This window comes from Phodopus roborovskii, unplaced genomic scaffold (assembly GCF_943737965.1).
Source record: "Phodopus roborovskii unplaced genomic scaffold, PHOROB, whole genome shotgun sequence".
NCBI classification, from domain to species: Eukaryota; Metazoa; Chordata; class Mammalia; order Rodentia; family Cricetidae; genus Phodopus; species Phodopus roborovskii.
Genome location: NW_026126546.1, coordinates 7,729,940 through 7,871,036, shown reverse-complemented (window position 1 = coordinate 7,871,036; position 141,097 = coordinate 7,729,940). Strand labels below are relative to the sequence as shown.

The following is a 141,097-nucleotide window of genomic DNA, read 5'->3' as shown; positions in this document are numbered from 1 at the left end:
GGCAGCAGCATTACCTTCCTGATAGGTTCATCTGAGGAAGATGTTGGAGCCTGGTCTCTTACCAGGCTTTATTTTATAAAAACCTCCTCTTTAGCCTTGTTCAGGGTTTACTTTTCATCCCCGTTTTGCTAACATAAAACATAAAGGCTCAGAGAGGTTAACGAACCTGTCCAACATCACACTGTGTGTGCAAGATACAGGCTCAGAGCTGTGAGTATTGTTTTTCTGTGGCTTGCTGACACCTCCCCTGGCAGCACCTTTGTAGAATACAACTGCTGCTTGGCCGTTTCTTCTAAGTCTGTATCTTATACACAGTCTCATCGCCGCAGGTTAACTTACAGAAAAAGCTCTCAGTTCACAGAAGTGAGTTTAGAACCCATAGAGGAGCAGAGGCCACAGGAACCAGCCCCAAGCTCCCAACACCTGTGGCTGCCCTTGCTCATGCTTGGGTTTCCTTTCTGATGCCCAAAGGCTGTGCAGGCCCCAGTGTCTCTCTACCGTCTGTCCAGTGACACAGGGCCCCTAGATAGAGCCTGGCTGAGTTTGCTAGCTGAGAGTGGCTCCCGCCTGTGTCACGGGACTCCATCTGGGGACCTAGACCCCTTGCGTGCCCTCTGCCCAGGGGCCAGGCAGGATAGGTCGCACCTGCTGTTTCTCACCTCGGCTCTTGTGTCTCTCGTTTCAGGAAATTAAAATGCATGACAGATAGCGAGTCCGTCCCGCCGGACTGGCCCTATTACCTAGCCATTGATAGGATTCTGGCCAAGGTCCCTGAGTCCTGTGAGGGCAAACTGCCGGATGGCCAGCAGCCGGGGCCCTCCACGTCCCAGACCGAGGCGTCCCTGTCGCCGTCTGCTAAGTCCACCCCTCTGTACTTACCGTATACCCAGTGCTCCTATGAAGGCCGCTTCGAGGACGATCGCTCCGACAGCTCCTCCAGCTTACTGTCCCTTAAGTTCAGGTAGTGTGCGTTCTCTGTTCCTCTCCTCACCCAGCACTGCCTTGGCCACCTCCGTTCCCTGCCCCATCCCCAGACGGGGCCAAGGCTTCAGTGCTCAGAGCTAGGGGCTGGCAGTGGCGTAGTGTGTGTCCTCCCCCCTGACTGGCCATAGCTGTGTGCCTTGTCCAGGGCCAGGTCAGCAAGGGCTCTAGTGCCAGCGGACAGGTGGGGCTTGTCCAAAGCTCCATTGCTTCTTACCTGCATGGAAAGTTCTTTGACCTCTCTGACCTCTGTCTCCTACCATAAAATGGGGATAAATCAATACTCCTTAAGGAGAGAAGACACAGAGCCAGGCACCAAGCATGTCCTCCCTGCCTGCCAAACCTCAACATTGGCTGGGCCTCACCTCAGTAACAGGTCCTTTCAGCATGGAGATGTAGGTATGCACCTCCTAAGCAGTGAGGGGGCCAGGGTTATCTGTCCTCTCTGTTGTCACACTCAAGGCCTGTATTGGCCACAAGCCTGTGCCTGCAAGATACTCATAGAACCTCTGAGAGTTGGGGGACAATTAAGAGACATCCCATGGCTTTAGACCATGGAGTCCAGAAACTTCTGAGGAGGGGATGTTTAGGATGGGTTTCCAAGATAAAAGAGGAGTCAGGCAGTTGAAGAAACTAGGAAATGTAGCTTTGAGTTACGGACCTTCAAGCCTACAGCAGGTAGGGTAGGGAAGGTATCTCCATGGTGGTCTATGAACCTAATGTCCCTAGGGTGGGGGCCATCTGCTTAATTCGCCCAGTAAGCCCTTCCCCAGAGGGAATTTCTCACTGAAGGGCCCAGACAAAGTCTGTCTTTACTAGAGCCAGACCAGGCTAGCAGAGAAGCATGAGATTTATGGCCAATTGTTCCTATGGCTTACTGAGCCCAGTTCCCAGGCACAGCTGCCTGGGGCTCTGTCCCCAAGACTGGCTGATCACCCACTCTGCTCAGAACACAGCACAGGCCAGGCACTGGCAGCTACCAGAATAGGCCTAGGGGTCTGGTAAGCTTGTACAGCTCCCTGCTGCTCAGCAAAAGCTTTTAGACTGACAGAGAGCACCCATGGGACATCTCCTAGGGAGGAACCCAGATGGCCTCTCTTTCCGTCTGTCTCTCTCTCTCTGTCACACACACACACACACACACACAGGTGCGCGTGCGTGTGCGCGCGCATGCGCGTGCGCCCTGTCCCACCAAAGGCATACTTAGAGATTGGGCTCAAGGTAGTCCTTCATTCTGAACTCATTTTGTTGTCTGTCACAGGCCAGTGGGGGCTACAGACTTCACTTCCCTTAAGAGAATCAAGTGTCACACACTGCCCAGCCTTGTGCTCCCTTGGGCACCCTCCTCCAGCCCAGTGGGTCTGGGGTGCTGTCAGGGCTGTGTGCCCACACAGTCCATACTCTGGGATGTGGATGGTCTTGGGGCTGCCTGCCTGCTATCCCACAAGCTAGCATTGGCTGGCACCTTCTGCTTGCTATCTATCTGTCTGTCTATCTATCTGTCTGTCTATCTATCTATCTATCTATCTATCTATCTATCTATCTATCTCTGTCTGCTATGTGAGCTCTGAGCCCTCCTCACCTCTGTGAGCAGAGACCTGAGTCATACACAGGGGCTCAGTGACCTGGTTTGTCCAGTAGGGCGTTTGGGAAGGTCTGATGGCCCTCACGTCCCAGGCCCTGTGACAAGCTCATCTCTCTCCCACAGGTCAGAGGAACGTCCTGTGAAGAAACGCAAGGTGCGGAGCTGTCACCTACAGAAAAAGAAGCTGCGGCTACTGGAGGCCATGCTGGAGGAGCAGCGCCGGCTGAGCCGTGCCATGGAGGAGACGTGCCGAGAGGTGCGCCGTGTGCTGGACCAGCAGAACATCTTGCAGGTTCAGAGCCTGCAGCTTCAGGAGCGCATGATGAGCCTGCTGGAGAAGATCATCGCCAAGTCCAACGTCTAGGCCAAGGAGAGGGTGCCAGGTGCCGCACAGTCTGTCTGGAGACCCACCCAGGCTCAGGGCCCCGCCTACCCAGCCAGGGTTCCAGGAAGGGGACAGGCTTCAGTCTGGCCTCTGAGCTTCCCTGAAGGGCTTTCCAGGACCCCAGTGGCCCTGGGAGACCTTAGGACCCCCATTTCCAGCATTAATGCCAGGGACTCCAGGGCAACGCCTAGTGAGAAGATTCCAGAATCCACTCTCCAGTATAGTCACTTCCATGATACTTGAAACAGCTTTTGATATTAAACATACTTTCTGTTGTTTCCTGGAAGCTGACTGTGCTCTCTCTGGTGTGGAGGGGAAAGGGACATGCTAGCTGGGACAATTGGCCTCTGCAGACAAAAGCAAATGCCATAAGTCAGAGACAGGTTGTGGGGTCTTTGCTCCCCAGGGTCTGTAGCATCTGCCCTAACTACCCAGTTACCACAGTACTAACCCAATCCACTCACCCACTGGTCATCTGTTTGAAGTTCCATGTTAGCACAGGATCCATGCTGACTGAAGTGCTCATGCTCTCCAAAGGCCTGTTGCTGTGGGTCCTGGTAGCGGTGGCATGCATGCTAAGTGAGGCACAGGTCCTGCCTTTATGGCAGCAGAGAAGTACTAGCCAATGGTGGTGAGTGCTGGAGGGAAAAGTTGAGCCTATGACAGAAGGAACCAGATTCAAGTAGAGCTAGGAAGAGCACCCACACACAGGGAACAACAGCCCTTGCAAACACCCAGGGGGACCTGTTGCCAGCAGCCAGGTCACCCAGAGCTGTGCACTTCTGGAAGAAGTTTGTGTTTTCTCTAAGCTTGTTGGGAGTGTTTCAGCCTGGCATTTTACCATATAAAAGACTCTTCAAAGCTAGGATCCCCTCAGCTGAATATCCATAGTATCATGGCCAAGCTTGGGCTTTTTCACAGAGGCCACAGGGGAGACTGGAAGCAAGCCTGGCTGACTCACCCTCTGGAGCCAGGCCAGTTGCAGCCCCAGGGGACCAGATTCAGTGGAGATGGGTCAGGTGCTTATGTGTTTCAGTTTGCCCTGAGATTTGGAGTGTTCCTCTGAAGTCAGAGGGGATAGCAGGGCTTCACCAGGCAGCTGCTAATCACCCTGATGGGAGAGTGCTAGCTCTGATGACTCTTCAATAATAGTCATCCAGGCATGAGAGAGAGAGAGAGAGAGAGAGAGAGAGAGAGAGAGAGAGAGAGAGAGAGAGAGAGAGAGAGGCTGTGTGTCTGTGTCACCAGATGGTGACACCAGGCTGCCTATGGAAGGGCTGCATGTTCTATATAGCTGAGGCAGAGTAGCAGGCACTGTCTACTTTGATCTGAGCTCTAAGTCCCTCTGCCACACATAGGGCTCCTGAGTCCATGTCCTGTGGACTCTACATTTTGCTGGCAACCACAGGCAGTAGAAAACATTCACATAGTGGTACAGATGGAGCACTTGTCCATGTCTGTGGTGTAAATTAAGCAAAGTGTAAGCTGCCTATTCGATGTTCCTGTATCCCTAACGTGGAAGAGATCAAATAGTTGGTTCTTGGGCATCAGTGCAACTAACTACAGCACTCTCCCGGAAAACAGCTGGATGGCTCCAGGAAGATAGAGAACTCAGGTGCATGTGCTACTTGAGAGCCAAGTCAAGAAGCCTGGCCTCCTCCTGCCTCCCAGAATTCATCTGCAGCCTTGGGTGCTGGGGACCCCACCATGGACACTCAGTGATCTGATGACATGCACCGCCTGTCCTCATTTGTGGGTCACTGAGGCTGGGCTGCCATGAAGCTCCTGAGCCTGCAAAAAGAGAGGGTTTCCATCCTTCCAGAAGAGACTTTAGTGCTGCCTGAGAGGCTGCTGGAGGAGAGCACTGACCACTTGTGTGTTGGAGCTCCACAGGAGGGAACAGAATGAGGGTCAGGAGGCAACCAGTGTCTTCATGTTTAGCGTCCCCCCCCCCCCCCCCGTGTTCCAGAATCAAGGCAGTGTACTGCTCTGCCAGCACTGTGTCTGTTTGCATCTTTGCACTCTGCGTTTGGAAGCAGCCTCTGTCTGAGCAGTTGGGGGCTTGTTCGTTTGGCCCCCTCAAGGCTGGATGGGACTCATCTCTTGAACAACTTCCACGGTGTGTTCAAGAGGACCTTATGGTTTCTTCTTTAGCTGTTGGGTCATTTGAGAGTAAAATAACTCTTATTAGTAAATGCTAAAATATCTGATCTGATACAGGAAAACATGAACACAGGAGCCAGGCAAGTGCTTTTACCATCACCACCTGATTCTCTGCCATCTAGAACAAGACAGTGGCCAGCAAACAAAGAGAGCTAACGGACAGGATGAAGGCATGACAGATAGAACTTTTGATGATCCAGAAACCCAAGTACACAAAAACCTCAAGAGCTGCAACCTAAAAGTATTAAAATGGATGAGCAACGAGCCCACTGAACTGAAACCAGAGTAGTAGACTGCCCAGGCGTGGATTTAACCAGAGAGGCAAAGGCCCATGGGGAGATGCACAGTGTCATTGAAAGATGCACAGCAGTACCAAGTGTGGAGAGCTGAGGGCACCACAAAAGCTCCAGCCTCTCGTTGTACCCATGCGACCCCACTATGTTTCTAACAGAACTGCACATCTTGTTGTGGAACCACAAAATTATGTTTCAATTCACATGAAACAAAGAATGGAGCCAAAAGTGGGGAAGATGTGCTCAGTTGCCTGCAGAGTTGGGACGTGCACACTGGGAGCCTTCAGGTTACCTTGTATGGTGATAGCTAATGAGAAATGTCACCTGTAGTCTCAGACATTTGAATACTCCAGTATCCAAGTGGTGGCGCTGTCTGGGGTGGCTTCAGCATGTGACCTTGCTGGAGGCAGACTTTGAGAATTTAAAGACTTGTGTGATTCCTAGTGAGCTCTCTCTGCTTCCTGCTTGTGGTTCAAGATGGGAGCACTCAGCTGTGCCCGCCACCATGCCTGTCTGCTGCCTTTCTTCTCTGCTGTGGTGGTAATGGACTGCTATCCTTTTGGAACCATAAGCCCAAATAAACTCTTCCTTCTATGGGTTGCTCTGGTCATGGTGGTTTATAACAGCATCAGGGAATAACTGGTATACCTACCTCATCACATGTGGGGTGGCCTGGAGTCTAATGGACTCGGAGGCTGGGAAGAGCCAGGGACAGAGCTCACACACTGGCTAAGGGGATTGTGATGGCCTCTTCAAGGATCCCTCTGAGGAGCTGTTCCTTTCCATGCAGCATCTCCACAGTTCATAGTGTCTCAGCAGGGCAGTAGCATGGCACTGGAGTATCATAGAGTTCAGGCCATTTTCTCAGGGACTCCCAACAGTGACCAACGGTGGATACCAGAGAACTTTAAAGAATTCCAACCAGCAGCACCAGTACCTGTAGAAAACCTTATTAAAAAAATAAGCTTTAGACATATGAAAACATTATTTCAGAACAGCAAACCCATTACATATTGTCAGGACCAATGTATGAAAATGTGTTTTCCTAAACAAGGTTTCAGCAAGAAAAGTGGCATTGTGTTATAGTTGTATACTCTCTGGCTTACAGGAACCAGCCAGGGTTCCTCGGGCGCCTCTGCTGCTGGCAGAGTTTTGGGTTGTTAAATGCAGGATTCTATCCTGAAACTCCAGCCTCACATGAAGAGACATTTAATAAAGAGCAAATCAGTGTTGCTGTTCTTATTCTGCTCTACCTCAAACTTGAGGAGCAGGGAGATGGAGGTTTTGTTTCTGCTGGGCCTGGGGACTGAACCCAGCGCCTCCTGCATGTTAGGCAAATGTTCCTCCATTAAGCCACCTCCCCCTAAGCCTCAACCTCTCCTTGTGTCTCATCCTCTGCCTCAGTGGCTCTCTATCCTGTGCTTGTGTCCCTCCTGGGCATTTTGCAGACATTTTGGGGGAAATATTGTGCCTAGAGTGGTACAAGTGTCCCTAGTGTGCCAACACATCATTGAGCAGATGCCAGTCACAGTTTCAGCAGAGGTCCTCAGGTGGGAAGTCCCCAAGCTCATGATGCGATCAATTATTTCCAAAGTCTGACTCTTACAGGAAAGTGTGCATTTTACCCCTGGCAACAAAGGCTACAGCTGTTTCTCTTGAGGAACTACTTTGTTTCTCAGCAATATACCTACCAGTTGCCCTTGTTACCAGTATTCTTTCAAGGAAACTTTATGAGCTGTGTTTTATTACAGCTCACACAATTGCACACATGCCTCTTCTCGGTCAGCCCAACATGCAGGCTTACAAAAACCCTCCACTCACGCTTTCCATTTTATCAGGAGAAACTTGAAAGAGAAGTGGCCTCAAGGTTAGGACTTAAGGCAGTCAGTGACTCCTCAGGGACATTCATGAGCAGAGCTGGTGGCTCATGCCTGGAGTCCCATTACTCAGGAGGCTTAGAAAGTTTTCTGTGAGTTTAAGGCCAGGAAGGCTGCAGAGCAAGACCTTGTTTAAAAAAAAAAAAAAAAAAAAAAAAAAAAGGAAGGATGGAAGGAATTGAACTCAGGTTCTGTCAAGTTTGGTGGCAATCACCTCCAATCTGCTGAGCTATCTTGCCAGACACGATTTCTCCATGTTCTTTCTTCACCAGAAAGAGTGAGGTGAAGGTATTTGGCTCCAAGCAGCCTTCATAGCACTCTGAGGCAACTTTAAGGATGAAAGCCTCATGACACCATGGTACTGGTCCAAGGCCTTAGCTTCTTTTATATGAATGAGAAATGAATGCAAACCAGTATTCTCATATTTACAACCAAATACAGTTTTAACAGGAAATGTATTGCCAGAAAGGAAAGAGAATTTGAAAAAAAAATTAGCAGTTTTCAACTAATCTAAAGCAGAGTTGGCTCAAAGAGCAAGGGGAGTTGGATAGGGTGCTGTGTAGTGAGGGTCCACCCACTGCAGCGCTGTCTTGGGAGAAGTGTGGTGAATAACCATCAGGTGCCTGAGCAGTTACACACACACACACACACACACACATGCACACACACACATATACACGCACACATATGCACACACATATGTACACAGACATTCACACATATGTATAGATATACATGCATACATGCATACACACACTATATATACATTCACACATGCACACACATTTACACACATGTATATACATACATATGCATATATACACATACACACATGTATATATACATACACAAACACACACAAACACGCATACACACATATGTATACCTACATACATATGTACACACATGCATACACACAAACACATATATGTATATATACATACACACATGTATATATACATACACATGTATACACACATGCATACACATACATACACTCACACACATGCACGCACACACACTCACACACACGTGCGTACACACACACACACGGAAGAAGAAAAGGGGCAATGGCAGGGGCTACATGTGGCACCTTCTTGCCACTTTGAGCAGAGTTCACTATGGCTTTGTATAGAATTCTGCAAGAGAGGGTGATGGGTAAGGTTTCTCCACAGGACAGATGTGTTCTGCCTCTGCCTGTGAGTGCATGCACTGGTTTAGTTAGAACCTAGAGCTTGTCTGCTTTAAGGGACAGCTAACAAAGAGCATCACTGGCCATATAGCATCTAGGGTATGGGGCCATAGGAATCTGTAAAACATGGCTTGTTGAAGGAATTTCGATGGCACTGTGACACTCCAAGACTGTTAAATAAAATTTACCTTGAATTGGGGCAGAGCTAGCAACTGTCTGACCAGAATTAGCCAGAGGAGCCGGCAATTTAGACAGAGAAAATGCACAGGAAGGAAAGGGCAGGGACTTGAGTTTGGTGCTTCCTTTTGGTTTGGGAAAAGGTGAAGAGACATGTTTTTTGCTAGGTCTCTGGCCAAAAGCAAGCAAGGTCAGTTGGTTATTTCTCAGCTTCTCTGATCTAACAGATTTTTATCCCCACACCTGACTTCTAGGTCTTTTTGGTAGATAAAATGATAGAGACTTGGTTTAAACCTGCAACCTGAGTGGCCTGCGGGGACATGAGATCGCAGACAATAATTAAAATATCAGTAGATTCGTGTGCGGATGCTAGTCTGACAGACAAAAGTCAGTAACCTCTGATATAAGAGCTGGGTGCACGGCAGGACAGCATCATGACCCCTATGAGGACAGCAGAAGGGAGCCATGGCCCGGCATCAAAGAGAGGGAGGGTATGAGGAGCCTCTTGAAAAAGTCAAGACTCAGATACCTAGACCCAACACTACAGAGCAGGAGTGAGGTCAGTGCCTGCGGGGTGGGGGGTATGCAGGGTCTCATGCAGTAGAGACCCCATGTGTACCCACACATTGCAAGTCTTTCAAGAGCTCCAAGTTGAGACCAGGGAGGCCAGGATGAAGGGAGACTCTGGGAAGTACCAGGGCTAGCCACTGTTCTCTTAGCCCAAGTTCTCCAGGCGTGGCTGGAAGGGAGACCAGAAAATCAGAGCTGGCTTCAGGATTCATTCTGTGGAGACCCACTACATAAAAGTACAAAAAACAAACAAACAAACAAAAACCTCTGTCAAAAGCAAGGCCTGTTCCAGAAAGGCTTCTGTGAACTTCCAGAACTTTGACCATGATGCCACACCTGTATTTTTCTTCTTTCCTGTAGGTTTAGATTATAATATATCAACCACGGGGCCCTCCCCTTTTTATTCAACCCTATTCTCAGTGCTGGGAATAGACAGGTGCCAACCTGTCACTACAGCCTACCTATTCCGGGAGCCAAGCTGCCTCCTCAGAGGCCTGTGCTCACCATAGCCTATTGATGCTGGAAATTTAGATTCCAACTGTGTGCGGCCCCCTCCTCCCCCTTCCTGCTTTCTTATTCAAAGAACTTTGGAGAGACTTTCCAAGTTCTGCTTAGGAACAGGGCAGCTCCCTGGGGCACCAGCTGGCATCTCGTGCAATTATCATTAAATTACAGAGACAATTTTAATTTCACAATAATTAGAAATATCAACTGCAGCCCCAGCCTTCGAAACTAATGGAATTTTAATGGGCAGCTGCTTAGGTTACAGCCAAAAATAGTAACGCTCAGCCGGGCAGAGCAGCTGGAGCCCGGCCCTTGGACAGGAGACCTACACATCGGAGGTAAGCAAGGAGGATCTGAGTACCTGGGAAGAACCTGGGGGTTGCCATTGGGGGTAGCCCGGTTAAACACTCTACAGCCACCCTACAGGGTGGGAAAGGAGCCCCCAACAATGGACTGTTTGCCAGGTCAAAGAGACCTGCCTTTGGGACTTTGAACCCACCTACATGACCACTCCAAAGATGCAGCCTGGAACCAGGCCCATTTTTGCGCTACAGCCCCAATGTTGAATCAAAGTGCCTGACCCCAGATGGTGCCCTCTAGGCAGCCCACGCCACAGGCCACAGGCGTGCCTTGGAGCCCGGGCTATCTGCCGCAGGAGAGAGCTGCAGGAATCAGTGCCGTGGGTATGATAAGTGAGCCTCGGTCCTACGACTCCATCCTGACAGGAAGTGGAAATAAACAGTCTCTTGTTGGGCAGAAGAGTTTACATTTGATAACATCACAATTGCATCATTTGTTTCTTTTGTGGAGAAAGCTTCCTGTGTTCTTCAAAATCTTCATTGAGGACACGGAGCTCTTTTCCCATATCCGGTCCCAGAAGCCGCACTGTGTCTCAGATCCACCTTACATTCATTGTGTGTGATGAGCTGGACATCAAGAATTATTTTTCTGTAGGACTATCCCGTTGTTCTAGAACTATTTGTTTAAGAGTGTTTCCTTTCTCTATTGGCTTTGTCACGAATCTGTTTTGGGAGCAAAGGTGGTTGTGTGTCTCGGCTCTAGTCAAGCCCATTATCTGCACACAGCCTGGATCTTGTTACTCAAGGAGAGACTTGAGGTCCCAGCAAAAACATTTGACCTTTCTCTTCCAAAACTCAGTGCTGGCTTTTCCATGTCTTTTGCATCTCTATATAGCTTTTAAATCAGCTTGTTGGTTTCTGCCCTCAGAAAATCTGCTGAAAGTTGTATTGAGATGTCTTTAAATCCACAGAAACACTTGGTGAGAACTGACATGTTGAAAAACATTGAGTCTCGGGAGTCATGAACACAATGCACCTCTCACCTAGGAACTAGGGCAGTCCACGATTGAGACTCCTTGGTATGTTAATTTTCCAATTATTTGCCATGAATATTTAGGGAATACACTTGTAATTGTAACCCCTAACTCTGCAAGTGTTACTAGTCCTAATATATTGCTGTGGTTGTGTTTTGGTTATACCTTGGAATTTTTTTCTGGGTGTAGTTGCGTCTTCAGCATGGTGTTTCCCCCTGTTTCCCCAGCGCTTGAGACTTGTAGGCAGAAGAATTTGAGGCCAGTCTAGTTTACAAAATGAGTTCTAGGCCAATGAGGCTGTGTAGGGAGATCATGCCTCAAAAAAACAAAAAACCAAAACAAAACAAAACAAAAAGACAAATCCCAACCAATGAAACAAATCTGCCAACATAGTCACAGATCTGAGAATAAAGTTAGTTTGTTTCATTCTTTCAAATCTTTGTTTTTCTTGCTTAATTCTTTTGGTCAGGTCCTCCAGCTCAGGGCAGAAAATAGCAGAGAGAGGGCAGAGCCATTGCCTTGTTCGTGATCTTAAGGGGAATACACTGCTTTACTGAATGGCATTAGATGTAGGCTTTCTATAGGGACTCTCCACCAAGTCAGGGACTTCCCTTTCCGTTCTTAGTTTACTCTAAATCCTTATAGATGGGTGTTGAAGTTTTAAAATGCTGCCACTGCACTTAAGATAATCACGGGGTATTTCTCCTCTATCTTGTTAACATAATGAGTTATAATTGAGTTACAGTGGTTGAACTAACCTTGTGTTCCTAGGTTAAGCTGTTCTTTTCTACAGCGTGTCAGTTACCATTATTTCTCAGAATCTGTGTCCATGTTCATGGGAGACGTGGGTCTATAACATTGTCTCAGTTAGGGTTACTATTGCTGTGATTAAGCACCATGACCAAAAGTAACCTGGGGAAGAAAGGGTTTATGTCACTCACAGTTGCAAATAACACTTCATCATCAAAAGCAGTGAGGGCTGGAACCCAGGGGTGGGAGCTGATGCAGAGGCCATAGAGGGGAGCTGCTTGTTGGCTTGCTCGGCCTGCTTTCTTATAGAACCCAGGACCAGCAGCCCAGAAATGACAGCACCCGAAATGGACTGGAGGCAGGAGCTGATGCAAAGGCTAGGAGAGGGTGCTGCTTCCTGGTTTGCTCCTTATGCTTCCTCAGGACCACCAGCCCAGGAGTGATCCCACCCACAATGGGCTGAGCTCTCCCCCATCCGTCACGGGGTCACGGGCTCGCTTACAGCCCAATCTTATGGGGGCATTTTCTTAACTGAGGCTGCTACCTTGTGTCAAGTTGATGTAGAACTAGTTAGTATAAACATCCTTTCTCATAATATTTTTGACAGGGTTTGGTTTCAGAGTTGTGAAGGCCTAAGAAAACTGACTCAAGAACATTCCATCTACCTCTTTTTTCTAAAGAAAACTTATATGAGTGGGGAATTATTTCTCTCTTAAATGTAGGATTCACACCAATGTCTGGGCTTTTATTAGGGGCAAGCATCTTTGTATAGTCCTGGCTTTCCCAACGTTTTTACTCTGAAGAGTGTCTACCTCTCAGAGGAGATGATAGAATTGTGTAACAAAGTAGAAGGGGAGGGGGTGGGGTACTAGGAGGAGAGGAGGGAGGGAAAACTGGGGTCAGTATGTAAAAATAAGTGAAAACTGTTATTGGAATAAAATATAAATAAAATACAAAAAAAAAAAAAAAAAAAAAAAAAAAAGAACCGTGTAACGAATGGCCACATCACTGCCTAGATTAACAGTTCACACTTTTCCTACCATGCATCCACCCATTGCTCCATCTTAGTCTTTGATGCTGAAGTCCCAGGACTGCAGCACAGGTCTCCTTAGGTCCTCAATAATGAACTCAGTTCCTCTGACCAATGGGGCTACTCGGACTTTCTAATTCTCCTCTTTTTTTCCTTCATCTCCTTCCTCACTCCCTCCCTCCCTTCCTCCCTCCCTCCCTCCCTCCCTCCCTCACTCCCTCCCTCACTCCCTCCCTCCACACAACAATCCTTTAACAGAGTCTTGCTATGTCGTCCTGGCTAAGCTCAAACTTGAGAGCCTTCTGCCTCTGCCTCCTGAGTTATGTTTCAAAGTTCACCATAAACTTGTTTGTTCTTGTCTCTTGTCATCCCTCTACCACTGACTCTGTGGTGGCCTTTGCATTGGTCCATTGTCTGTGCTCTTCCCATGTGCCCCTCCCTCTCCTCTTCCCATTGGTCCACATCTGTGTTCTCCCATCACCCCCTTGTTGTAATTTAAGTATCGGTGAGACACACACACACACACACACACACACACACCATGTGACAGGGGTTTTTATTAAGGGAAAGGGACTGGGAAAGGGGGGAGGGCAAGGGAGGGGAGGAGGAGATGGGCCTCTGGGGACAGGAGCAGCAGAAAAGAGAGGTGGAGAGATGGTGAAGGGGGAGAAACAGGAGAGGGAACAGACAGAGAGGGATGGGAGGTGGGCAGGGCCCTTTAAGGGAACGTGGTGAGTGTGCACAGGCGGTGCTCTTAGTGGCTGCAGCTGAGGGCGTATCCTGTCAGAACCCCGAGGGCAGGCCAGTATGGATGCCCGAGTACTAACACCCCTCCCCTCCTCTCCCTCTCTTCTCATCCTTTTCTCCTTTCCTTTGTCCTCCACTCCTCCCCTGTTCCTTCAGTTTTTTTGTTGAAATGGTCTCACTCTGTAGCCTAGACTGGCTTAGAGCTCTTAGTGTTCCCCCTGCCTCAGCGTCTGATTACTAGAATTATAGGTATCAACCACCAAACTGATTTTCTAAAGGAGGAAATCACCTTCTTAAAGGTAAAAATGCCCAGTAGGGTAATGTAGTACAAGACTACCTTAAGGGCAGTGGAGATCTCCCCATGCCCATCCACACCATGCCAGATATCAGAGAAAAATGGCCGCGGCAAACGTGCAAAGACATAGCAGTAGCAAGGGACGTGCTGGGCCGAGCCTTGCCCATCCAAAACTCTCCCATCGGAGCTTTGCTTACTGGTGGGCCAGCTACCTGAACATTAACTGCCACCCACAGTTGGTTTAGTCTGTTTTAAAGTTTCCTCTTTACTTCTCACGTTGCTGCACACGCTGTATGTAGGTCTGTGTAGCCGCGCCACATTTCCATAGCATTTTGATGGTGTTCCCTGTTTTGCCCTTTACATGTCTTCTAAGTGTGTTTTGTGTCTGAAGTATGTGTCTGTTAAACTGTAAACCAGGCAAAAGCAGCTTTGGTTGGTTGGTTTTACTGGGACTGAATAGCTCAGTTGTTTCTACTTGTCTGCTTGGTATTTGACAATTGGTTTCTTTTTCCTTCATGTTTTTGGAGTAACTGACTTAAATTTTTTAATTTATATTCTTCACTTTTTTAGTTGTGATGGTTTTTTTTAGAGATTGTTCTTTGAAGTTATACCATTTGATGTTTAAGATAAAGACTTTTCAACATTTACTCCATTTAGCTCTTGTCCTTTGTCCTATTGTTGCATAGAATTTACATGTTATTTCTTTTATGAACCTTATAAGCAACTATTCTTTTGATTTGAAATGTTCTTTGAGAAGATCAAGGAGACGAAGAGCAGACTTTTATACATGCACATACTTCCATTCCCTCGTGCCCTTCTTTCTCTGGTGTTATACAGCTTCCCATTGGCCCAAGCATTTCTGTCTACAGATACACATCAGAAATGGGCTCACTCAGCCTTTGTGTGTCTGAAAATGTCTTCTCTCTGTACTAGAATACAGCTCATTGGGAGAGCACTCTCCTGGCATGTTTGAAGTCCTGGGTTCAAGATATAGTACTGCAGAAGAGGAAAATATCTGTCCTCTACCTTCCTGATTATGGGGTCAAGAGCCATATCTTCTGTCTCCTCAGCTTCCTTTTCCTAGTGTGTGTATAATGTATTTTTCTTTCCCTCTGGCTACATCTGAGAGTTTGGTTTTGTTTTTAATGATTTCTGCCTTGATTTGTTCTCTTTGCATTTATCCTGCTGCTTGGATTTATTAAGCTTTGAAATCTACAGATTTTCTGTGGTCAAATTTGAGAAAAGATTGAACATAAGTACTACTGTGTCACCTTTACTTTCTTTATTCCCTGGTAGGATTCTGGTTACACTTATGTTGCCACTTGGTCATGTCATTCAGGTCCCTGATGCCCTTTGCACATTATTCCTTACTTTTAAAACACGGCTTTTGTAATTTAGTTTGGATTACTTCTAGTTACTTGACTGCAGATTCACTGAAATTTTCTTTTGCAATGCTCAGAAGCCTTGCCAATACATTTTAAACTTATAATTGAATTAAAACAAAACCGGATCTCACTTTATATCCCAAGCTGGTCTTGAACTTGAGACCTGCCTGAGTGCACATCACACCCAGCCACATGTACAGTTTTACATTTCAGACATTGTGGTAGAGTTTTCAGGCCTTGGGTTTTTGTTGATAGTTAGTTTCTCTTTCATGGGTTGTATCCATCTTCATCTGGAAATCCTCCAGCATAGTCCTTTTGTATATTGCGTGCCCCCTGACTTCCACTGCCGAATCCTGTGGACTCCACACTACTGATACAGTCCACAATTCCAGTTGATAGGCTTTGTGTCTGCGCATTAAGCATCTTGATTCAACGTGTATGACATTTCACCTGCTAATCACCCTCGCTCGGAAACACAAGGAGAATATTCACTGAGTGATGCTAAAGCAATTAGATCTAATTTAGGTGATATTCAAGATGCCTGAGAAGAGGGAAGCAAGGCGGTAGAATATTCTGAGTGAAGACTGTTAATTGCAGATCAGGGCAGGTCCTTGCATACTTCTTGACTTTTTATTCCGTGTCAGACGCTGGTTGTGAGCAAACAGTAGGCCTGAGAGGCCCTGTTGTTGGTTTTGCCACACAGAAGTAACCCTTTTCCTGATGGGCTAGGGACTCCCGTGGATCTCATCAGTGTTTAGCATGCTGCTGTCTTGGGTCTGTTTGCGTTTCCCTGAGACCCCAGCCTGGTGAGGACATAGGAATTTGTGATCTCTGTTCGACCTCTGCTAGCCTCTTCTTGGCAGGACATGAGGCTGGCCAGGTAGCTGAGGAGGTTGGCTTGTTCTTCAGCCACGAGGTTTGATACCTGCCCCCTCGCTGTGGCACTTTGCTTTGCTCCTCTACTCTGATATGCAGTGACAGCCCAGGCTGCTGGAGCAGGCAGGCGAGTGACTGGCCCTGCTCTCCAGAGAGAGCACCTGTGCATTTGTTCTTTGGGTCCTGGGGGGCAAAAAGTCCTCTTTCTCTCCTCTGTTCTGCTCCACACTGTGCTTTGGAAATTGAAAGAAAGTTCCTGTCATCTTCCTACCTGTGATTGTCTCTGAGGTGCAGCCTTGGACTGACTAAGCATCTCCCTGCTGTGACTGATGCTGTAGAACCAAGGGGACTCGGACCATACAATTACATTCTAAAAATCAAATGAATGTGGCTGGAGAGGTGGTTTAGCACTTACTGCTCTTGCAAAGGACCCTGATTCTGTTCCCAGCACTTACAAGGCGGCTTACAACTACCTGTAATTCCAGTTCTTCGGGATTCAAGAGCACTGGCTTTCTCAGGCTCCTGTACTCATGTAGTGCACATAAGTCCATACATGCATTTAAAAAAAAAATAACAACAAAAGGATTATCAAGGGCGGTGGTGAGCTTGACTCCGTTGCCTCAGGTCAAGGAAAAGATGCATAGGTCAAACCAGGCTGGTACCTCTGAGCCTTTTTCTGCCAGAGTTTGATTTGTATGTGGAGACGTGGCTTTGAGGATTGGAGTGATTCAGCAATGGTAGATGACAGGTTCTGTATGTGCCCAAAAGGTAGAACACCTCTGTTCAACAAGCGTGCTCTGCCTTTCCCATCACTCCCAGATCCACAGAGCCAACAGCAAGTAGGTGCTGTGAGAGTCATTAGACCTGATTTACACAGTGTCCACGGTGCACCAGAACAGGGGGGAGATGCGGCAAGCAGCGCAGCCTCCAAGAGGTAACTCCTGGCTCTTAAAGAACACGAAACCCTGTTTCAGAGCTCCCTGTTTCTGATGTGCTGATTGCTGTTGGTAGTGCTAGCCAAGGCTTCCTCAAAACAAACAAACAAAACAAAGGAAAAAGAACCAGGTTGACTATTTCATCTTCGACAAATTTAAAATCTTTTTAACTGGACAGAGAATAGCTTCTCTCTCCTGGAAAAACCCTCATATGGCATAGGGAGCAAAGATAGCATCCTGGTAAAATCTAAGGAAGTAGGAATATTTGCATTCCTGTGAGGGAGATAATTCATAGAAAAAAATGATCTCCAGGGTTTATATACAGACCACTTCCTGCTGCATTAGATGATGGCAAATTCACCCGGAGAGAGACTCGAGTCTACTTTGAAAGGATGACTGGAGAGCCTTTGGTTGCTTTTGCAGGGGATCCCAGTTCAGTTCCCAGCAAGCACATGGTGGCTCACTGGCCCCTGTAACTCCATTTCCAGGCCATCTGACACCCTCTTCTTGCTTCTATTGGTACGGCACACACATGGTACACAGACATACATGCAGGCAACATACCCATACACATATAAATCAATCTTTAAAGATAATATCTCAGTGGCTAGGCAGGGCGGCATGTACCTACGGCTGTCAATCAGGAAGTTGGGATAAAAGGGCAGGAGTTCAAGGTCATTCTCAGCCACAGACAGCGTTCTAGCACTGATGCATCTGAGAGGGTGGCCTCGGACACACTGGTGGATCTTTTACACGGTAGTAGACCATTGCACCACATGTTGTAGTGGTTTCTATGAGAGCATTATTAGGCAGTAATATTTCCTGTAATAACGATGTCATTGGCAACCTCCTGACGGGGTCTGACCGTGATATACAAAATGAGTGTCTCTTTCTCAGCTATAAACATTTGCTTGAACAATTTAATTGATGGTTCGTTGCATCTGCTTCAACTGGGAAAAGCTTCTCAAAATGGACAAAGGAGCACAAATTATGAGGGAAATGTGGGACTCTAACAGCATAATTACTGGGTTTGCTGAAATGAATTCAGAAAGAGTTACTTGGGGAAGCAAGGTCCAATCGCTGCTGAATCTGGTGGGTCCCGCTGCCACTCAGCCAGCCAACTGACCAGTAAGACATTCATTCCGGTATTTTGCCACTGATTCATTAGACGAATATAAATAGATTTAAGCTTGTTTTTCAGCTTGGTCATTTTAAAGGAATGTTTATCCAGGTGGGAAGACGGAAAGTACTTTATCAGTGTGTTAATAAGTTTCCTGTTTCTGTGGTAAAGCAACAGCTCACAGGGGATAGACTTATTTGGGCTCATGGACTCAGAGGTGTCCATTTGGGACTGACTGGCTCCATCACTTTTGGGCCAATGATGAGGTAGAGCATCATAATGAAAGGATCTGATAAAAGGAGGCTGCTCATGGAAACTGGGGGACAAAAAGAGAGAGGAGGGGGCAGGAGGCATGTCCTTCTAAGGCATGCCACCAGGAACCCACTTCCTCCATCCAGGCTCCACTCCCTTTTAGTTCAGTCAACTATAACCGCTTCAGTGGAACAACCAGTGGCCATCATGGGCCACCATCGAGCATCCCTGGGGCGCAGACAAGTTGGGGGACTGATGGGCACGTCTTGACATCGGACTAAATAACTCTCTTATCTGCAGGTTGGTGTATGGTCTGCCGTGCAGCAGACTTGAGGTCCTCTTTATACTAAATTGACTTGGTGTCTTGCTTGTGCAAAACACACACAGATCAAGGTAAGAGTGGGGTTCTGCGCAGAAAGAGATGAAATTAAGGTTTGAAGCCTCAAATCCCCTTGGAAGCGGCACCCTCCTTTAAATTTTCCAGTGACCTTGTTGGGCTGTTTTGTTGCCTTCTTCACCCCCTGGAAGGCCTAGGGTCCAAGGACACATGTACTTATTGGTTCTCAGGCACGCACAAGAGTCCTGTGGAAGCACGCTTTGCCAGATGATGGCCCGCAGGTGAGGACAAAGCTTCCTGGGACCCTCCCCCAGCCATGATTCCCACAAGGTAGATCCCCATGTGCCTGAAGGTAGCACGGGCAGGTACTCAGACTGTACACAGACAGCCTTTTCCAAGCGGCCAGCCTGGCCAGGACTGTGCCCCTGTGCAGTGACATTGATTTCTTTGGGAAGGCTCTGGAATGTGGGAAGTAATAGACCTTTGGGTTTTCTCCCCCCACCCCCACCCCCCGCCCGGGAGTACACAGGGCATGGATTTGTCTGTCTTTCATTGCCCCCTCAGTGTCACTGTAAATGGGGTCCTGAAAACACAGTCAAGGCTGCCTCAGCGTCACTTCAGAGGCTAATAAGGTCTGCTGTCAAGGGAGACACCTGGGAATGTGGAGAACTCAGGTGTAAAAGATGCTGTCCCTGTCCAGCCTGGAGTCCTGAGCCCCATAGACTGGAGAGAGGCCAGTCACCTTTTTGTCAGACTGGGGGGGGGGGTCTCAAGAATGCTGCCAGGACTAGGCCAGGCCTGGGAAAGCTGGATGCTTAGACCTTCTGAGTGCGTGGACTCAAATCCTGCTGCCTTTGTGTCCTGGCCTTAAATCCACCAGGGTCTGATCTCTGAATTCCAATGAAATCCATCTGTGTGCATATCAAGGGACCCCACTGCGGTCAAAAGAGCCCTAGTGTGATGAGACAATTGAAGTCGACTCTGCCCTGTGGGGAGACACACTAGTGAAGGGGAGAGCTATCTGGTCCCACTGCGTTTAGCTGGTAAAGTCTCAAGTGACTGTCAGCATGGTATCAGCACGTGTCTGCCCTGCCCATGCAAGGTGAGAGCCATGTGGCATGCATGGGTCCTCCTCAGGATGTCATTTCTGTTTTTCTGAGTTTTCACGGGGCAAGGGCAGACACACATGCAACCGAAGAGTTAATACAGTTGCCCTTCTGATTACACTAATCACCAGCTCCCCCATTGTCTTTCTCTATAAGGAACAGTTTCTTACCTCAGTCTTAAAGGGTCCTTTTGAGGTAAACATGCCTATTCTGATTGGACACTGTTCTTGGCAGCCTTCTTTATTTAGGGGTAATGCGCCTGGCCTCTTTCGCCAATGAGCCATGGCTCTGGTAGTCAAAATCAGAAAAGGAACCTTCCCAATGTTTTTCCTTCCCCAGACTTAGAAATACAAAATAAAGAAGATGTGTTTATTTTTTATTTGTGTCCATGTGTGAGACTGTGTGCATTTGTGTGCAGCCCATGTGGGTGGAGCCTGTGGAACCCAGAAGAAAGCACCAGACGCTTTGGAACTGAATTTACGGGCGTTTGTAAGCTGCTGTAGAGGCTGGGAACCAGTCCTGCCCCTCAAGCACCCTGTGCCATCTCTCTGCAGCCTCTCTTTTCTTTCTAGCTCTTCGCATCAGCGTTCAGTCCCTGTGCTGGAAGGGATGAACTGGAAATTGGAGTGGAGGGGTCTAGGCAAGGAGAGAGAGGCCTTGGCACCTAAGAGAAAACCAAGAGGAGGAGCGACTCAGCTCACGGTTTTTTGACAGTGATCTTTAGTATCCATGGTGGGTAACACATAGCATTTCATGAGGGGCTGTGTGAATTCCTAGCAAGCACTGGGTCCAAGACAATTTAGTCTCTAGGATTGGCCTAGTACTTTGTCATTTAAAGGTCTTAGTCATTCTTTCAATTTTACCTGAGGGGAGAGAGTACCAAGGCATATATATGGCAGTTAGTATCTGTGCTGACTAGTCTTACGTCAACTTGACACAAACTAGAGTTTTCTGAAAGGAGGGCACCTCAACGGAGAAAATGCCTCCCATAAGATCAGGCTGTGGGCTAACCTTTAGAGCATTTTCTCAACTAGCAACTGATGGGGAGGGTCCAGTCCATCGTGAGTGGTCCTATCCCTGGGCTGGTAGTCCTGGGTTCTATAAGAAAGCAGGCTGAGTGAGTCATGGAGAGTAAGCCAGTAAGCAGCATCGTTCTATGTCTCTGCATCAGCTCCTGTCTCCAGGTTCTGGCTCTGTTTGAGTTGCTGCCCTGACTTCCTTTGATGATGAACAGCAATATAGAAGTGTGAGCCAAATAAACCCTTTTCTCTCCAAGTTTCTTTTGTCTGGTGCCTTTTCACATTATTAGAAGCCCTAACTAGGACAGTATCCAAGACCCCCATTATCTAAGTTTATATTTTGTGTTAATACAAATCTCAGGACCAAATGCTAAGAATGTTATTGTTCCATAGTTGGTTGTAGCAACTGATTGACAATTTATGTGTCAATCAATTAGTCGAAGTGGTACAGAGTAACCGTTAACTACCTCAGTCCACCAACTCAAAGAGTGTGCCTAAATACTTTGGAAGGACTGAGCCCAGAATTTCTTTCTGCTAACGCTCTTTGTGAGGGTTCTGATTATGACCTTTGCAACAGGGCACACAACAAATGATGGCTATTTCACTATAGTGTAGATTCCTATATAGAGCAAGTCTTTAGAATAGCTACCCACATTGTCTGGGAACCCAGTAACCTCTTTCATGTAATTGAGACTGGTACCCTTATCACTGATGCGGCTAGTTAGCATTTCCCTCCTGCCAGGTAGAACCTATTTCCCTTCTACTATTTTGGTAGCCCTGAAAAAAATGTTTTTAATGTTTTAAAAATTATGTTATTTTTTATTTTATGTGTATTGGTATTTTGCCTGCATATGTCTGGGTGAGGGTGTCAGGTCTCCTGGAACTAGAGTTACAGATAGTTGTGTGCTGCCATGTGAATGCTGGGTATTGAACCCGGTGGACTAGCAGTCAGTGCTCTTAACCACTGAGCCATCTCCCTAGCTCCTTGAAAATTTTGAAGTGGTCATGGCTTGGGGAAGGTGAGGTTAAGAGGGCATATAAAAACCTCAGACTCCATTGCAACTTCTCTTGCTGTTTTATCAGCCAGTCTATTTCCCTGGGTCTCAAACATGTGTCTCCTTTGATGCCAGGGGGTTTGTACAAGGGCAGATTTCCTTAGGTAGTTGTGAGTTTTCTAATACCTGAGTAATTAGTTCTTTATGTGTCAGAGTCTTCCCTTTTCTGTTAATTCGCCTTCTTTCTGTGCAGATTTACCTCAAATATAAAGTACTACAAAGTCACATATGGGCACAGTAGTTAAGAACATTGGCTGCTCCCACAGAGGACCCAGATTTGGTTCCCAGTTCTGACAGGTAGTTCAACCACTTGTAACTCCAGTTTCAGAGGGTCCACTGTCCTCATCTGACCTCCTCCATCACCAGGCATACACTTTATGCTCATGCATACACACAGGAAAAATACCTAAATGCATTGCTGGAGTCAGTATTATAGTTCCCTGTTATCTTTAAGATTTTAATGGCCTGGTTTAAGGCATACAACACAAATGTCTGGGCAGAACAGTTATTTATCATTCATCCACATTAAGCAATTTTTTATTTAATTCTATCAGTTTCAGAATATCTATTATGGTAGAATATTATTTTAAGGTATGTGACTTTTGTTCATGCTACATTTGTTTAACTCTGTGAAGCTGTGATTCTTTGCCTGCCTAAAATGCCTGATGGTCTAATAAAGAGCTGAATGGCCAATAGCGAGGCAGGAGCAAGGATAGGCGGGGCTGGCAGGCAGAGAGAATAAATAGAAGGAGAAACAGGAAGAGGAGCAAAGAGAGAACAAGGGGAGGAGGATATCAGGGGCCAGCCACCCAGCCACCCAGCCACCCAGCCACCCAGCCACCCAGCCACCCAGCCACCCACCTGCCAGCCACCCAGCCACCCAGCCACCGACCTGCCAGCCACAGGGTAAAAAGGAAAGTAAGATATACAGGAGTAAGAAAGATAAAAGCCCATAGGGAAAAGGTAGATGAATTAATTTAAGATAAGAAAGGCTAGCTAGAAACAAGCCAAGCTGAGGCCAGGTACTCCTAATTAAGAATAAGCCTTTGTGTGTGATTTACTTGGGAGCTGGGTGGTGCCCCCCACGCCTACCCCTAACCCCCCTGCAAAAGAGCCTAAAAAGTAATAGCAAAAACATCACACAGCAATCTATTGATGTCTTCCCTCTAGTTACACAGAAGGAGCCATCTGTACACAGTTTGGCTCACTTCAGGACAAACAGACCAATCAAACGGAAACAATACTGTTCTGTGGGCACAGAAGGATCCCGGCACTCAGGAATTCTGCAGGGTTAAAACAGTTATTAGTGGCTAGGATGGAATCCTCTTTCTCTGGGAGAATATTAGCCTTCCAATTCACGATTCCAGAGTCTGCTAGCTGTATCCCAGCCTTCTTCTGCAGGCTTCTTCTTACTTGGAGAGCGGTGCTCACAATTAAAGAGTTGCAAAAGTTCCCTCCCAGCTCTCCTCCTTGGGGGCTGCATCTAACAACTTCCGCAGGCGGCTGTGGTTGCCTTTCTCGTGAGCCTCAGCGAGTACTCCATTGGCAGTAGCTTTGTCTTCGCTTACAAACGGACAGAAGTCTTTTTACAGAGAGGGCAAGATAAGTGGGGGGGGGGGGGCATTAATTCCTGCTAAATTCTCTGATCTTAATTTCCTTGAGGAGAGACTCTGGTTCCTAGTCTAGGATTTGTGTGTGTGTGTGTGTGAGAGAGAGAGAGAGAGACTTTGGGTCGATAGTGTAAGCATCCATCCAGAGTGGCAGCACCTCCCCCCCCCCCAGTTCGAGTGTTAATGTTAAGTCCTTTCTTGGTTTGGGGGACTTGGGTGTGGGCATGAATGGAGGAGAGACCCAGGATAGTTTCTGATACATTGCTCTTCCATGTCCGCGGTGTGAAAGTGGGAAGAGACTTCTGTGAACCCCACCCCCACCCCGAGGGTGGTCCATTTGTACTGTTATTTTCCTCCAGTCTCTGGATCTTCCCGTTCAAAGGCAAATGAATCCCCTTTTTGCTCTGCCAAATACAAGCCCGGAGAGCATCTTTAAGGTTGACTACACGAGACATTTGTGTTCATAAGGAATCTGTGGTAAGAGGGTAGGGGTCTGGGGATACCAGGTACTGATCTGGGCTGTCTGGTTTATAGCCTTCAAGTCTTGGACCAATGGGTTAAGCTCCATCTGCTCCCCTTACAGAGAATTGTCTGTAACCCCCAAGAAGACTGTTGCTAATTGGAGTCAGTCGGTTCATCCCTCCCTGAGGAACTGTGTACTGCTTCCCTTTAACTGTCTCACCCAGTGCTGGAAGGCTGATCTGAGTAGGAACAACCTGCGGCCATGCCTGATTCCCTGCTTAACCTCGGGGTTCATTATCTTCTGCCTCAGCAGCCACAAAGAGACACAAAGTTCAGCTTTGTTTGCCGTCTTTATCCTCTACTGAGTCATCAGTCTCTTCCCAAGAGGTTGATCCCTGCCTGACTGGAGAGAGATAGATACAGGTTGTTTAGAAAGAGAAAGAGAGGAGGACAGGCAGAGGGAAAAGAGGGATATCCAGAATCTATGAAAAAGAATATTTTCTAATTAAAAAAATCTTGAAAATCTCACGTGTTCGTTGTTATTAACACCATTTCACTCCTCCCCCTCCTTCAAACCCTGCCCATTTTCCTCACTCCCTTCTGAATTCACAACCTCTTATTTTTTAATTATTGTCACACACACACGCAGGCGCACGCACACACACGCACACGCACGCGCGCACATGCACGCATGCACACGCGCGCGCGCACACACACACACACACACACAGCTGCTGAATCCATGTGTGAATGTGTTTAGCGTTGACTACTTGGGATTGGATAACTCACCAGGGAGCTCATCTCTGGGGAAGACTGATTTTCCCTCTCTGTAATCATTAATTGCCTGTTGCTTCTTATCTAGGGACAGGACCTTGTGAGATTTCATGTATTCACATTGGCATCCCAACTAGTGTTGCCATTGTGCAGGTCTTATTTAGGTGACTGTATTGTTGAGATGTTATAGGTGCAGCTTCTCTTTTGTATAAGAAGACACTATCTTATCACAGCGGATTTCCTGGTCCTCTGGCTTTTACAATCTTTCTACCCGATTCTTCTGTGATGTTGCCTGAGCCTTAGGTGCAGGGGTTGTGGGGTGCATGTGTCGGCTGTTGCTAGACACCTAGTGATCAATTATTCTCGGCATCTTGACCAGTTGTGGATTTCTGTGATGGTCCTGATCTGATGTATATATAAGCTTCATTGATGGGGAGTGAGAGCTATTGTTACCTGTGGGTATAAGAATAATTATTAGAAAATGGCTTAGGGAAGTGGCAATAGTAGGCTCTCCTGTAAGGTCCATGGCCTTGCCAGCCATAGGTAGTTGCTAGACTTACTTCTACTGACTGGGTCTTAAATTCAATTAGACAACTGTTGGTTACCTCCGAGATGTAAGCCCTGCCACTGCATCCTTGGGTATGCATGTCTTGCTCTGCTGGTCATCACTGTGGTCCATAGATACTACATCTGCATTCTCCTGCAGCAGCGTGCATAGCACCTTCCTCGGGGAGGAGGCTTGATGCCTCCACAGTGTTCTCCCCAATCTTTCTTTTTAATTTCATGTGCATGAGTGTTTTGCCTGCCTGCACGTATATCTGTGTACAATGTATGTGCAGTGCATGCAGAGGCCAGAAAAGAGTTTGGAATGGAGTTATGGCTGGTTGTGAGCTACCATGTGGATGCCAGGAATCAAGCCCAGGTCTCCTGAAACTGCTGAGTCATCTCTCCAGCCCCAGGTCTCAGATCTTTTACTCCGACCCCCCCCCCCCACTCGGTGCAGAAGCCTGATTTATCTCACCTTTTTTTTTTTTTTTTTTTTTTTTTTTTTGTCTTTGTGATGCTCTGATTAGAGGTTCACCCTGCATTTCTTTTTGTGGGAACCCTCAGAAAGTGTCACAGATGCTCTTCTTGGCCACTGGTAGGTCAGTGTAAAACCCCTACTAGGTTGATCCCAGACAACGTCCATGCAGACTCACAGCTGTGTGAGGGTACCTTCCAGACAAGCTCCCCAGGTGTCACATAGGAGTTTCTCACACTCTACCTGACCAGGTCCCTCATGACAGAATGGAACCATGTTGGATGTCTGCACCTGCTTTGCATTTGACCATGTCTTCTTGACATTCACATAACCTCTGGATTTTCCCGACTACCAAGGGTAGTACTAGAACTTCAATTTTATTGCTACCTTGGTTTGTGCATGAAGTTACCTGGTCACCGCAGTGCCTGCTTGGAGCCCTTACCCCAGTATGGCCAATTTACTTTCCATTTTGGATTTCCACTAGTTCTGAGGTTAGGGTATGTTTCCACACTGAGAGCTGCAACAAAAAACACAGCTTAGGAGCAACTTCCAGTCTCTGACACACGCTCCAATCCGACCCCATCCCACTCCTGAGGCCATGGAGCAATTCCAGATGAGTTGCCACACTGTGAGAAATAGGTCTGAGTCCAAGAAAATGAGCGTATACATCCAAAGTATTTCAGAAAGGTAAACAGGCACATGTAAGGGCATTGTATCTCACTCCAATTGGCCAGAGCTCAGCCTAACATTCTTACATGATTGCACAGTTTCTAGGGTGAAATGAAACCTGAGTATGTATTTTGATTCCAGGAATTGCTTAGGTGAAATTTTCATCAAATGAATCTTTTCCTAAAATGGAGTTTCCTTTGCCTCATTTATCCTAGTTTGCTTCCTGTTGGTGTGATGACCAGGCCCAAATGCAACTTGGAGAGAAAAGGGTTTATTTGGCTCACATTTCTACATTATCAAAGGAAGCCAGGGCAGGAACTCAAGAAGGAACCTGGAGGCAGAAACTGAAGCAGAGGCCATGGAAGATGCTGCTTATTGGCTTGTTCCCTCTCCCATGGCTTGCTATAATCCAGGATCACCTGGCCAGGGGTGGCACATGCCCAGGACTGGAGCCTTCCAGATCAATCATTAAACAAGAAAACATTCCAAGGGCTTGCCTGCAGGCTAATGTGATAGAGGCATTTTCTTTAGGTTCCCTCTTTCCAGAGACTCCAGTTTGTGTCAAGTTGACAAAACCCAGCACAGCTTTTGGTAGAAAAGATAGCATCGTGTTTACATTTTTCACACTTCCTTCCATGGAGTGAGGCCCCACCTGTGCAGTCCTGGTGGTTTGCTGCCCCTCATCAGCTCCCTCTCTTCAGTGAGCCCATGCAGAGGCTTTGGGGACCCATAGCAGGATGCCCCAAAGAACCTCCTGCAAGCTTCTCCCCTGTCTCCCCTGCCCCCCGCCCCGCAGCCTGTTGAGGGTCTCAGTTGTAGTTGCCTTGCCCTTCTGTGCCCTCACTCTGCCTGCGGAAGGTAAAACCTTGCTATCACATGGTGGCCACGCATGGAAATGAACCAACAGTGGGAGTCACACAGGGCTGAAACCTGGCTGCTGCTGCCATGACCTGTGCTTTACCTCCTGAGCCACTGTGTCATCATCTACACAGGATGATGCTAACAATCCCTTTATAAGGGTGTCCAAAAGCCCCAAAGCTTTAATTTAGTTTTGCACCAGCCTGGAGTTTCCGCTGACCCAGGCACAGGTGGGACTCAGGAGTGGTCCAGGCCAAGGCTGGTTCTCTGAGCTTCTCAGTCCTAGGGCAACTGAGGAGCCAGGGATAGTTGATAGCTTCCAGAGGGGAGCAAATCAGTTTTCTTTAAAGAGGGGCCCTCTGGTAGGTCAACTTTGCTCCAGTAGTTGGACCCACACCTTTGAGTATATGGGCAACATGAATAGGACTTGATGGGTCATTAAAAAAAATGAAAGAGAACACAGAGTTAGGAGAGGGAGAGGACAATTATGATAAAAATGCTCTATACGTTTATACAAAACTTTCAGAAAATAATAAAAAAAATTACACTAAAAACAAAACCCTGGCTGGCCTTGGTGGTGCATGCCTTTAATCCCAGCACTTGGGAGGCAGAGGCAGGTGGATCTCTGTGAGTTTGAGGTCAGCCTGGTCTACAGCGGGAGTTCCAGTACAGCCAGGGCTGCACTGAGAAATCCTGTCTTGAAAAACCAACCAACCAAACAAACAGAAACAAAACCCTGGGCAGGATAAGCATAGGTTGTACATTCTGATTCCTAAAGGACTTGAGTGCAAAAGTAGGTCCTCTTCCAGGAGGAATAGGAAGTGTCTATCCCCCGGTGGATCCCACTGAGATGGGTCATGCTGTCATCAGCATGACAGGAACATGCTGGCTCTGACCTATCAGTGGCTGGTTCACCAAGACTTTTGAAGGCAGGCCTATTTGAAGGAAGTACATCACCGCGGCATGTTTGGGCGCTCTGCCTGGTCTCAGTCACCTCTGTCTTTCTCTCATGAGGTGGCCAGCTCTGTTGTACCCTACCCTTTTACCAGCATACACAGTCTTACTACCGGCCCCAAACAATAGAGCTGGTCCATTATGGAATGAAACCACTGATGTGTGAGCCAAAATATAACCTTCTTCTAGTGGCTGATCTTGGCTGTCAAATTGATTACCCAAGCGGCTGCACACATCTGTGACAGACTTTCTTAATTGGACCATTGAAAGTGGGAAGACCCATCCTTAAATCTGGGCCACAGATTCTAGAGGCAGCCCACATAAAAGGACATGGAAGAGGGAAGCTTTTGTTTTTGCATGCTTGTCCTCACTCTCCCCAGCAAGTTCATGTATCCTGTTGCTGAGACATGCCTCCACTGGTGTTAGAACAACTCCTTCAAGACTCCCACACTGACCGAAGACCCACAGCTCTCTAGGAGTTTTCCAGGGTTCCAGCACCAGACTGGGACTGCTGAGACAGCCAGTCTGAACAACTACTGTACTCCTGGCCTTTTTATCAGGAGATAAGTTATTGCTGGACCACCCAGACCACAGCTTGTAAACCACTCTAATAAATCTCCTTTAAATCTATCTAGACTCAATTCTACCAGTTCTATTACTTTAGAATACCCCGACTACTGCATTTCTTTGTTTATTGGTGTTTCATTGCAGCAATGCAAAGTTCACTCAGGTTCCAAGCAAGTCCAAAGAGAGCAGGGGACAATCATCTTGAGACTGGAGAATCCCGAGTCCTCCCCACAGGATGGGCGTGGCTCTGGGCAGCCCCACCCCATGGCTTAGCTGCCCAGCCTCCCACTACTGCTCTTCCAGACTGGTGGCTTTGCAATCCTAAACCCCTGGCATACCCAACCATTCTGAAAGAAACTTTGTCTTCTCTTTTCTTGTTGTCTTTTCCAGACCTGTTTCTCTGTATAACAGTCCTGGCTGTCCCGGAACTTCCTGTGTGGACCAGGCTGGCCTCAAACTCAGAGCTCTGCTTGCCTCTGCCTCCTGAGTGCTGGGGTTAAAGGTGTGTGCCACCACTGCCCTGCTCATTCTGGCAACACTCTGGAGTGACTGTGATAGCATGAATGGATCCTTTAAGAAGAGCATTTCAAAGTAGGATCTACACATACATGTGGCCCTCCAGCTGTGCAGCCAAGTCCTTTTCAGCCTTGTGAAACTGCCCCAGGCCTGTACCTGTAGGAGCTCCCTGTCCCCAATTCCCCAGCTCTGCTGAGAAACAAAAAGCTCCACGCAAGAGCAGTCTGGTGCGGTTAATGATTCTATGTTCTGCTCAGCAACAATATGGTCTATTAATTGATGCATCTTCTATTTGGTAACAGACTTCCTAATTAACACAGGCTCTATTTAGTAACAGTATGTCCTATTTAATTTCTTCCGTGTGTTCTGGTGAAAAACATTATGCTTCATTTAATATATTTCATCTGTCTACTCCTCATGCATTCTGTAAAACAGGGTGCAGCCGGTGGTGCCAACCAACCATGGAGGAGGGATGCTCCCCACGGAGGGCTTTCCAGAGGGAGGGGTCTGAACGTTTAGAGCCCACATTTCAGGCAGGGACAGAGTAGCAAAGGGCAAGAGGGTTCAATCGCCTATGTGGTTGAAGGGCATTTGGTAGGAGGTGCACCTCAGCTGGACGTAGCTACTGTTTTCTAAGTTCCTCATGCCTCCTTTCCACCTTCAAAGTTGCCAAGTTCCAAAAAAGCTTTTGCTGTCATTTATGGGGTAGCCTCTGTGCCTTCTTTCAAATCTGCTTCCCAGTTTAGTACTAAGACCCCAACTTTTGTCCCTCCTCCCTAGCCAAGGGCTCTGCTATGAGCATGAATGGCATCACACCTGCTGGGCCAGCCACTTGCAGCTCCTCAAGCCTTGTGCTTGCCTGTATGGACACTGTATCCCAAGGCCTAGCTGTTGCATGGCACTGGTGAGTTCCAACGACAGTTGAGGTCTGAGTGTGTGTGTGTGTGTGAGTGTGTGTGTGTGTGTGTGAGTGTGTGTGTGGCTTTGGGGGGCAGTATTGCACAGCTGCCTTCCCCATGTTAACCTTCAGTGATAGGTGTACAGTCTGGTGGGTGCCCAGGAAGGTTATGGGTGGGGTAGGGATGAGAGCTGGTTCTAGAGGACAACCCCAGAGCTGAACCTACACGGGTGGGCAGATGACAAGCAAAGAGCTGGCCAATAGGTGGAGCAGCATCTTCAGTGGAGCATGGGGGGATGGGGGGCTGGGAGAGGGAGCTGGGGAGGGAAGAGGCTGCTGGACACCTGGATAGTGAAGGGTAAAAGGGTCAGGGAAACAACACCCTGGCCCTAACTTGACCCCAAGACCTGGGACAAGGAAAAACACCCTGACTTCTTAGCTAGAGGGAGCTTGAGTAGGGGAACAGAAAGTACAGAGAGAACTTGGAGTGGAGATGAAAGCTTGGACACAGAATCTCTTTCCATTTCCCCGATCGCTCACGCAAGTTCTACAGGTCCCACATAATATTGGGATCTAGGGTGCCATTATGCGGCCATTTAGATTAATTATCTAAGAGGTATTGAGGCCAAATTTGATTTAGGGCCTCTCAGATCAGGTGCTAGGTGAGAGGCTGGAGGTTTTCTGAGAGGCATCCCAAGGGGGAATGGGAGGGTATGGAAGACACCATCCCCATGGACGAAAGAGGGGAAGGAAATGTCACTGAGGCTTGTAGGCGTCCCAAGGACTCAGGGAGGACAGAATGAGAACCAATGTGTTCAGGGGGTCATCACTGTACTCAATGGGGGTCAGTGGCTTTGCCTGGCTAAGCCAGAGGAGAGACTTGGTGCTTGGTACCAGGGCTTTCATAGAGGTCAGAAGGCAAAGATGAAAACTGAGCTCAGTGTGTGTTTGATCCACAGGAAAGGGTCAGGTAACAAGAGTCTCAAAAGCCACAAGGGCCTAGAGGAGCTGTGGCAGCTCCAAAGGGAAGACAGGAGAAGAGGGCAGGGGTGCTCTGGCCTGGGTGGGCCTAAGGAAACTGCAGGGTTGCAGCTCTAAGGGTGGGGCGTGGGGTCAGGTGAAGAGGGCCAGCTGTAGCCTTAAAGACCTTGGCCGGGGTTACCTCCTCTAAAAGTCCCATAGGGGTTCCACTCAATGGTCACTTCCTCAGACTTAGGGAAATGTTTGCACTGACCAGAGAGTAAATTTATCTGATTGCCACTGGTAGATGGGATGCCAAGTGATTGGTGAGCTGGAAGGCGAGTTTGTTGTGGGTGGACCAGAGATGAGGGATAGGGTCCTAGTGTGGCTCAGACCCTGAGGGACAGCACCAGGAGAGCCTATCTGAGTCACAATGTAACTGTTGCATCTCTGCTCCTCTAGCGGAAAGTTTCCCCAGTGAAAGTGTTACAACTCTGCTCCAGGGGAAGGTTTTCCCCAGTGCACTTATAACGGCTCTGTTCTGGCAGGAGAAAGTTTCCCCCCCTCCAAGCCGTCTCCATTCTTTCACTTACTTAAAGTTTATGGGAGGCCCCAGCAGGGCAGACCAAAGCTTCAGTCATGTGCATTTGCCTCTAGTTCATTCTCAAGGGTGCACAGAATGCTATTGTTATCCCACATTTTCTTTATTCCCATGCTTATAGGTGAGTTCCACACCCTGACTATTGTGAACGGTGCTACAATGAACACTGGGTACAGGTGTCTGGCATACTAACCTCACTTCCTCTGGGAATGGTAGATGACATGGTTATATTTGTAATGTTTTGAGGAACTCCCACATGGTTTCCATGTCAACATCATCATCACCAGTTCACTGGCATCAAACCCATGCACACTGTGCAGCCACCTCCCTGCCCATCTTTGGAACTTTCCCATCTTCTAAAACTTAAAGCCGTCTAACTTGGGCTCCTCATGTGGTCACCTTGGATGGACCCACCACTCCTTGCCTGATGATTCAGACAGGTGACTAATTTCTGGCTGTCTTGGGCTCTGAATGCTTGCCCTTGTAAGGGAGGGAGCTACCCACCAGAGAGATGTCAACCTAAGGCAGTAAAGGAACAGAACATGGGCTGAATGTGGTCTTCTCATCCATGGCCACACACCGGTCTTGGCTGGAGGAGTACAGATTCCACATTGTAAGCAGCTTCTCCACCAGCCAGAGGATCCCAGGCCTTTGGGGACTGTTCTTAAAGCTCTCCTTCTTGTTCCTACCCCAAACCAGGCCAGTGTGCAGGAAATGAAAGGCAACGACCACCTCCATGCTGGACATCCTTCACAGCCTCTCTGTGGGCTGCTGTTCATTCTTCTCGGCCCCGCCCACAGCTCTGGGAGTCAGGGCCCTGCCTGTGGCCTGCTTCCTTCTGGCCTGCTGGTGCTGCAGAAGCTTCCTGCCTTCTCCCTACCCACTTTTCTGTACTCTCAGGATAGCTTATCGACATTAGGTCTTACATAGCTGAAGCCCCACCGGGGAGCAGATGAGCAGGGTTACAGGCCACAGGAGGACTGTCAGCATCTCTAGGGGGCAAAGCAAGGACAGAGTGGCCATGGGATGGGGAAGGGCAGAAGGAGCAGTGTGGGGAACCCCAGAGCAAAGTTAGCATCTTAACAGCCATCTTTCCTATTACTCTCTTAGATACTAGCATACTGTAATTGTCCATTCTCCTGTGACTGTTCTTGCTAAGCATATAATGCAGCCTGACCATGAAAGAGTCCCAGCTGCAGACTTATCTTATAGCAGAACACCTGCATCCTCCTTGGAAGGACATTCTGCGTCCCTCACATCCTTTCTTTGGCCCATTCCCTCATCTCTCCACTACTTAAACCCTGTGGTTACATTCATCAAACAAGACTTGATCAGAATACTGTCTTGTCTCCATCTCTCGCATCTCTTGTCTCCTCATTCTCCCTCCCTCAGGGTCCAGGTCAACTGACCCCATGTGCTGGGCAGAGCAGTGTGACCCACCCACCCACACAAGAGGACAGGGGCTCTGCTAAGTACCAAGGGTTGGCTGCTACTAAGTAGCAAGGGTTGGATCCTCAATTAATGTTTAAAGGGGGAAAAGACAGGAGAGGAGGAAGCAGGACCAAGAAAGGGCAGAGAGATTCTGAGGAGGTTGAAGGTGGCTGTGAAGTGGTACCGCGTCCGTTGAAACAGGGTCTATGTTACAGGGCTTCCTACTCAGGAACATCCACAGTCAGTTCACCTATCTATGCAGCAACCTGCAGCTGCACGCGGGCCAGAACTCATGGATTTGCTGTCCTTCTGGAGTCACTGGAGGGACTACTTAGCCAGACTTACATTTCCTGATTTAATGGAGGACACGAATGTTAAAGGTTATTGCTGTGGGTTTTTCGTGGTGATTCAATCTCAAGTTTAAGAAGCTTGAGTCAGGTTGGGATAGTGTTTGAGAAACACAGGGCCCAGCCAGTGACTTCCTGGACTAGACTTTTTTTTTTTTTTTCTTAACATTTGGATTTTTCAGTAAAACGCTCAGTGGCCTGTTTTCTGAAAGTACTTTAGCTAGTCTCTAACTGGGAATGAAACTTCCGAAGAAGTCATGGTTACTAGAAAGACAACTTGGGAAGGGGAATCCCGCCTTGTCGTCTTTCTCCGAAGGAAGGTTTCCTTGGAGTAGACAAGGCCCAGTGTTCTGGAAAAGTTGGGCGAAGGAGCTAGAAATCCAGTTTGTGCAAACTACTGCATCATAGCCCGGGTATGCTTGGAGCAGGGTAGGTGGATCAACCCTCTCATGGCAAACCCGCAATTTCCCTCCCACCCCTCACAAGTGCATCGTTTCTCAGCCTTGCTCCCTGAAGGAGGACGAAGTGATCACTTTTCTCTACACATGAAGGAGACCACACTTTCCAACCCTATGCAGCCACTCAAAAAAAGAAACCCTTCTGGTGTTTGCGGCTCCGTGGGCAGCTCAATCCCACCGCTAGACCAACGCGGCCACCACCGGGCGGAAGTCCCGCCCGGCCTGTAGGCCCCGCCCCGCCCCTGCCCAGCCCTTTGCCCAGGGGATTGTGCTTTCCGTTAGGTCTTCTGTCCCGGGCGGGCACGTCCCTGCTTCCTGAGCACTCCAGTCCTGGGAACTGGATCCCGTCGGTCCCCGAGCGGCTGCCCAATACAATAGCTGGACCCCGCCCTTCCAGGGACCCCTCCCCCAGAAGCAGTCCAACGGTCTGACCCGCTCCCATAGCAAACCCGGCCCCCGAAACCCTGAATCCTCCAAAACCGTGAGTCCCAGTGGATCCTGAGTGAACCCCGCCCCAAGGCCCTGAGTCCCACCCTCCAAATTGGCTGGACCCTGCCCTTCCTGGAGCCACGCCCCCAGAAGCTGGACCTCGCGGGTCAGAGTCCCGGGGTCCACAGCGGCCTGGCCCGTCCCTCACCGAGCCCCGCCCCCTAGGTCCTGGGCCCCGCCCTACAATGACTGGGTTCCGCCCCCAGGAGCCGGAGCCCCGCCCCTCCCGGAGCCCCGCCCCTCCCGGAGCCCCGCCCCCGGCCCGGCGACGGCGGTGACCGTTGGTGCTTTCGGCGGGCGCCCGGCGGGAGCAAGCGGCGGCCCGGTAGGTGAGCGGGGCCGGCGCGCCTCCTCGCGCGTCTTTCTTCCCTGGCGCGCGCCCCCGCACGGGCGGCCCGAGCTGGTCCGCCTGCGGCCGTGGGGCCGAGCTCGGGCGCCGCCCGCGCCTTCTTTGTTCGCGCGGGACTCCGGGAACTTGCTCGCGCGGACCGCGGCCGGGGTCCCGCACGGGCCGGATGTGCGGGTTCTGCACGGGCCGCAGCCCACCGGGACCGGCGGGATCTGACCCGGCTCAGAAGCGGGCCCGGCCGGCATAGAGGGGGATTTAATGTCCAACTCAGCCCGCGGCTGCATTGTTTGGCAGAAACCGTTTCCAAGGACCCGAACTGAGGAAATGTAGGACGAGAACACAGGGCAGCCCACAGTGAGGATTGTGGAGGACAGACAGAAGGGCTAGAGCTGTGGAGTGTAGACAAGGGGGCTGGCTCAGAGCTGTCGAGTGTAGACCGAGGGGCTCTGGCCCCTGGAGTGTAGACAGAGGCCCCAGACTTGTGGATTATTGGGGGGGGGGGTGCGGAACTGTGGAGTGTAGACAGGAGACAGCTGTGGAATGTAGATGGGGGTCTCAGACCTCTGGAGTGTAGACAGAGGGGCTCTGACACGTAGCATATGGATTGAGCGGCCCAGGCTCCTGGAATGGGCTCAGACCCCATGGAAAGTAGATGGTACAGGGGAAGTCGCCCTGGGAGCGAAGCCTTGGCCCTACAGTAAGCAACTGGTGTGTGTGAGTGAGGGGAAAGGAGCAAAATCAAATTTGAATCAAGGGATTGTTTTAAAAGTTTCTGAAGGAAGCACAGTTGTCGGTATGAAGTTTCTTTGCGGAAAAACTGGAATAAAAATGTTACACCTTTTTATTTGGGGGCTGGATGACAAATAACAAGTACTCAGGTCAGGCTGACAGGACCTGGGTTTCAGGGACACTGTTGAGACAGAAAGTCATGGGGGTAGAGGGGCATGGCTTAGGTAAGGCTCTGGGGTAGGACCTTGAAGTGGTGAAGCCAGGGGACAGGTGCCCAGGAATCTGGGTCTTCGAAAGATGCAAGGCCATTTCTGTGAAGCTTCTTGGAAACCACCCTCAGGGGGACGCAGAAGGAGGGCTGTTTCTGACAGGGAAGAGGGGAGTCTGAGAGCTGGCAGAGGAAGCCAGCAAATACCAGCGCTGAGGAAAGGCCCTCAGACCTGGAGTGGCATGTGTGTTCCAGGCTTTGCAGGAGTCAGGAGAATGCAAGGGTCCATACTGAGAGGACCAAATTGCAGTACATCACCGAGTGCCAGCTTGTGACAGGAGGCACTTTGGGGTTCTATGTGGCATGCAGAACGGGGCCCAGGGTCAAGGACCGGCTCACTTTTTGCTTTATGTTTAGAACAACAACCTCAAGAAGATGGTGGATGGTCACAGAGGTGGCATTGAGCTTGGTGAACTGGCTGCTGCAGTAGGTCCTATGAGGGTCCCAGAGGTGGGAGAGGTTGAGGCTGAGCCCTGTACTGTTAATCCTGTTGCCATTTGACAGATGTATCTGAGACAAGCCCAGAAAGCTGGTCCCATCTGGCTGAGGGAGGGTGCTGCCTTAGTTATGGGCACCCTGCCTTGCTCTGTTAGCAAGTGCACGATGATGGTATGAGGCAGCTGAGGGCTCTTAACATTTGTGTGGTGTGTGTGTGTGTGTGTGTGTGTGTGTGTGTGAGAGAGAGAGAGAGAGAGAGAGAGTTTGCTGGAAACCTTGCAAACACTAGTCAGCACTTGCTTTAGTTTCCTATTGAGCTGTTGCAGAGACTTAGAGACTTAAAACAACAGTTTATTCTTCATAGCTCTGGATGCCAGAAATGTGCAGTGGATCTCAGGGATCCTTCAGGGATCAAAGAGAATCTCCTTACTTCTTCAGTCAGGTAGACAGTGGTCTCATCCCTGGGGCTTGGTTCCAGCATCACATGGCCTTCCCTTCTGTCTTAAGCCTCCCTCTGCCTTGGTCTTTGAGGACATTTAGGGTTGCCAGGAGATTCAAAGCTCTCGGTTTACATCTGCAAAGCCCCTGGTGTGTTTCCCCCTTCTCACCGAGGAACAGCTGTGTCCTGCATCTTCCCAAGGGTGGGCCACATGGATCTACCTGAGGGTCCTACATAGTAAGGACTGTAGTAGTTTGTGGTTCACTGCCTGGTGGAAGTGTTTCTGGATGAACACACGCCCAGCTGTGCGAGGGTGCTGCGTCCATTTGTTCTATTCTCTTTAGGGAGGTGAAACACCACACTCCTTCAGCAATCCCTTGAAAATTACAGTCTCCAGATATCTGCTGAGCAGTGGCCTGTCACCCCAGCACTTAGGAGGATGGTGGGCTTGATGCCTGAGCCTGGGCCAAGTGAGACCTTGTCTCAAAACATTAGCAAAAATCACTGGGCTAGAGAGTGTGCTTCTCTAGCAGAGGACCCATGTTTGGTTCCCAGAACCTGCCTTGGATACCTCACAACTCCCTATAGATCTCCCAAGGCTCTGGAATTCATGAGCATATATATGTACACATAGTTAAGAAAACAATCTTTCTGGCACACACCTTTAATCCTAGCACTGGGGAGGCAGAGATAGGCAGATCTCTGAGTTAGAGGTCAGCCTGGGTACAAACTGAGTTCCAGGACAGCCAGGACTACACAGGGAAACCCTGTCTCAACAAACAAAACAAAACAATCAATTCCCCCTTCAGAAAAACAAAACAAAACAAAACAAACAGAATCTTTTTTAAAAGTCCCTAAACCTCAAACCCCGAAGCAAACAAGCTCAGATATACGTGGGAACTTTGCTTCTATTTTTCTGAGGCTACTGTTGTAGAGGCTCTGAACTTCTCCCATGGAGAAGTCATTTGTTCCAGGCAGGAACTACCTGGTTAGTGACACCACTCATTGTCTAGGGTTAAATGAAAGAGAAGGGGAATATGTCATCTGTCCGTTTCGTTTTCTTTCCTTGTTCCCTGATGACCCCATGGTCCCCAGTTCTGTAATAACTGCCTTTCTTGTTCAGGCAGTCACATACATGTGCACACTGCTGCTACATTCGTGTATTTTGGACATTGCTCATCTATCTATCTCTGAGCCATAATCTTAGTTTTCCTTCCATGACACCTGTTCATTGGGAACTAACCCATGGATTTAAGTTCGAACAGTGGCACGTGTGCTACTTGCCCAGCTTAGAAGGGCCACCCTAGGTAGGTGGAGTCTTCGGGTCCCAGTGAACTCTCTCCCATGTCCCATCTTCTAAAAGATATAATGTGTGTGTGTGTGTGTGTGTGTGTGTGTGTGTGTGTGAATATTTTGCTTATATGCATGCTTGTGAACAATGTGCATGCCTGTTGGATCCCCTAAGCTGTGGTTATGGATGGTTATTAGCTACCATGTAAGTGCTGGAATTGAGCCAAGAGCCCTTAACGCTGAGCCATCTCTCCATACCCCTTTTAACAGTGTAGCCTCTTGCTTAAAGCAGCTGCTGTCAGTGAGCTGAGCAAGGCCCTGGAGCCCATTGTGCACTTGTAGATTGATCTTGCTGTCACTGATGTATCAAAACTGAATTTCATTACATCCTCATGTTAGTCCACTTCCACAGCTGGTGAGACCGTTCTGCAGTCTGTTCTGTAGTCCCAAGATTTGCACAGAGCTGTCAACCAGGGTTGCCTGTGCTATACTGTTCTGCATTGGGTTCCTGTGTGCCAGGTTCCTTATCTGATCTCAGGTCCATCCTTGTTTTGCTAAAACTTCACTTTTTTTGGTAGCTAAGAAATGTAACACAGAACCTTCCCTCTTGATTTGAAATCATCCTTATTACTGTCTAGTTCTTTTTTTAGTTTAGCTGGGTATAGAATTCTAGGCAGTTACAGTTTTGTCCTTTGTGTAGTGGGTACAGAGGGACAGTTTTGAAGCAACTGCAGTAAAGTTAGCTAGGAACAGGAGACCAGGGTGCCCCCAAGATGGGGTGAGCTCAGGCTCCTTGGGTGGGACTTTGGGTACCAGGGAACAGCCTTGTCTCATTATCGTTGGGCTTGTCAGAGAAAATATTTTTGTATAGTGTTTGAGACACTGGAAGGCCAAAAAGCTGTTTGTGTTTTGTGCAGCATCTGATGTGTCTCGTGTTTTTGTACTGCAGAAATGAGCACTGCTGATTTCTGCACTGCTCTAGTGTAGAATCTCAAGAGGCCAAGATGAAGTGCCCATTCGTGTGTCCCCTCACCTCTGCGCTCTGTGGTGACATTGTTCTCTTACCTCACCTCTACTGCGACCCTGCGGCTAGAGGCCCTGCGTGCATGCCGACAGTGGGGTGTCTATCGCCCTTTGTGTAGTGGGTGACCCTACATTTTGAATCTCTAAGTGTTCTGGCCATTGGTGGCCTTGCATATTCACCTTTTTTTTTTTTGGTTTTTCGATTTTTTTTTGGTTGCTCTGTGGCTTTGGAAACTGTCCCGGAACTTGCTCTTGTAGACCAGGCTGGCCTCAAAGTCATAGAGATCCGCCTGCCTCTGCCTCCTGAATGCTGGGATTAAAGGCATGTGCCACCACCGCCTATATATTGGGAGCTTGCATATATTTGTTTCTGTAAATAGGCTAATCTTTGGTTTTTGCCAGTGAACTTCATATCATGAAAAATTGTAGTTGCTCAAAGACTAGACAAACAGACCTTTTTGTATTTTGAGATAATATCTTTGTTGCTAAATCTGAAAACAGGTAAATGTGAGTTGAGGTTTGCCTGGAGGCAGGGTCCATCCAGTCTCTGGACATTCTGTGCTCCTGGTCTTCTCTGCTCTGGGGTCCCTGGGTGTGCAACGAGTCCTGGCTCTACTTTCTACAGAAACGCTGCTCTTTGGGTGCTGGCAGCTTAGCTTGTACTTGGAGGGTGTGTCAGGGAGCTCAGCTGAGCACGTGTGAATCCTCTGGGGACAGGCTGTGGAAGCCACCCATGATCTTTATGCCTGGTCTCCTGAGGCCTGATAGCTAAGCTCAGCCAGCGTTTGAAGCTTGTTTCATGTGACAGCTGTGACATTAGCCTAGCTGTATTGCCTCTGATCCCTCTGCCTGTCAGCAGTCCTCAGCTGTCATGAGAGTGTGTATTTGGAGAATTCTTTTCTACCACCTCTTCTTTTTTCTCCTTTCAAATGTTTTCTTCTAAGATGAACTCAGGTTCACTATTTAAAGGAATTCTTAATGCTTAGTTTCTGTGCTGCTACTTAGCAATGGATTGAATCTTTAGTATTAAGACTGCCTGGGATAGGAAAAAGGGGCTTGCTATGCCCCTATGTGTGGTCCTAATGTTTGACCTCAGGTTTCTTGGAGCCTAGTTGACTTTTGCAGAGTCCCTGGAGGAACCCCGCCTCTCGAAGAGCATGGGAAGGGAGCGACTGCTTGCTCAGCCAGGCAGCGCTGCCCCATCAGCCCCTGGATGCACTGACAGTGTAGTGGCTGCTAACCTGCTCTCAAATACACTGGGGACAGGAGCTGCCACAGACTTCCAGCAGGCTCTGAGAACCATCTCTGAGTGGAGGTCCAGATCCATGGTTTGTTTAAGCTCATTTCTTCATTTGTCAATTGATTAGTAGACTCGGAGGATGAGACCTTGAGCCATCAGGCTGTCGGCTGTCCAGTGGCGGTCACTCCCGGCCAGTCCTTTTGCTCCCTTGTTGGAGTAGCTCTGATGTTGCAGCCTGGTTATCCTGTTATCCTGTCACAGACTCAGTTTTAGAGAACCTGTGTGAAAATACCTATCCATGCTTGGACACCTAGGAATAAGTTGTGTGTGTGTGTGTGTGTGTGTGTGTGTGTGTGGTTTATAGTGGAGTGATGGTGGGTCGAGTGATGATATTTTCATTGGGTGTCATCCACTGCTGAACAGCAGGATGTCCCCTGCACGGCAGCTTACACAGCATGCTTCTGTTGTCAGGGATCACACAGGTTGGGATCTAGCTGTCAGTCCTAGCTGTGGTGGGAGGAGCTGCTTCCAAGTTTCATTTGTGGTAGTTGCTGGCCCCAGAAGATCCTCTTCCAAGGTTGCTAACATGGCTGCTGGCAGAGTTCCCATCTTATTGGCTCCCTGACATATGGGTGTCTAGTTAGGGAAGCTCACAACCCGACATCTCCCTCGGAGTAAGGGAGAAGGGGAAGGACAAGACAAAAGCCATAGTGCTTTTGTGACCTAGCCTTGGAGGTGACACCTCATCACTTTTGCCATGTTTTAGTAGTTGGAAGTGAGTCACTAGGTCCGTTTCACATCCAACGCAAGAGTACTTTTAAGGGCAGGATAAATAGGAGGCCTGGTTATGGGGCATCTCAGAGGCCACCTCTCCCTGTCACTTGCTGGTCCCAGTGGCCCTGGGACACATACAAAATGTGTTTCTTGTGGCCCTTGCACAGCAATAGCAGGTCAGGATGTAGCTCTTGAGTTGGCTTTGGTGCAGTGAAGACCTGGCTAAAGCCCCCAGAGAAGACCTGATCTCCAAAGGTAGAGGGAACTGAAGGGCCACGCTGACAGCCCACTGACACATACCTATGGCGAATGTCAGGTGGAGCCATGCCCACTGCGGGCCTCAGTGTGAAGAGAAATGGGGGTCACTCTGAAGTCTACACTGCCAATGGCTGCAGGGTCCTTATTAAACCCCAATGTGCTCTTCTGCAGCCGAGGTGCTCCTTGCCTGCTTCCTGTCAGAAGGTCTCGCAAGGTCCAGTGCCCACTGCCCTCCTGAGGCCTCTGCCTCTTTTGTTCCATCTGGCAGGGCTTCTGATGCCATCGTTTGCTTAGGAGCTTGATGGGTCTGTGGATCTCCTTGTTGGCACTCCATGTGTCCTGAGCCATGGCCTTTGAGATGATCCCTGTTGACACTGTATGGTGTGGAATCGCACCTCTCAGTTTTCCTGCCCACCCCCTTTCCCAGAGTCCCTAGAGGGATTCTGGCTGTCTTGTTTAGACCAGGTACATCAGAGGACAGCTTCACTGGCTGGCTCTCACAGGCAGGGACTCTGGAGCATTAGGTGTCATTGGGCGGTGACTGGTCAGAGTAGGCCTGGATGTGAGGATGAATATATTTCTAGGAGGGTGTGGATTGGGGAGACAGATCAGGTGAGTGTCCCAGGGGAGTGGTAGAGATGGTGTGCTCAACAGGAGACCGAAGTCGTCATCCTCCTTCCTCCTTGAGTCCTTTAGATTTCTTTGGCATAACGGGACTTTAGCAGAGCATCCTGCCTGCCTTGCTGAGAAACGTGTGCACTGCATACCCCTCCATGGGTTACTCGCCCCACTGGAGATGTGACCAGTGACAGAGCACTGTCTGTTCTGCTGAACCTTGGGACAGCTAGAGAGGCAGTGCTGTCTGCATGTGCCCTGCCAGTACAGGTAACCTGGCAGGGAGTAGGCGTGGTCCTGGCCCAGCCCATGGCACTGTGCTTCTGCCTAGCTTGGAGAGCTGTTGTGTCCCTGGCTGGTCCTCCTCCAGCCCTTGTGGGAGTGTTTGGTTGGGCTGGGCACAGGGTAATGGGTGAAGGGTTTGGGAGTAGGGAGTGAGGCAGCCCAAGTTTCCATTCCTGGAGGCGGGAAGGCCCTGTTGCTATGGGCAGCTGGGAAATGTGCCAGGGTGTTTGTCAGGCCTCTGGTGTTTGGTTTCCTTCTGAATGTGTGCTCATCAAGATCTCAGGTGATTGATATGGGTATGTGTTTGGTTGCTGGACTTCATTGCTTGAGCTTGTGTGAAATACATCTTGGAGGGGAGCAGACTATGGAGAAGAGCTTACCTCATGGCAACCAGGAAGTGAAGGACGGGCAGGAAGGAGCTGGGGTCCAGGACCCCTTCAAGGGCACTTTTCCTGTTGCTGAGATAGGAACCCTGACAGAACAACCCCAGGGAGCAGCTCATGGTCCGTTTAAGGGAACCCAGTCCAGCGTGGTGTGGAAGGCATCATGGGTGGCGGGAGCTTGCAGGGCAGATTGCTTCAGATTGGAACTGGACCAGGCTGATCCTCAGGGTCTACTCCCCAGTGACACACTTCCTCCAGTAAAGTCCCATACCTTGAAGGTTTCATAACCTCCCAAATACCACTAGCTGGAGATCAGGTGTTCTAAATATATGGCCATTGGTGACATTTCATATTCAAACCGTAGCATATCTTAATGACTTAGCTTCCTCCAGTTGGCCCTACCTCCTAAAGGTTTCTCTACTTCACAGTAGGACTGTGGAGCAACCCCTCTTTCTCTGGCTCAGCGGCTGTTGGCAGAAGTCTTCCTCTGAGGGGAGGGATGTGCCTTGCCCTCTAGATCATGGGGCACCCGCTAAAGGCCCTGCCATAGACCCCTTTCTGCCTCTATAACCAAGATACCCAACCCTGGGTACTCAATAAGATAAAGAGGTTTGTGTAACTCCCCAAATTTGAGTAGCCCTTTCTGACTGGCCCATGGTCAGTCCCATGGCTGTGACAGTCTGGCACCACAGAGTGGGAGGGAGCACAAGCAAGAAGAAACCAGCAGGGAGGGGACAAACATACCCTTTCTAGCAGCCTGTTCTGGTGGGAACTAACCCACTCCTGAGACCGGCTTTACCACTTATGCCTTAAATGGCCCACTACTCTTTTTGATACTGTTGCATTGGTGAATTAAGCCTTATTGTGGGTTTGAGGGGGACAAGTTTCATTCAGCACCTCCAGAAACCTCCCTCTGTGGCCACACATCCATGTACCAGTACACCAGGGCAAGCAAGCCCATGGGGTTTGAGCTTCCGATAGTGGTCCTGGGAGAGGGAGGAGGGAAGAGTGTTCCGAGAAGGGGGTGCAGGTGGGGTGGGTAGGTGATGAGCGGAACCAGCATGTTTCTGCCTTCAGCTTGGTGCCTTCTTTGTTTTCCGCACAGGACCTACGGCTCCCTGAGTGAGCTCCCCAGCTTGTCCCTGCTGTTCCTCTCATACCTGGCACGGAGAAAGCTCTCATGTTGATGTATGGGACAGATGTGGGCACAGCAGCCTGCTTTTAGTGCAGCTGTTTGAGGTGCCTCTGGGAAGGCAGGCAGAGCACGCTGCCTGAGAAGGCAGCCTTCAGAAAGGCGGACCGGGGACACTTGACTTCTCTGGGGGGCATTTGGGCCCCAGGCACGTCCCACTGGGATACTGGGGGCATCCAGGCAGATAACACTTGCTAGGGCTTGTAAAGCATTATGGGTGGCTATTGGATTCTTGACACTCACATCCTTGACTGAGCTGCCTCAAATTGGCCAATCTGGGGACAGTGTGCACAGGGCACCAGTCTGTTTAATGTTCCTAGAGAGTGGTCATGAGTTGGCTAGGCTGGGTTCACCCACCTGTCCGCTGCGAACAGAGCTGGTGTCTGAGTGTGATGATGATCCTTGACAGATGGAGAAAACTAACTGGTGTAGGAATCTGAGCAGATCTCATCTGGGTGCCTACAGGCCCAGCTGGGTCATCACCAATGGGGACACAAGATGGAGATGCAGACCTCTCTGGTCATCCCGTCGTGTGTGTGTGTGTGTGTGTGTGTGTGTGTGTGTGTGTGTAGATGCAGACCTCTCTGGTCATCCCGTCGTGTGTGTGTGTGTGTGTGTGTGTGTGTGTGTGTGTGTCCCTGGTTGCCACAGGTTTATGTCTTAGGAATGGGCAAAGCTGTGTTCATTCACTCAGGTGCCTGGTGTGAGGAGGGCCATCCCATTGTGTTAGAGGGCTGGGCCTGGGGTTTTCGGTTGTTGTCTGTGGCACTGTCTTGTCCTTTTGCTCTGACTGTTTTATGGGGCACTTTCCATTTCCCTGCTCAGAACGTTTGAGCACAGAGACCCTTGTCTGTCATTGTCTCTGGGAGATGACCCATTAACTTCTGAACCAACTAGCCCACATTAGTCCACACTAACCATTACTCTCTCCCAGGATCCAAGCCACTAGCTGCTCATTTAGAGACTGGATAGAACTAATGAGGTCCTTGGTGTTTTGTCCTAACACTACAGCCCATGCCCCTTGAGTTGCAGGGTAGGGTGAGGGCCCTCTCTTTTGATAGTTGTAGGATCCCTCCCATTATTCTCTAGATTCCTTTTTTTCTTAGCTCCTCCCCCCCTTAAAAAGTCAAACAAGGCCAGACATTCTCCCAGATGCTGTCACCTGGCTTCAATTTCAGCTGCGGCCAGGGTTCACTGAAGAGAATTCTCTCCTCACATACAACCTACAATTTAAGTTGGACAACCCCAGACATATCCTTGAGGTAGGGGCCCTCCTGTCCCCTTGCAGACAAACCCAGCCTATGTGTCACTCTCCCATGCAGCTCAGAGACAAGGCCTCTACGCCTCTCTGGCTCCCTTTGCTCTGCTCTGTGCTGTGATGGTCACTGTGCAGCCCTATGTTTGGGGCTTAGGAGATGCTCTGCCTGTCGTTGTTTGGGTAACTTTATCTTGAGGTGGCACCTTCTGGTATCTGTGTCCTTGACAAGGTTTTGGGGTGCTCTCTCAGGAGCCCTTATGGGCTGGCTGCCTTCCTCTGACATCTGGGGAGCCGGCCCCGCCTCTGAGGGTGTTTGGACTTGGCCGGGACTGTGGTTGGGTATGCTTGTGGGAGATAAGCATATAGGAGACCGGTCACGGAGTGGAAATCCCTGGGGATGAGGGGACAGCTGGGACCCATGCCTCGAGGCAGAGCAGAGGGAGCAGGAAAATGAGAGACTCCCACAAGGAGGCCAGCCATGAGCTGAGGCCAGAAGGGAAGGGACAGCCAGGTTTCAAAGGTCTGGGAGCACAATGAGGGGACCAAAGGGGTACTGAAGGGCTGAGGACACTGGTGTACAGGACTTGAGGGGAACACAGGGCGCTATCTATGGTGGGTAGGATGCCTTGTAGCAGAGGCAGTGTTAGAAAGCCATGTGACTAGGAAAGTGTGATGAGGACAGCTTGAGGCCCTGCGGTCTGAATTTCCTAAGGAGCTTGATGTGTGTATAGGGGAGGAGAGGTACAGAGGGGAAATGAGGGAAAGGGGACCAGAGGCCTTGTGTGTAAGACATGTGGCTTGTGAGTTGATAGCAGTGTTTTTTGTTTGTTTTTGTTTTGATTGTTTATTTGTTTTTCAAGACAGGATTTCTCTGTGTGGTCCTGGCTGGCCTTGAACGCAGAGATCCACCTGTCTCTGCCTCCTAGGTGCTGGAATTCAATGCATGAGCCTCCACCACCCAGCTATAGCAAGTTTTTAAGGGAGAGCTCAGAGTGGGGGCTTGGAGTTCAGTTACACAGGAGTTGGGTCTTTAAGAAGAATCAGACAGATGATTCCTTAGTAGGTGAAGGGCTCCCTGGCTAAGAGCAGCTGGGGAGTCTGTACCCATTGCTGGGTCACCACTGCCTTTGGGAGTAAATCATGAAGCAGCAGGTGTCAGAAGTCAGTGGTGTCCTTGAGTGCAGAAGCTTTGTGTTCCCCGGTCTGTGGGCTGAGGGGTCTTCACAGAAAGGAGCTGTTTTTCTCACCTTGCTGCTTTGTGCCTTGCTTGGTGACAGCCATGTGGCTTAAGAACCTGCTGGATCCTACCTCTGCACTGTGTCCTGATGGGTCAGGAGGACAGGCCTGGGCCTCCACAAGGTTCTTCAGGAAGGGACTAGGAGTTGGGGGTTGGTATTAGGCTACTACAGTAATTGAGAGGTCAGGGACCATCGGTTTGAGCCCGTGGTGTGTTGTCAGTGGGACAGCTATGGATCTTTGGTATGTGCCCGATGTAGATGTGGTGCCAGGTGGCGGTGTGACATGATTGCTGTTGAGGAGGACGAGAGGTGGACAGGGGATCTGTTGGGTTTAGGTCTCTGTTAGAGAATGTGGCTTGGCAGCACCTGTGCTGATGGGACTGGGCTCTGGCGAGGGCCTGTCTCAGGCCCGGTACCTTCGGTGTCCCATGGACTCTTGTGTGGAGAAGCAAGGATCTCTGGCCCTGGAACAGTTAACAGCGGTGACTGACTTTCACAGTGACACTGTCCCAGGTAGACCGTCCTGTGCTGTGTCCCTCCGGCAGTCCCTTGTGTTTGCTTTGAGAGTTGCCAAAACAAGAAATTATAAGGTTGTGGCTTGACAGCTTGCCATGTGGTGTGACTGATGGGTCTGGTGACCTGGCTAAAGTCATGCTGTCACAGGGCTGATTCTTCCTGGAGGCTCTGTTGTCTCCACCTTATGTCCTGGGCTCCACCCTTGAGTCCTCCAGATGTACATGCTGTCTCAACTTACTGATACTCCCCCATCCCTTTCCCTGGGCTCCAGGATTCCATGGATTATCAGGACTCTGTCTCCCCATCTTAACATCCTTAACTTGAGCCCACTTGCCATGCTTTGTGGCTGAAGAGGGGACATGCATTGAGTTGTGGGCATTACAGTGCAAATGTGTTAGGGGCACAGTTCTGCTCATCACTCCCCAGAGAAGATCCAGTGAGATCTTAAAACAGTTTCTTGGTCATCTTCATCGTGGGGTGGAGCCCAGGGCTTCTCATATGCTAATCATTCTCTATATAGGATTATATTCCAGCTCCAATATGTACATATTATTAATGAGTAATAAATAGTAAAACTATGAATTTAGCATCCCTTAGATACTAAGCAGTGCCATATTTTATAGATAAATTGTTTTTTCTTCACTCCTGTGCATCAAAAGTGATTCTACTCAAACATGCATCCTGTGTGCCCTTGTCCTCCCTGTTGGGACCATTCTTGCAATCTCTTGATGCTCTTCACTGCCTGTAGCTGTTTAGCCTTGGTGTGTCTGTAAATGATTTAGAATCTGTTCACAATTCTGTTACTGGAAATTATCTCAAGACTCAAGAATGTCTTTAAAGAGCAATTATTCAGCAACACATTCTGCAAACACCAAGCTCACTATTGTAGTTTGGATCATCACATTCCAATCACTACTGTTTCTTCCAAATATAGGGTCTCATACTATAGTACAGGCTGACCTCAGCCTTATAGAGATCTCCTGCCTCAGCCTTCTGAGTATGGCGGTTATAGATACGTGTGTATTGATATCTATTTGTATGTGCATATGTGGTATATGTATGTGTACATGTTTTTGTATGTTCAAGTACACGTGCATGTGTGTATGTACATGTGGAGGCTAGTTTCTCTCTCTCTCATATGTGAGAGACAAGGTTTCACTGTGTATCCCTGGCTGCCCTTGAACTCATATAATCTGCTTCCTGAGTGTTGGGCTTAAAGGTATATGCCACCATATCTGGCTTCCATCTTATTTTTTTTGAGACGAGGTTTCTCACGGAATCTGTAGCTTGCAAATTAGGCTGCATTTCTTTGCCAATAAGCCCCTAGTATCCTGTCTCTTCCTCCCTAATCCTGGAATTAGAGGCATGCATTGCTTTGCCCACTTTTTTCTATGTATGCTAGTGAGCAAACTCAGGCCCTTTGTGTTTACATAGCAAGTGCTTTACCAACTGAGCCACCTCTGCAATCCCTGTATTGTTTTTAAAGATAATCTTGAAAGAGCCTTAAGCAGTAGAGTTCTCATAGCATTAGACACCCATCTAAGAGATACCTGCATGCTGGGACAGCCTCTGCCTCCACTGGTGGGATAGGCTCTTTGTACCTCTGCTGGCTGTGTAGACAATGTGGCTTATGTCCATACTTGCTTTTCTTTTGGGAGACACCAGTAATGACAACCCTGGACTCTAAGCCTCCGCAGGGTCCCTGCTTGGACATTTCACATGTGCATGTTGTCACAGCTCCTTGCTAGAAGGACTTAAGTGTGTGCTTGCGACTTTTCTGGGAGAATGTTCTAGAAGCTCATGCCTGGTTTCTTTGGCATCCCTGTGTATCTTTCCCTCTGCTCTTTACCTTAAGTCCCTTCAGTGTAATGAATCTTAACCTGGATGTGCCTCTGTGCCGAGCCCTGGGAGTCTTGTGGATCATTATCCTGGGTGGTGTGGGGGGACCCTGACATGGGTCTGTTTTTTCAAGTTTAAAGTTCATTTTGTGACAACTGGTAATCACAGAATTTTCCTACAGTGGTTCTATATTCTTTAGAATAGCTACATTTTCACTTTCTTAAGGCTGATTGAAAAATACCCTCAAGGAGCTGGGAGAGATAGCTCAGCAATTAAAGGCCAAGGCTTACAACCAAAAAGGCAAAATACCCTAGAATTCAGGCCTGGGTTTTAATGACCACCAGTACTTTCTGAAGTCATGCCCTCTGGAATAAGTAAGTCAGAACAGCATTGCTTTGCTTCGTTCAATTACTCTTCTTATCTCTTCTCTTGGATGACCTCCATGTTTTATTGATTGAGGTTGTTTCATACTTACGTGATTTCCTAGCATAGCGCTTTCTTCAAAATAAATTAATTGTGGGAGAGTCATGGGATATGGGAGAATATTTTGTAGAGGGGATTTGGGATCAGAGAAAAGAGTTGGGTAGTCATCTTTGACCCCAGGACAGCAGTAGACCCTGTTCTTCACACAGGACCTACAAGATGCTCCATGGAGCCTTCAGGAGGGGAGCCTGGGCCTGCACATTAGCCTTGCTCTAACCAGGTTGCATGCAAAGGCCTCCAGGCTGTTCTACATACGTCCTCTTCAGGAACCCTGGAGGAGACACAGCTCCGCACTTTGATAGCAGGGTTTTTAGCCCAGCATCAGAGCCACCAAATTTTGATTTTTCACCTTGACGTTTATGTGGTGACTGTAGAGACTCTTGTGAATGACCTTGTAGAGTTAGGTAATTCCAGTCAAGGTTAGAGATATGGGATCTTTAATAACAAGGTATTTGCATTTCCTCCTTAGGGCAACATTTCAAGACATAAAAAAACTCAGTAGCATCGAACATTCCTTGAAACATGGAATCCCTGGAATAGTGGGATATGCGATCGGCCTTGAAGGTGTACCAGGATGTACAGGGCAGGAGAGCCAGGGAAGCGACAGCCTGGCCCTGTGCCCCCTCGAGTGCGGAGTGTGGAAGTGGCCCGAGGCAGAGCTGGCTATGGCTTCACCCTGTCAGGACAGGCTCCCTGTGTGCTCAGCTGTGTCATGAGGGGAAGCCCTGCGGATTTCGTGGGCCTCCGGGCTGGAGACCAGATACTTGCCATCAATGACATTAATGTGAAGAAAGCCTCACACGAAGATGTGGTGAAACTGATTGGGAAATGCTCTGGAGTTCTGCACATGGTGATCTGCGAGGGCACCAGTCATGTGGAGTCCTGTTCCAGCGATGAAGAAGGTGGCCTGTATGAGGGGAAAGGCTGGCTGAGGCCTAAGCTTGATTCTAAGGCTTTGGGTATAAACAGAGCAGAGAGGGTTGTGGAAGAGGTGCAGTCTGGTGGGATTTTCAACATGATTTTTGAAAGCCCGAGTCTTTGTGCCAGTGGCCCTGAGCCACCGCTGAAACTGAAGCAGAGGTCTCTATCCGAGTCAGCAGCTTTGCGGCTTGATGTTGGCCAGGACAGCCTCTGTGCCCCACATCCCAGCATGCTTTCCAAGGAAGAGATATCGAAAGTTATCAATGACGATTCTGTATTCACTGTGGGGCTGGACAGTCATGACGACTTTGGACTAGATGCAAGTATTTTAAATGTTGCCATGGTCGTGGGCTATTTGGGCTCCATTGAGCTCCCTTCTACAAGTTCCAACCTGGAGCATGATAGTTTGCAGGCTATTCGTGGCTGCATGCGCCGCCTGCGGGCCGAGCAGAAGATCCATTCACTAGTGACCATGAAGATCATGCATGACTGTGTGCAGCTGGTCACTGACAGGGCTGGTGTGGTGGCGGAGTACCCTGCCGAGAAGCTGGCATTCAGTGCAGTGTGCCCAGATGACAGGCGGTTCTTTGGGCTGGTGACCATGCAGACCAATGATGATGGAGGCCTGGTACAGGAGGATGAAGGTGCCCTAAGGACGTCCTGCCACGTATTCATGGTGGACCCAGACTTGTTTCATCACAAGATTCACCAAGGCATCGCACGGAGGTTTGGGTTTGCATGCACAGCTGACCCAGATACAAGTGGCTGCTTGGAATTCCCAGCATCTTCCCTCCCTGTGCTTCAGTTCATTTCTGTCCTATATCGAGACATGGGTGAGCTGATTGAGGGCGTGCGGGCCCGTGCCTTTCTAGATGGGGATGCTGATGCCCACCAGAACAACAGCACCAGCAGCAACAGTGACAGCGGCATTGGCAATTTCAACCAGGAAGAGAAGAGCAACAGGGTGCTTGTCGTTGACCTGGGTGGGAGCTCAGGCAGGCATGGTCAGGGCAATAGCCCAGGGTGGGAAGGTGTGAGTGGGAGGGGCTCACAACCTTGGGGTGCACCCTGGAATGGAGCTTTCTGCCACGACCCAGAGGTGGGCTCCCCATTGGAAACCAGCCCCCACACTGACAGGTTCTGGGACTTAACAAAGCACTCGGGGCCTGCCTCTCACATAGAGGTCCCTCCAGCCTCCTTGAGGAGTTCTGTACCCCCTTCCAAGAGGGGTGCCACAGGTTCCAGCTGTGGTTTCAACCAGAAGTGGCTCCCGGTCCATGTGCTACAGGAGTGGCAGTGTGGGCATGCCAGTGACCAGGAGTCTTACACTGACTCTACTGACGGGTGGTCCAGTGTCAACTGCGGCACACTGCCCCCTCCCATGAGTAAGATCCCTGCAGACCGATACCGGGTGGAGGGCAGCTTTGCTCAGGCCCCGCTGAGTACCCAGAAGAGAGACTGGTCCAGGAAGGCCTTTGGAATGCAAAACATTTTTGGGCCTCATCGAAGTGTCAGGAAGACCAAAGAGGACAAAAAGGTAAGCTGGAGGAAGTTCAGGAGGAATGACTTCATTGCACCATGGCCAGGTGCCACTCAGTGTGCCAACTGTCACAACGAATCTGCTCTACCCTGCACTGAGGCTTTTGTCTTGCTCTGCAAACTCTCCCTTGGTCTGGACCCTGGCCTTAGGCCATTCTCTGGATAGTTCTGTCAGGACATCTGTGCTGGACAGGTAGTAACCACAAGAAGGTGATTTCTCCCAGCTTTGGTAGGACCTCCGTCTCTTTCTAGCTTCTGGCCATGGTGGTTGTTGGAAGGCTCCTTTTACTGTAGCTCCTTTGAAGCCATTTTATTAATGATCCTGAGTTGTCATTGTAGTGTCTGAAGTGAGAGGCTTGGAGAAGCACAGTGGGTTGGCTCACCTTGGGGACTTCTCTGGCAAATCCCTGGGCTGGCTTAGGTTCCTTGCCTGCAGCCGATGGTGCCTTATGAGCATCAATGCCTCAGAGAACCCATATCTGTCAGTAGTCTGTGTCCCTTGGGGACCTTTGGTTTCCTGTGGGATCTAAGTTTGGAACATAAGAGGAGAAAACCAGCCCGTCCTCCAGGACTCAATTCAGGAAGGTGGTGCTGCGGGAGATGAGGGTGTGTTGGCCACAGCATGGCTCAGTCAGCATTTACCTCCTTGTTTCTGGGAAGCTGTTCTCAGAGACACTTGTAGTTAGTTATAGGCACTTTCTGTGTTGGTGCATATTTTGGCTTTAGTAATGAGAAATTTCTCTCAAACTCTCCAAAGCTGGTCAGGGCACAGGGTAGAGCAAAGGCTGTGGCTGTCACATTGGTGGAGATTTGTCCCAGAGCCCCCAAAAGCTGTAGTGAGTATTCATTATGACTTGTGTCCAAGAAGGAAAGGTGGCTGGTGCTCTATCCCAGATGGTCATGGGTTAACAGGTGCAGCTAAGTGTAGATTTAAAGCAAACACACAAAGTTGTACTTGTACTGATTTTCAACCTAGTTTTTTTTTCCACTTTCTAAAAATCAAATCAAATCTTAGCGGGTTGTCTTAGAAGGAGGGTTTGTAACTGAATGCAGTGGGTTCAAATCTTGGTGAGTACAAAGCCAAAACAAGGGCAGCCCAGAGAGCAAAGGGTGGGAAGTGTGTCGTCTTCATGAGGGAAGGAGAGTACCAGGGCATCCCCAGTGCAGGCCCTTGAGCAGCGGAAGCACTGGGGTCTAGGGATAGCCATATGGAGAATATCCGCGCATCCCTGAGCTTCTATTATGGAGCACATTCGTAGAAGACACATGCCTCTAGGCCTGCTCAGTTTATGCCCTACAATTTCAGTCCCCTAAAGGACAGGACTATCCTGGGCTTGGGGTTTGTCAGAAATAGAGGAGAGGCCAGAGGGCTGATCTGCCTGGAAGGGAGAGGAGCAGAAGGGGCTGGGGAGGGAAGGAACAATACTGGAGGCTGTAGATAGCCAGTGGTCAGGTTTCACAGCATTCCTGATTCTTGTCAGCAGTGGCTTAAGTTCATCATTTGCTGGAAGGCAGCTAGACGGACCAGTGATGTGATCAGGGAGGCCCAGTGTGTGTGAGGCCAACTCAGGAAAGACCTGAAGTACTGAGTTAAGAGAAGAAGACAAGATGGTGAATGTAGAAGAGTGACAAGAAAGAGACCAGACACTCTGAGGAGGCTCTGCAGGGCGAGAGACTTGTGAGAAACAGCAGGCAGGGGGCCCTTTAAGGACAGCAGCACTGTGATGGAGAGTCGGGGTGTGTGCTGGGGGTGGGGTGGGGTGCAGCTGCTGAACTGTAGTGTCAGGCTGGAGAGATGGCTCAGCTATTAAATAAAGGCTAGGCTCACAACCAAAAGTATGAGAGAAATGTTGTCAAGGTCATTGCATGGGGTTCTACTCCCTACCACTTGGAAGAGATAAACACTTGAACCTGAATGCCCCCTCCAGTGCCTCGTGGCAGCGCTGAATGTCAAGCCTGTGGGCAGGGGCAGGGTGATCTGCAAGGTCCAAGGTACTCTGCAAGAGCAGGGGCTGGCCATGAAGGGTGGCTTGGGGATTAATGCCTGGCCTGACACCCCTGCCTGGCCACACAGTGTCCCTGGCCATGCTCTGTCCATGTTGAACCTTCTGTACAGTAACAGTCCTGGAGTTCCTACTTATCTGCTCTTGTTTGCTAATTGGCCTCCTTGAGCAGTGTGCAGGGTAAGCTGTTTGTTGTGCACCCATCAAGTGTCTTCCTGATTAGCTTCGTGACTGGCTCACGATGGAACAGAGATGCCAAATCTTAGATGCCTGAGACTGTCTCAGCCTTCTCTCCCTTCTCAGGTGAGAACTGAGGGTTTTCTCAGGTCTCTACTGAGCTTGTGCCCATCACCACTGCAGCTTTCTAGATTCCTAGGAATATGCTGGAGCTATCCTCACCCTTCTTCCCCACCCACCCCTGGGGGTCTACTTCCCTGGCTTTTCCTTTTGAGTAAGCCTTGGCCGCGGAGATCCTGGGACCAGGAGCAGCTGTGGCTGGACAGTCCTGCGAGCAGTGGGTACAAGTGTGTTTCAGCCACTAAGGCAGTTGCCCCCTGGCCCCATCCATCCTGGTAAGAATGAAGTGAACACGCAGCAAAGAGTACAGGTTGAGGTACTTGGCTGTCGATTTGGGAATGCAATGAGGTAAAATAGGATTTAATGAAACACTTTTAACTCTGGTGAGCAGCAGGCTGCCAGCCGAGAGCTGAGGCGGGTTGCAGCTCTGCCTGAAGGTCTCTGAAGGGGTGGGTGGTCTCACTGTCTGGAAGCCAGAACAAATTCCTGCCTGTAACTGACCCACGAAGTCTCAGAGACCCAGGCAGGAACAAGTCCCCTCAGTCTGCAGCTACCCTGAAGAGCCCTGACTTCATCTCTTCCTCCTCCACTGAGTTCTAATGCACCCGTTTGCTGAAGCCCTGATTTACAGGACATTGGCTGGGCCCTGATAGGGTCCAGCCTTATGGGGGAGGGGAGAACCATGAACCCACCCAAAGTTGCTAAAGTTCAAGGTAGTGCTGGGGTCTGCCTAGGAGGACACTTGTTAAAATGCTTGAGGCAGTTCAGGCGGCTGCCTGCTACTTGTTTCCTGCTGCAACACTAACACTTCTAAGTTGGCTTGGGCCTGCAGGCCAACAGAGAGCTGTCCGAAAGCTCAGGGCTCCATAGCCCAAGGCTTCTCCTGCTGGGTTGTTCTTGCCTTCACCGCCTCACCCCGCTGCTGGACCCCACAGGGAAGAGTTGGGAGGCAGGCGAGGATGGCGATACACCTGAGATGAGAGTGCACCCTCCCATCTGCACCTGCCGAGACACAGGAGGCTGGCTGAAAGAGCCAGGGAGTCCGGCGGTTGGAGCTGAGAAGTCCTTAATTGGGTTGGGCTTCCATGATGGCTAGGCAAACCTCCCTTCTCTTTGGTCTCAGGAGCCAGAGAAATGTTTTCACTGGTGTGTGCAGTGTGTGGATAGGACGTCGTGACCATGAGATGTCCAAGAGCCTCCTTGGGACCCAAGGGTGCAGACTTGTATGGAGATGTATGGGGCCCGTGCCAGGGCTGTGTGGATGTATGGGGCCATGCCAGGGCTGTGTGGATGTATGGGGCCATGCCAGGGCTGTGTGGATGTATGGGCCTGTGCCAGGGCTGTGTGGGCTGATGGTGGAGTTGATTCTTTCCTATTAAGAACTGGGGGATTGAGCTCTGATCATCAAGTATGCTTTTAAGTGCTTTTACTGTTAAGCCATCTTGCTGGCCATTAAAGATTCTTTTACAAAGAACAAAGCCAGCTGTAACCAGCACTCAGGATATGGAGGCAGGAAGGTCAGGAGTCCAAGGCCACATAGTGAGGTTAGTCTGGGCTACAAGAAACCTTGACTCCAAAACAAAAATCATGAAGTAAATTCCTCCTTCATGTGGTCCAGCAGTGAGGGACTTACAAAGACCAAGCCCATGGAGCTCTACATTCAACAAGCAGATTTGTGCAGTTTTTCTGTGTGAGAAGAAGTTTCAGTATAGATGTAAATATTTTCTCCTGGTACTTTCAACAAAGACCACACCTTAAAAAGGCCCTGTGGTGTCACCTCCCTGAGCAGGGTATCTGTGACCATCACTTGTGTCAACTGAGACTATTAGAGCTGTCTTGCCCCCAGTACCCACCCCAAGTCTTTGTTGGATGAGGTGGCCATTGTTCCCTTTCGGCTGCCTGGAGATATGTGCTCTGTGTAGTCCCCCACCCCCATTACTGCATCAGAGATGCAGAAGTGCCCGCCTTCCAGGATGGTGTCTGCCTTTGCTTAGTTGACCTGGGGTTGCAGAGGAGCCCTAGAGGTGGAGGGATGCAGATGGGTGTGCCTGCTGCCCTGTCCTTTGTCTGGTTTCCAGGAAGGAAGACTATTGAGCGTCCTGCTGGAACAGCCCCAGCTGAGCCGTTGGCTTCCCAGACAGGGACATTTGCTGCCCTTCCACTGTGTGTGGGTGCTGTGCAAGAGTCTACCGTTTGGTTTATGGTAGCCCAGTACAACCTCAAAGCTTTCCCTGTGATGTGATATGTGACTGCAGCTTGATCACCTTTCTACCATATGAATGTTCCATTGTTAACTGTGTCACACACAGCTGTTACTTCCTATTTTTCTTAGATTTATTATCTTTTGCACATGAATATTTTGCCAGTGTGTATGTCTGTGAACAGAGATTGTTAAAGAGGGCATTGGGTTCCCAAGAGCTGGGGTTATGGCAGTTGGGAACTGCCTTACATGGGTCCTGGGAACTAAACTGGAGTCATCTGGAGGAGCAGCTAGAGTCTTAGTTGAGCCACCTCTCCAGTGCTCTGTTACTATTAATGCCACATGGGCATTCTTGCCCATGTCTAGGTATGGCTGTTGGGCTTCTTGACTGTGCTTCCCTAGCATTTGTAGTGATGGCTCACTGTGGCTTATGTTTTCCTTTCCTTGATTATAAAAGTGTGTGTTTTCTCCTTGCTAGTGCATCTGCTCACACTTCTTGCCTATGTTTCTGCCAGGTTGTGTCTTTTGGACTGTAGATGCTGGCTGTTTGCCCTGTGATGATAGTAGGGCTACATATTCACAGACACGTATGCTCACACACACCGGCCTGTGTTTTGCTTCCTTTCACTTCCTTCATGTGTTTTTGGATGCCTAGAACTTCCTGGCTTTCCTTTAGCCATATGTATAATCTGTGTCTTAAGTAGTAAAATTCTGTTACCTTAAGATTAGATAGTATTCTCTTCCACATTTTTTTAGAGTTAACTTTTTTAATGTGTGTGTAAGTCTGCATGTATATGTGTGTGTATGTTGTATGTGTAGTGTATATATATGTATATACATGTATGTATGTAGAAGTCAGAGGTTCATGTTGGGCTGTCTTTAATAGTTTCTCTACCATATGTTTTTGAGGCAGGATTTCTCACTGAACCCAAGGCTTGTTGTTTTAGCTAAATTGGCTGGCCAGTAGGCCTCTGGTATCCTTCTGTTTTCTGGGAGTACAAACACACATCCAGCTTACTTTTTTAAAAATTTATTTTATTGTGTGTATGTATTTGTGTGGGGGGAATGTGCACATGAATGCAGGTACTTGCAGAAGCCATAGGTATTATAGCCCCTGGATCTGGAGTTCAAAGTGGTTGTGAGTGTTAGGGATCCAAACTCAGGTCCTCATGCGCATTTTATCCAGAAGCCATCTCCCCAGCTACAGAGATAACTTTGTGAATAGAATCTGGTAGGGGAAGGTTCCTTGTGGAGGACATTGTTCTAGCACTGGATTTACTCTCTCACCTACATCAGCAGCGCCCTGTTATAGATGGCATGCACTGATGTGTATGGGCTACTCCTTGGAAATTTTTTTTCTGTTGACAGTTTATTGTAGGTTTATGGATATCTCTGTGTCTCTAGGGCAAGACCTTATATGTATGCATGTTCTTGCTTTGTCAGTACCCCAACAGTAGTTTATTAGAACTTCATGGTTTCTCTGTTTCTATAGGGCAAGTCCTATATGTTATGTTATGTTGATTTTGCTTAGGCCTCATTCTTTTATGTAGTTATACTTGGTTCATAAATTACCCCCAAAACGCTATTGGTGTTTTCATGGCAATTAGATTTTTCATGTGTAGATTAATTTGGAAGAATTGATGGGTTTAAGTTCCCAAGCTTTCCTATAATAAAAATAATCTCTTTCCTTCCATGCTTTGATTTTCTCAATTTTTTTTCCTCCAGGTATGGTTTCTCTGTGTAGCTTTGACTGTGCTGGAACTCAATGTGTAGACCAGGCTAGCCTCAAACTCACAGATCTGACTGCCTCTGCCTCCCCAGTACTGGGATTAAAGGCGTGTGCCACCACTGCCCAGCTCTATTTTCTTTATTAAAATTAAAGAAAAGCAAAGAGACACCCCACATCCAGATAACCATTGGTAGAGTGATTGTCTTAGTTAGGGTTTCTATTGCTACAACAAAACACTGTGACAAAAAGAGCTAGTTGGGGAGGAAAGGGTTTATTTAGCTTAGACTTTAGCATTGCTGAAGTCAGTATAGGAACTCAAACAGGACAGGATCCAGGAGGCAGGAGCTTATGAAGAGGCTGTGGGTGGGTGCTGCTTACCTACTTGCTTCCTCTGGCTTGCTCAGACCACCTTCTTATAGAACCCAGGTCCACCACCCCAGGGAATGCACCACCTACATGAACGATCTGGGCCCTTTCCCATTGATCACTAATTGAGATCACTAATTGAGCCTTACACCAGGATCTCATGGGGACATTTCCTCAACTGAGGCTCCTTCCTCTAATGACTCTAGCTTACGTCAAGTTGACACACGAAACTACCCAGCATAGTGATAGGTTTTTGTTGTTGTTTTTAGTCTTTTGATTATATACATGTATATTTACATTTTTTTGATGGTGTTTGAGATTGTTCTATGTGTTCTTTAGATTGAAGAGAATGCAATGAGATAAACTTTGCACTGCTTAGCCCAAAAGCACGCAAAGGGAAGAATTTGAGTTCTGTTGTTGGAGAGGTGACTGTGATGGATATAGAGCATAGTGTTGAAGATAATATGAGGGTAAAAGAGAAATTCTGGCCTGAGGCTTCCTAAATTTTGATATGTTTGTAATAAGAATGCCCACATTAGCCTCCCTTAATTCCAATCTCAGCCTGTTATGCTCAGGCAACATGTGATTTTCAAAGTAGAATTTCTCCAAGGTTCTCAGCTGTACTTGTGTGCACTGCTGTCTTGGTGAACTTGTAGCATTATTTTCACATATGCATTATGATATCGAGGAATTCATTATCCGGCAGTGGTGGCTCATCCCTTTAAAACCAGCACTTGGGAACAGAGGCAGGTGGGTTCGAGGCCAGGCAAAATAAAGAAGTAGTTCATCCCAACACTGTTTGAAAAGCACACCCCAATGTCCTAATTTAGGCTAGTCTTGTTGCCTTTGAGGAGCCTGGGAGTCCTAGGAGGCCCATGCAATTTAACTGAAGCTCATATGTACATTGGGTTTTGTTTCTATTAGGCCCCAGCCCTTCAGAATGAGTTTAGCAAGGGCTTTGGCTTCTGCCTTCAGTGAGGGACTACAGTGTGGAAGTGTAAGCCAAATAAACCCTCTCATTCCCAATTTGTTTTGGCCATGGTGCTTCACAGCAATAGAAACTCTGACTAAGATCGACTATAACCTGAAATTGTGAGCTAAGAGAAACCCTTCTTCCCCGAAGTAGCTTTGGTTAGGGTATTTTATCACAGAGAAGAAACTAAGAAATCTGTTCCAAGGTGGTGTAGTTGCTGTGATAAGCCTCATCATGACCATGTGGCTTTTAAGTCTTTAGAAGTGTTTTGTAGGAGGAATGTGGAAGAGCTTATAACTTTTGGTTAAAAAGCCATGGAGTGCTGCATGAAGAGTTTAATGGGCACCCTGGTAGGGACTTGAAAGACAAGAGAGCTGAGAAGCATGGGCAGTGGAGGAGAGCATGGTTCTACAGGAACTGGGATGAGACAATTTGGCTGCATTTTTCCTGTCTTGTGAAAACTTGAGTTGGAAGGTGATGGACTGGGTTTTGTTTGGCAGGTAGTCCAAGATAGGATGGCATTCAGGCTGAGGCTGAAGAAGCAGCTATACATACTTGGTGAAGAGATCAGCATCACTGCCGAGAAGCCTGTGTTGTATTGGGACAAGAGGAAAGGTATCCCAAAGGAAGGCCCTCTCCCATGGCGGCCTCATCCTGTAGAGAAACAAGTTCTTAAAGGAAAGGGTTCCCTGCGCCTCAAGAACAACTATCTAAGTAGTTTGTCCCCGAAGTCTGTATACAGTGTGGTCCAAGGAGCCCGGTTACACTTTGAGCTAGCAGCAGGCCGGGCTGAGCGCACTGTGAGCATTGTCTGCATTGTACTGGTTTTAAAGACCACGATGCAAGGATCATGAAGAGCTGCTGAGGCCAGGCACCCTGTGCAGGGTTGTAGTCCCTGTGGAGGGGCCATTGTGTGGGATGGTAAAGGTGAAACCTCAGTTGTAGTGGAGACCCCAGGATACTGGAGATGCCAGGACCTACCAGCGCCAGCCAGAGCTGCAGGTGTCAGATGGAACCAGAATAAACCTTAGAGAGAAGCTGTAGGTACTCAAGGTCAGGGCTACCCCAGCCTTTTAGAGCCAGATGATTATGCTCTAAGTTCCAGATGCTGGACAGGAAGGTTTGGTATTTCACCTGATGGATTTCAGTTTTATTTTGGTGTGACTGTTTTACTCCCTGTTTCTTCCTTTTTAGAATAAGATATATTTATTCTGTGCTATTATATGTTCAAAGTATGTAACTTGACTTTTATTTTACAGGTGCTCATACTTAGAGGGGATTTTAAAGTATTGGACTTTTTAAAGACTATGGAGACCTGCTTTTATAATAATTATTTTTATTTTATGTGCATTGGTATTATGCCTGCATGTAAATCTGTGTGAGTGTGTCAGATCTCCTGGAACTAGAGTTACAGACAGTTGTGAGCTGCCATGTTGTGCTGGGAATTGAACCTTGATCCTCTGGAAGAGCAGCCAGTGCTCTTAACCACTGAACCATCTCTCCAGGCTGACTATGGAGACTTTTAAAGTTGTGCTGTGCTTTATATAATGAAAGAAGCAGGAGACTTTGGGGACAGGGGGTGGAAGAATATGGCTTAAAGGAGATGTGGTTGTGTGTCAAATTGACAAGGGGTAGGGATTTAAGACAGTATGTATGTATGTATGTATATATGTTTATGTGTGTGGAGGCATGCACATACATACCACAGCATGTGTATGGAGCTCAGAGGACAATTTGTCAGGGAGTTGGCTCTCTTCACCCATCATGTAGGTTCTAGGGATCAAACTCAGGCTGTCAGGCTTGGCAGCAAGTACCTTTACCCACAGAGCCACCCCAGAGTGCTTTGGTTTTTTTCTCCCAACAGCTTTGGCATTTACCTTCTAAAGTGTCTTATTGTTTTATTGGAGTCATTCCTAGCTGTGTTATGCATTTTGTTGCTATTATTAATGATATATCATAAATTATAAATGCCACCTCTGGGGGTACATGAAAGTACAGTTGGTTCCTGACCTTTTTTTTTTTTTTTTTTTTTTTTTACACAGCTCTCTGAGTTTGGAAAGATCCTTTTCTTCCTTTGTTTATATGATTCCTCCAATGGGCGGTCTAGTTTAGCTTTTCTTTCTGAGTGTTCTGCATCCATCGAATTGTGTGGGCTTCCTCCTCTTCATTAGATTTTCAAATGTTAGACCACATCTGCATTCCCAAGATAACCCAGCTCAGCACAATGAGCTTTTCATATGCTAGTGACTTTGGTTTGCTAATATTTTTGTAGAATTTTTAAATCTGTGTTTGTGAGACTCTTCTGTAATTTCCCCCTTTTCTAATTGTTTTGGGTTTGATAGATTTTTTTTCTTATAAAATAAATTATATTGTATCAAATTAAGTGTTTTTCTCCCTCTCTTCCTTCTCTTTTTCCTCCTTTTTTCACATATTAACCTCAACCCCCACCCCCCCAATTTCAGTGCTAGGAATTAAGCCCAGGGCCTTGCATATGCTCTGCAAGGGCTCCACAGTTTAGGTACGTCCTGGGTTCTTTTGTTAAACATCAGCAAAGCAATCAAGCTTTACCAGTGACACCTGCTTGTCCCAGCCAGCACCCTCTTTTACTTAAATGTTTCCTCTTCTGAATTGGAGGCATATAGTTGGGTTTGTTTCCCAATTCAATTTGAGATTCTTCTGTTAGTATATGAGTGATACCAGAAGGAATCTACAGATGTGGTCCATCCGTGTAATGGGAGGAGAGACGAGTCCTGCTCCTGGAAGGCACCAGGCTTCCCTTTTGCTATTTGCCTTTTGTTTTAGTTTCAAGGCTGTGTGGTTTGTTTCCTTAGTACCTTCTCTTCCTTTTTGGTGTGGCAGTTCACACTTCGTTTTCTCCTTTAAAGGTGCTTGGCCTTGCCTGACAGATATTTGGCCCTTAGATATTTGCTAACTGATGTAATTTTCCATTGTGCTTAAACGTGCTTTCCTTTCCTATGTAGCTGTCCATCCCTCTCTTGAGCAGGAGCCCTGGACTTTGCTGCTTCTCAGAAAGGTGACACACAGTGACCAGGACTAGTTTCTTCAGCAGTGTATGCATGGAGTGCACTATAGGGCTAAAGGGAGGCCTCTTTGGTAAAGTGTCTCAGCTCCCCAGAATTCAGTTCAGGCAGTGACAGGACGGAGATGGAGATAGAGAGATCACTAGGGCTTTTTGGCCAGTCAGCCTAGCCAACTAGGTGAAGTCCAGACCAAGGATAGACCCTATTGTCTCAGTTATGTTTTCTACTGCTGTGATAAGACACCATGATCAAAAGCAACCTGAGGAGGAAAGAGTTATTCCAGCTTGTAACACTCAGGTCATACTCCATCATGGGAAGAAGTCAGGCAGAAACTCAAGGCAGGAGCCTGGATGGAGGTAGGAACTGAAGCAGAGGCCATGGAGGGATGCTGCTTACTGGCTTGCTCAAAAGCCTGGGTGCTTTCTTATGGCACCCAGGACCACAGCCCAGGGATGGTACTGCCCTCAGTGAGCTGGGCCCCCACAGGCCAGTCTGGGGAGTGAGATTCTCTCTTCCAAAGTGACTCTAGCTTGTGTCTCAGGGAGTGTTAGCGTGAACCAGCAGGACAGAGATGTCACAATCAGAACACTCTTTATCTCTAGGGATTGTTTCTTCCCTTTCATTCCCTGAGTCAAGCTCAGGGTTTCCCAGCTCATTAACCCCACCTCTGTCCTTAGAGAATCTAAGTGGTCCCAAGGTCTGGGTCCCAGCTCTGTGGTCCCTCCTTGAGCTGCTCAATGTGAATAGTCCCCTCTTCCTCCAGGACACCCTAGGGTGCTATCCTGTCCCCCAGCACCAAATCAGATGCTCAAGATATAGACTTCTCTCTACTAAAATTCCTCATGGAGACCCTGATTCATATGCTGGGAGGGGCAAACCTGTTAGTTCCAAATCCTGTCAGAAACCTATGTCACATCTGGAAACCCTTCTGATGACCTATCTGGTCTCTGCTTAGAGCCAGCCTCTTGCCCAGCATCTGTTTGGTAAGCCTGAGTGGGCACTTGATTTGTCCCTGGCACTGTGGGAGGGCAGAGACAGGTACTAAGTCCCTGACCGACTGGGGCCTGCAGTCTAGGGTTGGGACTTCAGGGTTAGAAATCTTAAGTTCTAACAACACCAGCAACAAAGAAAGGGAAAGGTATAGAAATTATATTATCTCAAAATGCAGAACTTGTGCTTATTGAAGGTATCAATTAAGAACATGGGACAATGGCTCTGAGATGGAGAGAATGCTCACAGAACTTAGGTCCAGCACACATGGAATTCCTAGAAAGGCTAACACCGGACTTTAAAAAACAGGCAAAGACTCGAGATGACACCTTCATATACCAAAAGCTTGTGACCCCATTGGCCACCAGGCAGGTGGTCCTCAAAACTTCAGTGCCACACACCTCAGGCCATTGGGATGACCTCTGTCAAAACTGGAAAGTACCAGGTCCTGGGTAGGACTTCTGAAATTAGAGCCGTGTGCAACCGCCACTGCGGAATAGGGTAGCACTCATGCAGGCAGCACTGTGCGAGCTCCTTACCTAACAGCTCACTGCTTCCACAGCCTGGGGTGTCCTGTGGCTTTGTGAGTCCTTCCAGCTTTCTAAACTGCCCCAGCCAGCCGCTGTGCCCCCTTGAGCTCTCTCCTCTTCCTCGCCCCCTTTTCCATAAGTGTACGCGGGTATAGTATACCGGGTGCCAATGGAGGCCAGAAGACGGTGTCGTATCCCCGGGAACCAGAGTTATGGGTGGTTGTGATCCTCCTTTTGTAGGTGATGGGATCCAAACTCGAGTCTTCTGGAAGAGCAGCAAATGCTCTTGACTGCTGGGCCATCTCTCCAATCATAAGCCTGGTTCTATCAGCTTTGTGGGAGTGTACATCTTGTTAAACTTCCTAAGTCTTCTGAGTCCCCCTCCTCCTTCCGGGAGGGGACGTTTGAATTGGGAAGAAATAGCAGCACAGCCCTGTCATTTCCTGGAGGAAGAAACACAAGCCTCTTGCTGGAATGTTCTTCAGACACTGGTTAGGGCACCCTTAGCTTCTCTAGCGATTATAAGATGCCATGAGAGCACAGGTGTGATGAGGACTACCTTCACATTGAATCACTCTTGACATGCTTCTGCTTTTTAGCCATCCATATCAATCCGCCCTGAGACAGGCTGTCTGTGTGCGGTTTGGGAAAGCCGGGCGGGCCTTATCATCTAGGGTACACAGTTGGTAACTAGCACCAGATAGCTAAAGAGCCTGGGAGGACTCTTGCAGTTTTACATATTTTGTGGTGCAGTTTTACATATTTTGTGGTAAATATTTTAATTAAAATGTACCAAACAGTGACTTCAGTTGACCCTCCCGCAGTGCTGCCGGGCTTTTAGTGGAGCACGAAGAGCAGAACTGATAGTCTCTTCCTAGGACAGTAACCTAACACCTCTTTGTCTTTGTATTTAGGGCTCAAAATTAGGCCGGGGAGTTACCCTGGCCCAGACATCGCAGCGCACCTCAACTCGAAGATCCTTTGGAAGGTCTAGGAGGTTCAGCATCACGCGTTCCCTGGATGATCTTGAGGTAGGTGGATCAGACTTGCTGACCACTGTGGGCTTTGGCCACTCTTTCCTCTCTGTTCCCCTCCAAGGATTTGTATCTACCCTCCTGGGAGCCCCCGGAATCTCGCCCTCAGCAGGAACTTGCAGAGCATGTTACAGTACTTTTCTTATCCCTCGAAGTGCCTGAGTCCCCTGGAACCCTCAACTGAGGAGCCCTGATCAGACAGCAGTGTATTTAATCCTGTGGGACAATGGAGGTAGGGCCCAACCTCTCTTTCTTCCCAAAGACCTGCTCAGCCAGATCAAAGGCCATTTTAAGAATAGATTTTATTCTTCTGGGGAGTTTTAGGTTTATAGAAAACAAGAGCAGAAAGCAAGTACAGCCAGCCCCTGGTGATGGTGCACCGGTTGTCACCATGGGATGTGGGGGCTTATCACAGCCAGTGGTCCCTGTGGCTGCATTGCTGTTAATGACAGACAGTGCCACAGCACTGGCAGGAGGGGTCCCCTCTGTGTGTGGGCACGTGTGCCATGCCATGCCTTGGTAGCAAATATGGAACATTGACAGCGCCCCCAAGGTCCTCTGTACTCTTCCTGTCCCCTCCCTGAGCCATTAGCACCCACGGACCATGTTGCAGGTTTTATTTGTTTGTGAGTTCTGCCAGACACAGTTGTCCTGCATGCCTTATTCTGCCACTTTTAAAACATAGTGGCTGTTGGACTCCTCTGTCTCGATGGACACTCTGGGGAGGGTGAAGTGTCTACCGTAAAGAAGCTGTGTGAGTGTTCTTGTGCACATTTCCTCCTGCACATGTGTGATGGTGCTAGACCGTTTCTGTAAGTGGAAGAGCTGAGTGACAGGGGTCCATATGTGTCCCTAGTGGCTGCTTTTACCTTAGGCCAGGTGACCGTGAAGACCATCTTCAGGGCTGTTCTGTGGTGTAGAAGAGGAAAGGCAGTTCCTGTTGTTAGATGACAGGCTGCGAGGCAAGGTCTGGCTGGGCCTGGGGACCCTCATGGCATTGCCAGACCTCCTGAGAAGGTGAAGTATGGCTAGCCTGCCTCCAGGCGGGGATTGCTGCCAGGGGTGCTAATGCCTGCACTTGTGTGAGAAGGAGGCCTCGGTGGTCTGAGCCCTGAGCATGTGTATGCTTCATGGTGGATGTCTGAGAGACAATTGCAGAGGTTTGGGCTACTGTTCTGCTTCTCTTTATCTCCAGGAATGTGTTGGGTCTCCCGCTGACCAGTAACTGGAGTCTTGCTGTTGTCAGCAGTAGGAAGTAAGCATGGGCTGGTGTTCCAAGACTCCCGCTCCTATCTTCAGAGTATCACAAGAGAGTTGTCAGCATGGCCACTGGCCTTGAACTCACCATCGCACTGCAGCCTCCCAAGGGCTAGGATTAAAGGACCATGCCAGCTTGTCTTGCTGACATGGCCTCTTTACAGATAGGAAGCCCAATTGCAGACCAGCTATGAAATACTTCCTGGGTCACATGGCAGTGAAGCTGTGGCTTTTCATGATGTGGGTAGCCTCTTATTAATCTTTCTGAATTTCTCCTAAAGATTCCAATCACCCTGACCACCTGGGGAGCTGAGGCCTGTGCATCTGCACATTGCTTGGCTGCTGTGGCAGGTGTGCTAGGAGCCTCCTCCTAGTCTCTGCATCTGTGGGCTCCACAACCCTTGGGTGCAGCTGGGCCTGGTGACCAGGGCTGCTGTAGAGGACAGCAGAGTGCTGTGATGTCACCCTAGTGGCTAGATAGAGAGCAGCTCTGCTCACTGAAGGCCACATGTCAAGCAGCTGTCTGTGGTCAGCAGGCAGCTGGGACTGAAACTGTCTCACGGGGTGATGTGTGCTGCTGTCCCTGTTGCCATGTGCTACTCGGTCCCTGCACTCTGTGGCTAGTGCCGGAGGTCAGCCCTGTCCTCCTAGTGACTCGGCTGCTGGTCTAGGGATGCTCTGTAGTGGATGCAGTCATGTGGGACAAGGCGTTCACGCTCTTGTTGTCTCCTGCCTTTCTGAGGTCACCCTCCCTTCCCTGTCCATCCTTTTAGCTTTAGGTCTTCCAGCTGCACCACCTGTCCTACTCACAAGCCTTTACATAGTCTAACCTGGCTTATTCTCCTGACACACAAATTTGGCCAGGCTACCCTGTCACAATCTGATCCTTCTGGACGTTTGTTTTATGATTCACTTCAACCTGAGCTGACCCATTTGTTTCTCCATCTTCTCCTCTGCCCTTCACATTCACTGATTACATACACTTACCTGTGTGGCTCTAAGAGTGGGTGACCTGGCTGTGAGTGGCATGGAATCTGCAGCCTGCTCCTCCCTGGGTGTGTATCCACGCCGTCTCTCCTGGAATGCTACTGGGCTTACCCCAGGAAAGAACCAGTACTATACTCATGGACTGTTTGGTGCCTGGAAATTGACCATTGTCCCATGTAGAAACTTTGTGTCCATCTGGACCAGCAGTACAAGGAACTGACTGCTAGGAACACCATATGTACAGAAGGGTCTGAGCCATGTTCCCAGGGGAGAGGCAGTCAGCATCTAGAGCTCAGACAAGCCTCCAGGTGGCTCCTCTGATTGGTGAGAGGTCTGTGGTAATAACTTGTCTCTCCCTCGGAAGGGGTGTCTGACTTCTCTAACCTTGTTGCTGATGGCAGCCCTGAGTGCAGGTCTGTCTCCTGTCCTCTGGGGTTCTGGAGCTGAGCCATGTGCCTCCTACCTGATGGTATCATGAGCCCTGCACTGGTGTGATGATTCAGGGGCTCAGGTGGTCTCTGACTGTCCTGCAGCAGGGTGGGAACATTGATGTTGGCCTGGAACAGCTGCACATGTCCTCAGCATGCTGTCCAGGAGTGCAACGATTTGAGTTTCTTTTCAACTTGTTGTGACAGAGCACCCTGACAAAGGCAGCTTCAAGAGAAAGGGTTTACTTTGGCTCATGGCGTAAGGTGGTGGCCATCACAGCAGAGCACACAAGGTGGCAGGCCTGAATCAGTGACCCCAGTGAATCTTCAGTCAAGAAGCAGGGAGTAATGAATGTGTGCACACTGGCGTTCAGCTGCTCTGCCAACGTCATACAGTTCAGGGTCCTCTGCAGGAAATGGCCTCACCCACAACTAACCAGATGGGGTTCCCCAGCCAGGCAGGAGTGGAGCATGCCCTTGATCCCAAAAGATGCTAAGGTAGACCAGTCTCTGAGTTTGAGGCCAGCCTGGTCTACAGAGCTTGCTCCAGGACAGCCAGGGCTACAGAGAGAAACCCTGTCTCAGGAGAAAAAAGAAGACGGGGTTCCCGTATCATTTAATATAGCCAGAGGCCCATTTTACAGGTGATTAGTTGAAGACTAGAGAAAAACTGAGGAATTTCTGCTGATGACATTTGCTTTGGTGTCATAAGGACTCTTTGTGTCCTGATAGCTTCCAGCCAGCTGGCTCCCAGGAACACCTTGCTCCCACCGAGTCTCTGGTCTGCCCTCCTGCCCTCTGGCTTGCAGGGGTGGAATGATGCTGAACTTCCACCATTTGCTTGGTTACGCTCATTCCTCCTAAGCACATTAGTCTCTTTCCACTGTTGCTGTGACTTGGTATTTAGTGCTTTCTTGTCACACACTCTTGGAAGGTTGCAAAGCTGAGCATGGTCTGGACCATAAAGCAAGTCTCAGTCAGGCAGACTAGAAACAGCAGACTTGCTAACTCATCCAGCTCAGAGGAGAAATCCCTGTGGAACTGAATGGTAATGAAATTATTATCTGCCTAAATGTTAGGGTGTGGCAAAAACAGTTGTGATGGTTTGAATCTGAAACACTCCCCATAGGCTCAAGTTTTGAGTGCTTGGCCTTAGCTCCTAGCTGTGCTTTGGAAAGCTGTTACAGGCTCCATCAGGCAGAAGTTAGGGCCTGGGTGTAATTCTTCGAAGGTTATACCTGTCCTGGATCCACCCTTACACTCTCATTTCTGCTCACCACCGTGTGAACAGCTTCTGACACTCGTTACTCACACAGTCTTAGCCACACAGTCCCCACTGTGATGGGCTGTGACTGTCAGCAACTGCACCAAGTGATCTCCTCCCTAAAGTTGTTCTGTGACACAAATACGAAGGAGTGATGACCAGCTGGACGTTCTTATAGCTTCTTTTTCTTTTATGGTGTGTGTGTGTGTGTGTGTGTGTGTGAGAGAGAGAGAGAGAGAGAAAGAGAGACAGAGAGACAGAGGGAGACAAAGACAGAGAGAAAGCAGAGAGGGCGGGAGGGAGGGGAGAAGGGAAGGAGAAAGAAAGACAGAGACAGAGAGACAGACAGAGAGAGAGACACAGAGAGACAGAGAGACACAGAGAGAGACAGAGAGACACACAGAGAGAGACAGAGAGACTAGTCTGGCTGGCCAATGAGCCTCAGGGATCTGCTTGTCTCTGACCCCCAAACACTGGGGTTGAAGATGTATCAGTATGCCCCAACCTTCATGTGGGCGCTGGTAATCTGAACTCCGGTCCTCATGCTTGTGTGGCAGGCCTGTAGAGATGGGCTGTCTCCCCAGCCCCAATTTGTGCAGAGAAGGAAAGTGGAATGCCATCTCAGGTTGGACAAGGGCCATAGAACAGGATCCCAGGAAGCAGAAGCTAGGCAGTAATCAAGGTTAAAGCAGTTATCTAACAGTACATAAAGGGAGTACTTCCTCTCAGCTGATTTTTATGAGGCCACTATAACCTTGGAACCAAAAACTCTGAGGAGAAAGTTTGGGAGATTGGTTAATTCTATATGTAAACAAGATATTAGCAATCTGAGCACAGCAATTTTTACTTTAGGGACACATTGTTGCTATTTAAAAGTTTTAATTCTGTTCCTCCCCCCGCCCCCCCCCCCGTGTGTGTGTGTGTGTGTGTGTGTGTGTGTGTGTGTGTGTGTGTGTGTGTAACTTAACGTATTAACAGAGTAAGGTAGAAAAAAATTGCATATCTCTCAATAGACAGGAAAGGCATTTGGTAAAACTCACTACCCATGTATAATGAAACAGAAGCTACCAATGCAAGAGTGGAGAGGAGCCCTAGGTCTCACAGTTCTCAGATTGGCCTGGTGTGCATTATGGTAAGCTTTCTGTCTAGGACAGGGAAAAATCACAAGTGTCTGCCTTTCCATTTAAAGCTGTAGTGGAGTGTAGTTCATACACACAGGAAATAAAAACAATAGAAATGTGAAATGTTTGCAAAAAAAGAAATGAAATGTTACTATTCTAAGGTTATTAAAAATTATCCCAGAAGCTGGGCATTGGTGGCGTACAGTTTTAATCCCAGTACTCAGGAGGCACAGGCAGGCTGATCTCTGTGAGTTCGAGGTCAGCCTGGTCTACAGAGCTAATTCTGGGACAGGCTCCAAAGCAAAACCCTGTCTCAAGAAAAGAAAAAAAAAAAGAAAGAAAGAAAGAAACCAATAGAAAAAAATTATCCCAGAAATCCTAACTGATGGCTCAGCTTCCCAGCATAGATTTGGTAAGGTTGCTGGCTACATGGATACTGTACAACAGGCAGTTATGAACGCAGCTAATGCATGCATTCTTTTTCAAGTTTAAGTTAACATACAGTGTATATATATCACATTTATCATGTGTTAGAGTACTTGCCTAGCATATGCAGGATCCTGAGTTCCATCTCTGTACATACAAACACACACACACACACACACACACACACACACACAATCTCTGTCTCTCTCTCACATACACCCACACCCCCCCACACACACACACGATTTTCAGTTCAGGACCTGCTTCAGGCATTGTGCTTTCTTTGTGTGTGTGTGTGGGTGCTTATGTGTACACTTGTATGTGGAGCCTAGAAGACATCCTCAAGTGTCACTCCTCATGCATTGTCCAACTTCTTTTTGTGACGGGGTCTCACTAACCACCAGCTTCAGTGTCCAGGAATCTGCTTTCTCCACCTCTTAGTACAAGGTCATAACATGTCACCATAACTGGCTTTTAAAAAAATATGGGTTCTGGGGATGGAACTCAGGCCCTGGTGTGTTGCAAGGCAAGCTCTTGACTGACTAAACTGTCTCCATGGCCTGAAGGCACTTTGAACTGGTTTTTGTTTTGTTTGTTTTGCTCAGCCCAAGTCTTGCCATGCCCAACTTGCAGGTCAGCTCCTGAGGCCTGGTGGCAGTTTGAATGGTAAAAAGTGAGATGGTGAGGCTGAGGGTAGGCAACCTAGGAAAACATCAGGTCCCCTTACCATTAGGTAAGCATCTTTGATGGCTCAGGGATCCCTTACTGGCTTTTTCTGTATCTGGAGCCAAGAGATAGGTGCTTATGGAAAGCTCTTCCCGAGGGTGCTGTGGATACCAGCCATCTCTGGTAATGTATCAAGAAGCCCTTGTTCATATATGAGTTTGCTGCTTTTCCAAAACCCTGCAGATTCCAGGAAGCACAAGACAGACTCACCAAACTGCAAAGGAAGGGAAGACATCTGGGCGAGTCTGAGTTGAAGCAGCTGCACCACTGGTGTGTTTAGCCTGGCATGTTCTCAGCCAAGAAGGATAGCCAGCACTGGCTGAGGCCTGTACACTGTAGGCCCTCGTGGTTGGAGCAGGTTTGGTCCTGAGGACTGACCAATGACTAAGGGCGTTGAATGCTTGCGCTGGCCCAGGTGATGAGAGGTTACAGAACTAGGAAAGCTGAGCTGGAGCCGCAGCATAGCCCGAAGTTCAGGGAAGGCATAGACCTGCGCCCCCCGTAAAGCTGTATCTTCAGCTCTCCTTGACTGCAACACCCATGAGTCAAAATGTGATGACCTCTGGCAGTGAAGAGGTGGATAGGAACCACCTTCCATTGAAAACCATAGTTCTGTGTGCACTGAGGGAGTAAGATATAGCAGGCTTTCTTTTGAGCCACTAACCAGCTCCAAATAAAGACACAGAGACTTAGTATTAGTTATGAATGTTAGGCCTTAGCTTATGCTTGATCCATTAGCTCTTATAACTTAGTCTAACCTGTTTCTCTTCATCTATGTTTTACCTTGGGGTTTTTTACCTTTCTTTCATTCTGTTTGTCCTTCTCTGTGTGTGGCTGGTTGGCAGCTGCCTGCCTGGATGGCCCTGAGGGCCTCCCTCTCGTTCTCTCCTCTCATTCTCTTCTCTCTCTCCTACACTTATTCTCTCTGCCCACCAGAGCCACTATCCCTCTACTGTCTAGCTATTGGCTGTTTAGTTTTTTATTAGACCAGTCAGGTGCCTTCAGCAGGCAAGGTGAAGGAAGCAGCAACACATCTTTTCATAATTTAACAAATACAGCATAAACAAATATAACCTACCATCACATAGTTAAAGTCATATTCCACAATAATAAGAGGCACTGCTCACACTGAGTTTAGTCTTGCAGCTGTTGTGGGCCCACCATGTAAGTATGGAGAAAGCCTTGCCATCCTCCAAGGCCTTGCCTGGCTCTGATCACATGGTGACATTAGTGCCCACAGCAATCGCCACACCTTAAGGTCTCCTGGCTGTCCACTCGTCTTGTCCTGAGTGCACCCCATGGTCCCATGCTGAGCTTTTGGTACTGGGTCCTCTAGTAGATACCAGGAGACACATGGAGATGGCAAAGTCCCTGCAGGGTAGGGATGTAAGCATTTCTTCCTTAACAAGTTAGAACCTGGGGCAAGAAGCCAGGAGTACTGTGTGCAAGACCATGAGCGTGTGAGGACTACAGCTAGGACACTGCCCTATCAGGCAAGTCCTGATCGCGTATTAGTCAATTGTCCCTTTCAGGAGACTGTAGGTGCTGGGTGGTAGGGCAGCCACCCGTCCTTCCAGCCTCCTGTCATCCTACACTTCCCAGGTGAAGATGTAAGCACTATCTAACCCCTTCTTCTAAAGTCCAATGACAGACCAAGACCGGACTCCCCCAAAATTCACTCTGGGGAACCAGTGAGTTTGTTGGACTCTGTGCTGGCTAGTTTTGTCATCTTGACATAAGCTAGAGTCATCAGAGAGAGGGGAGCCTCAATTGAGAAAATGCCTCCAAAAGATTGAACTATAGGCAAGCCTTCAAGGAATTCTCTTAATTAATGATTGAACAGGGGAGGGCCTAGCCCATTATGGGTGGGGCCATCCCTGGGCTACTGGTCCTGGGTTCTTAAAGCAGGCTGAGCAAGCCAGTAAGCAGCACCCCTCCATGGTCTCTGTAGCTCCTGCCTCCAGGTTCCTGCCCTGTTTGAGTTCCTGTTCTGACTTCTTTGATGATGAACAGTGATATGGAAGTGTAAGCCAAACCTTTTCCTCCCCATGTTGCTTTGGTCATGTGTGTTACCATAGCATTTGTAACCCTGACTAAGACAGACTCCCTTACAGAGCATAGATGAAGGGTTAGTTACAGGGATGTGGTTCCCCCACGTGCCACATCTGGAAAGATTTTATTCAGCAGGGATGAGGACTTCTCCACAGTTCAAAGTTGGAGTTCCCTCCCATCATCCCAACGCTCTCAGCCTATACACTCTAGACCCTCCCCAGGCCATGTGCAACTAAGCAGAGTTGCATTGACCAGGTGGTAGGGAGAGACAGTACTCAAGTGAAGGGGGCTTGTGACCTTCTCACCCCTCCATGGGAGTGTGTAAACAGTCAGTAAGTACAGCCGGACAATCTTTTGCTGGGGAGGGTCCCAGCTGAACTCTCAGATGGCTCTTGCCTGACTCTGAGGACATTCACTAACAATAGGCAGTGAGGTGCCCAGGAGAGATCTTGAGCCCAGGGAACTGCTCTCCACATGTGGTACAGTGAGCAGGCAGGATGGTAAAAAGAGACTGGGTGAACAGTGTGGCATGACCATTTTGAGGACACTTATACCGAGCCTTCCATAAGGAGAGGGAACCAACCATAAAGAACTCAGGTCACAGGCAGTGAGTCTGAAGGACAGGGAGGGCTGGGGTGAAAAGTTGGGTCTTATTCTTGGTGTGATAGAGCTTTGGCTAAGTTTTTGACAGGGAGATAAGGGAGAGCAACTGCCCTCAGGCTTGGTATGGATGGTCCAGGCTGTTGCTTATGACTCGGTTAGGCTCTGCCCGTGAGAACTGATGTGCAGCCACTTTCTAGAAACTTAGTGTGGCTATGTTTACAAGGGCCTTTGGCCAGCCAGTGGCAGCTGGATAGGGGTCTGGGAACTAGCCTGGATTCACAGTCTACTCAGCCATTGGGAGTCCAGGTGGCACTGTCCTGGACTGCGGCCCTCAGAATGCAGTCTAGAGGAAGGCTGTCATGTTTCCACGAAGCTGCAGCCATAGAACCTGAGGACAGGGTGGATATGAGGTGGTTTATGGTTCTGGGAGCTGGAGCTGCTCCTCTTGGCTGGAGCCCAGTTAATGGCCACAGCCACATCACCCAGGCCTGTATCTCAGCTGTTTTTGTATCATGTTGGCATTGGGGGTTCAGGCAGAGTTGGAATGGCTTGTAAAGCTGAGTGTGTGTCTTCTGAGCCCTTCATAGAGCTTCCTGTAACTGTCTAGGTAGAGTTTACAGGGCTATAGCAGAATAAAACCCTGTCTACCTCCCTATGGCTCTAGATTGTTCATTAGCCTGTTAAATAATTGAATGAACGAGTGAGTGAATGAATTTGAAGTGTGTGTGCATGCTTGTGCATGTGTATGTACATGCTTAGGCCACAGCATGAGTGTGGAGATCAGAAGACATCTTGTGGGGTTTAGTTCTCTCCTATAGTGTGGGTTATAGGAATCCAACTCATCAGGCTCAGTGGAATGTACCTTTATCCAATGCGGGCTCTTGTTTTGTTTTTTGAAACAAAGTTTCACTGTGTAGCCTGGCTGGCCCTAAACTTGTAGCATTTCCTTTGCCTTTGCCTCTGGAGTGATGATTACAGGAAGTCACCATGCTTTTGCCTCCACATTGGTCTTCCTTTGGCTTCCACATTATCCTATTCACTGGCCAGGCCTGCCTGTCCTATGTGCCCCGATCTCTGTCCCTGGCTAAATCCTGTGTTTTAGCCCTTACTCCTTGACCTTCCAACACTCAAGGGATTGGTTGGTGGCCCTGTAGAACATTGTGCTGGGAAGAGGTGGTTTGACCTCTTTTACCTAAGTAAGATACAGTTGTCTATTGCTGTGACACCAGTACTGTTTTGCTGGTACTGGCAATGGCAGGTTCTGGGCAGCAGGGGGCGCCCACGTCACAGTTTTGCCTCCATCAAAAGTAGTCCTGTGCTCCCAGATGTTGGAGAGCCATCATGTAGTGAGTGGGAGGAGGCCCTGTGTGGGTGCTTTGATGCTGTCTGTAGACTCAGCCTACTCTTGTTGTGTTCATACTCACAACCCCTAGCAAAGCATACACAAACCCCAAGTGAAAACCGGGACAGGACACAGGGAAGGTGCCTTCTTGACATTTGTCAGGTTTTTGGTTGCGTCCACTGCAGCCTCCCCTGACCTGAGATGCCGGTGGTTGCAGAGCCTGTTACCTTCTCTAGGATGGCCCCATGCATGACAGCTCAGAATAAACCCCGTTTCTTATTTCTTAACTCTGTCCTTCCCTGTTTGCAGATTTTAGATTAGAAAACTGCTTAGTTTGGTCTTTCACACTCCTATCCTCCCTTCCTTTATATAGGGAATTATTGTGGTTCTTTATTCAGAGACACACAGTAGGGGGTCTCTTTGCCCGGAGTATTTCCTTATTCAGTTACTGCTTACTGGGGCCCTTCCGTTACTATACAGTGTTTAGCTCTGGGAACACAGCAGCCAACAGAACCTGATGCAGGTACAATCTGTGGAGAGCAGCAGGCCGGTGGGAGGTGGGCCTGCTCTGGCAAAGTGGGCAAGAGCAGGAGGCGATGAGGACCTAAGGCTCTGCTCTGCTGTGGTGGTGCTGGTAGGTGGAGAGGACTCAGCCTGCCTAGCCTCTCCAGCTGGCCCTCTGGCAGGGCATGGGTGAAGAGTGGGAGGCGGGGCTCACCTCCCATGAGTTCTCACTTCCACTTGGTCTTGGTCTTCTTCCCTCTTGTCCCTGTGGTTCTGTCCAGCCCCTTGTCCACATCCCTGTGTGTTCCAACTTCCTGATTCCACATACTGGCTCTGGGTCAAAGGTGGTGGTGAGGCAACGCCTGGGCTCCCGTGGGCACTTAGTAGGCACTGTTGTCTGTGAAGTTAGCACTGTTCTGGGTACTCTAGATTGAGTACTTCACCTGTCACCATGGCTGGTGCTAAAGCCACATGCACTCACTGATCTGCCATGGGGTGGCTTTTCAGTCTTCTCTGGGCTCCAGGTAGCTGGTGTGGGAGTGAGCTGGCCTGAGCTGGAGGCTGGATGGTGACTCACTCTGAGCTGGTGCCCAGTGCTTTCTGCTCACATCTCACTGTCTTGGTGAGGCCCTCTACTGCTGTCTTCCTGGCTTCTAGTTTCTGAACTGCCTGTAGGTTTACATCTGGGAGAGCTGTGCTGGTGCAGGTGGGCCCAGACTCTCTCCTATCTCCTAGCGGTGGGAGTGGGCAGAAAGCAGGAAGGCACGCGAGAGACTGGCTACTGCCACTGTTATCTGTCACCCTTGGGCCCTGATCTGGCAGGCAACTAATCAGTCCTTACTCAGAGCACGTGTGGGTCAGGAAACAGCAGGATGGCACCGAGTCCTGGGTGTTGGCCTGGATGTCTTCTAAGTCTGTCCTCTGATGAAGAGGCTAGTCTCAGCCGTAAAAATGACCTCATCAGCTACAGAGACCAGGCCAGGCAGCCGGTATGAGGAGAGAATGTGGCCTTCAGTCTCCAGGCTACTTGTAGCTGAACCACAGCATCCAAGAACCCATTGTTTTCTTCCCTTCCCATTCCTGACTGAACATACCTGGAATGCAGCATTTCTGTTTGGAATAATGAAAGTAAGCACCTAGAACTTTCTGAATCAAGTCCTTAAGTGTTATATGGCTGGGTTCTCTCCCAAGGTCCCAGCAGATTCCTTTGTGCACATCGACCACACCTGGCACGTGTGTACTTATATCATTCATAGGTGTTTCTAGGGTCTGAAGGATATGTGGACTAGGATGTGCTGTCCTCTGCATCCCTTCCAAAACCCTATAGATTAGCGCTAGGCCCTCAGACAATTGTCACTCTGACTGTGTGTGTCACTTTGACTCTCTGGCATGGAGACAGTTCCCAGTGCCCTGTGGCCTGTAGTCATTGGACTGATTCCTAGGACTGGCCACAGCCTCCAGGCTGCTCAGAGAGCAGAGGTGATACTCCCTCTCAGCAAGGGGCAGCTCTGCAGAGGGAGGACTGTGCTCTCTGAGCCATCTCTAGCTGTGGGAGCCACTCCCCTTGTTTGTTACTTCCCCTGTAATCCCCCCCCCCCCCCCCCCCCCGTCTGGGTGTTAGCAGCCCTTCCCTGGGCTGGGGGTGGGGATGAAGGTGGTTCCTGTGAGCCCTACCTACCCCTTGCTGCCCCCACTGGCCCCTGTCCTGTGCTCATGACTGTATCTCCCCAAAACGCCCTTGGCCTAAGGGGACTTGAGCTGTTGTAGGTTCTCATTCTGGTCAGCAGTCACTGTAGCTTCCACATGGAAAGCAAGGGGAGGTGGTGTGGATTCAGCCCCTTGATGTTGGCCTTGTGGTCCCTCATCTCTTTCAAGGAAAAGCAAAGGTGGGACATGCCTAGGCATGCTCATCTGGTGGCTGACACAGACCCAAGGCCTCACTTTCTAGGTCTGCCCCCACCTAACCCTAAGGTCTAGGGTGGTGGAGGACCGTAGAGGCTGATTGGCTAGCCTCTGATGCTTGGAGGCACCTGGCTGAGCAGTTCACCGAGGCTCGGGGAAGTGGCCGGGAATTTTGCAGCGTGACCCAGGTTATAGCAGCAGTTTGTCCGTCCTCCCTTCTTCCTTTCACAAGCCAGGATCCATCAGGTTCACACATTCTTCCGTTGTTCGTACTTGGGAAGCAAACATAGCCAATCATGTGTCACAGATGCTGCGTGGAGGTGGAGGGGTTTTTAGGAACGTACTGGATCCTGCTGGCTGCCACCAAGGAAGCGCGTGCATATGGAGCAGGCTTATAATAGAATCAGCGGCAACTGTAATTAAGGTTGCAAACCATACCACGCCGCTAAAACACAATTTCTCTGCAGCTGTTGTGCTGAGAAATTACCCCTATCAGCTAGTGTTGCTCTTCAGATTCGGTAGAGGAAATGCTTTAAAAATGATCTCACAGGGTGATTTATATATAAATGGCTCTTCTGTGTGAGTCGATCAAGATAGAGTCTGAGTCCCTGGCAGACCACAGCTTCCTCAGTGTCCTGTTGCCATGGGTGACGAAGGGAGCACATGGAACTGAAATGTCTGAACTTTTCTGACATGCACAGGCATGCCGCTGTGTTGGATGGGGTTTTAGATCCAGGTGCCTGGCACGATATGGGCGTTTTCTTGTCTTAAGATGAATTTGGAAAAGGGGCTGTCAGAAGATTCGGACGTTTTTACTGACCAGCAGGTAAGTGATCCAGCTGCGTGTGTTGTGCAAATGGACTTCCATAAGAAAGCTTGGCATCCATCCGGGTTACTCTTGATCTCTACCTGTTCCGGGAATAGTAGCTGTGGAATTTCCAGGTGCTTTGAAGTGCAACCTTTGAAGCTGTTTTCCTGGGGTCATGAGAGCCGTGGAGTGACTACCACAGCAGCGCAGCGATCAATGACCACAGCCCCAATGCAGGGCTGGGCTGTTTAGCTAGGGCAGAGTGAGCTCCATGGGTGAGTGTGGGACCCAGACCCCAGCCCAGTGCAGGGCTGACTGTTTGGCTGCTTGGGACACTGGTCCCTCTTAACCCCTTGGGAGCCTGTATTGCCTGTACCCTGTGAGGCTGTCTGAAAACACCAATGTTTTTCTTTTAGTTACCCATAATAATTCTAACAGCTCTAAAAGATGCTAGTGAATGTTTTGTTGAAATACTGAGTTTCAAGTGGATAAACATTAACATTTCTCTTCTTGTTAAATTGCTAGCTTATAGCTCACATTTCAAAATATAACAAATTGGCTCTGCAGGAACATACAGACAAGTACTGGAGTTTAATGTTGGGTTATTATAGGAGTGTATGGAGTTGAATGTGTTATAGAGTGTTTTTTAAAAAACTTTGAGAGAAGATAAAAAGAGAATTTTTCTTTTTATGATAGTTTCATGTTGCTAGGAAGATAAAAATAAATTTAAGTGTATATGGGAAACTGTCATTAATTCCTGGGTACTTATTTCCAACTTTTCCTTTCCCGGGAATTGCTTAATCTTTCTTCCTAATATCTAATTCACACTTCCTGGAGGAGAAGCTGCTAGAATGTCAGTGCCAGGTGTGGGTGTAGACATTAGTACACGGGAGGATGGCCATACTCTTCCCTTTGCCTCAGATGGAACTGGTCTCATGGGTCAGGGCTGGGTTTCCAGGGTAGAACAGTTCTCGCTGGGTTGAGTTTGTTTAGGTGGCGTGGTCATATTGGAAGTACTGACAGCTCCCTGCTTCCTAGCCTTTCCTTTCCCACCAGGCACTGGCCAGCTGCGTTGCAGCTGGAGGCTGGGACAGGTGCTCCCTATCCCTTTGGTTGGAGGTAAAGTAGAGCTACTTCTCAAACCCCAGGTACCAAGGGGATCCCTCTTTCCTCTGAGCCTCAGATTGCTTGTCTTTAAAGTGGGGGGCTCATAAGAGTAGTGGGGTCCCGTGCGCATGGCCTGTAGCTTTCTGAAAGTGCAGGTGGCTGTGTTGTCTTTGCCCTGAGGCAAGGGGCTCTGTAGTGTTCCTAGGTCCTGTCCCCTGTCTGTTGGGGCACAGGGACAGCTGGATGGGAATTAGACCCAGACAGCCAAGAGTCTCTCAATGGTTAGAAACACTGACCATGGCTTCCTCAGATTATGTAGATTGGGAGAACATGTAGCCCTCTGCCATACATATGCGGGACTGCATGGCCATTAAATGTAGTCCTGGGCATTGGTACTACTCAAGGAAAACAAAACTGTAGTCCAAAGAAGTTATCATCGGAGAGCAGCATTCCCAGTCTGCTGTCAGCCTGCAGGGTCTCCCTCCCCTTGGTGGTGTGTAGGGAGTGGCAGTAGTGCCCAGAAGCATTCAAGGCCCTGTGGAGTGAGGTGACGGTCCGCACATCCTGCAGGTGAGACACTATCTCTTCCTCAGGCCTCAGATGTCAGGACCAGAGGTTGGGCCATGTGGTCATCCTTGTGGGAGAGTAGCCATTAGGTTGAATGGAGTGCTGTTTCATATTTTAAAACGAAACTGGTCCTGTTGTAAGGAAAATAAGTGACTTTCCTTTTTGGGTTGTATGGCGAGCAGGACTGTAGTGGGTAGCCTGTACAGGGCATGAACGGGCTCCTGCTAGGGCTCTGCTGCCTATACGGCTACAGCTGTACCCACGATACAGGAAAAGACCTTTGAGTCTGGTGAAGGCAGAGCCTTGTTGGGACATGGGAAACAAATGACTAGCACGGAAGATGAGAGTGTCAAGGGGACTTGGGCTGAGGGGTGGCCCAGATTCCAGTGTCCAGAGTGCCCATTGCCTCTCATGTCTGGAACCTTTTGCCTTGTCCTCATAGTGCCTGCCCTGTTTGAAAAGACTAGGAGTTGATGAGGGGCTGTGCTGGCAGCATTGAGCCTGGCAGTGTGGGTATCTTAGCAGTGATGAGTGCAGCTTAGCTGGTGGCAGCCGTGGGACGTGAGAAAGCCATGCGATGTGTTTGAGGTTGCCTCTGCCAGGCTTTTGTTGAGCCTTTGTGGGCTGATCTTGGAGAAAATTGTGGAATCTTTTTCCCCCCTTTGAGTTTCTCTTTCAGTCAAATTAAATTATCCTGTTCATCTGCCATGGACTGCCTATTATTGTAGGGCCCTGAAATGATGCCCCGCTGGGCTGAGCATGGCAGGCCCACTGTTCGGAAGTGCAAGCAAGGTGAAGCTGGTCAGCTGCTTGCAGGGTTGAAAATGCTAGAAAGCACAGAGCAGCCAGTTCTTAAAGCATGGCCAAGTCATTTAGGGTACTGAGCATGTTCACATGAACAACTTGTTTGCAATAGGAAAAACTCAGACAGTCCAAACCACGTATGTGGGCACACATGGGTAGATGTCTAGGGACATATTTTCCTAGCAGTAATAAGTGAGTAATGTAAAGCTGCTTTGGTGTACAGTTGAGAGAGTGCTGCTGACAGGTGTGCAGGCTGTGGCCTGGCAGTTGTCACAAGAATTTGCTCCTGCGTAGACCACCTCCTCCTGGTCCTGCAGGTCCAGCCCCTCCACCAAGTAAGGTGCTGCCCCTAACTGTCTTTGTCAACACAGGCTTTTTCCAGACCTTGAAACGAAGTCACCTACACACTGCCACCCCCAACCTCCACAACCTTCACTACCTTGCTGGGACACAGAGCCCTCCACACATCCCTGTCTCCCCCTGGATACCTGGGAGCTCCATCAGAATTGATTCTGCTCCCCTAGCTCAGGAAAGGTTAGCCTCTGTCCTCTGACTCAGCAGCTGTGATCTTGACTTTTCAGACTCCTGACCCTTCAGATAGCATAAGAAAGCCATAACTGCATCCTCCAAGGGCAGTTGACTGATGTCAGTCCTTTATGGATAGATGCCTTTTCGCATGGTTTACAATGAGAGTGACACACTTGTGACAGTACTGTGCATTGTTTGCAGTGGCACTGATGACATGGTGCTCAGCTGCTCACCACAGGTGACTGTACTTCTCACAGTTGGCCCACAGTGCCCTCCTTCCCATGCCCGCAGGAGTGTGAGGTACACCTCTGGTTATTCTGGCTCCTCCTGCTCTCCCTCCTTCAGGAACACAGGCCAGCCCAATCAGGTGCTGGCAGCACCGTGTGACTGCGGTGCTGAGCCCATGTTGTGAATGTTCCATCCCTCTGCTGCCCCAGGAGATGAATGTTACGGAATTCATAATGTAAAAAAGTCACGTTGAACTGCAGGTGACTGGTTTACCATTGAGACACATCCTTTGGGACTGTGATGAATCCCAAGGAAAAAGGGGAATGATTTGGGGACTCCTGCCTCTTCCCCTTTCCTGTGCCTCCTCATCCCTCCCTTACACCTGGCCACTGCTGACCCTCCCTCTTCTAATGGCTCCGTTCATTTCTCCATGGCTTCATGGCTGTTTGTCTGTCTGTTGAGGCCTTTCTAGTGTGTGACTCCTTTTTAAAAAATGATTTGCTTATTTTGATTTTCCATGTATGAGTACTGTATCTGCTCGAATGCCTATGTGCCATTTGCATGTGGAGGTCAGGAGAGAGTTCCTGATCCCCTGGAACGGTAGTTACAGACGGCTGTGAGCTACCCTGTGGGTGCTGGGCATTTACCTCAGGTCCTCTGGAAGAGCTGCCGGTGCTCTTAGCTGCTGGGCCATCCAGCTCATGCTCCTCCTGACTCTGTGGGCCTCCCCGGGGTACAGCAGTTTGTGCTCTGGTGTTGCACATATGAAGGCTCCTGAAGGTGGAGTCGTACTGCCCCTTCTCAGGGTGCTGTGCCCTGTGCCCGCCCGCCTAGTGAGTGGAGCGTCTCAGACGAGGTGGAGTGGGTAACAGTGCCGTGGCCAGGCTTGGCCCAGGGCTGCCTCATTAGTGACCATGGTGTTTACTTACTGCTCCTGATCCCTGCCTGTCTTCTCTTTCTTGAGGACTCTGGCTTTCGTCAACAGTAGCATATTATCATGTACACTTCTCTGTACTGACTTTCCTATAAATTTAAAACTGTTTTAAAAATTGAAAGTTTTGCCTTTTCAGAAAGGTGCCTCTCGAACTTAGCTCAGTGTCTTGTCAGATGGAAACAGCACTGTGCTCATTCCCAGTGTCCTTTTCCTCGTGGGCATCGGTCCTTGGAGGCCATCCTCTCACTGCCTGTCTTTGGTTTCCAGGCCCCTGTCCCTAGGCCTCCATGCTCCCCTAACGGTGGATTCTACTGTATGCTAAACTTTCCTGGTATCTGTGTCCAGTCTGCTATGATTTGAGGGCCTGCTATTTGTCTTGAGTGACACAAGGTGACACCTTGTTGAGGTTTACACTCTTAAGATTGATAGGATTTCTGAATGTGCACATCAGCAGGGATTGTCCTCACGTCCCCAGGAAGAGCTGGCTCTGGGGCCTTCCAGCCTCACACTGTGGTGGCAGATGATTTGCCCTGGCATGGAAAATCCAACTTGTAAAGGAGGCCAGCATGCAGAATGGTCTCATACTGCTTGTAGATATCCTATAAGGTGACAGTTAAGTGGTTACAGGTCTGGAGAGGTAGCTCAGCACCTCAGCACCACTGGCTGCTCTTCCAGAGGACACGGGTTCAATACCCAGCATCCACATGGCAGCTCACAATCATTTGCAATTTCAGTTTCAGCGTTACAATCTGATGCCCTTTTCTGGCCTCTGAGGCTCACAAGTGGTGACAGCCATACAGGCAGGCAAAATAACCACATACCTAACTTAAAAATTAATTGGTTGCACCCTCTTGGTGGTAAGGAAATATGAATTCCCTAGACCTGGGTTTTTATGGGTTCAAACCCATCACAGGTTATAGCAGTCACAGTAAGAAGTGACTTCTCTCTATGTGCCATGACGGTCTCATGGTCGTAGACGTAGGCTGCCTTCCAGGTGGGCCCGCTGAGTCCTTCGTCATGTATCATGACAGGGTAGTGATAGGGGCTCCTCGGTATCAGCCAGAGTGGATAGAGAGTGCTAGCTGGCTGCCTGGTAGGCCTGGATGTGGGGTGTAAAGTCAGATAGGACGTGCATAAATCCAGGTGCCCTGCTGGGTTGTGTATCATATGGGGAGAGTGGATAGTGTCTTATGGCCATGGGTTCTGTGTGTTCCTGTTGCCTGCCACTGGAGTGCCTGTTGGACACCACTGAGTAGATTGTTTTCCTGGACAACATGCCCAGGGGAGGCCCAGATGTGATGATGAGCCAGACTGTGCTCACTTGCTGTCTGTCCTCTGGCTGCCTGCACCTTAGAAGCCCTGTTCAGCTGAGACCTGAGTGCCATAGCAGAAGTGGTAGAACCCTGGGGAGACAGGGCCTGGGGGCAGGGCTCCAGGAAGCTTTCTATGGGGCCAGCTACAGCCCAGGCCACAGGAGGGGAGGGTTCTGCTACCTTGGTATGCTGCAGACATGAAAGTAATGATACTGGACCTGCTATGTGTCACATGCCTTTTCCGAGCCACCCTGGCACTCTGCTATCCTGCCTGCCCTTGGAGAGGAACCAAGGATACTGCGGTCAGGATCCTAACCACAGGCTACAAGGGCTCTTCCATGCTCTACCTTCACCTACTGCTCCTGGGATGCCTGCATTCTTATCCAGCTTCCCTTCCCTCCTGGCTTCCATCCTGGGCCACTTAACCACTGATAGACCAATATCAAGCATCCAGATGAGCCCAGGCTGGGCTCCCTCAGAGAACTCATGACAGTTTCACACACACACACTATCACCACCACCACCACACCACACCACCACCACCACACCACCACACCACACCACACACACCTCTTTTTATCTATCCCTCTCCAGGCCTTTCCCAGACCTTCAGTGGCCACTCTTCTACTTTGGGGGTGTGTGGTTAGGAACACACGCTTTCTGTCCTGCCTTCTCACACCCCAGGTCCCACTCCGGGGAGGGGGTAACACTGATGGGTACACAGAGCCTGAACTGAACGCGGTCTGGTACTGGCAAGCCCTTGCCCTGCAGGGTGCCCTCACTGGGGTATCAGTCTTAAGCTGGTATCACAAGGGTTGTTAATAAGACTGTGATGTCAGACATGCTGGGATTTGTTCTTTTCAAGTGAAAATGACGGCAACTTCCTCTTACAGGGAGTCACCAGCTGGGGCGGAGTTGGAGCCCCAAGGCTTGACTCACTGTCTGCTTCTCAGAGCATGCCTGGGTAGCTGGGAGTCTCCCAGGGCCTTGGGTTGTGTTCTCCATGGAGGAAGTGGAGTGCTGTTCCCTGGATCTTGTCATGAGATGTAATTAATTAACTCATGTCTCTCTCTCTTTTCTTTCAGTCTGCAACTGTGTCTGATGGTGGTAAGTCATATATACTTTATTATTTTTATTGCCATTTTCAAATTATGAAAATATATTTGCCATTTGATGTACTCAGGAAAGAGGTTTTCCCTGCCTTTCCCTGCTGGGAAGGTCTCAGTTGGAGTTGGGCCGGGGTAGCTTCCTGGTGGTTTGGGCCTGTGTTTAACTAACATGGCAGTAGAAACTCCGTGATAGCCTGCGCTGGCGGCGTGCTGAGCTGCAGTTCATGCTCCTGCACGCCTGTGATCAACAAGCAAAAACACGCTTGCTGATCCCTTGTACATCCAGCTTCCGAACGAGCAAGTTCAGCTCTCAGAGCACTTGCTGGATTTGAGTCATTCTGAAAGTTACCTTAAGGAAATTGTAGTAGATGAGAGTGTGGGATGAAGAAAAATAAAAGCTTTCTTTCTGTCCTTAAAACATTTTGTGTACAGGGCTCTTTTAGTGGGACTGGCTAGGAAAGAAAACACTAGCCAGGTTTCACTCCATTTCTCTGACATAATCCCTGGTTTTTATTCAGGGTTAAAACAAAACAAAACAAAAAAAAAAAACCTGCCTAAAACTATCTAGAGGGTTTCATCTAGACATTCCTCATGCATGTTGTATTCTTAGTACAACAGAGAACTTAGTGTCGTCTCTCCTCACAGCTGCCCACCTCAGGCTGGGTCCCATGTCCCACAGTGCAGGCAGAGCCAATGGTTCTGTAAGGGTCACAGAGTGGGGGAGTGGAGGGCCATACAGCTTGAATTACAAACCTGCTTGTGTGGGAACGCGGAGCACTGGGAGCCTGAGCACCAGTGTTAGAAGCGTGTATTTTAGAATAAAGGGGTTATATTTCCTGTGTTATGTACAATAATGATCGTGTCATTTAATCAGTCTTAAGCCAGGAGCAGGAAAAGCCTCCTTAATACAAGGAGAGAAGTAGGACACACGTGCAGCCAAGCCTGGGCCACAGACACGGACACAGACAGCTTCACGGCCTTGGTGCTGGCTTCTCTTTTCAGGCAGAGGACATTTATTCTTGTGGGGAGTTTATATACTTGAAAGGTTTCCATAATCCATTAGTGTAATAATAGGCAATATTTTTATTGACCTTCCAAAGCTCTTCCCTGTTGTTAGGAGTTGGGGAAGCCAGCCCTCCCCAGCCCCAGCATTTCAAGTTGTCCCATAAGTTTCAGAAGGGTCCTTTCTAGGATGGGAACCCCCCTGGCTCCCAGCCCCCACTGTGCCTTTCTGAGGAAGTGGTGTCCTGGCCAGGTGATTCCCCTGTCCCTGGGGCTTTACACTCTGTGTCCCCTCCTCCTTTACTTCAGACCCCAGGTCCACAGGGCTGTGTTCTGTTCCTGTGTGAGGGCCAGATTTCAGTAACTCTGCTAGACAGCTGGATATATATTATTTTGTCACTTTTTATGCTTTTATTATTTTTCTACTTTTAGTCTCTTTTCTGATTATGAGATTAAATTGAAGAGGCCGTGTGTTAGTTCCAGGAGGCCAGTGCCATGTGCCTGGTTACATTGATACTGAAGTAAGTATCACCCCAATTGAGGTCCCTGGGGCTCAGGCCTAGAGAAGGGCTTCTGTCCTTCAGCCTACTGATGCAGCTAAGACCTTCCATTTCCCACAGGCCCCAGGAGCTCTTTCCTACTCCCTCATGCTGTGCCAAGACGCCTGTGGAGAAGAGCTAGGCAGAAGCTCAAATGTTTCCACATGGAGATATTTTATAGACTTGGTCAGTGTAGACAGGTTCCCACATGGAGCCTAGGAACCACAGCGCACTGTTGCTTCTGTAGGAAAAATGTGCTCCAAGTACAGGCAGGGGTGAGGGGCCAGCTCAATCTGTGCCCAGCTCGGGCTATGGCTGCCTCCTTATCCAGCCTGGGCTACGGTTTTAGGAAATCTCATACTCTTCAGAAGTATCCTGCACCCAGCTAACCATGCCCTTGGTGTAGCACAACTCTTTTGCTGTCATTCCAGGCCATGTGTAACATTTGGTAATGTGTGCTCCTACCATGTCGTTTCGTGCTGTTTTAAGGAAGTTGGGCTGTTGCCACTTATGATTTTGCTCAGAGTGTGCTCTTCACTTGCTCAGCAGGAAAGGGCTTCAGGCCACTGCACCACAGCCTGCGCTTGGCCTTCTGTGGAGGATAGCAGATCCTGCCTAGAGAGGGAGTGTCCCTAGCATCCAGAGACTTCCTGATGATCCTCTTGTTGAAAACTTGTCCAAACAGAAAACCAGGCTAACCTGGAAGTTTGAAAATGTGTGAACCAATTATGGACTGGCGTGTATGTAGCTCATGGTTAGAGCCTTTCTTAGCATGCTTGAGTTCAGGGGTTTATCTCAACTCAGGAAGGAGTGAGAGAGAGGGAGGGAGAGGAGGGGAGGGGAGGGAGAGGGGAGGGGAGGGGTATGAATATGAGAGTTCCACTGTTGATGCTGGAACTGAAAGGAGTTTTCCACCTTAGATAGATAAGGCTTGACTTTCACATTGTTTTCTGTGGTACCTCACTCCATAGTGCTCCACCTCTGTCCTTCCGCAGTGTCCCCTCTGTCCTCCCACAGTGATCTACCTCTGCACTACCTGTGTTCCCACAATGCCACCTCTGTGTGCCCGTGGAGCTTAAGCTCTTGAACTTCCTATTAGCAGCTGTGCCAGGGCCTCCCCTCCCACCCAACTCTGGTTTTCTCAGAAGGGTACACCACCTTCTGCTGCCTGGGGACGTTTAGGTGTGCCTTTCCTGCCAAGGGTTCGGTAGTTCTGGTGTGTGAAGTAAACTGGCAGCAGGCAGATCATTAGAAACATTATTACTGCCAGATGTAGCATGCAGACAGCTTGCAAGTCCCTGGGAGCAGGACATTTACAGAACTTAAGAGAGGAGTCTGTGAAAGGTATGAGAAAGAAATACAGGCTAACAAGGTGGTCTTGTCACAAAGGTAGTAGTCAGCTGTGATCTCCTGCTTGGATTGGAGTCAGAACTCCTCCTTTCTATGGAAGGATCCCCCCCAGCCTCTGGTTAAACCTGCTCTTCACTAAGAGAGACAGATACCAAGCTTCTTTTATCTTTCGGGGTCCTTGTGAGGGCAGCACCCTTTGATTCATGACAGAGAAGGGCTGCATGGTGGTTTATAGTGGGTACAGGCATTTCGCATACAAGCCTAATAACCTGAATTCTGTTCCTGGAACTGCGTGATATAGGGAGAGAACCAACTCCCCCAAATTGTCTTCTGATCTCTGCAAACACACACACACACACACACACACACACACACACACACACACACACACACACACACGAGAGAGAGAGAGAGAGAGAGAGAGAGAGAGAGAGAGAGAGAGAGAGAGAGAGAGAACTGAAATATGCAGAGAAACAGATTGGAGAAGCTAGGACTGTTAGCATGATGCACCTGGCACAATCACACTTTAGCAGTGTGAAGTTGGGGGTGGGTGTGGCTTTGGGATCTGTGTGACATCTTTCCTAAGCTCTCTCTGCTGTCCATTCGCCATGTCTTCATGCCATACCCTTCAACTCCGTAACTCCCCTGCCCCCACACCCATGGATCCTTCGTATAGGACTGAGGCTTTGCCTTGCAGTGCACACCCTCCCCTCCTCTCCCCCTCCCCCACACCTGTGCTTGTCCTCTGCAGTTTCTGACAGGACACTAGTTGTGGCCTGCCCACACCGAACTTGGCCCCACTTTGTCTGAACAGTGCGGTAGTCTACTACTGTCCCAGAGTAGCCTGCAGTGACCCTGCCAGTGGCTCTGCAGCACACCAGATCTGTCCCTGTGCTCTCCCTGGTGTCATTCCTCCCCTGTCCACCCGCCTGCCCCTTCTCTGAGTAGTAGTCCGCATCCTGTCCTGCCAGTGACTGGCATGAGAATGCTTGGTGAGAGGATCATGGGATGTGGGATCTGGGCCCCAGTGATCTTCAGTGACAGCCCCAGCATTGGAAGGCTGGGTTAGAGCAGTGGCTTTCAAAGTGTTTTCAGCAGCAAAATGCTCTTAAACTCAGTCAGCAAATGTCCTATCCTGGAGCACAGATGGAAAATGCCTGGCTGAATGGCAGGCCAGAGGGCATCGAGTCTGTCTAGGCCTTCTTCTCCAGGCTGCTAAACCTTGGGTTGGGTCCTCTCTGCTTTTATCCTTTTCTTATGTGAAGGATGGGCATGAGTGGCCTCTCCTTTGACCCTCTGCCCACGTGCAGAGTAGATAGCAGAGTCAGTGATGCCCCCCCCCCCCCGCCAGCTGTGTGACTGCCATGCGCATGACTGTAGGTTTGCTTTGAGGCTGGACTCTCAGTGGGACTTGAAGGAAGAGAGTAGCAGGCCAAGGGCTATTCTTGGCCTGCTGTGCCCTGTGGGTGTGGGGTTCTGGGTGCTTGACACTGGGCTAGGCTGGGCTGGGTACTTGTCTGTAGATGGCACGTGTCTAGACTCTAGGCTGTCCTGGGTGCTTGGCTGGGCTGGCCTGGACACAAGGCTGAGTGCTTGGAGCCTAGGCGACTCCCCAGAGTCTACCCTGGAGACTTGAGCAACTATGATGAGGATGGACACTGGCTGCTGAGAGTGGGGGGGCACCTTTGCTTCATGTTTTTGTCTCTGTGACCTGTGCCAGGTGCTTGTGAGCTTGGCCGGGTCTGCTTAGCCCTCCTCCTGGTGAAGCCCAGCCAGGTCCTCCCTCAGGAGGCTGCTAGGCTCTCTCAGTCCTCTCATTCCTGTTAGTTTCGGTTTTTATGGTTTCCAACTCCGCGATCCGATCCGGAGGGCTGCCTAACCTCTCAAGCAACTGTGAAAACCCTTCGGATGTTCTGGCAATGTCCATGTGCTCCTGCCTCTTGCCCTCCTCACTCCCTGACACTTCTTAACTGTTCATCCTCACCCTAAGGGGCGGGTGGGGTAGATTTGGGGTCTTCCCAGGGCTGCACTCAGGCAAGCCATCTTCCCTTCCTGTCTGGTAACTTTGGCTTTGCTTCAGCCGGATAGCATCTTCTGCCCTACAGTGCAGTGGTCCACATCACAGGTGTGCTAAGCTGATGCAGATGCTGCTCAGTGATGAAGGGCCAGCCACAAGGATTTGGAGTTAGGTTGTATTCACTTTCAACATATGCAGCATTGCAATTAAGACAATTCTTGGCAGGCGAAACCACAGTCTAAAACACAAGAGATGAGGGGCGTGAAAGGAGCCCAGTGGATCCTAGGCTACCGTGCAGCGTGACTCTGGTTCATGGCACCACTGCCTAATCTAGCACTTTTCAAAGCTGCTCACTAACTAGCGGGAATGGGATGTTAATTTGTAGCATGTGGGGTGAAAGCAGGTGTTTTAATCAGAGCCTTTTATTTGGCTCAGTAGTTCACATTTTTTATGGCTTTTTTGGACTTAAAACTCAAACAGACTGTAGACTGTTGGGAAAGCAGGAAGACTTGGTTTCTGCCAAGATGCCTCCCAACACACTCATTTCTCTCTGGTTTTACAAGACATTTGGAAGGAGTTTTTATTAGTAACTATGTTGTGAATTTTTTTTCAAGCAAAGTTCAAAAGTAATAAAGCCAGTGACTCCTTCCTCCCCTCCCTTCCTCGCACCTTCCCTCCTCCCTCTCTTCTACTTGTGGGAACCTTGGGTGTGTTGGTCAGAACTTGTCTCTAGTGCCCTGGAGTGGGAGTGGGGGCCTCTTGATTACCCTCTGTCTTCGGAGGCCCACCCGAGGCAGCTGTGCACCTCCCCTCACCAGGGAATGCATTCTTTAGATTCTTAGAGAACAGAACTCAGTGGATCTGAGCCTTGTGTGGGGGTCTGAGGCAGAGAAGCAGTATGAGCCTGGCTCTGAGACCAGGAGGGTACAGTCAGGGAGGTGATGCCCAGGGGCTTCCTGCGTCTGTCTCCATGCTCCGTTCCGGAGGAGTTGACGTAGTATGCTCACTTGCAAAAGCCTTTGCAGTGCATGCCTGGGGTTTGTGCTTTTTTACACGTTGATGAAGAGCTGTGTAGGGGTGCTGTCCTCCCTGGCATTCCACTTAGCACCATCAAGCCTTTGGCTGGAGAACTGGGTAGCAGGAAAAAAACCATGAATGTCTCAATTGCACACATGAGAGGATCTTCACAGGAATGAGTAGGGAGGAATGGCAAAGAGCAGCATAAGGAGGAGACTGGGTCTCTGGACCAGTTTGGCACTTGCTGAAAGTGCTGCTAGATGAGTGTGTGTGGGGGGGGCACGACACGGAGGGCTCGGCGGCACAGTTCTTTGTCATTTGACCAAGGTGTTTTCCAGACTTGGCATATGAAGGATACCCCTCCTGAAAGAGTCTTTATGTTCATAGCTTGATGGAGTCCCTCCAGGGATTCCCACCAGAACTGGTTGGATCTGGAACTTCCCCAGACTTGTGCAAGGGCTGGCAGCGTTCATCCTATAACTGCAAACCAGTCCCTGCAACCTCCTGGGGCCTTGCCTTGAGCATGAGCTGTCTAGAGTCAGCAGTGAGACGTCCTGAGTGGTCCCTACCTCCCTCTCCACCAGTTGTGTCTGAACTGCATGCTGAAGCCCTTCACTTTCTCTAGTTCTGATCTGTCTCTTCAGCTCGATGAAGTGTCTTTTCTGCTGTAGTTCCCAGCATGCCTCCTGGTAAATGGGGTGATCTAAGCACTCACCTCCTTGATGGCTTTCCCATCGGGAGTGACAGTGGTCCAGCGTCCAAGGATCATTGCTACACACATTTAGTTTAATTTTCTAGTGCTAGGTGGTAGTAGGGTTCCAGTCACAGCCAGCCCATCACAACCAACATCCTGTGATTGCAATGCTTTCACATTCTTGTTGTGGAACATGATTTAGAAAATTCAGAATAAATTCTGAGCTCCATACAAAGAGCTCCCATGGTTACTCATCCCACAGGATTAACACTGCCCTTAGAATCCTGAAGTTCCAGGTCTCACCTCTAATATTCCTGGAGTATCCTGTATGCTACACATTGCAGGCGTAGGAAGTAATCACTTCCTCCTTCATTCAGAGCTGATTCTGGAATCAGCAAGCCCTGCCTGCTGCCCGTCCGGGTACTTTTTCTGCCTTTGCAAAGCATTCAGTCCTGGAAGTCAGAGCATTGCGATGAAGTGGGTCATGACCATGAACACAGCAGAACCTGTCTTCTGAGATGTCACTGTGCATACTCTGGTGCTTCTTGGTGTTCTACCCAGCTCTCCATGGAGCAGTGTGGGGCTCCCGAAAGTTTTCTGCACACTGTAGAATATTGGGGCTCACCTCCTTGGAGGGCTCTCTGTGTGGCACTGTATGGTGTGACACTCAAGCATGTCCTTCGATGAGGGCCAGGTTGTGGTGCTGTGTGCCTACTTAGCTCCACAGGTTCCTGGGTTTCCAGCCCTCACCTCAGTGAATGGCAGATGTAATTCGGTGCTATGTAGTCCCTCTCCATTTTGTATCCAGACACAGAGGGTCCAGGACAGGGGCCTGCAAGGTCTCAAGGCTAGTGAGGAGGAGCATTCCCACTGTGCTACATGCTGGTGAGGAGGACCGTTCCCACCATGCTGTAGGCTGGTGGGAGTCAACACCACCATTTGCTCGGAGATGTCTTTGTTCTTGGGACCTGGAGCAGGGATGTGGACAGGATATGGGAACTCCCTGAGGTTCCTTACCAGCTTTGAACATGATGGAGGTCAGCTAGGTGACACTGCCATGTGCTTGTTCCTTATCCAGTGACTTCACCTGCCAGGGTTTGAGATGTAGATGGCAGATCCTGGTTGAGTAACAAGAACTTTTTGGTGAGCCTTGAAAAGAAGGGATTGGGGCCAGCCTGCAAAGGCCACTTACAAACAGCATATCTCTGGGACAATTTACCACATCCTCTGGGAAGGAAGGCTTTTATGTAAATGTTTTAAAACAAAACCTGAGACTCATGACCTAATGATGGCTTTCCTGTCTTTAAAAAGGCATTCTTTCAAGTTAGTTGACATTAATGGGAATACAGTGATTGATGCCAGGATCTTTACAACACACTGGGAGGTGGCTGGCACTGGGGGAGGAAGGCACCCATTCTTGGGGCACCATCCTAGTTCCCAGGACACATTGCCCCTGCCACCTCCACTCCGGACTGATGTCTCATCCCTACTATGTGATCTGTTAAAAATGAAAGCACACGCACAGTCCCTGATTTCTTGTCTCCACTCCAGCCTGGTCACACAGGCCATTTGTGCCCAACGTAACAGCCCCTCTTCTTTTGGAGCCCCTGCCCCATTTGTTTGACTCATTTGAATCGCCAACCTTGAGCATATAGACAGCATCTCAGGAGGACTGCCAACAGCAGTTAGAGCGCTCACTCTCTTACATAGGATTATGTTGTGTCTGGAAGGCGCTTTTCACAGTTCATAGCACTGCCTGCTTCAGGGACGAGGGGAGTCTTAGTCACAACTTTTCAAGTAATGAAAACTTCTTTGTTGGAAAGTAACTTAGACTCTGAAAAGTACACACACCATCAGCAAGAGAGAGAACGTCACCAGTTCCCCACTGAGGGCAGGTTGGCTAATGTGCCCACTTGGACTAATGCCGCCATGTGTGCTCTCTGGTACCTGACTACTTTCTGTGGACGTGGGTTTTGTGCCTTGTGGGTCAGTTACCATTCACTCTGGCTACGCCCTGCTCTGTTGTTAAATGCCCACTGTCCGCTCTTGCCCCTGGTGATAGCTTCTAAGCTGGTTTAGAGTTCAGCTGTCACAACAGTGTTATAAGATATGCCGGTCTTTGCATGGATGTCTGTCTATAGGTGTACGTGGTAGATACTCTCCATTTTCCAGTGTGCACATGATCCAGCAATGTGTAAGGAACCACCTACTCAGAGTTTCCTGTTGTGTTCATCATGGCTGCTAGGGTTGTATGTGGCCATTTGATTTTTTGGGGGGTGGGGGTGAATACTCAGTCCAGCCTTTTGCTTAGGGCTGGTATAAAGTATCTGACAAACCAGCTTGAGGCCCTGCATTCCATCCCAGACACTGCCAAAAACAAACAAGCTCGTGCTTGTTGCTTGCTTTTTGTGTTTTCTCATTTGGCTGGCTTATGTTGTTGTTAGTTGATTAGTAGAAAATAGAAAAAATAATAAATCCTGAAAACGATTTTTGGATTGAATGAATGAATTACGATAATCTTATAACGGCTACCTTCCCATTGCTGTGATAAAATGCCGTGGCCATGACCGAGGAAGCTTGTAAAAGAAGTTTATTTTAGCTTACAGTTTCACAGGGATAAGAGTCCATCGTGGTAGGGAGACATGGTTTTTGCAAGTAGCAGACATGGCCGCAGGAACAAGAAGCTGAGAGCTCAGATCAAGCCACGAGTGATCAGGAAGTGAGGCAAGATTATAAACACTCGCAGCCTGTACTTCCTCCAGCCAGGCCCACCTCCCAGGTGTTCAACAACCCCTCCCCGGCAAACAGTGACATCAACTGGGGATCAGGTGTTCAAATACTGCCGCCTGTGGGGACAGTGCCCCTTCACACCATTACAGCTTATATTTTGCGTTGCATTCATGTGGTTTTTGTAGATAATGAAATGAAAGAAGGTGTAATAGTATTTGAGGAGGAATGCAGGCGAGCCTTCGGCAGCTGGTTCTCGGTACTGTCTTGTAAGGGCTGAAAGTTTTTAAGATAGTCCCAGTGGCCAGCTCCCGTTTAAGTCACGCTTTGGTCTTACTCTGCTCCGCCCTCCTAAGACCATAAAGGTAAAATTATTACTATTTTATTGTTCACATTTAAATCTTGAATGCCCCTGGAATCTCCTTTTCTGCATGGTGTGGGGTAGGGTTTTGAGATTCTGCTTTGTTCACAATACTTATGGACACTCCAGTATATTTGTGGGCAGAAGTTCATGTTTTCAGTTTGCTTTCAGGGCCGATGATTGCAGGCGCACAAGCAGATCTGTCACAGTAGAGGAGTGAAGCCAAATGACTCACACCATGGAGGCCAAAGTAGCAGCTGATAGTCAAGCCTGGCTCCATTTGTTATCTCCACAATCAGAAGCGTTTTGTTTCTGTTGGAGCCAGGGTTAGCACCAGCATGTCCACATCTCGGCAACTTTAGGTTTTAGGTTTAGCCAACCAAGACTAAAAAGATAAGGAAGAGAATCTTTAAGACTGGAAAGGAGAAAAGTACATTTGCACAGTTCCCAGTTGGCATCATCTATCTTCAGACCCAAAGCAGAGCACCTGGCCATTCAGAACTGATGGAGTCCATCAGAGAGGAAGTAGGACCTTCCTTAGATGAGATGCATGATTTTAGACACTGACCAACACAAGTTTTAGATTTATATTTAAAATTTTGAAGGGGAAAATATTTTGTGAATCATGACTTAACACCGCAGGTACATAGCTGGAGTTGCTCACACTGTCACATGACGTTCAGGACTAGCATGACCCAGTTATTAGTTGACATCAGTCAGTACCTACTGTGTGCCTGACATGTCACAACTTTCCTGTGATGACGGAATATGGTTCTTACCAGGGTTTTATAGAGAGGTTAAGTGGCTCTCCAGTGAGGAGTGGCGCTCGCCCTATCCTATGACGTTAGCTACATCATTACATTGGCACAGCCAGAGCACCCTTGTTGACATGGCTTCTGTAGAAGGTAAAGCCCCGCCTCTACCTCCCGTGTGGGCATGCGGCTCCAGAGCCTTCCTCCAGAGCCCAACCTTTGGATCTCTGAGCTTATGTTCTGGGCAGTGTGTCTGTCTTCTCCTTCAGCCAGGTTCTGTTGCCAGGTGGCTGGTTCACATGTGATCATTGATATGAACATAAAAGGAGAATGTCTTCATGATGCTAATTTTTTATTTGCAAAATGAAGAAAGTCTATTTTGAGAAAGAATTAGCCAGTTAAGAAATCATATGACCCTTTTTGGTTCTAGCCAGTGTGTGAATCTGATCAGGGCTTGAAAGAGGTGCTGCCCCTTCCTGGCATGTCTTAGAGCCCCCTGTGGTCCAGTGACCCTCGTGGTGGCAGCTGATGGCTGCTCAACTGAATCCTGAAAGTGCAGTGTGACAAATGAAGGAACTATTCGCTCCCACCACTTCCCACACTGACCCATGGCAGCTCCTGTTCTACCCACTCGTATGGCCCTGAAAGCTCTTGGCATTTGCCCATCTGCTTGGCATTTCCTCCCTGAAACACTGTGTCATTTCGCATGCTGAGTTTGTTCTGCTGAGCTCAGATGGGTCTGGTCTTAGCTTCAGGACAGCATTTGGGTTTCTCCCATTTGGTCTAGCAGGGCCCTTGAAGTATGCGTAGTCATGTGATCCCAGCACAGTCCCAAAGGACTCTCTGGCCTTGTTACTCCCTGTAGGACTATGAAGCCTGGCTGATGCCTAGGAGCAAGCCGGGCAGGAAAGGGTACTGGGATGCCACATCAGAGTTTGTGGTGCCTGTGATACCCACCACTATCCCAAGACCTCAGAAGCCTCACCCTCACAGTGGACCCATAGAACTCCACCAGCAATTTGGGGACTGTATTCTGAAGAAGTCCTGTGGGGCTTAAGACATGTCATTCTGCTTATCATTGGGATCTGTCACTGCTGGCTGTAGGTGCCTCAGGTGAGGAGCCAAATGGCTGCCAGGTTTACACTGCGTAGTCTGTAGCAGCTAGGCCTGTCCTGGGCTCTCCTCACTGCTGGCAATGAGAATGAAGTGCTCTTAGCCAGCCGCTCTTGGAGTAAGATGACAGAACTCAGGTGTACAGATTGTGACACAGGAAATGGGTGAGGCCAGGGGTATCTTCCCCATGTCATGTAGGACTTCCATGTCAACCTGGCCCTCCCAGTAGTTTAAAGGTCTCTCTTGCGATGGTGTGTTAGCTTCTGGCAAAATTCCAATACTTGGATGTGTAGCTTGGGATCCTTATTGTGTTCTTGGGCCTCAGCCCTGCAGGTGGTACTTTCCACAAGAAAGCCAAGACATAGACACGAGGGATCATGTGATCATCTTATCATGTCACCTAGATTCAGAAAGGTCATGTTGGGCTCTGTCTCTGCCTGGCTTCTCCCAGAGCCAAAATTGCTCACATTGGTGACCTTGTGGCTAGTGTTTTCAAGACCCACTGTGGGAATGAAGGGAACATACTCATGGAGAGGCAGTGGCTTCACCGAGCGGGTGACAGGACTGCACAGCTCAAGAATGTGCGAAGGTGGGACTCTGCTGTGAGTGTCATCTGCGAAGGGACCCTAGAGAGCTGAGCTGCTTTTTGTTGAGGGAGTAAGTGTGGGCATGGAAAGGAGGCTGTCCACTGCTAGACGGGAAGTGATAGACCCCCGAAGACCAGCTCCTGGGCTGAGCAGGGAAAGCATACAGTGGGCCTGTAGATGTGTCTGTTCCCATCAGTGCTCAGTGTGTGGGAGGGTGCTCAGGGACACAAGGCTCACCTGATGGAGGACTGAGTGGAGAAGAAAGGTACCAAACCACTGAGAGCAAGCCACTGACCAACTGACCAACTGAAAACCAGTATAGCCACGGGAGACCATTTCAGGAGACTGAGACCATGGGCACAGCTCAATGAACATGAGGCATTTTCTGCCTTAGTGTGGGAGACTGAGGCTTCCTTATACAAAATCCTTGGAACCAGTATTTCCGTTTTCTGACTCTTTTTCTTAGGTTTTAGAATATTCACATATGTTCTATGAGCTCCCTCAGGGATAGAACACAGGTCTTACCATGGACTTTATTTTTTCATCATGTACATAGAGCCTGAGGGTAATTTTTTTTTTCAGTACTGTAGTGTGTTTGCAGGTGACTGATATACTGCTACATGACACAAGGTATAAGTATTTGTTTTATTTCATTTATTTATATATATATATATTTATTTATTTATTTATTTATTTATTTATTTTGAGACAGGGTTTCTTTGTATTGTTTTGGAGGCTGTCCTGGAACTAGCTCTGGAGACCAGGCTGACCTCAAACTCATACAGATCTGTTTGCCTCTGCCTCCCGAGTGCTGGGATTAAAGGCATGCACCACCAATGCCCGATTAGAATTATCTCTTTTTGTTCACCCCAAATTTTTGGATTTGGAAGCATTTTGAATTTCAGATTTCTGAATGAAGGCAATTCAGCCTGTATTCTGAGGGGAAAGAGTAACAGTGCAGAAGGCTGGTGCCCTGACTACAGGGCCATGCCTCAGGCTGGCATGGTGCACCAAGAGAAAGGTCCCTGCAAGACCCGCCTCCCTGCCCAACACTCTGACTGCCAAGATAGGGTGGCTGACTTCCAACCCTCCAGCCCACCAAGGTCTCAGTGCAGAGAGGTGGGAGGTGCCTGCATGCTGTGATCACCAGCAGAATTTAGTTCTAGACAGGGGATGGCACTGTGAAGGGCAGGGTGGGTGGAGCTGGAGGACAGGCTGTGGTAAATGTTCTGGTTTTTATCATAGTGATTAAGAAAGTCTTAGCAGAGAGTATACCCTCATGGGTATAGAGGTGGTGTGTGTGTGTGTGTGTGTGTGTGTGTGTGTGTGTGTGTGTGTGTTGGCAACTTACCTTCAAGCAGCTTAGAAAAAACTGTGTGTTTTGGTGGCTGTCCTTGAAGGGGTGTGGAAGACTGTAGCAGGAGGGCCAGAGAGAGGATGGGCCCGGAAGAGACTGGGGTCCCTTTCCTGCTTCCCACCCTTGTGCCAGCCAGCAAGACTCCTGTGTGCCTCCAGCGGCTGCCTCAGGGTGGCAAGGGTATTCCCTTCAGACACTGAAGCTGAAGAAATGTGCTGAAGGGAGACACGGCGAGGCTTCCCTTTAAACCTTCACAGGTTTGTTTTAGAGGGCGACCATGAGATGTTTTTGATGACCTTTTCACCGCAACTGCAGAGTCCTAAGTGTTTGTGGAGGAGTATCCATCCAAAGTAACCCATCAGTGGGCTGTGGTCATCCGGCCTGCATAGCAAAGCTTTGACCCAGTCATATCCTTTCCCTTGCATGTCTTGGAGACCAAATTTGGAATTGTTGGGGACTATGGCCAGAAAGCTGAAAATGGCCTCTGCTGACCCTTTCCTGTGCTACCTGGGGAAGTTCCAACCTCAGACACCATGGAGAACTCACGGGGCTCTGCCATTCTCCACCTCTGTTTGTGCACTGGTTTAGTTCCTGAGGGCAGCAGCAAAGGACTTTATTTCCCAAAGCTGGCACGCCTAGCTCCAGCCGGGCTCCCAGCCCCTCGGGCTCTTCTGAGGTATGCTACAGGCTTTGCTTTGGAACTGGTTGAGTTCAGGCTGGTTGTTTCTTAAGTGCGCACCCTTGACACTCCATAGTTTTAGTTACTCTCACTGAGAATGTAGATCTCCTGTTTATGGGACTTAAGATTTTAAATTCAAGATGATGTGGGCTATGACAGCATTGCATAACTATTACGAGGAGCTCTGCATTCTCGATGCTCTTCCCCTGCTCTGTTTAATGAACTGCACAGTGGCTCCTCCCCAGCACTGGGAAACCAGTGTCTCTGCCCATGTGAATAATTCAGGCCTCTGGAGCAGGCACTCGGGCTGTGCATTATGCATGAGTCTCAAGGCTTTGTGAGACTCTAGGGCCTCTCTAGCAGCCAGTGCTGGAAGGCTGAGGGTTGCCTTTGTGAGGGTCCCTGAGGCTCCTCAATAGTTCATCTACCCCAAGGCTGAGCTAAGGAGCCATGTTCTCAGCACCCGTGGCCCAAGCCTCTGCCCCAGGCCACCCAGGCTGAGCCTGGTATGGACTCAGAAGGGGGGTTTACGGTGAATGGTTGGAAGTATTTGGTTAGATGGCACCACAGTGGCTCTTATCAGCTCTACCCAGGTAAAGTCCCGCATCTGTCTGTCAGCTTGTCTTGAGTGTCAGAGCAGGCTGGCGTGTGCAGCCCTCAGGTATGTTGCTGTGTCGGGAGGGTTTTATGCTGGGATGGGCTGCCAGGTGGCTTGGAGTTGAGACTTGAGCCTTTGGAATACTTAGTCTTATGCTTTGGGTGAGAGATGCAGTGAGCTTGGAGCAGGCCGAGGCCGTGCGTGCAGTCTGAAGGAATTGCCCACGTCTCTAAGCAGTGCCTACATCTCTGCAGCTGTGCTGGCAGCTGTTCCAGCTTTCAGCAAATCTGCCACAGACTTGAGTCACATTCTCACCAGGACAGCATTTGACTGAGACAAGAAAGCCCACTTCTAGAAAGCAGACACCTAGAACACACCCACTAAAGACACAGTGCATGTCAATGGTGCTGCCATGCCTTATCTTCTTCAACTCAGCCCGTATTTCACTCAAGTGCTTCGCATTGGAGGACCAGACAGGCAGCTCCCAGCAGCCATCGAGTCTCAGGCCTGCCGGGTGGCAGCCTCCTGGCCTGGCCTTGAACTTGGTGTAAGGACAGAGGTATTTACAAGGAATCCCTTGGCTATTAGCTGCTGCCTGCTGTCCTGGGTCAGGCTTACCCTGAAGGTACTTTGTTTTCTCTGTGACCAGCAGTGCTGGAATGTGGTGTGGGGTTCTGAACTCAGAAATGGATAACAAAGGGGAGAGGACTTCTTGTCTGGGTAGCCTATCAAAGCACTAAGATTCAGCCTACAGGAGCAATCTGTGCCAAGCCTCTGAGGGGACTCTGCCTCTACACGTCTGCTTTGCCAGCCTCCTGCATACCCAGTGGGATCGAAGCATCCACCAGGAACTGTGTTTAAAAGAACCCTGTGTGGCATTCTTGTGGATTCAGGAATTGCCTCTGCGTGTGTGTGACCTGTCACAGCACACTGTGGCTAGTGTCACCTCAGCATTTGTGCTGTCTTTGTCTAGGTCCCTGTGCTGTGCTGGACTCAAGGCTAAGTCCCTGTCCCCACAGCCTCGGGGAGGTGTTATCAGAGCATAGACTCTCCCTCTTGTCCTGGGGGAAGTACTTTATTGCAACCATGGAAACTCTGCCCTCACTAACCAGGCATCTCCCCTGAGTGGGTCTTTAGTCCAGCTGCCAGGAGATGGGCCCTGTTTCCTTTCATCTCCTCTGGTGTCAACCCTCCCCTGTTGTCATTGCTACTTGAGCTGTGCCTGCTTAGGTACCGTGCCGCCTTCCTGTACGCCCAGTATCCATGCCCGAGAGACCCAAGGGCAAGCCTGAGCCACAGGCAGGAACCCTGGCAGACAGTACAGTATGGGACACTCAGTGACATGGTAGGGTTCAGCATAGCAGCCACTTGCTACAATTCCTTCTTTGTTAGCGTTCATAGTGTTACGTTGACCTGTGAGTCTTGGAAAGTTGTTGTTTTGTGTCAGAGTATAAAAAGGAGTTTAGTCAGTACACTGGTCATCTTTCTCTTACTGACTCAGACAGCACAGGTTCACTCCTACCACAAACCCAAAACTTCCTGCTGCAGCACTAGGGACCCGTGACCCCTTGTAGTTAAGGTGGGCATAAAGGAACCTGAATGTTTAAGGGAGTAGAAAGGTCTTGTTGAGCTGGCAGGCAGGGACAAGATGCATGTGAGCAATCTGGGAGGTCTGTAGGCTTGCATGGCGGACTGGGCCATTTTCCTTCAGCACTGGGTGCCTTCGTCATACTAAGCTTGTGCTGGAATTACAGGTACCTTGTAATTCAGAAGCACAATTTCATCACCCTTGTAAGGTCATATGGTCTATGGGTAGCTTGGTGACTCAGTCCCACCTTCCCTCCTCTGCCTTCCTGTCCTCCAGGCCACTCTCCTCTGTGAGGAGCACAAGAGACCTTGCCAGTCCCTTGTCTTGGGTGAAGGTCACATTGCCAAAGTACCCACGTGGCCTGGCAGCATTCCTTCTGCTCAGTTGAATCACAGTTGTGTGCTGCATATCTTCTGCCACAGGGCCTTTGCATGTGCACATCCTGGTGTAGAGGATTCTTCTGTGTTCCCTGAGTTAACTTCTGGTCCTTACTCAGTTTTTAGCTCAGACTTCATTTCCTCGGGAGGAAAAGTTGAGGGCATTGCAGTGTTTACTCCTTGGGCTCAGTGCTTCATTTGGTGATGGTCACCTCATCAACAGAAGATGCAGAGAGGCCCACCCTCACTTTCCATGGGGGCCTGGGTCGACAAAAGCCTGCACTGACCATAGTGCGACTCCTATGTACCAAGAAGTATAAGCACTTTGTTTGATGCACAAGTCCTCACATCTGCTGGGCTGTCACCTGGCTGTGACAAAGCCCATGGCTTTGGCAGAGTGAGGCAGAGTGGTATGGAGCTTGAATTAGCAGCAGGTTGCAGAGAGAAGGCGCCATGCCCCTGCGTTTAGCCTGGCACCTGCCGTGTTTCCTCCTGCCCTCTTCTGTCCATCTGTCTGTGTGTCTTGGTGTGGAAGGAACCAGCCCCCTCAGTCCATGTGTGCTTCATGTCACCCTTAGCCTGGGCACTTTATATGGCGTTCAGATACTGCTGTGCTTCATGTCATGGGAGCTTCCTTCCTGGCCTCTCCTTACTTGGGTTTCCCAGTTTTCCTCCACTTTCATTTCACATCTAAACCACTGGGCCCTTTGAGGGCTCAGGAAAACAAGAGCCGAGCTTGAATTTTCTCAGCTGAGGTTCAGTCGCCACCTCCACTGCATACTTCCTCATCTGCTCCTGGGCTTTGCCTTCTGTTCCAAGCATGGGTCTGGGTTTTCTTCCAAAACATCTTCCTGCTTGTATGGTGCTATAGCAAGTAGTATCCAATGGGGATGGGCGTGGTGTGCAGTGGGGGTGGGCGTGGTGTGCAGTGAAACTAGGTAGAGCCATCCGCCTTTTCCCATGCTTCCTGTTTAGTTTCTGCTGGGATTGTCACACTCTGCTTGTATAGCTATTGGGAAACCTCTGTCATGACATATTTTGGACTTTAATGTGCATTCTGAGAAAATCAGTATCTGTTCTTGTCCCTGGACACAGGTCAGCTTCAGAGAGCCAGCCCCACTGAAGTGTGTGAGGTGCTCACATAGTGTGTGGTGGCTGAGCTACCCAGTGACGCAGCCCCCGTAGTGCCAGCTGCCCTGACCATGCCACCCTGATGAGCAGTGTCCACCAGGAGCAGGTTGACACTCCTGTGATGCGTCCTGACCTAAGCCCTTTCCTCTAGACCTGAGGAGATCAGTGGCTGGTACATAGACAGTGTGTGTGTTTGGGGTGGGGGAGGGTCAAAGAAAAATTAAGCTTGTACAGCTCTGTTCTCACAGTATCGTTTCTTCTGACATAAATATCTGTAGTGGTGTCAGCAAGTAGCTCTTGTGTCTTTCCCTTGTCTCTTCTAACCTGAATGGTGCTGGCTTTGGTCATTCTTGCCCAATACTGAATCTGGGTGCCATGCTGATCTGAGGAAGGTGTTAATGGAGGCTGTCGTCTCATCCCTGGCTTGGCTCCTAGCCCTCAGGTCACTTTCCCCTAGACTTGTAGTGTCCACACTGGGCTACTGTAAGGCCCTGTCTATTTTGGCTTGTATACCATGATCATGCCATCATGAGTTGCGGGCTCAGTGGCAGCTCTCAGAGTGGCAGCTCTCAGTGCACCTGTGGGCTGGGTGTGCCAGTAAGTTTTAGTGGCCATGCTGCCTCCAGTCCCTTACTCCCTCTTCCCCCCTCCCTGCTAGGAAGGGCACTTCAGTGGCTGATCTCAAGCTAGAGCCTGCTAACTTGTCCCCATGAATCTGACCTGTGGCCTGACCACAGGGCAGAGCATCCTGAATGGCCTGTCCTGAATGTCAGGCAGCAGGTGCTCAGAACAGATGAAGGAGCCTGGTGTGAACATGTGACATAGCCATCCATATTCCTTAGCACTGCCATGGGGAAAGTCCCTTATTCAGCTCTGCTGCAGAGCCTGGGGCCTCCTGACAGCATAGCCCAGAGGGCTCCTGTGCTGCCTGCTCTGGCCTGGGCCATTGTCGTCTATGGAAGCTCCCTGTATGCTGCCCGCCAGAGACAACATGTGTAACAACTCTAGAGTTCCACTTACTCTGGCCTGTGGTCCTCCTCTAATCCTGGGCTGCTTCATCAGGTACGGGGTGACAGATGGGGTCTTCCTAGACACCTCTCCTTCTCTTTATTGAGTTGTAATGTTTTTCTGTATTGGGATCACCCGTGAATGAACTGTTCAATACTCAGTTTGGATGTTGTGGCTTAATGTTTCCACTGAGAAGTGACCTACACACAGAAAAGTGCACAAGGCATGAGCTGTGGATTCCAGATTGCAGCAGGAGGGTGATGGGGCCAACTGAAGCCTCTCCTTGGACTTCACTCAGGGTCTTTTGCTTTGTGGTACACTTGTAAATGCCTCCCTGCTGTACACTCAACATCGAACTTTCTGCCCCGGGATGTGTGTGCACCACCTTAGGTAATAGCTTCTCTGGTTCCTTCTCATGGTTAGAGCTTATTATTGGAGAGAGAGAGAGAGAGAGAGCGTGAGCGCGAGCACGTGTGTGCGCACGCACAGCCCTGTGAGGCTGAGATGTGCTCTGATGTCTAGAAAGCCTTTGGCAGGCTTCAGGTGTAGTACATATTGCTGACTGGGTCAGTGTGGAAAACAGAACTGGGTGGGTGCCTGTGGCCTCCTGTGGAGCAGGCACAGAAAGGCGAGGGTGCAGGTGTGTCTGTGCTGATCCTGCAGAGTTGACTGGAGCTGACCTGAAGGACTGCATCAGCAACAACAGCCTGAGCAGCAATGCCAGTCTCCCCAGTGTGCAGAGCTGCCGGCGTCTACGCGACAGGAGGGTCGCGAGCTGGGCAGTGTCATTTGAGCGTCTGCTGCAGGACCCCATTGGTGTTCGCTACTTCTCTGTGAGTAAAGGGACTACTTGGAGGGACACTTTGTGCCAAGGATGTCTGAGCTCACTGAGCCATCTCTGACCTCAGGGACTGTGCATCAATCACCTTGTAGGGTATGACCGTCCCAGCATCTGCTCCAAGCCCAAGACTCAGAGTAGGGTGTGCATTGTAGAGACCCGCAGTTCAGACTTCCTTCCTGGCCTGCCCCCTGCCTTGGGGTTTCCTGAAGTACCCCCCCAAATGTCTGTACAGCAAGGAGCATCAGAGTTTCTTGGCTTTGTTTGTTGATTTGTTTGGAGACAGGGTCTCACCATATTACTCAGGCTGGCTTGGAACTCATTCCGGCCTCATCCTTCTGGGTGCTAGGTTATAGGTATGCGTCATCATCCTAGCTGGAGCTTCTTCAAAATTCTTGGAAGTACACTCTCTGAGTACTGCTCTTAAGGATCCAAGAGTGGGGGTGGGACAGAAAATGAGGGTAACAGATGAATATGAGCAACATGTGTAGGGCAGTGTCATGATGATATGATGTCAGATTTTGTGTGCTAACTTGAAACTAAATATTTATGTCTTAAAGAAAAAGGATGACCAGCTCTTGAGAAAAGAGCTGTGAAGCAAATGGCTCCCCTCCGAGATGCCGGGCAGCCTCTATGCTTGCTTTTAAGGTCCTCTTGGGAGGTACCTATACTGCTGTGTTGTAGACAAAGAAGGCCAGGATAGGGGTGTGAGGGTCAGCTGCATGGAGGAGCTGTGGAATGACAACTGCTCTCTTACATCTGTTCCCTCAGGATTTTCTACGGAAGGAATTCAGTGAAGAGAACATTTTATTCTGGCAGGCCTGTGAGTGCTTTAGTCATGTTCCTGCACACGACAAAAAAGAGGTAAACTGCTCTTCAGAGCAGGGGGCTGCATGAGGGTCAGGTGGCATAGGGTTTACATCAAGTGTTGCTTGAGCAGTTGATGAGGGATGCTCCTACGTGACTTAAAAAAAAAAATGACATTTCTGCTTCCAAATAAAAACTTAAGTGTGTGACATTTAATCCTGCCTAAACATAGTCTGCATAAATGTCCTGTCACAGAGCCTGGCAGAGGTGGCACTTGGTGTTGGGATTGGGAGGAAGGAATAGCATTGGAGGGGGACTCAGAGAAGCACTCGATCAAAGCGTACCCTCCCCCTACCAGCTTGACAGCTTATTTCAAGCTGTCCCAGGACCACCCTGTGACATGTCCCCAAAGTAACAATTGTCCTCACACAGTGGCCTCATGCCTCTCTCTTGTGCTTGGAGCACTGTGCACTCGTGTCCCATCCCATCCCCCCCCCCCCCCCCCCCGTGGTTCACATCTTGCTGGTGGATCCTACTCTGAGGCCTATTCCAGGTGGCACCTCTGTTTTCGAGGCCCTTACAAAGCAGCCATTCAGAAACTTGCAGACGAGCCGATTCAGGAGTTTTTCCTGGCTCATTCTTTTATATTTCCCTTTGTAAGTCAGAATATAGACTGGGCTTTTGAATCAGTTCTCCAACCCTAAAGCAGTGTTAGTCTTGGGTCTGCAGTGACATAGGTAGGAAATGCATGTCCAGTAGGTGTGTGTCCACAGATCTGCTCAGACCTTTCTACCTGTCAGCTCTCTTACAGGGCCCGGGAGATTTTCAATAAATTCCTGTGCAGCAAAGCCACCACTCCTGTAAACATTGACAGCCAGGCCCAGCTGGCAGATGACATTCTCAATGCACCCCACCCCGACATGTTCAAGGAACAACAGCTCCAGGTAACTCTGAGGACAGTTCATGGGCCTCCAGCCAGGGCTCGGGGTTCAGGACTCTCACAGAGCAGCATGCTCTCAGCTGGGGAGGGGCTGCTGGCATTGTGGGCACCATGAGGAGTCCGTCTGACCACTGGCCTCTGGTCTCAAAAAGATCGGAGCTGAGGACAAGAGACATGTGCCACAGACTTGCACCCCACTGTGAACCAAAGTAAAGGACAATTTTGTCTATCAAAAGTCGCTGGGGATGGTGATGGTGAGATGGCTCAGCAGATAAAGGTACTTGTCACTAAACCTGACAACCTGAGTTTGATCATTGGAACACACATCATGGAAGGAGAGAACCAACTTCTACAAGTTGTACTCTGACCTCCACACACGGGCCATAACAGGTGTGCATCACACACATACACTCTCTCTCTCTCTCTCTCTTAATCAATAAATAAATACATGTTTAGAAGAAGCATTTTAAGTGCATTGAACATACCTGACCTACAGCACATGATAACTACAGCTTTCCCACATGATATGTTATGAAAGGTCAGTGGTTTCATGATTGCCGGGCTGACCTGGAGCCAGAGTTCAGTATCACTCATATCATCCAAGAGAGGACAGTACAGCATTGTACCAACCCAGAGAAAGATCCAGATTCAAAGTTTTGAGTATTATTCCTATGAATACACATCACTGCCACACTAGTGTGTATTCACAATGCTCTGTGTCTGGACCTGTCTGTGTGCTTGTGGTATGGACTTTGTAGTATTGGCAGTTGATGTTTGGTCTCACTGAGTAGCTCACCGAGACTGACCTGAAGCTCACCACACTCCTGCCTCAGCCTCTGAGTGCTGAATCATATGATGTACATGGTACCCTACTTATATGTTTATGTCTTAATTTTGGGAGAGCATGTGATCTGACCCTGTGATGCTTATCCAGAGCACACTTCACACTTAACAGCCCTGAAAGCTGCTGGGTCACTGGGTTGCAGGAGACAACTTCCTTCCACGTCCTTAGGAAATGAAGGCCTGCTAAGGTTGCAGCTGGAGGCCTGAGTCTGCCCCTACTTCTGGCTATACATAACTCCCATGACTCTGCTCCTACCAGAGGGGCAAAGGAGAGATGCTGATAAGAGAGCTGAAGGATCCTGTAGAGTTGACATCAGAATGCCCTGGAAGTACTGGCCGAAATGATACCCTTTCAAAACAGCACCCATTCATGGGTGCAGATCTGCACCACCCCGGGGCTTTGGGGAGTTCCATCCTTTCTGTAACTGTACTGCATGGCATCTGCTCCACAGATTTTCAACCTGATGAAGTTTGATAGCTATACTCGCTTTCTGAAATCCCAGCTGTACCAAGAATGTGTCCTGGCTGAGGTGGAAGGACGCACCCTCCCTGACTCTCAGCAGGTCCCCAGCAGCCCAGCCTCCAAGCACAGCATCAGCTCTGACCACTCCAATGTGTCCACACCAAAAAAGGTGCTGGGCCTGCCCTTGTGGGGATGAGAGTGAGGCTGCATGGGCTCATCCCTTCACCAGCGTGGGGTGGGGCATGGAGGACACAGACACCCTCAATTCCTTTCCTGGTCCCCTAACTCCTGGTCACCTCAGTGGTAAAAGAGAGGGTCAGGACCGTGCCCTGGACCAATTGAAGGGTCTAGATTATTCCTCAGAGTCCTTACTCACAGAGCTCTATATCCAGGCCCCTTGGTGTTTCATGTAAGGTTAAAATAACTTCAGTGTCTTAACTGTTGTTTCTATTTGCTGGCAGTTAAGTGGAAAATCGAAATCAGGACGATCCCTGAATGAAGATGTGGGGGATGAGGATTGTGAGAAAAAACGCAAAGGGGCCTTTTTCTCTTGGTCAAGGAACAGGAGCACGGGGCGGTCCCAGAAGAAGAAGGACCATGGTGACCACGCCCATGGTATGTGGATGTAGACCATGCTGTTCTGAGTGGGCGCTCGGCTGCCATGGTGACATGAGAGGCCATGGTGGGCAGGCAGAGATACAGCAAGAGCTGTCTGGAGGAACAAGGAAATGTCAGAGCTTGACTATGCAGCAGAGTTGGGATGAGCAGGCCTGCTCGAGAACCTCCTGGAGACTCCTTAATGCAGAGTGTTTGGTCGACTGGGATCCTTTCCTTCCTGCTATGAAAGTAACAGGTGCTTCAGTAGAAAACTTGGAAATTAGAACCAAGAGAAACAAATACAAACATGTTATATATCTCATGACCAGGCACAGCTTGTTGCCTGTGCCAGTGAATGTGCACCAGCCATTGTGTTGGTGAGTGGGCACTGGGAGATGGGGAGAGTATCCCATTCAGGCCTCTATACCTGGCAGACTTGAGGAGGATTTCAGTGGAGCTCAGACACTCACTTGGATAAGTATGGGGTCTGTAGATTCCTGAGAGGCCACTTGTTCAGGGCAGGTCACTGGATCCTGGAACCTGAGTGTCAGTCCAAGTTGGCACAGGACAGTGTATAGGCCCCTTCATGGTGCGTAGGCCAGTCTAGATTATAGTTGGGACAAATTAGAGTTGGACTGTTGGCTCTGAACAGTGTCTGTGAGGAAGAAGATGGGAAATGAGTCACCAGTACAATGGGCAGCCAGCTGGTCTTCTTCAGACCCAACACAGCACTTGAAGATTGAAATCATGGCTCACTTGAAGACAGGTCCACACAGGGACATGAGACAGGGCTATACAGCATTGCCGTCTGCTGTCTGGGACCTGACAATGCCTTGAGTCTTGCAGGGCCCCCACAATGGTGACCTACTTTGACCTTGGCCTCTGATGTGAGGGGGCCTTTTGACTGAACCCCTGTGGAGCAGAGTGGCTCCTGGAAGGGCTTTGGTGTTTTGCTGTCTCTGTCCTTACTAATATATCTTTTCAGTCTGAGGGGTGAGGTAGGGGTTCTGTACTGAGTGAGGGCATGTGAAGCTGTGGCTTCTGATCGATCCCAGTCTCTCCTGTCTTTCAAGATGCCCTTCATGCCAATGGAGGCCTCTGCCGTCGGGAGTCCCAGGGCTCTGTGTCTTCTGCAGGGAGCCTAGACCTGGTGAGTGATCACCTCCTCTATTTCTAAGGGTCGCAGGCTACACCTACCAGCTGAAGTCCGGGTGAAGTCATAACAATCTAGCATTTGTTTCGAAAACAGGGTACCAGGATTGGACACTGGCCTGGATCCTCTCAGGCCTCAGGGTTCCCAGCCCAGGGTTCCTAGGGCATCGTGAGACACTGTGTAGTTGGTGGGGATGGGTGCTGTGTAAGGTCTAAAATTAGCCTTGAGTTTATTTCTTGAATTCCTTTGTTGTGATGTAGTTAAGAGCACACAGTATGCTTTGAGGCAACGCTTTATCTTAGGGTTGATGCCTAGGCGTCCTGTTGATTCCAGCTTTCCAGTGTTTGTGTCTGCTTGTGGGGTCCTAGGAGCTGGCCTTTTACTACTTACGAGCGGTACCTAGTTCTGCAGGTCTCCTCAGGGCACCCTACTTGCCCTGCTCTTTGCTAATGTGCTATGAGGAGATCTGGGTAGCATTTAAGACCTGCTACTGCCTCAACTCTTGCCTGATAAGAGTTTTGGTTGTCAGCACTATAACGTCTGTACCTGTCCATCAAGATGGTTGATGGTAGATGGTTATTTCTTCTTTCATTACTCCAAATACCCTGTCAAGGCCACCGTGAGTCAGTTACCTATTGCCACCAATACCCTAGCTCAGTGTTGGGAAAACGTGAAGTGCCTGTGCCTGTGTCAGCTGGGTATTAGTCCTGTCCTTGGGGCGCCTCATCTAAGCCTCCAGTCCCCTAGCCTCACAGCTCACAGGTGACTGTGGTATATGGCCAAGGGCCAAACCAGTGGCGCCAGTCGGACCATGTTTTTGTCGCCATCCAGTGGCCATCTTAGGTTCCTCCCCACGGTGACCAGGAGGTTAATCTGGGAACTGGCTCTACCCCTTCTGCCAGGTCCTCCCTGGGTAGGTTCCAAGGCCAGGGATGAAACAGCCGCTCCATGGGAGAAGCCACACCGATTTAGGAAAAGGAGTCCTTGGGTCATTTCTGCAGCCAGTCCTCACCCTCCTGGCCACTTTCCTGAAGTAATAGGCAAAGAGATTTTTCAGACACTTGGGGAAGCTGTAATGATAATGAGATAGCAATGCCCTTGGGACAAGCATGTAATGCTGTAACTGGAGGGGTAAGGACAGCCTGCAGGCCTGTGGGCAGTTCATTGTCACAGCCTTGGGTTCCCAAGGTAAGGTGGATCCGAGCAATCTGACAGGACAACAGCCATGCTTCAGTTACAAGCCGTATAGCTACCATACTTGGAGAGTCTCAAGCCCTGACCTCCAAACCCCACCACACCATCAGCTTTGGGGTCAGAGAGTGCCCTGTGCTGGATTCCGAGTTCCTCTGTGTGTGGGACTGCACGAGGGACAGACAGGTTATTGGGTCCATGAGACCAGGCAGGCTGACTCTTCCTCAGGACCTTACCTCTTGACACTGACACTTTCTCCCTACCCTACAGTCAGAGGCTTGCAGGGCCTCAGCACTAGAGAGAGATAAGTCTGCCAAACACTGCTGTGTCCATCTCCCAGACGGGACATCCTGTGTGGTTGCTGTAAAGTCCGGGTTTTCCATCAAAGAGATCCTGTCTGGATTGTGTGAGCGGCATGGCATCAATGGGGCTGCTGTGGACCTCTTCCTGGTGGGCGGAGACAAGGTATTGTGCCAGGCAGGAGTGAGCCACCAGTGTCCTGGCCCTGTCTACTCCCTTCCTCCTGGCCTTGTTAGTGGGCACTCCTGCTGCCACCACTACTACCCCTGCCTGTGGAGGCCCCCAGGGGGTCAGAGGGTGCATGGTAGCTCAGCCCCGTGTCAGACTCATTTTGAAACTGCCCTTTTGTTCTTGCAGCTGTGTGCTATTACATATCAAGCCCACATGCTCCCACGCTAACTCTGGTGTCTTTGTTCCTCAGCCTCTCGTGCTGCATCAGGACAGCAGCATCCTGGCCACCAGGGACCTGCGCTTGGAAAAGCGTACTTTGTTTCGGTAAGAGAACAGTGTACAGGTTTCCAGAGACTTCAGAGCCTCCACACTTTGAGCCTCAGGACTTCCGTGCTAATCTCTGTTTTTTACCCAGGGAACATGTACTTGTCCCACAGCGGGCCATGAAAGAATGCCAGTGCCCCACCAGATTCTAGGCAAAGGGGCAGGCACCTCACACCACACATGGGCTGGTTGGCACTAAAATCATAGTGGAGAAAGAGGCAGGAGTGTCTACCCAGTGGGCACCTGGCAGTAACCTGACTGCTCAGTCCTCTATCATGAAGGTTGAGAACCACATCCCTCAACCCTGCTTTAAATTACAGAAGGGCCTCATGGACATGCTTCCATGTTCAGGGAGTGCTCCTTACAGTGTGGGCTGAACTGCCGGGGCCTAGAGCTATGGGATGCTGCTGTGTTGAGGAGACCCTTGAGATGGGGTGGAGCCAGAACTGGATGTTTTGTGAATGTTTCCCTGCTCTTCTTCCAGGCTGGATCTCGTTCCAATTAACCGGTCAGTGGGACTCAAGGCCAAGCCTACTAAGCCTGTCACAGAAGTGTTAAGGCCGGTGGTGGCCAAGTATGGCCTGGACCTGGGTAGCCTGCTGGTGAGGCTGGTGAGTGCCATTCGTAGTCTGAGCATTGCCCCCAGGGTTGGGCCCCACCTTGCCCTTCATTATGTACACTAATCCCACTTCATGTCACTGTCTTTCCCTAAGTTAAAGGACAGTCCCTCCTCTGCTGTCAAATATTTACACATTGTTCATATGGAAAGGGTGGATATTGGCTTCAGGTGAACCAAATTGAAGCAATAAACACCTTGAAACATCTCCACCATTTTCAGGTGTGACGAGAAAACAGTATAGCCAGTACCCCCTCAATGTGCAGTTTGCCAGGGCACAGGTCCCTGTCCCTGTCCCTTGCACTGAATGGCAGTTTCACATGCATTTGCACACTGGACTGCTCCCTGCCTGTTGTGAGAGGGTGTTTGCTGCAGGGGTGAGGTTGAGGAAGAAGACAGCAGACCATCCCTGCCCTTTCCTGCCTCCATGGGTGATTATGGATCGCCAGCTAGGATGGCTCTGGCCTTGAGGCAGTGTTGACTCACAGTGACTTGGGGATAGCATCTTCCAGGCCTTCCCCACCAACTTCATCCAAACTGTGACTAACAGGGCTTTTTGTTCTGGTACTTTTGAGACAGGGTTTCATGAAGCCCAGGCTAACCTTGAACTCCTTATCCTCTGCCTATATCTCCCAAGCACTGGGATTACAGGCATACATCACTGTACTGGGCTGAGATTTCAAGTATTCTTAAATTTTTAATTTTCCCTGAAATTGTCCTCAGAATTGTCTAAGAGCTTTGAAGTAAACAAGAGGAACCTACTTAATTATTCACAGGCTCAAGCTTCAGGTAACTTGATACTTCCCCACTGTAGGCTCAGTTTGGAGCTCAGAATCCGCCTGCAGAGGCTGACCTAGCCTGGCATCCAGGGTGCCTCCCTCCCCATTTCTACAGCTGTAGTAGTCTCCCAGGCAGAGCAAAACCACATAACAGAGGGGAAAACATCCTGAACAGAGCTAAGAGCACCTAGAGCTGCCAAGGTTTTTCCCTGTACCCTCCCTTCGGGGTCCCCCTCAGAGCAGTTTGGGACTTTAGGTTGGTCATCATGGAGACTATGAGCAGTGTTGAGACAGAAGCCAGATGAAGTTACTGAGTATTGACAAATGCCTATCAGTCTCTTTTTCTGGGGCTCAGAGTTCCCAGTTTGCCCCTGGGTTGTTCTGCCTCCCCTTTGAGTGAACTCTGAAAGACCTGCTCCACCAGCTTCTCAGAGTTCCATATTCCCACAGGTCAGCCAGATTGGGTGACCTGACCCCAGAGCCAGCTGCATTGAGGCTCCATTAAGCCTGGGTTAGTCTTACTGTCAGTGGCTGGGTTACAAGCAGCTATTCCAGAAAGTTGCAGTCTGTGTAAATGGTTCACTGCATCATCTCTGCCTGCAGAGTGGAGAGAAGGAGCCCCTAGACCTTGGTGCCCCTATATCAAGTCTGGATGGACAGCGGGTCATCTTGGAGGAGAGGGATCCTTGTAGAGGGAAAGGTAAGGTTGCGTCCCAGCCTGCAACTCAGTGGTCCAGTATTTGTCTCATAATCACACCACTGATCGACTGACGTGTCCATGTGACCCCTCACATGGCAATTTACCTCTCATGTGCTCAACGCAGACTCCTCCAGGGGAAGGGGCAGCAGGATTGCGGAAGGAGGACCTTGGCTCCTTGAGCATGTCTTCTCAGCTGTACAAAGAGTGGCAGCCCCTGTCTGCCACTCCAGGATGCTTATGTAGCAGAAAGTGCTAGAAGGTGCTCTTTTCTTTAGAGGCTTTTGTTGTTACAAAGCAGTGACCCAAGGCTAGGTTCTAGGTCTCTGGTCTTTAATGCAGTGCTCTGCTCTGAGATTTGTTCCTCGGGGTGAAACAGGCAGGGAGGAGGATGGCGTGGCCCTGTCCAGTGGGCACTGCACTGCATTCAGCGTTGCCTGCTGTGCTGTTTCTCCTATGTGGGGTCAAGGGGCCAACACAACTCTTTCCCACCAGTACCTCAACAGCCACAGTCCTAACCTGGTCAGTCAGTCCTGGCCAAAGCCTTGGGGTCCCATGCTATTCAGGGCACTGCCACAGGAAACACATAGGATAGGCACTTTCTCTTAGAGTCCATAGGACTGTCTGGGTGGTTGGAGAACTTTCTAGAAGCTGCTGAGGAGGGATGATCTGGGTGGTAGTCTCTTGTGTAGAGCTACTCCAGGTAACTTTAGGTTTTCCCCAGGGCTTGTGCCCAAATGACTCCTGCGGGCTTTATGGAAGCAAATCCCTTAGGGTCTGGGAAGAAACATAGGACTCCATCCTATGGGCACCTAGCAGATGTGGGCTCTGTGACCTGGGGTACAGCCCTTTAGTCCCTGTCTGTTTCTGCCTCTTTACCAAGGAGATTTCTCCTTCCTTAGTCATCCTCCACTCTAGAATATGATGCACCCCGGCCCTGGTATGGGTGGACTGAGCGCTATCTGGGCAGCTTCCACAGGGCCAGCAACTAGCTTTGCCTGGTGGGTTCTTAGCAGCTTCCTCCAAGGCTGGCAAGTAGGTCTGTGTACCAGTGAGGGGAGCTGCAGACTTACATGGTGCTGTGGACCAGGATTCTGGTTAGCCAGACAGTGGTCCTCAGACTCAATGCCACAGAAGCCAGCTACACCCTGACAGGCGCAAAACAGGGCTTAATGTCAGATTCTAAAGGAACATGTGTAGCACATGGTGTATGGCATGAGATTTTCAATCTCAGCCTCCCAGTGTGCCAGTAAATGTATAGACCTCCCTCATGTCCCTGCTGCATTCTCCCAGCTGCATCGCATAGGCAGAGAGAAGCTAGGCTCTGGCCTATGTGTGCATGTTAGGTAAGGGATGGAGAGGGCCTTTGCTCTCACAGAGCATGGCAACTTGTGTTTATTGTTCAGAGGGCACTGTGAGCCCTGGTCATAAGCTTGTCTCATGTGTTTAGTGTCCACAGACAAACAGAAAGGTGCTCCTGTCAAACAAAGCTCAGCTGTGAACTCCAGCCCCAGAAACCACTCGGCTATGGTAATTTCCCCTTCCGCCTGCCCCACACTGTCCCTGCCTCTCCCCCATGACCTCCGCCTCTTGGGGCTCCTTGTGCCTGTAGTCGCCCGTCTGGCTGGCTGAGGCTCTGCTCAGGATTGTGCACCTCCCCCTGTGGGTGTTTGTCCTCATGTCCCTTTGGGGTTCTGTCTCCACTTTGCTATGAACTTCCAGCCTTTGGTTTTCTTTTGTCCTGGGTGGGTAGGTGGGCCATAAATGCTATTGTGTTAATCCATTATTGGTATTGATTTGCAAAGTGTGTCTAGACTCGCTGTCCATGCCTGGGCCCCAGGGCCCTTACTGTACTTGTGAGTGCTATGTTACCATGTGCTGACATGTGGTAGAACTTGACTTTCCTTCTGATGCAGGGAGAGGAGAGAACACTAGGCAAGTCTAACTCTATTAAAATAAGAGGAGAAAATGGAAAAAGAGCTAGGGATCCCCGGCTTTCAAAGAGAGAAGAATCTATTGCAAAGATTGGGGAAAAAAAATATCAGAAAATTAATTTGGACGAAGCAGAGGGTATGTGTACTTTTTAAAACTTCCGTGTTTTCCAGTAAATGCACAGTGCGGTCCTTAACCCTGCTCTGCCCTGTCTGTAGCCTGGTCCTTGTACTGAGGCCATTGGTGTAGTTTCACTAGCGCCCCTGTTAGGAGGGAAGAGCCAGAGGCCCCCCCAGACACCAGCAGCATTCAACCAGCTCCCTTCCCCCACCACCCAAACCCTGACATGAGCTGGGGCCCAGCTTGGGTGGAGGCAGGAGCCGGTGTGAGGGAGGAGGGCAAAGTCCTAGGCCTGAGAGGGTTTCGGGTTTGCTGAACTGTGTTGATCATGGTGGCTGGAGAAAGGCCTGTTCTGCCCTGACCCAGGATTTCTGTAGGATACCCCTGGGCCTTGGGGGCCGTAGGGGTGGGATGTGTCCCTTACCCTAGAACCTTTTCATCATAGAATCATTCAATGTCTCCCTTGGGCTGATCACTAAGCAATTATAAAACACGTACACTTTGAGTGTGTGCATTTCTGATAACCACTGACAGCAAAAAATGTCTGACTCCTTATGGGTTACAGACAGCCATTAGGGTACTAGAGAAATTTTAGACTCCTATGGTTTAATGGTGAACTTGAGCCACATTAAACATGGCCTGATAGCAAGGAAGGCTCTGGAGCAGGCAGGTGCCAAGCCCAGAGTGCCCATTCTGGCCCATGGGCTGGGGAGGTTCAGGTAGGTCAGGAAGGCATGAAGTACCTCTTCCCCTCAACCCCAGAGCACCACCTTCTGTGCAGATGCAATGAGCTTGGGAGCTAGGTGGATCTCAGGGCTCTCCATTCTACCCAGCTAAGGCTTTCTCTCAGCCTTCCACAGGCTAGCCATCTCCTGACTTGGGTCTGCAGTGCAGCTGGGCCCTGGCTCTGTCGTACCCTACTCCGGCCATTACTTACACCTCAAATTCATCTGTGTTCAGGTATAAAGGGCCCCATGTATGAACAAAATACATGTCAGAGTACTAGCAGCATCCTATGGAGTGCTAGCAAGCTTGTTGCCTACGAAGTAGAGGGGTGTTTTCAGGCCCAGGCCTGACAGTGTAATTTTCAGGGGGGCTGGCAGCCAGACTTGGCCTTGGCTCTGTGGGTGGAGTAGTGTGGCTAACACATACCTTGCTGATTACCAGTGGTGGCTCAAGGAAGCAGATGCCCCTGGTAAGAGTGCATGGTGAGCTGAGGCGTGCATGCATCTGTCAGTCTCTCAGACATGGTCACTGTGGGTTTTCTTCCAATAGAGTTTTTTGAGCTCATTTCCAAAGCTCAGAGCAACAGAGCCGATGACCAGCGTGGGCTGCTAAGAAAGGAAGATCTGGTGCTGCCTGAGTTTCTTCGCTTACCTTCTGGTTCCTCAGACCTCGGCTTGTCCAGCCCAGCCCCGGTCAAGGGCTTTAGCAAGAGAGCTGTTACAGGCCTCGTCCAGGAGGGAGCTGCTCAGACAGAGGAGAGCTACAGCGACAGCCCAGCAACCAGCCCTGCCTCAGCCCATAGCCCCAGCTCAGCCTACAGTCCAGGCTCCGCCCACAGCCCGGGCTCCACCCATAGCCCCAGCTTGGCCTGCAGCCCCCCTGGGCCTCCTGGGACCACCCAACCTGGAGAGAAGCCTACAAAGCCCTCCTGTATGCCCACTGCGCAGGAGGGTCCTACACAGGCCTGGAGGAGGCTATCGCCAGAAGTGGAGGCTGGGGGCATCCAGACTGTGGAGGATGAGCAGGTGGCTGACCTGACCCTGATGGGGGAGGGGGACATCAGCAGCCCCAACTGCACACTGCTACCGCCAGCCCCCATACCCCAAGACACACCAGGACCTCCAAGACCAGGTACTTCCAGGTTCTGACTCTGCACCCTTGATCTGTCCTGCTTACTGCCCACGGCTGCTCCGGTCCATGTTTAATAAAGGGAACCCTGAGGCAGGCAGCCCCTCCTTACTTCCGTGTATTGAAGCATTCCGAGGGATGGCCCCCTTCTCTTGTATTTATGGGGCCTCTGTTGCCTTCTCTGAAAAGAAAGCAGGTGGCAGCCAAGGTTTGGTGTCCCTGGGAGGGTCGCTAAGGCTCAGGCAGGTACACCATGTTGAGCTGTCCCTGTGAAGGTGCCATGGGAATAGTAACCCACATCCAGTGACACCTCGTGCAGGCTCAGGTCTGGGTGTGGATCTTGCCTTTAAAACCTCCTTGTTGCCATTTCAGTGTTTTGGCTTCAAGATGGAAAACAATAGTATTTGTCTTGAGCCAGTCAGCAAGGGCTCCATGCTGACAAGGACCAGGGTTCTCAGTGTCAGCCAGGACTACTGACTCTCCCACAGGCTGGTCTGTGTCCTTGCACTAGGCAGTCACTGCTGCTTGGCCGCTCACTGGCTGGTCTCAGATGTGCCAGGCATTTCTCTTGGTGGAACCCTGAGGTCCAGTGTTTGACCAAGTGCTGGGGATGCTACTCTGGACCCACCCAGAGCACTCCTGATGCCACACAGTGCAGATAGGGCTTCAACAGCCACAGTGCTCCGCGTCCCCCGCCGTGACAGTGACGAGCCTTTCGGTGCATGTTTCCTGTTGTTCCTGTCTAATGCCTGGCTGTGACCGGCGGCAGGCAATGTGGGCGCCTGTCCAGGCCCTTCTTCCTGGGCCTCGATGCATGTTCCACATACACTCACACATCTGGGCACTTGGGAGGGCACTCACGGTAGGCTGGACTCCACAGCCCCACCCAGTGGGGATCCACCCTATGAGGAAGCACGAGGTGCCTTGAAGTGGCCCTGCGTGCATGCTTGAGCACCCTGCCATGCCATACCTCTCCTCTCTGCTCCTCCGTAGCTGCCTGTTTACAGTTCTACCTGTGTTCTGACTCTGTTCTTCCGAGTAATAAACTCTAGAACTCATCACTGGACTGGCTGAAAACTCCTTTCTTCCTCATTTGAGAGTGGGTTTTCTCTTTAGGATTAAAGTATAGATGAATCCTTCTACATTTTAACCATTTTGGAGAAATTAAGTAGATTTACCTTAAACAAGCTTTTTAAAAATGATTTATTTTTTAATTTGTGTGTATGAGTGTCTTCCCTGCATATGTGTATGTGCACCACATGTGTGTCTGGTACCCCCAGAGGCCATAAGAGAGTGTTAGATCCCCTGGAACTAGAATTACACATGGCTGCTAGCTGCCGTATGAGTGTTGAGAACCAACCCAGGTCCTCTGCAAGAGCAGCAACTTAACCCGTGGGCTGTCTCTCCAGCCCCAAACATCCCTGGCTTTCAAGAGAGACCATTCCCTTCCCAAAGTCCTCTCACATGCCTGCCACGCACACAGCTTTGGGGTAGGAAACCAAAAGAGGAGGTTTAAAAGTGAGACTAGAATCATCCCCTGCCCAGTCCTGCCTCCTGGCAGGGCCTTCCCCGTCCCAGGCCTGTGCTCTCCACAGATGCTCCTGCCATTGCCTGGGCACGTCCACCATAGACAGGTGAGTAGAGCAGAGGGTTAGTTCCTTAAGCCCTGTTTCCCCCTCTGGGCTGGCTGTGGATCCTGTCTCTGCTCACACTGGTCAGATGTCGGTGTCACAGACGGAGTGTGAGTAGGCTGTGTAGTTTGCCCACGGGACACATGGACTGTGCACCCTGTATGGTGCCTGGCCAGGTGGCCTTCGCTGGCATGCCCTGGATGTGCTAATAGGACAAGAGCAGGGGTGATACCAGACCTGTAAAAAGTAAGCCTCTGGTGCCAAGGAGGCGGGGAAGCGGGGCCTTTGGACTTTGTCCTGGAAGAGAAGATAGTCGAGAGGGACTGGGGGGGCTTTGGCTGTAGAGCATTCATTCATTGTGGCTCCCACCAGCCAGTCCCCGGTATCACCCGAAGGCTGTAGGCGCTAACTTTTCCCATTTCCTGGAGGCGGTGGCTCCCGCATGGAAGGAGGCTGTGGGGTATGGTTCCACTGTTCAGCTTGCTCTCTGTATGTGGGGGCGTGCCTTGCTGAATGGGACTGTTTGAAGGCTGGAGAAGGCTGCCTATATAAAAGAGCACCCTTAGGTATACACGCTAGGGTCCTTTTCTGCCCTTCTGAGAAGGGGTGGCCAACTGACTGCCCGTTTTGGGGGTCTGAAGGCCCCACATCCACCCAGCTATTTCAACTAATTCTATGAGATAGTTTTTAGGGATATGTTGGCAGCCTTGGCCCTACAATTCAGTGAGAAAAGCACTGAAATGTGTAGACACTTTGATGGGTGTGTGTGTGTGTGTGCGCGCACACACACATGTACCCACAGCTACATATGTGCACATGTAAGTGTCTCTATGCACTATTTCATGTATATTTGTGTCTTGATAAAGGAAACTCCAAAATACCCAAGTTCTTTCATGACAGGGAAAAAGCAGATGAGTGTCCCCAGCCTGGGAGGACTCCTGCCCAGCTTTCCTGGAGGGCTGCTCTGTGTTTTGTTTACAAAGACATTGCGAGGGAAGCAGGGACCTGAAACAGGGCCTCCCAAGCAGGAAGTTCCTGCAGGCAAGTGTAGAAATTGCCCCTCACTGTTATGTGAGTTGTCTTGATCACTCCTGTCTGTCCTGTATTACTACTGTCTATTTGCTTGCCTGCCAACATGCTGGGGGCTTGAAGAGGGCCTCTGGATGGGGTGGCGTATGGGTCAGCACCTGAGTCCTGTCCTGTACCTCTCTGAATCCTGGGGCAGTGTGCCTTGAGGACACTTTGTTTCGAGGAGGAAAGAAGATTTGCAGAAGTGAGCTTGTGGGGATGGGGTCTGAGCTGAGAACCACAGTGCAGTCACAGAGCAGTCTCCTGCTGTCATCAATGCAAGAGCCCCACCCACCTCAGTCCTCTCCCAGTGCACGCAGCCAGCAGTTGTGTGGAGCCTGGGGGGGGGGTCTGCTTCTCTTCCGAGGGGCTGGACTCTTCTGCTGCCCCTCTCAACACCATGGCTGGACTATAGTGCCACTATCCTACCTGTTCTCCTAAGGTCTCTGCCTCTGCCTGCCTGTCCTTCACCCTCTGGCCACTTGTGATCACAGCCTCAGGAGGCCAGACTCCGGTCTTGGCTAAGGACAGATCAGTGAACCCCTCCCAGCCCATAGTGGATGGCTCCTGTGGATACCTGGCTGGGCTGCCCAACCTCAACCCCAGACCCACAGGAGGTTCCCAAGAAATAGCCGCTCCAAAGGGCTATAAAGGGCTGAGCCCTGATCCCTTATGGGAGGGACCTTCACAAGCCAGGAGCTTGTCATGTGGGGGTTGCCAGCTCAGTTCCCCACTACAACTCTTCACCCTCCTGCCTATTTATCCAGAGGTGGCTGAGGCTTGGGACTACGTCCTGTGACAGTTCCTCACCCTAGAGGTAAAGATACCGTGACTGCTGCTCAGTGACCAGCAGTATCTGTGTCAGGGTTATCTGCCTACCCTAGCCTGGGTACTTCCCCATGTCCTGCATGCTGTCACACACACTTGCTGAGCTTGGAGTGAGCACGCACAGCCTTGCTGGACTCAAGCTTCATCTAGACTGTCTGGAGGAGGCATTTCATCCTTGGCAAGTACCATCCAATTCTATTCCCATGGCTCCCAGAGCACCTCTCATATCCTCAAGGGAATTGTTCTGGAAGCTCAGCCCTCATTAGGCAGAGATCATCACCCCTACGGCTTGACCCTGGTAAGTTTACCAAGTTACCATGGAAGCAATCTGCCAGAGGCCACCCCATCTGGTGATAGACTTTGTCCAGTGTCTAGTACCAAGTATTCCTGTTGATGCTCAAGACCCTGGACTTGTATGTACTATTCCAGATGCCAGGCCTGGGTTACAAAGGTCTCATCCTCTGGCCTTGCTCACTTCTGCCCCCTCATCCTGATCGGCCCCATCCACACCCCCTCCAGTTCAGACCCTCCCTAAGCCTGCTGACTTCTTGTCAGCCTCGCTAGGTACCATCCTCTAAGCTCCCCTGTTCCCTGATCACCCATGTACCCTGAACCACTGTCCACTCTAGCCACAGGCGAGCATGTGCCCAAAGCCCAGGAGGTGTTTGTAGAATAAGGAACTGTAATCAAGCCTGGCCTATCACAGTCCTGATCCTGAACTGGGGTCTTTGTGAAGGCAGACAGTGGCCAGGTGTCACGAGCCAGAAGCAACACTAAGTGATCTCTCCCACTGGGAGCCAGGAGTTGGCAGGCCCCTGTGTGAACTGTGGAATGGCCAGGATGGGGCCCTGGCCTCTGGTCCCCTTTGTTGCCTCCTTCCAGTTTCCCTGCATCTGTAGTTCACCTGTGCCTGGGTTGTTTCTAGGAGCATCTGGGAGCTCTGGCCATAGCTCAGGGGAGTATCCCTGCCCTGTGGAGACAGGAAGGGAAGAGGGGCAGGCAACTAAGGGCTGGACCCTGAGAGAGGGCTTACTCTGGGTACAGTTTAGGAGGTGACCCTTCAACCTTACTTAGCTGTGGGGCATGGAACCTTAAGGATAGGCATGCCCAGCCCAGAGCAGGTGGCAGCAGCTGGGGCAGAGCATATCCACAGGTAAATGAAGAGGCCTGGGGGTGACAGATGCCACCAGTGCTGACAAATAGGCAAGAGAAAGCGTCAGGTTCCTAGAGAGGAGCCTAGGGGGTTCCCAATCTCTGGGGCTCTGACAAAGACCCTGGCAGGGGAGCTGAGTGGACCAGATAGGACAGGTTTGCCAAGGGCCAGTGTGCCAGGGAGAAAGGCCAGTGGGGGCCCCAGGGGGGCGGGAAATGAGATGCTGACGTGGCCTTGGTCTGGGTACTCACCGAGAGCTTCAGGAAAGTGGCACCAGGAGGTATGGTGTGGGCTTCGCTGCCTCAGACTGGCCCTGCCCAGTGACTCCTGGAAACCAGTGGGGTCCCATGCACTGCTCCCAGCCTAGGGAGCTCTGGGGAGCCTTGGAGGTAGGCTGGCCTGGCATATAGTTGCTGTCTTACTCATTGGCTGGGACTTGCCACATTTTCAGGGCAGGGCTGGGCAAGCAGTAAGTGTAAGGGTGCCTCTCCTTTTGAGGTGCACTTCCTTGATCCCCAGAAGATATGTCTTGTCCCCTTCTGGGAACATGGGACTGCTGGGGGTTGCAGTCTCTTCCTGAGTGTCCATTCAGGGCTGGAGGGGACTACACAGGCCTCCTGTACCTGTGTGGGGTCTCTGACTCTTTCAGAACCTGATGGTACTCTACACAAATGCCCCAATGGTATCCGCTGGTTGAATATTGACTCCCGCCTCTTTACACACCATCCCGGTTGGAGCCATGGAGGTTTGATGACAAGCATAGGTAGGGGCAACACTGGATCCCAGCAGGACATACGTAGCATAATGTTTTTGCTGTGTGACCATAGAGCAGACTGGGAGAGAGTTCCAGTCTTACCCACACTGTGTGCTGGCACCCTGGTATTGATACCAGCTGAGGCTGTTGAGCCTCTTCGTGTGTCCCCTGAACTTGTCGAAGGATGAGTAGGGGACCCTCAGCAGAGACATTGTACCTCTGAGTGCAAGCCTAAACTTGACACACAAGGCCTCATGGAAGCCACTTCTGGAAGCTTGGGCCAAGGGTAAGATGAGATACGAAGAGTCCAGTGGGCCATGGAGTCCACAGAGGAGCTGGGCCATCACAGACCCCCCCATCCCATCACAGACCCCCCCCCGATCCCATCACAGACCCCCCATCCCATCACAGACCCCCGATCCCATCACAGACCCCCGATCCCATCGCGGACCCCCCCATCCCATCACGGACCCCCGAACCCATCGCGGACCCCCCATCCCATCACGGACCCCCGATCCCATCGCGGACCCCCGATCCCATCACGGACCCCCGATCCCATCACGGACCCCCGATCCCATCGCGGACCCCCGATCCCATCGCGGACCCCCGATCCCATCACGGACCCCCGATCCCGTCGTGGACCCCCGATCCCGTCACGGACCCCCCCATCCCTGTGTCTGTTAGGGGATTGGGGCTGTGGAAGGAGCAAAATCGTCACCTTTAGTGGCAAGCTCTCTGTTGTATTTGGGGAAACTAAGTCTGGGGTAGTCGGTAGACTGCAATCCCTTGTTCTGGGTTCTTGTGGCCTTGGCAGGGATGGCCTCACTCTGCCTGGGGACCCCCAAAGGTGGAAGGAAGTGGGGATCCATCTCTGTAGAACAGTCGGCTGATCTCAGTCTACAGAGCGAAGGTGGGGTGCTCAGGGGCTCCCTCAGAGCCTTAACACTGGTGTCCCTGCCCCTGGCTAGGAGCTCAGGATACTGCTGAGACCTGTCCCAAATGGAGCTGCCCCCAAATCCCTGCAGTCTGTTAGCCCAGTCCAAAGTACACGGGTTAAGTTTCTTTCAAGGCCCATGCCCAGCCAACCAGAAGCATCAAGGCAGTCCTGGAGTGAGGATTCCTAAACCAGTTTTGAGATCTAGAAACTTCCAAGACAGTCTCGGGCAGCTGGGGCAATGGGGTAGACATTCAGAACAGAGAGGGGGATGGTGAGGAGCACAAAAGACCTCACAAGAAAGCGACAGGGGCAGTGAAGGCAGCAGGTCGGTGACAGGGAGGGCGGGTGGCTACAGGTGTTGGCGACATGGAAGTCAAGAGGCGTTTGTGTGGGCGATGAGACCCTAATATTAGGAAAAGAAAGGGCGGGGCAGGGGAGCTAGGCTGGGAGACCTGTGGTCCTAGCTCTGCAAGGCCTGAAGGGTGCAGACAGCACCCAGGAGAAACAGGGAGATGCGGGCTGCAGGTGAAGGTGAGCAATCAGGGCAAGGTGACTGGGGAGCTAAGTGGGTGGCCTGGATCTTGCTTCTGGGCCTCACTTGGGGCAAGGAAGAGACCATGAGGGGGTTTCAGTGGGAGCTCAGGGACGCCCCCCTCCCTGCTTTCTGGGTCACCCACTGGACCCCAGGGTACATCTACCCCTTTGGGCTTTCCTAAGCCATCCTGGCCGCTCCAGCCCCACACTGGATGAACCCACCTCCCTGCTTACAGCCCTGGCCTGGAGACAGCTCAGTCTCCTCACTAGAAGCCTCTCAGGAAGGAGTCCAGCTGTCACCCTGGGAGGTGAGGAGGGCTATCCAAACAGCCAGGGAAGGATGCCCGACAGAGGGGAGAGCATGTGTCAGTGGTGGTCCAGATGTATGGGCAGAGGGGACTGCTAGGGCCAGCATCTATCTAGAGAGATGCCCCTCTAGTGGGTGAGACACCCGAGCAGTCTGAAGATGAAGCCAGGGTACAGGTGTGCAGGCATAGGAAAGTCCTGTGGCAGGAAGGACTAGGGCCAAGGACTGCCCAGGGCTCCCCAGGTCCCAGAGGCCGGGGTCATGTCAGAGCAGCCTGTGATTCATGACCCCCCCCCCCAGCTGAGACTGGTACTGCCTGCCATCAGAGCCATTCACCGTGAGGTGGCCTATTAGGAGAATCGTCTGGAGGTTCCTGGTAGGCATGGCAGCTGGCCTGGAGGTGTTAGCTCTGAGTGCCCTCTGACCTTCCCAGCCCTCCTGCCCAGGTCCATGCCTTATGGCTGGAGATCATCTTGTCTGGAGTGGGTTTGGGGTATTTTTGGTGTCTGTGCAGGGATGATAGGGTGGGTTTTGGAAGTCCAGAGCTAAGCCAAGCAGATGACGGCTTCTCTTCTCCCTGTGACAGGGGGCAGGGCCCGAGGCAGCGGAAGCCTCCCAGCCAACAGGATCATCGATGTGGACCTCGTTGCGGGTGTGTCTCCTGGGTGGGGAGGCAGCGTCCTGGGGGTGCGGCTGGGCCCCAGGAGGGTGAAAGCTGATGGACCCTTTCTAGCAAATGGTCCTGGCCCGAGCCCCATCCCAGGTGAGCCCACCAGGCCCAAGGCCAGCACACACCATGCCACCTTTGTTTGAAGCTACTCTGGTCTTACAATTCCTACTGCCCCAGCCTGCACTGTCTTCTGTGTTCATACGGATGTTTAAGGGAAAGGCAATGGCTCTGGGAGGAGGCCCCTCAGCCACAGTATCTTCAGGAGCTAAAGCAGGAATTGAAGGGACAACCTCGTCATGGGCTGGATTTAGACACCTCCACACAGCCCACCTTGGCATTCAGACTTTGCCCAATAAAAATGTTTCTGAAGACCTGCCATGTATTGCATTGTGCTAAGTGTTGGTGTCACGTGCTACCACCCACCCCTGGGAGCCCTCACTCCTGGACACGGCCCCAGGAAGAAAGAATCCCAGGGAGGAAATGGTACCTGGCCGTGAGATGGCCTGGGAGCTGAAGGTCAGAATCCCCTTCTACACTCAGATGTATAGGCTCCAGAGTACCCCTAGAATAATGAGGCCAGCTACGCCCCCAATATTATCCATTCATACTGCCCCTTGCAGCTGCCCTGGGGTTCTCTGCTCTTCTGTCTCATCCACGGTTGGCCATTGACGAGGGGAGGGCTTGCTTGAGAGCTACAGTGGGGTCACTGTGGCCTCACACCTGCCCGATGTCTCTGCTGTGCACAGTGGAACCTTCTTGCCACTGGCCCTGCACCTCTACTGTAGTCTCCAGGGAGGGACATCTGAGCTGAAACCTGACTGTAGACCAGGTTTAGCAAAAGAGCCAAGTATGTCAGAGTCAGACAGGAGCGACCCTGGTTACAGAATGAGGAGTCTTGACATGGCAGGACATCAGCGAGGAGAGAGAGGTAAAGGGCCATGGGGTGGTGTTGGTCTGAGGCTGCCAGACAAACTGCCATGAGCCCAGGGTGCCTCAGTGGATGCCCCGGCACTGAGCAACCCACTGCTGAGGGGCTTATCCTGAAACTCTGCCTGGAATTGGAGCTGGGCTGGCTGGAAGGTTTCTCAGAGAACATGCCCATCCCAGCAGCGCCATGTCCCTAGTACCAACCCTGTCCCAGCATTCATTAACACCCTAGTGCCCATTGTGTCCCAGCACCACTATTTCCCAGTACCACCATTCCCTGGCACCACCATGTCCCAACACCTCTGCAGCCAGAACCACCATGTCCTCATTACCCATCGTGTCCCACCACGCTTCTAGCACCTACTGTAACAAGTTTGGGTGCTGCTTGGTCTGCACAGCTAGAGGCATGGGTGTGAGGTTTCAGCCTCAGCTTGCCTAGGGTCCCCAGTGCCTGGCTGCCACCACAGGGCTATGGGGCTACCCAACTTGAGTCATGTTAGCTATGCCCACGGGGCTGGGAAAGCTCACTAGTAGTGCCCAGGCTGTTTGATAAGGATGCATATCTGGGTCCTGGGTACCCCAGGTTTAGGACAAGCAGACAAATAAAGAAGCAGAGAGAGTTACTGCTCTGAGCCCACTTGTCACAGCACTTGGCCCAGGGAGCCACCCTCTCCTCTTTTTAGCTACTGGGTGGCCCTGGGCAGAAGGTGCCTCCTGTGTTGGCATCTGTGGATTGGGGACAGTACCATCTCCACCTTGAGTCAGTGGCAGGCTGGGAAGAAATGGACCTTTCAGGACACTGCATGCATGAGCTCCTGAAAAGGGCTCACAGATGCCAGGGAGGCCTGGCCCTGACCTACCCAAGTCACACTGGAAGGCTTCCTGGAAGAGGCTGAGACGTGAGGGGGGTGTTGGGACCAGGAGCATTGCAAGCCTTCTCTAGGACATGATAGCTGCCCCAACAGGGAAGGCGGAGCTGAGACAGCAGGGCGGAGCCATGGCCGTGTCAGGAGGACCCTGGAAGGGTGCACATGGGCTAAAGGCAGAGTTAATCATTGTCACATGGCCTTGACCCCTGCCCTGGCCACGTTCCCTGGCTACTCTGCTCCTGCCGCCCCTCACGCCAGCCCAGGAGGAGCCATGGGGCAACAGGGCTGGGTTCCTAGCCCCTGTCCCATACCCAGGCCATGTCCCTTCCTGCTGCTCCTGCTGCTGCTGGTGCCTCGGGGGGCCCAGCCCCAGGCTAGCAGGGTGAGCACTGACCTTCCTCACAATGTGGCTGAGGGCTCCCTATGCCCACTTAGGGCTCCTGGGAAGAGGCCAGAGAGAGGAAAGGGCCCCAGAGCGGGGGTGAGGGACGGGCTAAGAGTCTAGAGTGGTGGCCTCGTGGGGGTGAAGTTGTACTTTACAGAGAGGTGGGGTGCTGGGCTAGGCTGACCTGGAGGGCCTGGGGGCCTGAACTTGTTAGGACCCTCTTGTTGCCCCCTGAGTAGCACAGGCCCTGTGAGTGTGGGGTCCCTGGGGCTTCTTTTGATCTCAGTGTTTGAGATGGGGTGTAGGCTACCTCTGAGTGTTTCCAGCTGTCCCTGTCTACCCCAGAACTGACTCCAGGGTTGAATCTCAAGACCAGGATGACTTGGGGGCCTGTGACTCTAGGCTAGCTTGTTGAACCACTCAAACTGGGCAAGAACGGCCAGAACAGGTCTTGGAGACATCCATTGTCCCTTGGACCTGGCCCAAAGAGGCCCAGGGCTGTGGCATCCCTGACTGGTGGAGTCCAAGTGTGAAGGACTGTCCCGTGCTGACAACCACTGTGGCCTCTTGGGCTCCTAGAACCATACGGAGCCCCCAGGACCTAATGTCACAGCCACCCCTGTGACTCCCACAATCCCAGTGACCTCTGGGAATGTCAGCACCTCAACAGCAAGTGCCGCAGAGGGACCGCAAGGTGGGAGGTCCCTCCCTCCCTCCAGCAGCCCCCCTGGGGGCCAAGGTAGGTCAGAAACTGCTAAAGAGGAGTGGTGAGGGGGTGGGGTGCAGTACCCAGCGGGACCCCTGACCCCTGCCACCCACCCCTCACCTCACAGTGCTCACTGAGTCCGGGCAGCCATGCAGGTTCCCTTTCCGCTATGGTGGCCGCATGCTGCACTCCTGTACCTCCGAGGGGAGTGCCTACAGGAAGTGGTGAGTCCTGGGGTGGGGCAGGGGCCGAGGACCCCATCCAAGTCCCCATAGTGGGCCTTGATGAGATAGATCTGTACCTACAGGATTTAATACCAAGCAGGCGGATCTAGTGATCGGTGTCTGGGTGCCTAGGCAGGGATGGGTGGGGCTCTGGGCAGGGACTCCATGTCACCCTCAGACTCTGCCCTCCAGGTGTGCTACAACACACAACTATGACCGGGACCGGGCCTGGGGCTACTGCGTGGAGGCCACCCTGCCTGTGGAAGGTCCAGGTTGGTGCGTGGAAGGGCTAGCCTGAGCCCCCAGGAAGGGCTTTGACAGGGCGCTTGGGCTGGGGGTATAGGGGTCAAAGAGCAGGGTGGAGACTCGGGGCAGGGTGGTCTGTGAGTTTCATCCTTCTGAGCCTGGGGGTATACAGGAACAAAAGCCTTTATTTAGCCCAAAGGGCAGCATAGGATGTGGCCTCTCTAAACCCTGGATGGCTTTGATGGCTATTGATGGTACCAGGGCGCCCTCTTGTGGTGAGGTTTATCCCTGTAACCATACATGGTCCCTTGGACAGACCCTGGGTCCAAAGAACAAACTATGAAACCCGTGGGTGTCCTGCCCCGGTACATGTTTGCTGGGCAGAATGTGTACAGTTGTGTAGGGTGTGGAACACAGAGCCATGAGACACCTTCTCAGATGCTGGGTGGGGGGACATTGGGAGGTGGGAACTTGTTCACCCTAGCAACCTATAGAGGGCAGCCTGGGAGTTCAGCAGAGGGGCAGGTAAGGGTGCGGAGGGGCCTCAAAGACTCTTGCCACTACCCATTATGCCCCTTCCTGCCTGTACCCAGCTGTCCTTGATCCTTGTGCTTCTGGGCCCTGCCTCAATGGGGGTACATGTTCCAGTACCCTCGACCGTGTGTCCTACCATTGTGCTTGCCCTCTGGCCTTCACAGGCAAGGACTGTGGCGCAGGTGAGGGGGTCCTGGGGGCCCAGGAGAGGAGCCATTCTGGGAGGCTGGGAGGGTAGCTGCTGAGTCCAGGCTGGGGTGGGTGGTGCCTGCCTAGGGGAGGGGACCTGCGTGGGTGCTGTGGGAACACTGTGTGACTCTCAGAGAAATGCTTTGATGAAACACGCTACGAGTATTTTGAGGTGGGCGATCACTGGGCCCGTGTGAGCGAGGGGCGTGTGGAGCAGTGCAGCTGTACCTCGGGCCAGGCCCGCTGTGGAGGCACCCACCACACAGGTATGTCATGGGCGGCTTCAGGGAGGCCTAGGGTACCATGGTATGAGGGGGCAGTGAGCTGTGTCCCTCTAGCAGGCGCCCCCTCTCTCCCTCCCTCAAGCATAAGGTTACCGCCCCCCCCCCGGAAAGTCACAGGGAAAGATCTGAACTCCGTCCCCTCCGTTAGCTCCTGCAGACCAGGTTCAGTTTCTGAGCTCTCTCCTAGCTTGCCTGAGCAGTCCATGTCTGAACGGAGGCACCTGCCACCTGATTGTGGGCACGGGAACCAGCGTCTGCGCTTGCCCCTTGGGCTATGCCGGGCGGCTCTGCAACATTGGTGAGCCATTTTCTTGCTAGTCTTGTGGGATAATGGTGCTGGGGTGGGGGGGGGGCTTGCTGTGCATGGCCTCACTGCACCCACTGTGCCCGCCCGCAGTTCCCACCGAGCTCTGCATCCTGGGAAATGGTACAGAGTACCGTGGCGTGGCCAGCACCACTGCCTCAGGCCTGAGCTGCCTGGCCTGGAACTCTGACCTGCTCTACCAGGAGCTCCATGTGGACTCAGTGGATGCTGCTGCCCTACTTGGCCTGGGCCCTCATGCTTACTGCCGGTCAGCATCTAATGGCCACTATGACTCATTCTGTGTGGGCAAAGGATTGGACAGAGTGGCTCCCCGGGCTCACCAGGGGTCAACACTGCCAAGATGGCCTGCTTCTTGGGAGGGTGGGGTCGAGGGTTCCCACCAGGGTCTGCCAAGCAAGCACATAGCTCTGGTGTTGGTGTGGGTGCCCGGCCCTTTGGGTGTTAGGGTGGCCCCTAGGTAGGGTGGTGGTGTGACTCCATTGTCTGCCCTAGGAACCCAGACAAGGACGAGAGGCCTTGGTGCTATGTGGTGAAGGACAACGCACTGTCGTGGGAGTATTGCCACCTGACAGCCTGTGGTGCGGGCGCCCTGAGAGGTTGGGGGCAGAGTAGGGGTGGTGGCTCCCTGGGGACCTTCAGACGGAGGCCAGTGGAGGGGACTCAGTGGCCCCCTGTGGTGGTCAGCTCTCACAGGCCTGTGCTGCAAGGCTCTCATGCTGGTAATGTCTGACTGTCCTGGGTGTATAGTGGACCCCAGAGTGTAGGAGAGGCAGGGCTCACTCTGTATCACGTGATCTGGTCTCTCCAAGACCTGTAGCCTGCTTTATGCTCTCCCCTTCTGTAGAGGAGGGGACAGAGGCTCCCGGGGTGACGGCTCAGAGCAGGGCTAGGCCTGAGGAATTGGGCTATGGGTCCAGGTAGGATGCCTCTGGATCTTCCCTGTCTCCAGGGAAACCCAGGGGTGTGAACTGATGACCTCCACTCCCAGAATCCCTGGTCAGAACCCAGTCCCAACCCCCGGAGGTTCTGGTGACCCTGGCTGAGTCAGCCCCAACTGCACGCCCGACCTGTGGCAAGAGGCATAAGAAGAGGACATTCTTGAGGCCACGCATCATTGGTGGCTCGTCATCTCTGCCCGGCTCACACCCCTGGCTGGCTGCCATCTATATTGGGAACAGCTTCTGTGCTGGGAGCCTTGTCCACACCTGCTGGGTAGTATCTGCTGCCCACTGCTTCTCCAACAAGTGAGCACGCCGGCCCGAAACCCAGGGCAACCACCACCCAGCCAGCCCGCCCTCCCTCCTTTCCCACACGCTCACCCTTCCATTCTGCCTTCAGCCACCCGTCCTCAGGGGCCACCACAGGCATGCCCCAGCCCTCCGTCTATCCCATGGGCTCCTACCCATGTCACATGCTCCTACCCAGCATCAGAACACTTCCATCCCTCCCTCTACTGACCATTTCTTCTGTTCCCCAAACACACCTTTGGCCCCACTGTGGCCCTGGTGCTTGTGCTGGGCACTGAGGCAGTCATGGAGCATGAGGGCAGGGCACTTCCTATAGGTACCCAGTACACCTGTGTAGAGGGAGTGGTGGGCATGGCCCTGGCATCTGCACAGACCCTGCCTCTCCAAGAGCACAGTAGTGTGGTGGGGTTAGATGAGGTACCAGGGTCAGGGCATGTCCCATACACCACCCTGTGCCTGTGTCTAGGTGTTTGAGGGGCATTCACTTGGGCATGGAACCAGGGTGTTCAGTTACCCACCCAGAAAGGCTACCGCCCTGAAGCACCAAGATTGACTGGGCTGAAAGGAAAAGCGCCAGCAATTCCTCCCGGGCCCGAGTCCTGGGGACCCTACAGGCCAGACTAGGCCGGGGCAGGGCCTCTAGGAAGATCAGATCTCCACCCATGTGCCCATTCCCAGAGCAGACTTCACCTGAGGTTCCCACTGGCTTATGAGTAAAGTTGTCCTTGAAGATAGAGCTCCCGAGCCAGGGCCAGTGTGGTCCCGCCATCCTTGTTGGTCTTGACTTTGCTGGCCCGTGGGTTAAAAACGTGCATTCCCCAGGGCTGTGACTCTCTTGCTTGGCCATGGGTAACCGACAAGTATAGGACCAAGGTTGGGGAGACATGATAGGGTCAAGGCGAGGGCTGGGTGCTCATTCCTGCTCATCCCTGTGCAGTCCCTCCAGGGACAGAGTCACAGTGGTTCTGGGCCAGCACTTCTTTAACCGAACAACGGACGTGACACAGACATTTGGCATTGAGAAGTATGTGCCCTACTCCCTGTATTCGGTGTTCAACCCCAGCGACCATGACCTTGGTGAGCTCGGGGCCTCATCGGGGTGGGGGGTGGGGTTTGTGTGTCCCAAACTAGAGTCCAGGCAAACACAAGGGGAGACAGAGGTCAGAGGTCAGAGGTGCTGGAGGAATCTTGGTGTCCTTCCTCTTTGGTCTCTTAGGACACCAGCTTCCTGCCCCCTGCCCATTTCCTGGGACTGCCTGCCTTGTGTTTCTGTCTGGTGCGGGCTTCACTGTCCGGCTGACCTCTGGCCTCTCTCCCGTCCAGTCTTGATTCGGCTGAAGAAGAAGGGGGACCGCTGTGCTGTCCGCTCCCAGTTTGTTCAGCCCATCTGCCTGCCTGAAGCAGGCAGCTCCTTCCCTACAGGACACAAGTGTCAGATTGCTGGCTGGGGCCACATGGATGAGAGTGAGTGTGGAGCAGTCCCCAGTGCCTCCCTGGTGGGGCTAAGGCAGCGTGAGCCTGCCTGCCCTGAAAGTGCGGTACTCCACAGACGTGAGTGACTATTCCAGCTTCCTTCGGGAGGCCCTGGTCCCCCTGGTTGCTGACCACAAGTGCAGCAGCCCTGAAGTGTATGGTGCCGACATCAGCCCCAACATGCTCTGTGCTGGCTACTTTGACTGCAAGTCTGATGCCTGTCAGGTAGGCTACTGCCAGGGCCCCACCAGGACCACACAGATGGGGTCTTACTGGAATTTCCTGGCCCCTGAGGACCTCAAGGGCCCACTGTGGACCACTCGGCACTCCCTGAAGGGAATCCTTGCAATAGGAGGAGAACTGTCTAAACAGATGGGAAACTAAGCCAGAGAGGCCCAGCATCATACAGAGCCTGGATAGAGCCCTGCTGTCCGGGCCACAGTTAGGGCTGTCCAGGTAACATCAGGCTTCAAAGGTCACAGTTCTCTTGGGTCATGGTTGCATGTCAACCTGCTTGAACATGAAGGTTTGCTTTATGCCTTTTAAACAAGTGAGGAACCTGAGCCTCAGAGAGGTCAAATCTTTTTTTCCTGAAGAGGCACAGATGAAGAATGGTAGGGGTTTGATTCTGGGGTAATCAGGGAGGGCTTCCTGGGGAAGGGGCTGTTGCACTTGTTCTAAGAGATGTGGAGAAGTGTGCCCTGTCATGAGGTGGTGCTGGCAGGCTGGGACCACAGTGTGTCCCTGTGTTCCTCATGAAGTGGGATCAGGGCTGTGGGTATGGAGCTGAGAAAGCTCTTTGACAGTCTGAGAATGAGATGACTTCCTGAGTGGTTGGCATCAGGAATTGAGGTCACCCTTCTCAGAAACGCCTGTCGCCTGTCCTCGGGCAGTCAGCCTTGAAGATCCCGTCTTCAGGGAACAGTGCTGGCCTTTGCTTCAGGACATTTGCGGGTTGGAAGTCCGTGTGCCCCTGAACCGGGCTCCTGGCTGCTGGTGCATGGGTGGCTGAGCCGAGTCTCTGTTCCAGGGGGATTCAGGTGGGCCCTTGGCCTGTGAGAAGAATGGTGTGGCTTACCTGTATGGCATCATCAGCTGGGGTGATGGCTGTGGGCGACTCAACAAGCCGGGAGTCTACACTCGCGTATCCAATTATGTGGACTGGATCAATGACCGAATTCGACCAGCCAAGCGACCAGCAGCTGCCTCCTGAGACCCTCCCTTCAGCGGGTGGCCGGGGTGTGGGGGAACTGCTCACAAGTCCCTGTCTACTACCGACAATAAAAATGCTTCCAAGGGTACTGTTTGCAGCTGGGCGGCTCTTTTCGTCTAGCCTCCCCAAGCCATGACTTGGGCCGTCAGTGTAGATGGGTGACTTCAGTGGTGGGGCCAGTGTAGCTCCTGAGTATGGGTAGGGGTCTTCCACCTCACAAAGATGGCCCCAGGGGACCAGCAAAGTCAGACTCCTCTAGGCCCTATCCCAGGCCAGGTCCAGGTACCCAAAGCATCTAAGCCAAGTCCAGTTCCCCAGGCCATGAACAAGCCTGCCAGCAGTTTCCCATTAGCTGTAACAGCTCTAAAGGAGACCAGCGGAGCAGGGCCCACATCCGGATTATAATAATTGGCTACTGCTGGTACTAAACACATAGGAGCCAGGCTTGCCTCCAGCCAGGCAGGACATGGAGCTAGCTTATTCTGTCTGTGGACCAGAAAGAGTGGGCAGTATGATGGGGGAGCAAGGGACATACTCCCTCAGCCTGTGGGCTGTGGAGGAGCTGGGTATGTCTCAAGGCTCCTCAGGGTCTCTGGCATGAAAATTCATTACCAGTTGGGGAGGGGCACAGGCGTGCTATCATGCAAGTTGGGGCAGGTAAGGGAAACAGACTAGGATGGTCAGAGGCTAGCTGTCCTTGTGGGTACCCAAAGCAGATGGCACCTTGTTCAGTGTCTCCAGCTGGGGCCAGGTTTTCTCACATCTGTCCTCCTTGTGTGACCTGAACTCTTCTTGCTCTGGCTCTGAAGCTTTGCACACTGTGTTCTGTTATCCCTGTGGCAACCGTGCCCCACCTAGAGTCTGTTCAGTCTGGGTGATGCTTTGGCCCCAACCCCTCCAGAAGTCCTCAAGGGCTCAGCCTGTGGGCTCACCACCCACCCATGAGTCCTTCTACTGCTTCCCGAAGCACCTGGAGGTTCTTTGTGGATGACCCACATCCTACTCTCATGACATCCTGTGAGACTTGGAGGAGACTGGTCCAGCAGGGTCCTCTCCCAGAGAATCTGTCAGAAGGACCCACACTCTGCCAGGCCCTCAGCTCGGGGTCCTGGATAGTTCAGAGCTGTACCCAGAAATCTGGATGGTATAGTCAGACAAGATGGGTGTTATCTACCCAGGCAAGCCCAGCTGCTTGCTGAGATTAGTCTACTGGCCCAGGTTGCTCCATGGAAGCATAGGGACAGCAAGTCCCCATCTGTGTGACCTTTAAGTCAACTAAGAGCCAGTGGAGCTGGTGGATGGATTTAGGTTTTCCTGGGTGACAATTAGGATGGGCCCTAGCCCAGTGTGACTGGAGTCAGCACAGGAAGGGAAGGTTAGGGGCACAGGTACGCACAGATGGGTGAGTGTATTGGGACTTGGGGAGAAAATGGCCTGTAAACCAAGGAGAATGGCCAGGTGTATGGACCTGTGCCCTTCCCTAGCCATCCAGGGCTGCCAAGCCATCCCTGCTCCCCTCATCTCGACCACATCTTGGATTTGTCCCACCAGGGGACCAACCCATTGGGATGTGGCAGACACACCCTGCTTTTGGATTTATTTGTGTCTTTGTGTGGGATATGCTCATCATTTTTCTTATGTCCTTTAAATGTTTATGGACTCACATAAAAAGTTCTAGAGCATTCCTTCTTTCTTCAGAATTCTTCGACATGATTGGGATGATCTGCTCTCGGGAAACTGGTCGAACAAATCTGTAATCATAGTTGGCCTGGAATTTTCTTTAGGGTGGTGTCTCCTGATTTGCAGTTTTAAACAGTTCTAGGACTAGTTGGGGGAATATTCTTTATTCTGAAGCCTGTGTCCTCCAACATTTAGACTTTAAGTGAACGGTATCGTGTTCTTGTAGCTGTGACAAGAAAATGGAAGGATCAAGCTAAGAAGGGAAGATGCTGTCTGGCTCTCAGTGCGTCCCTGTACAGTCTGGGGTGGCAGGAAGGCGTAGCAGTGGGAGCTGGCTGCTCTGTGTCCACAGTCAGGAAGCAGAGAGAGAATGATGGCGCTCGGTTCATTTTATTGTTTTAAAAATTGATTTTTATCATTTTTATGTGATAAGTGTTTTTCCTGCATGCATGTCTGTGCACTGTGTGCATGCCTGGTGCCTAGAAAGGCAAGAAGAGGACACTGGATCCCCTGCAACTGCAGTTACAGGTGTTTGTCGGCCATCATGTGGGGGCTGGGAATTGAATCTGGATCCTCTGCCAGAGCAGCCCATGCCCTTAACTGCTGAGCCAGCTTTTCAGTCCCCTCCTTTGTCCTCAGCCCAAGAAACGGTGCTGCCCACGTTCAGGGTGGCTGTGTTGGTCAGGGTTCTCTAGAATAACAACTTATAGAATGAACCCCCCTCTATGTACACACACACACACACACACACACACACACACACACACACACACACACACACACACGACTTATTAGAATGATTTACAGGCTGTAGTCCAGCTAATCCAACAATGGCTGGCTATGAACAGAAAGTCCAAGGCTCCAGTAATTGTTCAGTCTGCCAGGCTGGATGTCTCAGCTGGTCTTAGTTTATGCTGCAGTCCTGAAGCAGTAGGCTCTAATGGAAGCACAGGAACGGACTTGCTAGCAAGGCGAGGGCAAGCGCGCAAAGAACAAAAAGTTCCATCTTCCCTGTCCTTAGGCTTCTAGCAGCGAGTGTGGCCCATATTAGAAACTGATCTTCCTGCCCCAAGACCCAGGCTAGAAATGGGTCCATCTACTTCAAACCAAGCCAAAAAATAATTGCTCACAGGTTGCCCTCTATTTCTGGATTCCAGTTAATCCCAGAAGTAGTCAAGTCGACAACCGCGAATAGCTGTCACAGCGGTCTTCCTGAGTTAAATCTCTCTGGAAATGGGCTCACAGACATGGCCAGGGGCGTATCTCCTAGGTGATTCCAGATCCAGTTAACCCTGAAGATGAACCCCATGTCAACTAAGAGCTGAAGAAACCAGCAGCAAATTAGTCTAATCTCACTTTTATTGCCACAGAGTTGACTGAGGGTGTTTCAGCTCCTTTTCTGTTACTATAGCTGAACACTGAAACCTGCTGTCCTAGTTGTTTTCCGTCTCTGCGATAAAACACTGACCAATGCCAACTTGGGAAGGAGTGGATTTGTTTCATTTTTCTCGGGTTGCCACCCAGCACTGAGATGTAGGAGATAACCCAAGGCAGGAGAATGTAGCAGAAACCATGAAGGAATACTGCTGACTGGCTTGTCCCCCTTGCTTGCTCAGCTAACTTTCCTACGAGCTCAGGCTCATCTGCCCAGGTTTGACCCCACCCACTGTGGGCTGGGGGCTCCTGCATCAATTAGTGATTATGAAAATGCCGCAAGGCATGGTCACCAGCCAGTCTGCTCTGGGCAGTTCTCACTTGAGGTTCTGTCTTCCCAGCTGACACTGATTGGTATCAAGTTGACAGCTGAGGCTAATGGTGACACCAGTAAGTTACAAAGAATGGAGGCTGGCGTCTGCCAGCCTGGTGCTGCATTGTAGCATGGAACATGGTGCGACACAGCAAGCTGCTGACTCAGGTCTCCCTCTTCTTTTGGCCTCTAATCCCATTAAAGGGCCCCATCCTTGTGACCTAATTTAGCCCCAATTGTCTTCTACTTCCAGATATCAGAAACATGGCAATTTGATCACATGCTAGCACATGGACTTTGAGGGTCCCATTTGGCCACGGCAATGGGACTCTTTTACCACCGAATTGCAGCTGTTGCTCTCTGAATCTGAGGTTACTCTCTGCCGTCGTCTGGAAGCCATGCCACTGGCTCCTGGCTTCCTTTGCTCCCACTGAGCCGCCGGCTGTACGTTTTACTATTTTGTAGGTTACTCCCTGCTACGATGGTTTCTGTGCTATCTGATCTTGGTTTGGAGTGCTAGGCATGCTTGTGGAGGTGAGCTCATTGCATTCTGATTCCGTGTGCTAGGCTCCTGTCTGCATAGGGTTCTCATGGTGATTCGGGGGTTTGGGTTTCATCTCTCCAGTGGTCCCAGAGATCCACAGGTCTGGTGTCCTCCGCTGACAACTGGTTATTTCAGAAAGCCTGTTCTGTACCACAAGTGAACTCAGGACTTGGTGACAAGAAAGTTTATTTAGTTCACAGTTCTTAAGGCTGCTAATCTGGGCTCAGCTCTGCAGGGTGAATTGGGGTCGCCATGGTGTGGACTATGGAGTTATCAGTTGCAGGCTTTTATACCTCAGGAATGGATGGCTGTTGGCTGGAGCCCAGGGTGAGAGGACCATGATTCTCTTCACCCAACAGGTTGGCTTGGGCCTGTTCACACCACAGAGGCAATACTACAAAAGGGAAAGTGGATGTGAGCTTTTCTTTGCTTTTCCTCAATCAAAGCAAGCCAGATTTAGAGGGTGGAGAAGGTGGCCATCTCTTAGTGTGTGGGGATGGTGCATGGTCACATTTTAAGCGGTGTAAGTGTAAGGAAGGAACTGTATGCAGATAGACGTCTTAGGTCATTCTGTGTTGTTATAATGGAATACCCGAGACTGGATAATTTATGAAGAGGTTCATTTGGCTCATACTCTGGAGTCTGGACATCCACGAGGGTGCCAACTGGCATCTGCTGGGTGCTACTGAGGCCTTATGCTGCAGTGTAATGTGGTGTGGGCTATCACAGGGTGAGATAGATCTCCTCTCCATGTAAAGCCTTTAGTCCCATTCCCATGATCGTACCGATCATGCACCCCACCCCACCTCCAAATGCTAGTGACTTAGGAATTTGAGTATTGCATTTCTAAAGGATGATCACAGGGGAGCATGTTCAAACCCCAGCACGGCTACTTTCTTACTCTGCTGCCTCTGGCATTAGTTGCCTCAGCGGCTGCCATTAATAGTCTGAACTAATCAGCTTACATAGAGAGGCTCATGGTTTTGGAGCTTTAAGTCCATGGTTGGCCTTGTTTCCTTAGAACCTGCAGCAGATGTACGTAGCAAAGCAATCCACTCTTGAAGGCTGAGACACAAAAGAGAAAGGGAATGACCTGGGCCCTGTAGGTGCCTTCATGGTGTGTCCTTCCATGCCCTGAAGACCCTTCCCAGGCTCCTTCTATTAAAGGGCCTGCTACTTCCCAAAAGCAACAGGAACTGGGACCAAAGCTTTAACATGCGGGCCTTAGGAACCACTCCAGGTCTAAAGCAGAGCAGTTGCCCTGACAGAGCAGCATGTGAACAATGGACACCTAAGCAGACAGCTAGGTCTTCCTGTCCTGCTACTGTCATCTCTTTCTTTGCAGCATACTAAATAAGCCTATTTCCTTACAAAAAAAAGTTGTTTGGCCCCCTCCATGATCAAGCAGCTGTCAAATGCAGCTCCCAGGTCCTTCCAGCTTATAGACAGCTGCCTTTTTGCTGGATCCTTCTATGGCTCCTCCTGTGTGCAGAGGAGAAAGCACTCTTTGGGATCTCTTTGTCATTTTCTAAGGACACCTGTCCTATAAGATTAGGGCCTCTGTGTATGATCTCATTTACCTTAAATACTCTTCTAGGCTTCGTGTCTGCATGGTCACATGGGGTGAGAATGTCAGCAAATGGCTGAGGAGCTGGGGGGGGGTGTCCAGTCCATAACACACTTCCTCAAATCATGTGACTAGTGACAAATGTTTGCATGATGTCATAGAGTGCCTAATGGCTGCGCTCAGGAATGGTGGCCACTTCTCCCCGCTTCCCACTGCTTAGAGTCATCTGTAGTTTCACCCTGTGCAGGGGATAAGGGTATGTGCATAGGTGGACATGGGGCTTGGCGCCTGCCATACGTAGCCTGCTGGAGTGTGTCCGTCCAGCATTTCCAGTCACCTGGCTCCACCCTCTCCGTGTGCAAAAAGTCATCCTTTGAGAGCCTCTTGCGTATGCAGTCACCCCTGGCAGTGGTAACAAACCCAGATTGCAGCAGGAAGCTCAGGCCACATGCTAATGCGCATGCCCTTGCCGGGTAAGTGGCAAGTACAGTATCTCAGAGGTCTGGCTGCAGAGCCATCGACGAAACAGTGGCACCCTGAGGTCATGGGTGTGGTAGTGGCAGTTTAGCTGGCCACAGACTCCAGTGAGCTCAGACAGGGGTGCAGCTGTGATCGCAGCTGTAAGCTTCCTCAAAGCCCTGTGGTGTCCAGTGTTCGGTAGTGCCAGGCAGGGGTGTGGGGTTGAGTGTCATCCTGTCTCACATATGACTGTGCCTTCCTGTCACCCCACTCCTTCCTGCTGTCCCCTTGATTCTTCAAGAGGCTTGACGTCCTTCTGGTCAGCTGCATCAGTGGCCAGAGATAGCTTCATCATGTAGAGCTCTAGCAACTCTGGTTGCAACATCTGGGGAAACCGAGGCACGGAGAGGGTCAAGTTGACAGAATTCTTGGCCAGACCACCTCCTCCTCTACTGGGCAGATAGTTCTTCCGACCTCTCAGTAGCCTTGGTGACCACAGTGCTGTCCTCTGGGTCATGTGGAGTGGGAGAAGGAAGCTGTCTATCCCCATGGCGCCCGCATTTCCGGGGCCAGTGTGGGAGCAGGTGCAGCTGCCAGGCGTGGCTGGAGTTTGGGCCAAGGCCAGCGCTTGGAATGCAGCAGGACGTGGCCCCTCCCTGCAGGGAAGAGCAAGTGCCAAGCTTCTGGGCTGGAGGATGTGGCCATGGCTCCAACCCCCAACTGACTCCATTCCGGCTGTCCTGAGCCAGTCCCCAGGGGCCTTAGATGTGTGGGGAGTATGAATGGGGCTCTGCGGAAGGCGCTGGTGTGTGGCACAGGTGATGGAGGGTGAGGAGCACACAGAGCTCCTTCCTAAACCAAGTACCAAGGCTGGTGCAAGCAGCGGGCTCCAGCAAGACATCAGGAAAACATTAAAATCAGTCTTATGGTCCACTTAAGGTTCCTCCTGGAGAGACTGTGGTGAGGGCTCCCAGGTTTATTACTGCTCTGGAGTCAGTGCACTTGGGTCAGTCATGGCCATGAGTCCTCATACCACTCTGACTCTCAGCTTCTCTGTGTGGAGCAGATAGGAAGCAGCCTGGGGAGTCTGTGCAGGATGGAGTGAAGACTAGCATACTGCACTAGTGGGTACAGTTTGGCCCTTAACCCCTTTCCACCTGGATCAGAGCTCCTTGGGGTTGGGGATCAGAATGGGCAGATGCACAGGGTTTCATTGCTTGTCTGAGTTGATCTTGTTGGATG

General features: G+C 50.4%; 3 protein-coding genes across 6 annotated transcripts in view; all 3 read left to right on the top strand.

Moving 5' to 3' along the window:
- Msantd1 (Myb/SANT DNA binding domain containing 1) overlaps positions 1–3,257 on the top strand; it is a 9,048-nt gene extending 5,791 nt beyond the window's left edge. The window contains exons 3-4 of one of the 2 annotated variants that reach the window (XM_051200364.1): positions 686–961; positions 2,690–3,257. In XM_051200364.1, the coding sequence (XP_051056321.1) occupies positions 686–961; positions 2,690–2,930 (517 nt within the window). In that variant the 3' untranslated portion in view covers positions 2,931–3,257. The remainder of the gene's footprint in view (positions 1–685; positions 962–2,689) is intronic. The other variant, XM_051200363.1, reaches the window with a different exon arrangement.
- Positions 3,258–34,822: 31,565 nt separating this feature from the next.
- On the top strand, positions 34,823–125,450 carry Rgs12 (regulator of G protein signaling 12). 3 transcript variants are annotated; one of them, XM_051200378.1, is made up of 18 exons: positions 34,825–34,907; positions 49,669–51,657; positions 64,703–64,819; positions 84,809–84,830; positions 104,393–104,562; positions 105,339–105,431; positions 106,175–106,318; positions 107,610–107,789; positions 108,082–108,235; positions 109,291–109,367; positions 110,832–111,026; positions 111,283–111,356; positions 111,841–111,967; positions 113,355–113,451; positions 114,899–114,978; positions 115,365–115,518; positions 116,776–117,357; positions 125,153–125,446. In XM_051200378.1, exons 2-18 carry the CDS (start codon positions 49,774–49,776, stop codon positions 125,377–125,379), a joined length of 4,377 nt encoding a protein of 1,458 aa, XP_051056335.1. In that variant the 5' UTR covers positions 34,825–34,907; positions 49,669–49,773; the 3' UTR covers positions 125,380–125,446. The 3 variants fall into 3 exon arrangements, with proteins under 3 accessions (XP_051056336.1, XP_051056337.1, XP_051056335.1); XM_051200379.1 differs by lacking the exons at positions 114,899–114,978; positions 115,365–115,518 and having other exon boundaries at positions 34,823–34,907; positions 125,153–125,450; XM_051200380.1 differs by lacking the exons at positions 115,365–115,518; positions 125,153–125,446 and having other exon boundaries at positions 34,824–34,907; positions 116,776–116,977.
- A 1,760-nt stretch (positions 125,451–127,210) lies between these two features.
- Hgfac (HGF activator) lies at positions 127,211–133,943 on the top strand. The gene is made up of 14 exons (XM_051200337.1): positions 127,211–127,414; positions 127,997–128,156; positions 128,251–128,347; positions 128,540–128,619; positions 129,187–129,309; positions 129,451–129,582; positions 129,788–129,898; positions 129,998–130,172; positions 130,418–130,503; positions 130,914–131,169; positions 132,110–132,249; positions 132,496–132,636; positions 132,722–132,870; positions 133,676–133,943. Exons 1-14 carry the CDS (start codon positions 127,226–127,228, stop codon positions 133,856–133,858), a joined length of 2,022 nt encoding a protein of 673 aa, XP_051056294.1. The 5' UTR covers positions 127,211–127,225; the 3' UTR covers positions 133,859–133,943.
- Positions 133,944–141,097: the final 7,154 nt, after the last annotated feature.

Excerpts from the sequence above, each read along its gene's own strand:
- Rgs12 (XM_051200378.1), top strand. The coding sequence starts at position 49,774 with ATGTACAGGGCAGGAGAGCCAGGGAAGCGACAGCCTGGCCCTGTGCCC. Across the intron at positions 84,831-104,392 it reads TGCAACTGTGTCTGATGGTG|AGTTGACTGGAGCTGACCTG; the intron begins GTAAGTCATATA and ends CTGATCCTGCAG. Across the intron at positions 115,519-116,775 it reads TAATTTGGACGAAGCAGAGG|AGTTTTTTGAGCTCATTTCC; the intron begins GTATGTGTACTT and ends TTCTTCCAATAG.
- Hgfac (XM_051200337.1), top strand. The coding sequence starts at position 127,226 with ATGGCCTTGACCCCTGCCCTGGCCACGTTCCCTGGCTACTCTGCTCCT. Across the intron at positions 127,415-127,996 it reads CCCAGCCCCAGGCTAGCAGG|AACCATACGGAGCCCCCAGG; the intron begins GTGAGCACTGAC and ends TTGGGCTCCTAG. Across the intron at positions 130,504-130,913 it reads TTGCCACCTGACAGCCTGTG|AATCCCTGGTCAGAACCCAG; the intron begins GTGCGGGCGCCC and ends CTCCACTCCCAG.